Source organism: Zootoca vivipara, chromosome 13 (assembly GCF_963506605.1).
Source record: "Zootoca vivipara chromosome 13, rZooViv1.1, whole genome shotgun sequence".
NCBI lineage: Eukaryota > Metazoa > Chordata > Lepidosauria > Squamata > Lacertidae > Zootoca > Zootoca vivipara.
The window spans coordinates 32,416,686-32,519,303 of NC_083288.1; the positions used below are offsets into that span (position 1 = coordinate 32,416,686).

The 102,618-nt window shown below is 40.6% G+C and overlaps 7 protein-coding genes across 7 annotated transcripts; all 7 read right to left on the reverse strand.

Annotated features, from left to right (window-relative positions):
* Positions 1-2,728: 2,728 nt before the first annotated feature.
* Positions 2,729-4,365, reverse strand: LOC118095433 (vomeronasal type-2 receptor 26-like). The gene is made up of 2 exons (XM_035136682.2): positions 4,312-4,365; positions 2,729-3,358 (listed from the first exon to the last, which is right to left on the reverse strand). Exons 1-2 carry the CDS (start codon positions 4,363-4,365, stop codon positions 2,729-2,731), a joined length of 684 nt encoding a protein of 227 aa, XP_034992573.1.
* Positions 4,366-28,180: 23,815 nt separating this feature from the next.
* LOC118095435 (vomeronasal type-2 receptor 26-like) lies at positions 28,181-37,093 on the reverse strand. The gene is made up of 5 exons (XM_060281218.1): positions 36,882-37,093; positions 34,418-34,709; positions 30,983-31,204; positions 29,654-29,780; positions 28,181-29,082 (listed from the first exon to the last, which is right to left on the reverse strand). Exons 1-5 carry the CDS (start codon positions 37,091-37,093, stop codon positions 28,181-28,183), a joined length of 1,755 nt encoding a protein of 584 aa, XP_060137201.1.
* Positions 37,094-39,423: 2,330 nt separating this feature from the next.
* Positions 39,424-53,851, reverse strand: LOC118095436 (vomeronasal type-2 receptor 26-like). Its single transcript, XM_060281219.1, has 5 exons — positions 53,771-53,851; positions 47,770-48,039; positions 43,277-43,504; positions 40,744-40,870; positions 39,424-40,325 (listed from the first exon to the last, which is right to left on the reverse strand). The coding sequence occupies exons 1-5, from the start codon at positions 53,849-53,851 to the stop codon at positions 39,424-39,426; spliced, it is 1,608 nt and encodes a 535-aa protein (XP_060137202.1).
* A 1,423-nt stretch (positions 53,852-55,274) lies between these two features.
* Positions 55,275-61,929, reverse strand: LOC118095437 (vomeronasal type-2 receptor 26-like). Its single transcript, XM_035136687.2, has 6 exons — positions 61,712-61,929; positions 60,538-60,829; positions 58,909-59,757; positions 57,836-58,057; positions 57,421-57,547; positions 55,275-56,176 (listed from the first exon to the last, which is right to left on the reverse strand). Exons 1-6 carry the CDS (start codon positions 61,927-61,929, stop codon positions 55,275-55,277), a joined length of 2,610 nt encoding a protein of 869 aa, XP_034992578.2.
* Positions 61,930-65,949: 4,020 nt separating this feature from the next.
* Positions 65,950-72,729, reverse strand: LOC118095438 (vomeronasal type-2 receptor 26-like). The gene is made up of 6 exons (XM_035136688.2): positions 72,584-72,729; positions 71,060-71,351; positions 68,525-69,385; positions 68,072-68,299; positions 67,794-67,920; positions 65,950-66,860 (listed from the first exon to the last, which is right to left on the reverse strand). The coding sequence occupies exons 1-6, from the start codon at positions 72,727-72,729 to the stop codon at positions 65,950-65,952; spliced, it is 2,565 nt and encodes an 854-aa protein (XP_034992579.2).
* Positions 72,730-75,335: 2,606 nt separating this feature from the next.
* LOC118095439 (vomeronasal type-2 receptor 26-like) lies at positions 75,336-83,098 on the reverse strand. The gene is made up of 6 exons (XM_035136689.2): positions 82,923-83,098; positions 81,958-82,249; positions 79,026-79,880; positions 77,997-78,224; positions 77,614-77,740; positions 75,336-76,237 (listed from the first exon to the last, which is right to left on the reverse strand). Exons 1-6 carry the CDS (start codon positions 83,096-83,098, stop codon positions 75,336-75,338), a joined length of 2,580 nt encoding a protein of 859 aa, XP_034992580.2.
* Positions 83,099-83,983: 885 nt separating this feature from the next.
* LOC118095440 (vomeronasal type-2 receptor 26-like) lies at positions 83,984-96,584 on the reverse strand. Its single transcript, XM_060281220.1, has 6 exons — positions 96,367-96,584; positions 92,454-92,745; positions 90,732-91,592; positions 88,591-88,818; positions 85,679-85,805; positions 83,984-84,885 (listed from the first exon to the last, which is right to left on the reverse strand). The coding sequence occupies exons 1-6, from the start codon at positions 96,582-96,584 to the stop codon at positions 83,984-83,986; spliced, it is 2,628 nt and encodes an 875-aa protein (XP_060137203.1).
* Positions 96,585-102,618: the final 6,034 nt, after the last annotated feature.

Sequence of the window (102,618 nt, forward strand, 5' to 3'; positions counted from 1 at the left end):
TAATCTGTCTGGGCTGGACGTTAGCAGCATTGTAGCATGATAGGTCCCTTTTGCAATGAAATAGCTGTCAAATATGTGGAAGCCCAAGGTGGTATTGGGTAAGATCTGAGGGTTGTCATTGATCTCCTTCACTGCAAATGCCAAGGCCAGGATGTGCTGGTCATTCTTAGTCACCACACTGAAATGAGAATTGCAGTCTGTATCAAAAAGGTATCTCTCGTTTTATAAAATTGCAATTATTGTACCCTCATCATTGTTTGCATTATGAAATAGTACAGTATATAAAACTACATTTGTGGATGAAATCTAGGATGGGGCACAAAATTGTTTTGTGTTCTTTTTTAGTAAGTCTCTTTGCCTCTGTCGTTGGCAGCCAGCCTTGTTTGTGGGCCCCACACCTCCACAGTTAACCTGCCTATTGGAGAAACTATATTGGAGAAAGCACATTTATTGTTTAAACCTTAGATTCTCTCCACTATTGATTGTTTAGAGGAAAGTAGTTATTCTTAGCAAACCAATACAGCTCATTAATCAACATTTAACCTAAAATGGAGTTTTTGACAACTAAAAAAATAAAGTCTCTGATGATAGGGATAGGATATAAGTATGTGATCAAATAATTGTAGATGCAATCTAGGGTAGTATACAAAATCATTTCGCTTTATTTTAAAAAATAATAATAATAAGTCCATTCGCCCCCTTTTATGTGTTTAAAAACATTTTTAAGACTCTGGAACATATAAAAGAGAAGAAAAGACAAAATCATATCACTGAGATTAATTTCCACGGTAAGATGAACCACAACAGATTTCAAAATTAATAGATATAAAGTTAGGCAATGCAAGTTTATATTAGTCAGTAAAAGAAATTCATCTTTATTATGTTCGATTATCTTGTTATTGGGAACCAAGAATATATCCTTAATTGCATTATTTATACTTTTCTATGTTGAAAATCAGTATGCCACAGCTTTCAGTATTCAGAGGAAGAAGTTAAGAAAAACAGAAAGAGATAAAGAAAGAGCAACTCCTTACGCAAGTTCTTCGGGCAATGCCTGAGGGGTTTCTTTAGTGAAGTCTAATGCATTGGAAACGATGAAGCTGTGAGAAGCTATGCCACCAAGAATGAGGTCTCCTGACTGTTGATACTTGTGAAGTGGAGGGTGTGGATCATGGACATGACAGTTCACAATGTGAGTCTTGCATGTCATTTCAGGAAGCAGTGCCAGCAGCAACATAACAAAAGTCGCCATCCTGAGTGTGAAGGCAAATCTTCACTTGAGAAACATGACATTCTATCCACAGAAAATCCCTTATTTTAATGTCGCCAGCTGATTTAAATGTTCATTCAGTTTTCAAATAGGCCAGAACCCTGAAGTATAAATGCCAATATTCCCTAGCAGTAGTTATAAATTCTAATGGGTATATAGACTAAATAACAACATTCAATTTCTTTCTTATTCAAATTCCACAGAGGATTCAGCATGCAACATAATTAATTATAGGCATTGCTGTAATAACAGAGGGACATAATTACAAAGTCATGTTTGGGGTTCCTCTGTGAAATAGCAGAAGGAAACTTGTTTGTTACTTCTGAAGAATTCCTCATTCCTTCCACCTAGTTGAATATCAAAGGATGCTTTTGCTTGAATGAGGTCTTGGATGGTAACTTTTAGGTGAGATCACGGCAATGTGTTATATGTGGGGCTGCCTCTGAATATGGTTTGGAAACTATAGCTGGTGTAGAATTCAGTGGCCAGGTTGCTCACCAGTGCAAGAAAGTTTGAGCATAAAACACCAAAGCTGGCACAACTGCCCTGGCTGCACATTGGTTTCCAGGCCAAATAAAAGTGCTGGTTTTGAGCTATTACGCCTTCAGTTGCACCGAACCACAATTTCACAAGGACTGCCTCTCCCCAAATGTACTGACCCAGACCATGTGCTCATCATCTGAGGCGCTTCTTCCTGTGTCTGCTCCACAAGAGGTTCAGAGGGTGGCAACACGAGAACAGGCCATTTCTGTGGTTATTCCCTATTTGTGCAGTGCCCTCTCCAGGGAGGCTCACCTGCTACCATCATTATATATCTTTAGGCATCAGGCAAAATCTTTTCTATATAACCAGGCCATTCACATTCATTATTTGGCTAAATTCTCTAAGCCCTTACTCTTAGAGTGTAAGTTGCACAACTCTGATCAAGATGTGTTTTAGATTTTAAGGCAGGGTTTCCCAAACTAAGGCCCGGGGCCCGGATGTGGCCCAGTCGCCTTCTCAATCCGGCCCGCGGATGGTCTGGGAATCAGCATGTTTTTACATGAGTAGAATGTGTCCTTTTATTTAAAATGCATCTCTGGGTTATTTGTGGGGCATAGGAATTCGGTCATTTTTTTTTCCAAAATATAGTCCGGCCCCCCACAAGGTCTGAGGGACAGTGGACCAGCCCCCTGCTGAAAAAGTTTGCTGACCCCTGTTTTAAGGGTTTGCAAGATGACTTGCTCTAAATAATTCAGGTTTATGGCCACATGTATATAAATAAGGAGATCTAGTTACAGAGTGCAAGGGTTTTGTTTTTTCGGAGAGAGCGTGTGTATATATGTTTAAAAGATAGAGAGGTCCAAAGAAAATTGAGATACAACAGATGTACCAAGAGAATAATTCAAAAACACCCAAACAACCAAATAACCAAATAACCATTGCTTATGCAGACTAGAGCAAAACACACCCACACATTTATACAGACTTTCGTCTTATAATCTGTTCCTTATCATTCAGTTCAGGCCTTAAAACAATGATGTAACATTTAGGAGAAAAGATGCAACCCAGCACCCCAGCACTGGAGGCTAAGATAGAAAAGATCTCCACAGCTACCATGTACTTCCCCTTCGTGCTCAGGTAGGATGGAATAAAGGATAACCAAACACTGCAAAAGACCAACATGCTGAAAGTGATGAATTTGGCTTCATTGAAACTGTCAGGCAACTTCCTGGCAAGGAAAGCCACAGTGAAACTGGCAATAGCCAGAAAGCCCATGTAACCCAGGACACAGGAAAACATAGTTACAGAACCCTCATTGCATTCTAGAACAATTTCTCCATAAGTTGAGTGCTTATCGACATCTGGGAATGGGGGAGAAAATGCCAACCACATAAGACAAATGGTTGCTTGAATAAAGGAGCAGGAAATAACAATGGAGTTGGCTAGCCTCTTCCCCACCCATTTCCTCATCCTGGATCCTGGCTTGGTGGCCATGAAAGCCAGAATCACTGTGATAGTTTTTGCCAGCACACCAGAAACAGCCACTGAGAAGATGATGCCAAATGGATTTGGGAAATCCCATTCAAATGGAAAGATGGGAAATGTCTGGAAAACATCATGGAAATTTATGGCGTCAGAGGGAATTAGAGAAAATTCGATCAAGATGTTTTATAAATGGTACCTGATGCCAGTCAAAATCCATAAAATGTATAAAACTAAAGACAATCGTTGCTGGAGATGGCAAAAGGAGGCAGGGACCTTTCTACATGTATGGTGGCATTGCGATAAAATAAAACCCTTTTGGAATGAGATATTAGAGGAATTTTTTAAAAAATATTTAAATATATTTTTTTTTTTTTAAAAAAAACCCCCTGTCTTTCCTATAAGTAATGATAGAAATAGATGAAGAGAAAACCAAACAGGATGAAAAGGATTTTCTGTATGCGGGGGCAGCGGCGAGAATTTTAATTGCCAAATTTTGGAAAAAAACAAAAAATCCTGAGTGTTAGAGATTGGCAAGAAAAGGTAATTAGTTATATAGATCTGGCCAAATTGACAAATTCAATCGGGGGGGGGGGTAGTAATAAGAAATTTAATTACAATTCGGAAATTTTTGGAGAGTATCTGAAAAGAGTTGGGTTTAATTCAAATATTCTGTAGAGAATCTAGATGAAAAGTAAGGGAAAGCAGTATAAAGGTAGGCAAACCAGTAGCCGAAGACAAGCGGAAGTCGATTTATAGAAGAATCTGCAAGATATTAAAAGACGGTATTTTATTTACAAGTATTAAGATATGATTTATTTGAATTAGGTATACGAGCTTGATATTTGTTAGTAGATTTCGATATTCGTTAGTAATGTTTTGTGTTGTCTAATGAGTTATGAGGCAATGAGTTATGAGGTTTATATTGGTGTCCCAAACAATACAATCCATGCTAATCTTGTATAGATTAAAGTTTATGTAATCCTGTCATTCCAACAGACTCCAAGCAATGATTCTTCTATGAGATTTGGACATTTTTGAATATATACAACAAAACTTCAAATGTAGTGCTTTACCAAGGACAATGTTACACCAGGTCCTGATTTTCCTCTGCCATGGCAGTTTATCATGAATAACCATAGGAGGTATGATTGCTCATCTACTGTTCTCACCTGTTTCTGTGTGATGTTGATTATTGCCAGATTGGTACATAATAAAGTTTTCATTAATTTATGGTTTGGTTGTGGACGAGGGTTCCTGTTTTGCTTGCATAACTGAAACCTGAGTATGTGCAGCATTTGCACCGACTTTAGGGATCAGGTGGGGCAGGGCTATGATCCACAGGAGTCCCATCTCCAACACCAGGAAACTCCAGGTGTCAGGCTGAGAAGAAAGTATCATTCTAACTCCATATCCTGTTTTCAACCAAGTGTAAGAGCAAAGTTTTACAGTGGTACCTTGAGTTAAGAACTTAATTCATTCTGGAGGTCTGCTCTTATCCTGAAACTGTTCTTAACCTGAGGTACCACTTTAGCTAATGGGGCCTCCTGCTGCTGCCACACCATTTCTGTTCTCATCCTGAAGGAAAGTTCTTAACCCGAGGTACAGTGGTACCTCGCAAGACGAATGCCCTGCAAGACGAATTTTTCGCAAGACGAATGCGTCTTGTGATCTGATGGTGACTCGCAAGACGAATTCGTTTTGCGAAAAATTCATCTTGTGAAACACGGTTTCCCATAGGAATGCATTGAAATTTAATTAATGCGTTCGTATGGGCAAAAAAAAAAGAAATTTCAATGCATTCCTATGGGAAACCGCGATTCGCAAGACGAATTCTTCACAAAACGAATTGGCTCGCAGAACGAATTAAATTCGTCTTGCGAGGCACCACTGTACTATTTCTGGGTTAGCAGAGTCTGTAACCTGAAGCATCTGTAACCTGAAGCGTCTGTAACCTGAAGCGTCTGTAACCCAAGGTACCACTGTATTTAGATGTTACAGATTTCCTTCAGCAAGTCCACAGAGAAATGCAATTTTAATGGTGCATGGCAATCTGAACTAGTTTATAGAGAGAGACACTCAATGAACGATCTTGAACCTGGTACTCGTCTTTATGCTAATCCTGACCTGGAAGTCTTAACTTGATATCTTGACCTCTTAATACCTGCAGCACACTGATCCTCTGTTATCAGTAAAGTTTCCTGTAGGAAAGAATGGAGTTTTGCACCTTCCTAAAGTAAAATCATGATTCAGGAAACATACAGATAACCAACATTCCCCCCCACCCCCCAGTTACTGAATGTATTTTCACTGGTTCCTATATGGCTTCGAAATTCTATTTTCAGTTTTCTTGCTATGTGTATAACAGAGGGGGAATGAAGAATGAATGAATAAAACCTGGTTTGAGTGATTTCAACATTCATGCTGAGGCTAGTGTCTCTGGAGTAGCTAAAGTCTTAATAGATTTCACAACAGCCTTCTTTTTTCATTGTATGTGTTTATGTTTGCATTTAAGCCGTGCCAACTCCCCATATACATACATGCATACTTTCACACAAAGTTTTGGATAGTGACAGGATTATGGGTGACTTTCAAACATTCACATGCAATTTGATTCATTATATATTTATCTTAGCTTTTTGTTGTTGTTGTTGTTGTTGTTGTTGTTGTTGAAATGCCACTTAACAGCTGTGGTGTTCGCACAGAGCCCCCGGTCGTTCCACAGACTCTTGACCCTGCACTACAACGTCTATTTTCTTCCAATGCCACCAGCCAGGTTTCCCTGGTAATATATTCAGACTCAGTCAGGTTGTAACGTATTAACAAATATTCCAGTTTATTGTGAACCCAAACAAGTTTTAAATACTTTGAAACACTCTGGTCCAAGTCACTCTCTCTGTCTCTAACTCACTCTGACTCCTATGCCTCCCACCCACAAGAAACCAACTGAAGGTAGCTGATTTCTGGAATAAGATATACGATAAAATGAAAAAAAGTGTTGAAATGCACATTTGAAAAAAGCCCTGAAATTATTCTGTTAAGCTTAATTCCACCTAATATACCAAAATACAGAGTAAATATCCTACTTTATGCATGTGCAGCAGCTAGGATCCAAATTGCAATGAAATGGAAAGGAGATATATTACCAATGGTTCAAGAGTGGCAGGAAAATTAGATGGCGAAACTAATGGCTATAATAAGAAATGTACCCAGGCAAAAAATTATGGAAGAATGGAAATATGTGCAAGAATATTTGGAGAAAGAAAATTTAGGAAATAGTCTAGTGATGTGCTTAGAATAAAAATATAAGAGGAGAAATTAGTATTTTGTTTAAAATTATGGAAAGATCTACAAATAGGCAAAGTAGGAGATACAGCAATGGAGAAAGATTATACATAAGTGTGTTGTAAATAATAGGAAGTAATTCCCCCCCCCCTTTTTTCCTTTTTCCTTTTTTCCGTTTGTGCATATGTATTTTTGTGTTTATATGTGAATGTGCTTTTCTTTTTTTATGTTTCTTTGACCTTTTATTGTATTCTTGATTTTTGTAATTTTTTAAAATTATTCGAATAAAGTATTTTAAAATCTCAAAAAAGAAACCAACTGAACTGACTGTCTCTCTATTTCCAACTGTCTAAACCTCTGACTAAGCCTTTTAAAAACAGGTATGCTCCACCTCTAGGCTTTTCTATTGGTCTACCTATTAACCCTTCCTCTTCCCCTGTACAGAGATTTCCGAAAGAATGGGCAAACGCCACATCAGCAAACAGCAAAGACTCAGAAATATACATTCTTCAAGGCTTCCTTCTTATTAGCTGTTCCCGGTTGTTCAGCTCAGGTCTCAGCAAAATAATGTAACATTTGGGGGGAAAGATGCAACCCAGTAACCCAGCACTGGAGGCTAAGATAGAAAAGATCTCCACTGCTACCATGTACTTCCCCTTAGTGCTCAGGTACGATGGAATAAAGGATAACCAAACACTGCAAAAAAGTAACATACTGAAAGTGATAAACTTGGCTTCATTGAAACTGTCAGGCAGCCTCCTGGCAAGGAAAGCCACAGTAAAGCTCACAAAAGCCAGGAGCCCCATGTAGCCCAGAACACAGTAAAACATAGTCACCGATCCCTCATTACATTCTAGTACAATTTGTTCAGTCAATGAGTGCATGTCAGCATCTGGGAACGGAGGATTGGTGACCAGCCACATGATGCAGAGGCCTACTTGAACAAAGGAGCAGGAAAAAACAATGGTGTTTGCCAGTCCTTTCCCCACCCATTTCCTCATCCTGGATCCTGGTTTGGTGGCCAGGAAAGCCAGAACTACTGTGATGGTTTTTGCCAACACGCAAGAAACAGCCACTGAGAAGATGATGCCAAAAGCAGTTTGCCGGAAGAAACATGTCACATTGTGAGGCTTGCCAATAAATAGCAGAGCACTCAGGAAACAGAGCAGAAGTGAAATAAGAAGGGTGTAGGTGAGGTTCCGGTTGTTGGCTTTGACAATGGGAGTATCCTTCCACTTTACAAATATTCCCAGCACCAAAGCTGTGATCAAAAAAAGGCAAACAGCAAAAGAGGCTAAGATGATCCCCAAAGGTTCTCCAAAAGTCAAGTAGCTGATGCGCTTAGGAATGCAGAGATCCTGATTTTTATTTGGAAAAGTTTCAGCTGTGCATTCATAGCAGTCGCTCAGGTCTGAAAAATAAATCTCACTCTTAGATATGTGTATTGAATTTATTCAAAATACCCTAACTGTTCATCATGCACAGATACAAGGGATTTATTCATCATTTGTATTCCACCTTTCAATTTAAAAAAATGTTAAGACAGATACTAGCAAAAAATGGGGAACAATAAATTAGATTCTTATTAAAATGAAACTTACCATTTTGCATTTGAGTATGACATTTATTTTCATCAAAAATATTTGAAGACTTAAAAAAAGTCATAGCTTTTGCAAATGGCATGACTCACTTTGTTAGTGGTTGCAAAAAAAGAAGAAGTCAAAAGTGAAACTGAATGTGAAATATTGAGCAGAGGTGCCTCCAATCATTACCCAACATCCCTCTTTTGGTGTCAACTTACCAATGTATCTCAGCAACCATCCAAAATGGCTAAGAAAGAAAACAAGGAATGAATTCTTTGACCTGAATCCAAATTGAAATAGTATGGGACTTTTTGTACAGTTGGTTAAGGTTTTAATTTGAAATTGTACTCTGTCCTCAAATATCACCAGAATAATATTTTTCTTTAATTTGCCATCCAGACCTACCAAATCATTCTAACTGAACAAAGATTTGTATGGAACTTGTAAATTAGGGCTGCCAAATGTCCAGGTTTTCCCTATGTATGGCAACCCTATGTAAATATCAAAGAAAAGCAACCCCAGAATTCATGTTTTCCCAAATTACATCCATCCTTTGTAGATTGTATTTATTACCCTCACGGTCTGAAATCTTCCCTTCTGGACATGGAATGCAATCATAGCAGCAAAATGGTTCCCCCTCCTTCACTTTCTTGCTAAAACCAGGGTGGCAGCTGTCAGTACAAACTGAGAGTGGACGAGTCTAAGAAGGCAAATGAAAGAGAATAGCAGTTTTGAGAACAATGCACTTTGGTAAGCCCAAAGTGCATTGTTAAATTCTGAGCAGGTAAAAGCACTAATGCACTCTTTCTTTGATTATATTTCTATGCAGCTTTTCATTGAAATGAATCAGAAAGTGGCTTACAAACCCTAAATAACAACAACATGATAGAACATAATAGAACACCACAACTGCAACATAAATCATATAGAATAATTATCATCTGTGAAAGACTTAAAAAAGCAACAACTAAAAAATAAGCTAAACATTACAATTAAAGGAAAAGTCATATTATATGATTAACTAATCAATATAACATTAATAGCAGCCAATAATAAACTAAGCACTAAGCACTAAGTTCATATACACACACACACTCCAAACCATGATGACTCATAATCCTTCAATCTATTCATCTCATTAAGATACACATAACATCCATGGCAGCAACTCCCTTCTGAAGGTTTCCTGCCCTGGTGGTAGGGCAGCACTGGTGATGGCCAACACAGAATCACTCTCCATTTACAATTCTTCCTCTGGGAATATCTCCCTTATGAAGGATTCTAAGGCTGGAGGATGGGGGAAAGCCATTACCTACTGGCCAACACACAGTCTCGTTCTCCTCTGGAAAGAGCTCCTACCATGGTATTTGATATAATAACCAGTGTAAATTTGTTCTCTTGCAACAAAAACACCAAAGTACCTTTCACACCTTAAACATTAAAAAAAATGTATTTGAGGACAAACTTTTGTGGACTTATTTCACAAAAGGCTTGAACAGTTATCACAAGTTGCTGGAGGCTGGGGAATTATAAAATGTTACTTCAGAGATAAATGAAATGCAGAAAACCCCCAAGAAATTCACATTACACAGGAGGGCAGCAGCCATATAGGGATCAACGCTCAGTTTCTAAACTGTTAACAGCAGCAATTTACCTGGTTAAACCAGCTGTGCCAAATTATGGCATCTTCATTGATAGTGAACACTTGGTCTGGAGGAGCCTCAGGATCTAACTGGCCAATTTTCTGTTTAGTTTGGTTTGATGAAAAAATCCAGTTGATGACATCAAATCTAGCCATTAGCTCCCCGTTCTGGTTAAAGGAAACTGTGTCCCCAGCACTGTTGTTAAATGAGACAGTTCTCAGGGAATGATGGACCTAAATTGAAAAAGGAAAGGGTAGATTGGGAGAAATGCTGTTACTTATCTTCATTGCAAATTCATACACGATTATCTAAGACTATGTCCAGGGGCAAACTTCAGTAATATGGCAGCGTGCGCAAGGGCAAAATTCAGTGCTCCCAAAATATTTCTTGTTTTAACAATAATTCATTCTTATTCATTATTCTTTTGTGCCCCCGTCGGCTTGGTGCTGTGTGTGGGAACCGGCTGCACTGCCCTAAATTCAGTGCTGCTATGTCCCTTTGAACTAAGTAAAATTGGCCGCTCTATGTATAGTTTTGATTGCCTCATATTCAACTGATCACTGTGCTCCCTCCAATGACACACACTAGAGAGGTGCAGGAACTGTATTCCAGTGAGGTTCTGCTGGGGGGAAAAGCCCTGTGCAGACATATATACTGTGCTTATGTTACACGCAGAGATTGTGGAGAAAAAATAATTTAATTGTAGAGAGTGGAAAGAGGGTGAAAATGTGAACACTGATATAGTTTGGGGAGACATTTAGTACATGGATTAAGGTATAGTTGGACTGAAAAAAGTGTGCACTGCCATATGAGCATGTTAAGCATTTGGTTTTGATTATTACATTTATACACCACTTTTCCTCCCAAAATAGCTCAAGCTGGCAAAGAATTCCTACATTACCTGCCATGGATGTAGATTCTGAAGCTTCAGTCTCCCTCCATTCACCAACTCCATGAGTCTAGAGGAGGACATGGCATGCAAAGCATGGGCCACTGCATAGATAGCATTGTAGATGCTGTAGCTGTGGCCAATCATACTCATTTCAAAAAATGGTGCCGTAAGGCTCTCCACCTTCTCTTCCTCAGTGCAAATGTCCCCTTCCACCTCATCCATATCTTGATGCAGAAACACACAGCTAAAGGCATTTCGCCAGAAGTTCCTGATGAAGCCATCCCCTGCCGTGTTAGAGGGTTTTCTGCTCTCCACAAATTGGTGAAAATGTGGAAGATCACTGGAGTGAATTTGTAAGGATATGGCCCCAGGGAAAATTTGCATATCCCAATCCTTCTGAAAAACAAATGAAGTGAGCTCCACCTGGGCTGTTCTGATCCACACTTTGCCTTTTGGATAAGCTGACACCTGCTTTTCTTCTGACAAAAATGGGAAAAATCTAAAAAATGCCATGGAATAAGATGGCCCATATGCCACCATAGCACTGGCTTTGCTGGCCATGACTTTGGCATATATTTTTGCCCCATGGTCAAGAATCTCTTTAACATTGGGGACAAAAGTTAGTGTGGGGATTCTTACTATGAAATCAAAACAGACGCCATTCTGGGAAAACATTGGAACCACAGTTTGCACAAATCTTTCTCCTTCAGTAGTATCCATAACAACAACCCCAACCCATGTCCATTTGAAATGCAAAAGCAGAGAGAGAATCCCCTCATATTGAATAGTTTCTTTTGGTATCATCTGATAGAAAGGAAGGCCTGGTGTTTTATCATTCATCACCGGGGCAGGGCTATATACTAGCTAAAAGAAGTTTTAAGAGAGAAGGAAATGAAGATAAAATAAGTATACACTTGTTATGTGCATTTCTAGTATTCTAAGCCATTTACTTTCTTTATAACAGCAATCATCATTGCTGTTGTTTGCATTCATCAGTCACTTTATACAATAAAAAGTTGCAAAGCGACTTGCGCAGGGGAAAAAAAGTCTCATAAAAGAAATGTAATACATAACAATTTAAGTTAATAATACAATAAAGGTAAAGATAAAGGGACCCCTGACCATTAGGTCCAGTCGTGACCGACTCTGGGGTTGCGCGCTCATATCGTATTATTGGCCGAGGGAGCCAGGGTATAGTTTCCAGGTCATGTGGCCAGCATGACAAAGCCATTTCTGGCGAACCAGAGCAGCACATGGAAACACCGTTTTTACCTTCCCGCTGTAGCGGTTCCTATTTATCTACTTGCATTTTGATGTGCTTTCGAACTGCTAGGTTGGCAGGAGCTGGGACCGAGCAACGGGAGCTCACCCCGCCACAGGGATTTGAACCGCTGACCTTCTGATCAGCAAGCCCTAGGCTCAGTGGTTTAACCCACAGCGCCACCTGGGTCTAACAATACAATACAATACAATACAATACAATACAATACAATACAATACAATACAATACAATACAACACTTAAAATGTTCATCTGGTAACATATTCACAAGTAGAAGTCCTACCCACCTCACTTAAATGTAAGCACTAGAGGAAATCCAAGAACAAATAATGTATTTGTATATGTATTTGTTCTTGTATTTTTCAGATCGGGAGTATATAAGTGTTCGATATTGTTAAAATGTGAAAAATTAAAAAAAAAAGTTATGAAGAAAATAAAAATAAAAGGTAACCACTACTACCACTGGAGGCAACATTAATGAACAAAAGCCCAAGGTCAGCAAAGTTGTCTTGAAGACTGAAGACGGACAAGGATGGTGCTAGGCAGGTCACACTAGGGTTCCCCACATATGATTTCACCACTGAAAAATCACATACTCATAGGGCTCCACACTTCCAACAGGTGGGGATCACATAGAAGCAAATATGAGGAAGACCACTAGGTCCAATCTTAGAACACAACTGCTGTATTGCCAGCACAGTTTTGAAATACCTCTACTCCATACAGTATATGTATGGCTGACGGAAGTATTGGAATGGGGATTACCCAGCTTATAATGCCAATTCATTAAACATTACATTTCTTCCGTCATTATGTGTATATATTGCCTCCAGCATTGGAGGCAGTATGCCTCTGGATACCAGTTGCTGAGGATCGTGTTCATTCATTAACAGCTACATTACTCTTAAGCAGGGGTCCTCAAACTTTTTAAACAGGGGCCCAGTTCACTGTCCCTCAGATACTGTTGGGGATGATAGTTTGAAAAAAAATATGAATGAATTCCTATGCACACTGCACATATTTTATTTGTAGTGCACACAAAAACAGGAAAAGCAATACAATATTTAAAATGAAGAACAGTTTTAATCAACATAAACTTATAAGTATTTCAATGGGAAGTATGGGCCTGCTTTTGGCTAATGAGGTGGTCAATATCCAGTTCCATATTTGTCACTGCTGGTCTTTGCAAGTAAAGCAAGTTTCTATCAGTTAGTCTGGATCTGGTTGGAGATTTCAGATGTTTCATTCGGGGGAAAGTCTGTTCACAGACATAGGTGCTGCCAAAGATGGCTGCAATTTTGAGTGCATGGTTTCTGAGATTAAGATATGTCTCAGTGTGCACCCACTTCTACACTGTCACCTATTTTTGCAACTGCAAAGAGGAGAAATTTTTATGTCACCATTCTGACAACTGGGCGTGGGGGTGGTGGTGGCAGAGACAAAGAGCTTTTCTAGTGTCTGAGTAGGAGCAGGGATGACTCATAAGGAAAGCTTCAGTGTAATGCTGGAGTCGTGTGTGTAAGGGGGGCATAATCTGTCCCGTTTTTTGGGCGTGCAAGATGCAGGAGGCCCCTTCCTGAGCCTCTAGGTGCGCAGCGCAGCTGAACCATCGCTGTCCCCACCAGCAGACGGCTCCCTTCTGGCCTCAGGAGACCAGAGAAGAGGAGACCCTGGAGAAAGAGAGGATGTAGAGGGGCCAAAGCAAAAGAGTAAGGGGCTCCTCCTTCACCTTCGTGAAGTCCCTGCTTACATCAGGCTTCAGCACACTGGTGCAAAGCAAATATGTTTATTCGGCTGTACGCCCATCATAAAACACAACACAACAAAACAAATCAAATAAAAACCGCAGACTCGTACAAACCACAGATAATATAACACAATTCACAGCTCACAAGGACAAATATTAACAATTCGAAAAACATATCTTGAAGGTTTAAGATTAAGATTAAAAATTTAGGCACTTAACTAAAATCAATATCTGATATCATTTTAAAAAAAATTCTTATAACTATCAATAATCAGCTAACATTCCATTCCGTCTCTTGTACGAGAGGACGGCTGTTAGGAATTTAGCAACCTGTAGAGTGATATAAGGGTCCACATCTTGAAGAACCCAGGCTAGCTGAAGGTCAACTGGATTGTCAGCCATAGGCTGGATTATGGAGTTTAATATACTAGCACGAGCCGAACTGTACATAGGGCAGATAAACATGACATGGTGTAAAGATTCAGTTGATTTCATTTCGCAAGCACACATTGAAGAGACTTGGCCCTTAGTAAATCTATGTCTCAGCACGTTAGTTGGAAAAACATTGAACCTAGCTTTAAGGAAGGCATATCGATGAGACGCGGCCGTAAGCGTTGTTAAGTAGGATGGAGTACGGTAAATAGGGGTTATGCCGATATTTAACGGTGAGCAGACTCCCCCGCCAGCTAGACAATTTTGGTATAGCTCCGCATCATCCAACCTTTGGTTTATACACCTTTTTGCTGCATTTAAATCCAGTTTGAGCAATTCAGAGGGAGAGATCTCATAGGACAACAATTTGGCATGGATTTTTCCGGTCCACAAATTTGTGAAGTCATCCCGCCACATGCATTGAATAAGATAGTGGTTCGGGAGATTATGCCATAGGGATATCCAGTAAATCAAAACTCGCCTCCATAAGACTAACTCAACTGAAGGGATCTTCATTTCTAAACGAATAGCAGCATTACTTACGCATGTTGGTAATTTTAAGAGTCGACGTAAGAATTGGCTTTGAAGCGACTCTAAAGGTGAGAGATTTGCAAAAGCAGCCCATAAAGGGGCAGCATAGGCCATTGTAGCCAACACTTTAATGGTATACACTTTCAAGGCCGCAGGGATGAATAGGGCACCCTCCGAAAAGAAAAAACGGAGGAGGGAGTGCGATAGGGCTTTTGTCTTGTTTTGAAGGTATTCAACATGCGCTTTCCACCCTAAATTATACTGAAAATAAATTCCTAAATATTTAAATTTATGTACTTGTTCGATTTTCGTACCCTCCAGTTTCCATGAATAAAGTTTACGACTCCGTGAAAATATCATTACTTTGGACTTGGTGTGGTTGATAGACAGATGATTAAGAGAGCAATAAGTTGCAAAAATCTTTAGTGCCCTCCTTAAACCCACTCTGGAGTAAGAGAGTAACACCGCATCATCTGCATAGAGAAGTAATGGACAGCGATAATCAGCTATTCGAGGGGCATGGATAAATTTTTGTGAGTCGGCTAATGGGTTCCTCATATCACTGATAAATAAGTTAAAAAGAAGTGGCGCTAAGATACAGCCCTGGCGTACTCCCTTATTTACTGGCACTGGGTTTGTTAGGTCGCCAGCAGGGGTTAATCTCACCCTGGCCACGGACCCGACATGAAGTTGGGAGATAAGCCACAGAAGTCTTCTATCTATACCCCAACGGGCAAGTTTATCCCATAGTAATTTCCTCGGGATACTATCAAACGCAGCTTTCAAATCTATGAAAGCTGCGCAAAGTTGGCCCCGTCGAGGTGACGAGTATTTCCGGGCTAAGTGATAAAGAATAATTGCCTGATCTGTTGTGGAACGGTTTAATCTAAATCCAGCTTGCTCATGCTTAATCAGGTCAGCCTCAACCGACCACTTCATCAACCTTGCGAGCAAAAAACGGGCATATATTTTCCCAATGGATGATAGCAGACTAATATTCCGGTAGTTCCCTGGGTCACCGGGGGGGGCTTTTTTATAGATAGGAATTATAATGGCCTCCTTCCATGTTTCTGGTATTGAGCCCGTGGCATTTATGGCGTCGAAGGTTTTAGCTAAAATCCCTGCCCACCATGCAGAGTGTAGCTTTATAGCCTCAACAGGGACCAAATCCGACCCGGGAGCCTTACCAGTTTTCAGCTCAGCTATCAATTCTAAGATTTCAGCAGGGTCGGTGTTGGGCCAGACAGGAAGGGGATTAGAGGAAGGTCTCCAGTGAGTGGTCGGAGCTTCTGCCACTGAGAAATATTTTCTCAGGAACTGCTCCCACGTAGGGGCCGGGATCACCGTTAGGGGATAATTCCTCGTTCTTCCCTTTATTAAAGACCAAAATTTCCGGGAGTTATGAGATTTTGAGGCAGTAATTATAGTCTGCCAACGATTTAGCTGCCATTCCCTTTTGGCCGATTTCTGGGCCTGTTTGTATGCTTTTTTAGCCAGGGGATAAGATGGAGGTAAGGCAGGAGCACCGGAGAGTTTATAGTCATTATATATCGTGTGTAGATGGAGTCTGGCTTGTTTGCAAGAGGAGTTGAACCAAGGGGCGCCAAATTTAAAATAATGGTTTTTAACTCCATAGGCAGGAGAAGTAAAAAAGCGAGTTAAAACTACTATCAGGCAAGAAAAAAACCTCATACACTTAATTGGATCATGCGGGACTATTCCTATGACCGGCTGGTCGCCAGGAAACTTTTCTCGGATAAAATCCCTATATCTATGGGCAAGGGCAGGGGACCATTTAATCCCCTTTATTTTAGTAGTCGACTCCTCAATCACCGGGATTGGGTGGGAACGGTCGAGCAACTGCCAGTCAACACATAACTTGGTTGACAGGGGAAGATGGTCACTAAATTGAGCATTGTCAATTTTAAAAGAGGTGACATTCAAAAATAGATCCTGGGAGACCAATACATAGTCAAGGACACTGTTTGATTTTAACCCTAGATGGGTAAATTCTCCTGGAATATCTGGAGGACATCTACCATTTAATATAATTAAATTTAGGCGTAAAGTCATCTGATAAAGCATCACTCCCGCCTTATTGACTTTTACATCCTTTGATATTCTAGTGGGGATATATACTGGATCGTATGTTTGAGTGCCGGGGTCGACCCACCATTTAGACTTCATAAGAGCCTCCCGATTTGAAGCTATCCGAGTGTTAAAATCACCTCCAATAAGGGAAGGGACATTTGGAAACTTAAGATAGCAGGAAAGTAAAAAATCCTCTAGGGATTCCCATCTAGAAGTCAGATCAGCTGCTAACCCTCCCGGGGGGAAATAGACATTTGTAACCAATAAGGAGAAGTTTTCACCAGAGATCAGTCCAGTAATAGCATAAGGCGGTAATGCATGCACTAGTGAAAGTTTAGCCCAAAGTTTAAGAGAGATACCGATTGTAAGGCCACCTTTAGGGCGGCCACCACTCGCTGACGGGCTAGCAGGCAGACATATAGACTCAAAGCCATTTATCTCAATTTCCTCCTCCACCCAGGTTTCTTGTAATAATATGATAAGAAAGGAATTAATATATTTTTGGAATTCTGGATCTAATATTTTACTTTTCCATCCAGCAATGTTCAAACTTAATATTGAAGGCTGGGGATTCCTCTCTCTTCTGAGTAACTGTCATTCAGAAGGTTGGTTCAACTTTAATACGGGAAGAGGGGAGCTACTAAAAAAAAATCAGTTATTTTCCTCTGATGAAAAATCCCTCGCAAAAGCTGAATGGGAGGATTTGCAAAGTTATCTGACTGTTGAACTTGGCCACTCATACCTCTAGGAGTAGGACCTTGGGCAGGGGAGGTCCCCTTTTCCAGAGAGGTTTGGTGGGCCACCAAATGCGATCCAGCTATCTCGTCAGACGTTTGGTCTCTCTGTGGCCTGCTACTGGTCTTTTGGACTACTTGATTTATGTGGCCTGTTGGGTCTTCGATCAGTTCCGTCTCTGGTCTTGCTGTTGAATCCATAATACTCCGCAATGAGGGATGAGGCTGGGCGAGTGAGCTGTTTGGGAAAGTTAGCAAAGGCACCTCTTCTCTTGTTTGGTCAGTGCTATAAGAAGGTTCCAGGTCGGGCATCGATGAATGTGTAGAAGGGGATTTTACCTGTTGTGATATGTTATGAGTGCTTTCTTCAGGAATATTTATCGAGGGTGAGTCTTGTAAATCTATTAAGAGCACGGCGGGTTGTTCTGCTTGGACGGAAGGGCCGGTAGTTACTACTTGGGGTTGTATCTTATCCTCCATTACCGACATACATTTAGCATTTGATATTTCGAGTTCCATATGATCTGATTCTTCTAGGATGTCATGTTCGCTATATGTGGGTGTTCTTGTGCTGAGCTTCCTAATAAGTTGGAGTTTAAGCGATTCCAGCCTATTAATAATTTCTTTTTGTTCCACCGCTGGTAAATCTGCAAAGGAGGCAATGAGTTCGATCTCTTCTGGAGGTGTCAGGCCACTTACCAGATGGTCATTGTTCTTTTTCAGAGGAGTGGAGGCCACATAACTCTTCTCCTGAGGTAGAACACCTACTCTGTCATCCACTAGTGGATCAGGATTAGCAGATTTTGAGACCTCTTTGGTTATTGCCTCCAACAATAGGGGTTTAGGCGTAGGGTCTATGAAGGCTCTCGTTGGTGTTATCCCACAGCGAGACAAAAATGCTTTCCTTCGTAATATGATAGAGGGAATTCTTGTAGATTGAAACGCAAGCAGGACTCTCTGGGATTTGTGGTGATGGGCAAGGGGGAGGACTGCACAAAGGTCAATTTGAGCTGCCTCAATATTTAAAAGCACCTTCAGGAGTTCCTTGGCACCGCCCAGAGTTCTCCATCTTGGGTCCCCATTTTGTATAGTTAGGCTCACTTGCCTTGGTTTTAGAATCAAGGATTGATGACCTAATTGAAGGTTAAGGTTGTATTTAGATTTGTCAGTACATTTGTTATTTAAGGACAAACTCCTCGTCGCCTTTCTCTCTTCAAGGGACTTAACGCCGGCTGACGATAGTGTAGTAGTAACTAGCTTTTGTTGAAGACTGTGCAGCTGGGAGGAAAGATCATCTATTCTTTTGAATATACAGTGCAAGGTTTTAATTATTAAATGTAACTGTTCAAATGTCATATGATTGGCTGCGTCAACGACCAATTCCTCCTTCTGAGGAGAGACTACACTTTTGCTGTTGGCCACATCGCTTGTTATTTGTGGCATAAATTGCTCTTCGTCTTTAAGTACTGGCATGTGATCAATCAGGGGGTTGAAGCGGGTCTGAGTTTCTACCGTGTAGGAACATTCCAGTAGATTACTCCCTTCTTTAAAGTGACATGATTCAACCCTTGTTTGCTTTGATCTTGGAAAGGAAGAGGGAACTGTCTCCTCGGAATCTCTAAGATGTTTCCCATATCCCATAATTCAGATTATCAAGAAGAGGGGGGATAATATTTTAACACAAACTCAGGTAATAAATATTTCCTTCGAGGCTACCAGCACTTGCAGTGAGGATATGTTTCACTGCCTGTTCGTATAAAAGTCGGCGTCTTCACCTTCACCCCCCCCCCCAGCCCGGCAATTTAGTTCTTCGGGGGGGACTAAGCGTACCTTATCCAAGCCAGAACCAAGTCTCCACAGCAATGTATTAATCCAAGTTTTTAGCCAGTAGAGAAAACAGCAAGTCATTCACAGCAACAGGCTTCATCAGGCATCCGTTGTTGCAGTAGGACAGATTGAGCAGTAAAACAATAAAACAATAAACTAAAACAATAAACTAAAACCAAGGAGAAGCGATGAGGTAGTAAAACAGCCAGTAAAACGTTAAAACTGTGAGTTTAAAATCACGAAGTGGCTAAAAACTACTTAAAAGCTTAATTGAAAGCAGGAGAGTCTGACCAGGCTGCTGTCTCCGTCGCCATCTTGAAATTCCATTACAGATCAATAAGTTAAACTGCAGCTTTGGAGTTCCAGTGGAACTTCCAGTGGAGCACAACAGAGCTACAGAACTCCAGATGCATCCGGTTGTAAAGAAAAGAAAAGCCTGCTTACATCAGGCTTCAGCACACTGGTGAACATCCCCCTTCTTGATCCCTGCCCTTCCAGGGTCCAGTGAGAGCCCCGTCCCCACTGGACTCCGCCCACCCTCCTCCCCGCTCCTCCATGCCTCTGTTTCCATACAAGCGGCTTGCAGGTGGGTCTTGCTTGCCGTGGAGCCCGATGGGCCGTGTAGCATCGTGCTGCTGCCTGGCCTCCAGCAAGCTTGTTCACAAATGACAACGCCTCCACCGCCCTCTCGCACAAGCGCATTTAACCAACAGCTGCTCGGTGTCACCTCCCTCAATGATTTCCTCCTCCTGCCCCTCCCCATGTTAACGGGAGAAAACGGGAGGAAGGGGTGGGGAGGGAGGGAGAGGGCTTAGGACTATTGCCAGACGGGCCGGATCTAGGACCATGGCAGTCCGGATCTGACCCGTGAGCCATAGTTTGAGGACCCCTGCTCTTAAGAATGAGGGACAGAGATTCTGGCTAGATCTTTTGTTCTGTCAGATTAGCTACAGTACTTAAACAGTACTTAAACATATAAGGGAAAGGTCAGCTCTACCCTGGCAACTAATCAATCATTTCACAATGTGAACAGGGTGGTTGTCAAACATGATGTGTAATCTGCAATGAATGAGGGTGTGATTAGAAGTATTACAGTTCATATATATATATATATATATATATATATATATATATATATATATATATATTGACATGTACACAAAAATATACCCATAAACATCTTACCTGGGGCATCTTGTAGATATCCAAGATATTTGCCACATGAAGGGAGGTTTCGGAATCCAGTCCCCCAATGACAGCTATTAGGTTATTTTGCGTGTCACATACATAGTTAGGGAAAAATCTCTCCAGTGTGGACATGAGTAACATGGTGGCATGATAGGTCCTCATTGCAGTAAAATGACTGTCATAGATGTAGAAGCCCAAAGTGACATTGGGTAAGAACTGAAGGTTTTCATTGATCTCCTTTACTGCAAATTCCAAGGCCAAGATATGCTGGTAATTTTTAGGTACTACTCTAGAAAAAGAGTTACATTCTGTATTAGAATAAATACATTACAATGACAGTAGAATTTCACATTTTGATGGACACTATCAGTTGTTTAACACCATCACTGTTCAAAACGTGGAATTCTGGACAATGTCTTGATAATTTACCAATGTAGAGAAGGCTCTACTGTAATCTACCCTGTTTCTCATATTTTAAGACATTCCCATAAAATAAGCCATAGCAGGATTTTTAAGCATTCAAGGAATATAAGCCATACCCCGAAAATAAGACATAGTGATAGGCGCAGCAGCAATGCCGGCCACGGCAGGAGGAGGAGGAAAAAAATAAGACATCCCTTGAAAATAAGCCATAGTGTGTTTTTTTGAGGAAAAAATAAATATAAGACATGTCTTATAATATGAGAAACACGGTATATGATTCAAAATAGCTTGGAAACACTATTTTGGACTCCCTCACACATAAACACTGTTTTTAGTGATATTTCTAATTAAGTTCTAATCCTACAGTATGTACATTCATACATCCTACAGTATGTACATAATCCTATAGTATGTACATTCATACGAATAACCTTCTTATTATATACTAATAACATTTACCTTCCAAAGTCATGTGAAGATATTTTGATTTAAATACTTTTCTTAAAATCAAACAAAAGACACAGAAACCAATTATTTTCAATATGAAGAATCAGGAATTTCTGTGTGTGGCAGTGTTCAATTACAGATGCTTAAATATTCTTGTGATATAAATCAGACTAAAGAAGCAAACTATTTGTAAGTGAAGCAATATCAGAAGGGATGTGGACTTAGAATGAAGGTGAGAGAGAAAATTGTGAGCTCAAATACAGAAATGTTAGAGATCATAGTTTTGGGGTGGGTGGGAGCTTAAATTGATTCTAGTACTGCTTCCCCCATCCATGATAAGAAACAGGTTGTTTTCTTCAAGCATAAACGTTCATGGATCAATGCCTTCATGGATCAATGCCTTGTCGTGGCGAAGGGGCTTGAATAACTCGGAGAAGCTATGAGCTATGCCATGCAGGGCCACCCAAGATGGACAGGTCATAGTGGAGAGTTTTGACTAAACGTGATCCACCTGGAGAAGGAACTGGCAAGCCACTCCAGTATCCCTGCCAAGAAAACTCAATGGACAAAGACAACAGGCATATAAAAGTTATGACGCTGGAAGATGAGCCCCTCAGGTCGGAAGGCGTCCAACATGCTACTGAGGAAGAGCGGAGGACAAGTACAAGTAGATTCAGAGCTGATGAAGCGGCTGGGCCAAAGCCGAAAGGACGCTCAGTTGCGGATATGCCTGGAAGCGAAAGGAAAGTCCGATGCTGTAAAGAAAAATATTGCATAGGAACCTGGAATGTAAGAACCATGGATGGAGGTAAGCTGGATGTGGTCAAAAATGAGATGACAAGAATAAATATCGACATCCTGGGCATCAGTGAACTAAAATGGAAGGGAATGGGCGAATTCAGTTCGGGTGACTATCATATCTACTACTGTGGGCAAGAATCCTGTAGAAGAAATGGAGTGGCCCTCATAGTCAACAAAAGAGTGGCAAAAGCTGTAATGGGATGCAATCTCAAAAATGACAGAATGATCTCGATACGAATCCAAGGCAGACCTTTTAACATCACAGTAATCCAAGTTTATGCACCAACTACCGGTGCTGAAGAAAGTGAAATTGACCAATTCTATGAAGACCTACAACACCTTCTAGAAATGACACCAAAGAAGGATGTTCTTCTCATTACAGGGGATTGGAATGCTAAAGTAGGGAATCAAGAGATAAAAGGAATAACTGGCAAGTTTGGCCTTGGAGTTCAAAATGAAGCAGGGCAAAGGCTAATAGAGTTCTGTCAAGAGAACAAGCTGGTCATCACAAACACTCTCTTCCAACAACACAAGAGACGACTCTACACATGGATATCACCAAATGGGCAGCATCGAAATCAGATTGATTATATTCTCTGCAGCCAAAGATGGAGAAGCTCTATACAGTCAGCAAAAACAAGACCTGGAGCTGACTGTAACTCAGATCATCAGCTTCTTATAGCAAAATTCCAGCTTAAACTGAAGAAAGTAGGAAAAACCACTGGGCCAGTAAGATACAATCTGAATCAAATCCCTTATGAATACACAGTGGAAGTGAGGAACAGGTTTAAGGATTTAGATTTGGTGGACAGAGTGCCTGAAGAACTATGGATGGAGGCTCGTAACATTATACAGGAGGCAGCAACGAAAACCATCGCAAGGAAAAGGAAATGCAAGAAAGCAAAATGGCTGTCCAACGAGGCCTTACAAATAGCGGAGGAGAGGAGGCAAGCAAAATGCAAGGGAGATAGGGAAAGATACAGGAAACTGAATGCAGATTTCCAAAAAGCAGCAAGGAGAGACAAGAGGGTCTTCTTAAATGAGCAATGCAAAGAAATAGAGGAAAACAATAGAATGGGGAAAACCAGAGATCTGTTCAAGAAAATTGGAGATATGAAAGGAACATTTCGTACAAAGATTACCATAATCAAGGACAAAAGTGGTAAGGACCTAACAGAAGCAGAAGACATCAAGAAGAGGTGACAAGAATACACAGAGGAATTATACCAGAAAGATATGGAGGTCTCATACACCCCAGGTAGTGTGGTTGCTGACCTTGAGCCAGACATCTTGGAGAGTGAAGTCAAATGGGCCTTAGAAAGCACTGCTAATAACAAGGCCAGTGGAAGTGATGATATTCCAGCTGAACTATTTAAAATTTTAAAAGATGATGCTGTTAAGGTGCTACACCCAATATGCCAGCAAGTTTGGAAAACTCAGCAATGGCCAGAGGATTGGAGAAGATCAGTCTACATCCCAATTCCAAAGAAGGGCAGTGCCAAAGAATGCTCCAACTACTGCACAATTGCGCTCATTTCACACGCTAGCAAGGTTATGCTCAAAATTCTACAAGGCAGGCTTAGGCAGTATGTGGACCGAGAACTCCCAGAAGTGCAAGCTGGATTTCGAAAGGGCAGAGGGACCAGAGACCAAATAGCAAACATGCGCTGGATTATGGAGAAAGCTAGAGAGTTCCAGAAAAACGTCTACTTCTGCTTCATTGACTATGCAAAAGCCTTTGACTGTGTCGACCACAGCAAACTATGGCAAGTTCTTAAAGAAATGGGAGTGCCTGATCACCTCATCTGTCTCCTGAGAAATCTCTATGTGGGACAAGAAGCTACAGTTAGAACTGGATATGGAACAACTGATTGGTTCAAAATTGGGAAAGGAGTACGACAAGGTTGTATATTGTCTCCCTGCTTATTTAACTTATATGCAGAATTCATCATGCGAAAGGCTGGACTAGATGAATCCCAAGCCGGAATTAAGATTGCCGGAAGAAATATCAACAACCTCAGATATGCAGATGACACAACCTTGATGGCAGAAAGCAAGGAGGAATTAAAGAACCTTTTAATGAGGGTGAAAGAGGAGAGCGCAAAATATGGTCTGAAGCTCAACATCAAAAAAACCAAGATCACGGCCACCGGTCCCATCACCTCCTGGCAAATAGAAGGGGAAGAAATGGAGGCAGTGAGAGATTTTACTTTCTTGTGCTCCTTGATCACTGCAGATGGTGACAGCAGTCACGAAATTAAAAGACGCCTGCTTCTTGGGAGAAAAGCAATGACAAACCTAGACAGCATCTTAAAAAGCAGAGACATCACCTTGCCGACAAAGGTCCGTATAGTTAAAGCTATGGTTTTCCCAGTAGTGATGTATGGAAGTGAGAGCTGGACCATGAAGAAGGCTGATCGCCGAAGAATTGATGCTTTTGAATTATGGTGCTGGAGGAGACTCTTGAGAGTCCCATGGACTGCTAGAAGATCAAACCTATCCATTCTTAAGGAAATCAGCCCTGAGTGCTCCCTGGAAGGACAGATCATGAAGCTGAGGCTCCAATACTTTGGCCACCTCATGAGAAGAGAAGAATCCTTGGAAAAGACCCTGATGTTGGGAAAGATTGAGGGCACTAGGAGAAGGGGACGTCAGAGGACAAGATGGTTGGACAGTGTTCTCGAAGCTACGAACATGAGTTTGACCAAACTGCGGGAGGCAGTGGAAGACAGGAGTGCCTGGCGTGCTATGGTCCATGGGGTCACGAAGAGTCGGACACGACTAAACAACTAAACAACAACAACAACTGCTTCCCCCATCCATGATAAGAAGCAGGTTGTTTTCTTCAAGCATAAACGTTAAGGGCAATTGAGAGAGAAGAAATCCATGATCAGGATTTCCTTTGGTATTTAAGTAGTTAATACAAGACAAAGTGAAATGGACAGACTCAGATGACTGAAGGTGTGCACTGTGTTATGAGGCAAAGGTTTAAATATGCATTCAGACGTGAAACTCTCTGGGTGATTTTGGGCCAGTCACAGTCTCTCAGCCAAACACACAGGGTTGCTGTGATAATAAATTGGGGAGGAAAAGAATCATGTTGAGCTCCTTAGAGAAAAAAGCAAGCAAGTTACATTCACAGGACTGATCTCATCACATCATGACACTTATTACCCTGCACAAATGAAGAAAATGGAATAATAATAATAATGTCTTACATCAACTCTTCAGCTGATACTGGAGGTGGTATTTCAGTGAACGATATTGAGGTAGACACGATGAAACTTTGAGAGGCAATGACACCAATGATGAGGTCCCCTTTCTGATGGTATTTGTGCAGTGGATTGTGTGGATACTGGACCCTACATTTAACGGGAGCCCTGCATGCCATATGAGGAAGCCGAATGAGCAGCAACACCACAAGGACCATCATTCTGAGCACAAGTGCCAAATACTCATTCTAAATGCAGATTCTCTTGTTTCCATCTACAGCAATGCCACACGTGTCACCATTATTACAATGGCCTGATGAACCTGAAATCTAAATCTCAAAATACATTGTATTTTGTATACATCAGTTCTTAATCACTAGACCTGTCTCTGAACGCTAGAAAATATTTTTTTGACATTTATAAGACTGTGTTACGAGTGAAAACTACAGCTCCCCAAGGGTTTTTGAAAGACAACAAAATAATTATAGGTCTTTAACTGCAGGGTATGATAATAATCAAATTAAAGTTGGAGTCATTCTGGGGAATTGGGGGGGGGTGTTTCAGACATCTGAACAGAAGCTTTCATTTTATACTTGACAGGGTATTGAAAGACGCTTGGGGTTTGAATGACCTGTCAAGAGTAAAGGATACCAAAAATACTTGAATTGACATCTGATAATAAGATATGCCTGATTTTGAATTTGAGCAAGACTGACTATATGAATGCTTTGAACCCTTGCTTGACAGACATTGCCACACCCCTCCCCAATATACTATTACAGTAGTAATTAGTGATGTCACTGACATCCGCCCCAATAGGGTTCAATATACACATTTATCCAGCATGTTTTAATAATGGTGACCCTCATGCTCAGAATGTTAGCATGAGATGGTGAGCATGCAGTGTTATTGATCAGTGAAGCATATGTCTAAATCTAGTTGCTCTGTATGTGCATGAACTGGCTGCATTGTATATTCAAGTGCAAAGCAACAATAATCTAAAGTGTTAAGTGTGTACTCTCAAAGCAGCCTTCTACTTCCATGGGCATATAAACAGCCACATTCTATAGGGATTGAGAGAAAAATCCCCCTCAGTGCTAAGCAAGCCTTAGGCATGTGAACGTCACATGTGCTCTCTCTGGAGGGCGTTCATTCAAAGCCTTTTAAGTGCTGATAAAGAAAATATGATAAAGAAGGCCACTGAAGATGAGCTCTCCTGGCTGAAAGTACTTGTGATGAATGGGGTGGGGAGCCCACATTCTGCAGATATCAAGAAAGGTTTTGCACACATGTGTGGAATCAGCAACAGCACATATCACTATTATCCCTAACCTGAACAGAAATCTTACATCTGATTGAATAGCCTTCTATTCACCTCTACTGCATGCTTTCATTAGTCACTATGATTAAAACAACCTGACTTGAATCATGTGATCAAGGATCAAATTTGATGGAGCCTTGCCTATCTCTAGCTCTAGTTTTCTCATCCAAATAGTAATGGGTTATATATGCATTATTTTTCCATGTCTGAGTACTCCACAGGTGAATTAGCAGGTAGCCCAATTCATTGTAGTTTTTCTTATAATCACACATAATCTGCAGCTTCCGATTGGCTGCAGGAGTTTCCTGCAGCCAATCAGAAGCCACACTTAGGAAGCCAAACATTTTGGAAGTTGAACGGACTTCTGGCACAGATTTTGTTCAACTTCTGAGGTACAACTGTATATTAATTTTTTTTTTATTCTGGAGTGAATAATCTTTGAAGGTATTTGAATGTTTTTTTCTGAAGCTTCTGAATCCTCATAACAGCCAGGGAAGGAAGGGAGAGAACAAGGTGGTTTGTGCTTTCATATGGTCTTCAAATGATCTTCTTTTTTCTTGTCCTCCACTGTAAAATGAAAGAGAAGTGTGTAGCTATGGCTATGTTATTCTGGCCCATACTGTGGAAAAGAGGGGAAAGGCTTTTGATTTATGCTCAGCAAGGAATTTAACAAGGTTTTATTATGCCCTCCCCTGACTTAGGTTGAATAGACTTTTTTTTTAAAAAAATTATCTTTGGATTGGTCCCGGAGTATGAAGGAGCAATGCAGAGCAAGAAGAACTGTTAAGAGGCTGAATTTGAGAAAAGATTTTGCTTTTAACTGTGTGCCGAGAAAGAACTCCAGAGCATAATTTTAATGGTGGACGTAGGACATGTACTCTGTGAGTTATTTATGGCCGCACCTCATACGCAAATCGGTAAAAAGAGGAAGCAATGAAATGTGATGTGGTCCCATCCAGATAAACACTGCAAAGAACTGAACAATGGAATATTATTTCTCCCAGCACACCAGGTCTGAAAAAAACATGTATGTGAAATGGATTTTATGTTTATAAGAGGTAACAAAGGAGGAAAAAGAATGTGGTCAGCTGCAAGAATGGACTAACGACAAGAAGTGAAGGATCAATTAGATATTAAATAAGTGATGATGCAGCTATGGGAGAAAATGATTGATGTATGCTGGCAACAGGAGCAGGGAAACCTATTTCAAAAATTGTATTAAATTAAAGTAATTTGTTTTGATTTGTAATAATTTGGAAAATAAATAAAAATATTTTAAAAGTCTTACTAGATTTCACAACAGCCTTCTTTTTCATTGTATATGTTTGAATTTAAGCTGTGCCTACTTTCGATACACATACATGCATACATTCATACAATTTTTTGGACAGTGACAGGATTGTGCATGGCTTTCGAACTTTCACATGTAATTTGAATCATGATATATCTTAGCTATTGTTGTTGTTGAAACGCCACTTAACAGCAAAGACTCAGAAATATATATTCTTCAAGGCTTCCTTCTTATTAGCTGTTCCCGGTTGTTCAGCTCAGGTCTCAGCAAAATAATGTAACATTTTGGGGAAAAGATGCAACCCAGTAACCCAGCACTGGAGGCTAAGATAGAAAAGATCTCCACTGCTACCATGTACTTCCCCTTAGTGCTCAGGTACGATGGAATAAAGGATAACCAAACACTGCAAAAAAGTAACATACTGAAAGTGATAAACTTGGCTTCATTGAAACTGTCAGGCAGCCTCCTGGCAAGGAAAGCCACAGTAAAGCTCACAAAAGCTAGGAGCCCCATGTAGCCCAGAACACAGTAAAACATAGTCACCGATCCCTCATTACATTCTAGTACAATTTGTTCAGTCAATGAGTGCATGTCAACATCTGGGAACGGAGGGTTGGCGACCAGCCACATGATGCAGAGGCCTACTTGAACAAAGGAGCAGGAAAAAACAATGGTGTTTGCCAGTCCTTTCCCCACCCATTTCCTCATCCTGGATCCTGGTTTGGTGGCCAGGAAAGCCAGAACTACTGTGATGGTTTTTGCCAACACGCAAGAAACAGCCACTGAGAAGATGATGCCAAAAGCAGTTTGCCGGAAGAAACATGTCACATTGTGAGGCTTGCCAATAAATAGCAGAGCGCTCAGGAAACAGAGCAGAAGTGAAATAAGAAGGGTGTAGGTGAGGTTCCGGTTGTTGGCTTTGACAATGGGAGTATCCTTCCACTTCACAAATATTCCCAGCACCAAAGCTGTGATCAAAAAAAGGCAAAGAGCAAAAGAGGCTAAGATGATCCCCAAAGGTTCTCCAAAAGTCAAGTAGCTGATGCGCTTAGGAATGCAGAGATCCTGATTTTTATTTGGAAAGGTTTCAGCTGTGCATTCATAGCAGTCGCTCAGGTCTGAAAAATAAAGGTGTGGTCTCACTCTCAGATATGTGTATTGAATTTATTCAAAATACCCTAGCTGTTCATCATGCACAGATACAAGGGATTTATTTGTCACTTTTATTCCAACTTTCAATTTAAAAAATGTTTAAAAATGTTAAGACAGATACTAGCAAAAAATGGGGAACAATAAATTAGATTCTTATTAAAATGAACCTTACCATTTTGCATTTGAGTATGACATTTATTTTCATCAAAAATATCTGAAGACTTGTTGGCTAATGTCTTAATTTGAAATTGTACTCTGTCCTCAAGTATCACCAGAAATACATTTTTCTTTAAATTGCCATCCAGACCTACCAAATCATTCTATTGAACAAAGATTTGTATGGAACTTGTAAATTAGGGCTGCCATATGTCCAGGTTTCCCCTATGTATGGCAACCCTATGTAAATACCAAAGAAAAGCAACCCCAGAATTCATTCCTTTTTTTGTTGACTGTGTCAGACCAACATGACTACCTACCTGTACCCAGAATTCATGTTTTGCTAAATTACACCCATTCTAGGTAGAGTGTATTTCTTACCCTCACGGTCTGAAATCTTCCCTTCTGGACATGGAATGCAATCATAGCAGCAAAATGGTTCCCCCTCCTTCACTTTCTTGCTAAAACCAGGATGGCAGCTGTCAGTACAAACTGAGAGTGGACGAGTCTAAGAAGGCAAAGGAAAGAGAGAACAGCAGTTTTGAGAACAATGCACTATTTGAATGATTATATAGCTAAGGAGGTTTTTCATTCAATGAATCCCAAAACGGCTTTCAAACAAAAAATAATTAACATACCATTATCATTAGTGAAACCATCTAGAAAAGCAATAACTAAAAATAAGCTAAATATCACAATTAAAGCAAAAGTATTATATGATTAACTAATCAATGCAGCATTTATAATCTGAAAACTATACTAACAATATTACCAAATCGCAGCCAAATAATAAACTAAGCACTGCTAAGTGGATACACACACTCTCCATACCATCATGACTCATAATCTTTCACCCTATTCATCTCATTAAGATACACATTACACCCATGGCAGCAAGTCTCTTCTGAAGGTTTCCTGCCCTGGAGGTGGGGCAGCAGTGGTGATGGGCAACACAGAATCACTCTCCATTTACAGTTCTTCCTCTGGGAATATGTCCCTTATGAAGGCTTCTAAGGCTGGAGGATGGGGAAAGACCATTACCTACTGGCCAACACACAGTATCGTTCTCCTCTGGAAAGAGCTCACTTATGAAGGCTCCTAGGGCTGGAGACTTCAAAATGGTATTTGATATAATAACCAGAGGTGTAAATTTGTTCTCTTGCAACAAAAACACCAAAGTGCCTTTCACACCTTAAAGAGGAACAAATGTATTTGAGCACAAACTTCTGTGGACTACAGCTTATTTCACAAAAGGCTTGAACAGTTATCACAAGTTGCTGGAAGCTGGGGAATTATAAATTGTTACTTCAAAGAGAATCAACCCTGAGTGCTCACTGGAAGGACAGATCATGAAGCTGAGGCTCCAATACTTTGGCCACCTCATGAGAAGAGAAGACTCCCTGGAAAAGACCCTGATGTTGGGAAAGATTGAGGGCACAAGGAGAAGGGGACGACAGAGGATGAGATGGTTGGACAGTGTTCTCGAAGCTACGAACATGAGTTTGACCAAACTGCGGGAGGCAGTGGAAGACAGGAGTGCCTGGCGTCCATGGGGTCATGAAGAGTCGGACACGACTAAACGACTAAACAACAACACTTCAAAGAGAAATGAAATGCAGAAAACCCCCAAGAAATTCACATTGCACAGGATGGCAATAGTCATATAGGGATGAAAGCTAAGTTCCTAAACTGCTAACAGCAGCAATTTACCTGGTTAAACCAGCTGTGCCAGATTATGACATCCTCATTGATAGTGAACACTTGGTCTGGAGGAGCCTCAGGATCTAACTGGCCAATTTTCTGTTTAGTTTGGTTGGATGAAAAAATCCAGTTGATGACATCAAATCCAGCCATTAGCTCCCCATTCTGGTCAAAGGAAACTGTGTCCCCAGCACTGTTGTTAAATGAGACAGTTCTCAGGGAATGATGGACCTAAATTGAAAAAGGAAAGGGTAAATTGGGATTCGGATTGGGCTTTTGCTCCTAGCTGAAGTTTTCTCAGGGTCTTCTATTTGATACAGCTTTGTGAAGTGGTGAACCCAAGAAAACCCAAGAAAACTAGGGGTTCGATCCTATGGATGGTTTATTTATATATCATTTTTGGGCGAAAGGTAAGATGGACCAATCCAATGTGTGATGGAAGAGCTTATTCATCTCAATGATTATTGACTCTGAGATAGCAGAAGGAATATGACATTCAGACAATGCAGACACAGTGCTATTTTTCTAGAAAAAGAGGTGCTGGAATTCACCATGAACACCTCCTTCGTTCTCTTAGAATGGCAATGATGCCCACCAAAGAGGTGCAGGAACTTCGGTAAGTTCCATTGAGTTCCCACTGAAGAAAAAGCCCTGTGCAGACATATATACTGTGCTTATGTTACATGCCGAGATCATGGAGAAAAAATAATTTAATTGTAGAGAGTGGAAGGAAGGTTAAAATGTGAACACTGATACAGTTTGTGGAGACATTTAATACATGGATTAAGGTGTAGTTTCACCCGTGCACTGCCATATGAGCATGTTAAGCATTTTGTTTTCATTATTACATTTATACTCCACCCTTCCTCCCAAAGTAGCCCAAGTTGGCAAAGAATTCCTACATTACCTGCCATGGATGTAGATTCTGAAGCTTCAGTCTCCCTCCATTCAACAACCCCATGAGTCTAGAGGAGGACATGACATGCAAAGCATAGGCCACTGCATAGATAGCATTGTAGATGCTGTAGCTGTGGCCAATCATACTCATTTCAAAAAATGGTGCCGTAAGGCTCTCCACCTTCTCTTCCTCAGTGCAAATGTCCCCTTCCACCACATCCATATCTTGATGCAGAAACACACAGCCAAAGGCATTTTGCCAGAAGTTCCTAATGAAACCATCTTGTGGGGTGTTAGAGGGTTTTCTGCTCTCCACAAATTGGTGAAAACGTGGAAGATCTCTGGAGTGAATTTGTAAGGATATGGCCCCAGGGAAAATTTGCATATCCCAATCCTTCTGAAAAACAAATGAAGTGAGCTCCACCTGGGCTGTTCTGATCCACACTTTGCCTTTTGGATAAGCTGACACCTGCTTTTCTTCTGACAAAAATGGGAAAAATCTAAAAAATGCCATGGAATAAGACGGCCCATATGCCACCATAGCATTGGCTTTGCTGGCCATCACTTGGGCATATGTTTTTTCCCCTTCGTCAAACATCTCTTTAATGTTGGGGACAAATGTTAGTGTGGGGATTCTTACTATGAAATCAAAACAGATGCCATTCTGGGAAAACATTGGAACCACAGTTTGCAAAAATCTTTCTCCTTCAGTAGTATCCATAATAACAACCCCAACCCATGTCCATTTGAAATGCAAAAGCAAAGAGAGAATCCCCTCATATTGAATAGTTTCCTTTGGTATCACCTGATAGAAAGGAAGGCCTGGTGTTTTATCATTCATCACCGGGGCAGGGCTATATACTAGCTAAAAGAAGATTAAGAGAGAAGGAAATGAAGATAAAATAACTATACCTAAAGGTAAAGGTAAACAACTCTGGGGTTGCAGTGCTCATCTTGCTTTACAGGCTGAGGGAGCCGGCATTTGTGTGCAGTTTTCTTGGTCATGTGGCCAGCATGACTAAGCCGCTTCTGGCGCAACGGAACACCGAAACCAGAGCAGTGCATGGAAACACCATTTACCTTCCTGCCGGAGTGGTACCAATTTATCTATTTGCACTTTTTGCCATGCTTTTGAACTGCTAGGTTGGCAGGAGCTGGGACCGAGCAACAGGAGCTCACCCCGTCACGGAGATTCGAACTGCTTACCGTCTGATTGGCAAGCTTTATGCTCAGTGGTTTAGACCACAGCGCCACCCACGTCCCTCTATAAACTGCCCTACTATACAATTCCCTTGGGCTTTTTCAGTATTTTGAGGCATTTGCATTCTTTCTAACAGCAATCATTATCATTGTTGTTGTTTGCATTTATCAGTCACATTATACAATAATAAGTCTCAAACTGATTTGCACAGGGGGGAAACGTCACATAAAAGAAATTTAGTACATAACAATTTAAGTTAATAAAGAATGCAATACAATGCTTAAAATGTTCATCTAGTAACATATTAACAGGCAGAAGTCCTACCTACCCCACTTAAATGTAAGCACTAGAACAAAACCAGGAACAAATAATGTATTTGTATATGTTTATCATTCATCACTGGGGCAGGGCTATATACTAGCTAAAATGTATTTGTTCTTGGATTTTTCATATTGAGAGTATATAAATATCCTATATTGTTAAAATGGGAAAAAATATAAAAAGAATTATGAAGGAGGGGAGGTAACCACTACTACCATTGGAGGCAACATTAATGAACAAAAGCCCAATGTCACCAAAGTGGTCCTGAAGACTGAAGACAGACAAGGATGGTGCTAGGCAGGTCACACTAGGAATAGTATTCCCCACATATGATTTCACCACTGAAAAATCAAATTCTCATAGGGCTCCAAACTTCCAACAGGTGGGGAACACATAGAAGGTCCAATCCTAGAACACAACTGCTGTATTGCCAGCACACTTTTGAAATACCTCTGCTCCATATATTTATCTCTGAGGGAAGTTTTGGAATGGGGATTACCCAGCTCATACTGCCAATACATTAAACATTACATTTCTTATGTAATTATTTGTATATATTGCCTCCAGCATTGGAAGCAGTGTGCCTCTGGCAAATAGTTGCTGAGGATCATGTTAATTCATTCACAGCTATATTACTCTTAAGAATCAGAGACAGAGATTCTGGCTGGATCTTTTGTTCTGACACATTAGCTACTTAAACATATAAGGGAAAGGTCAGCTCTACCCTGGCGACTAATCTTATCATTTTACAATGTGAACAGGGCGGGGGTGATAAGTATTCTGATCATTTAAAGAAATAGTCACCAACATAATTATAGTGTAAATTCACAACAATTTTTCTTCCTCTCCATTGTGAATGTATAAGTGTCCTTGACTTAACATATGGCACTCACAAATATTTGAGTACATAAAATGCACCTATTTCTGTTGTCAAACATGAGGATGTGTGCAGAAGTGTTACAGTTCTATAATAGTCTTTTACATATATTGACATGTACACAAAAATATACCCATAAACATCTTACCTGGGGCATCTTGTAGATATCCAAGATATTTGCCATGTGAAGGGAGGTTTCGGAGTCCAGTCCCCCAATGACAGCTATTAGGTTATTCTGCGTGTCACATACATAGTTAGGGAAAAATCTCTCCAGTGTGGACATGAGTAACATGGTGGCATGATAGGTCCTCATTGCAGTAAAATGACTGTCATAGATGTAGAAGCCCAAGGTGACATTGGGTAAGAACTGGAAGTTTTCATTGATTTCCTTTACTGCAAATTCCAAGGCCAAGATATGCTGGTAATTTTTAGGTACTACTCTAGAACAAGAGTTACATTCTGTTTAAGAAGGATATCTCACATTCATCACTTATTCTATATCAGTGTACCAGTTATTCCACACTGAATAAAATTAGCACTCTGATCTAAAATATCTTCATCAGAAATATTAATTACAATATTTCTTACTGAGGAATTGTCAGGCTGCTGCCTGTGATTCCCGGGGAGGTTGCCCAGGAATGTACAAAGACAAGGAAACGTTTCTCACCCTCCACTTTTTATTCAGCATTTACAGAGAGGGGCTACAGAACCCAGCTTCTTGGATAATGCCTTTGTCCTGAGTGAATCACCACACACACACACAGACACACACACACACACACACACACACACACACACACGTATCTCCCACATCAATCTCATCGTCTCTCCTACAGGCACTGCTAAGTGCCCTCTGTCTTTGAGCAATTTGTCTCCTACTTTAAAGGTTCGCCAGTTTCTGGGAGGGGGGGAATCAGACCACTGTTGTAACTCTATACAGTGGTACCTCGGGTTGCAAACAAACGCTTCAGGTTACAGACCCCGCTAACCCAGAAATAGTACCTTGAGTTAAGAATTTTGCTTCAGGATAAGAACAGAAATCGTGCTGCGGCAGCAGGAGATCACATTAGCTAAAGTGGTGTCTCAGGTTAAGAACAGTTTCAGGTTAAGACCGGACCTCTGGAACAAATTAAGTTCTTAATCAGAGGTACCACTTGTACTGTCTTCCTCTTCCTCCTCCCTGGAAGGGTCAGCATGGGGAGGCTGTCTCCACCATTCCTCCTACACTGTCCACTCCCTGACAGAGGCTTATAATGGCAGAGCCTTTCTTGTTGTTACTCATTCCCATGCCCGTTAATGTGGTTGAATGTGCTATGCATATACAGTTCTACCTGATTACATTCCCTTACTACTGACTTAAGAATAAAAATACAACACGTGCTGAATGAAGCAAGCTGCTACAATAAATGATTTTTTGAACAACCCTGTTAAAGAAGAGGCTACTTTCCTTTTATATGCTTTTCAGCAATTTCACCTATTTTACACATCTATGGGAATCTTCACTTAGTTAACAAGTCAGGTTGCGCTATACACATGGCAAAACAAATCATTTCTCCACCATTCCTTCTCTGCCCAGTCCCTCACAGGAATACAATTATTGTGGGCCTAATTTATTATAATGTGATGTAATAAAAAAAATATTTGAAGATAATAGATACATTACCATGACAGTATGTATAACTTCACATTTTGATGCACACTGATAGTATCAGTTGCTTAATATCATCAGTGTTGGAAATTTGGAATTCTGGATAATGTCTTGATAATTTACCAATGCAGAGAAGGCTCTATTGTAATCTATATGATTCAAAATAGCTTGGATTACCTCACACATAAACTCTGTTTCTAACTATATGTCTAACTATGTTCTAATCCTACAGTATGTACATTCATTTGAATAATCTTCTTCTTATATACTATTAACATTTACCATCCGTTTCTATGTGTGGCAGTAGTCAATTACAGATGCTTAAAGATTCGTATGATACAAATAAGACTAAAGAAACAAACAACTTGTATGTGAAGCAATATCAGAGGAAATGAGGACTTAGAATGAAGGTGTGTGAGAGAAATGTGAGCTCGAATACAGTAATTTTAGAGAAGCTTGGTGTGAGGTACTAACTGATCATAGTTTTTGAGTGGGTGGGAACTTAAATTGATTCTAGTACTGCCTCTGCCATCCATGATAAGAAGCAGATATTTTCTTCAAGCATTAACATTAAGGGCAATTGAGAGAGAAGAAATCCATGATCAGGGTGTCCTTTGGCATTAAAGTAGTTAATAGGAGACGAAGTGAAAATGATAGATTCAGATTACTGAAGGTGTGCACTGTGTTATGAGGCAAAGGTTTAAATATGCACTCAGACATGAAACTCTCTGGTTGACCTTGGGCAGTCACAGTCTCTCAGCTGAAAACACAGGGTTGCTGTGATAATGAAAGGGGGAGGAAAAGAACCACGTTGAGCTCATTGGAATAAAAAGTAAATAAGTAAGTAACGTTCATTGGCCTGATGTGATCACACCATGACACCTCTTACCCTGCACAAATGAAGAAAATGGAAATAATAATAATAATAATAATAATAATAATAATAATAATAATAATGTCTTACATCAACTCTTCAGCTGATACTGGAGGTGGTATTTCAGTGAACGATATTGAGCTGGACATGATGAAACTTTGAGAGGCAATGACACCAATGATGAGGTCCCCTTTCTGATGGTATTTGTGCAGTGGATTGTGTGGATACTGGACCCTAGATTTTACAGGAGCCCTGCATGCCATATGAGGAAGCCGAATGAGCAGCAACACCACAAGGACCATCATTCTGAGCACAAGTGCAAATACTCATTCTATAGGCAGATTCTCCTGTTTCCATCTACAGCAATGCCACATGTGTCACCGTTATTACAATGGCCTGATGAACCAGAAATCTAAATCTCAATGTACAATGTACATCACTAGACCTGTCTCGGAATGCTAAATAATTTTATTTTACATTTATAAGACTGTGTTAGGAGTGAAAACTCCAGCTTCCCAAGGGTTTTTGAAAAACAAAAATAATTATAGGTCTTTAACTGCAGGGTACGATAATCACCAAATTAAAGTTGGAGTCATTCTGGGGAATTTCAGGGAGGGGGGGGGGAATGTTTCCGTCATCTGAACAAAAGCTTTCATTTTTATACTTGACAGGGTATTGAAAGACACTTGGGGTTTGAATGACCTGTCAAGAGTAAAGGATACCAAAAATACTTGAATTAACATCTGATAATAAGATAGGCCTGGTTTTCAATTTGAGACTGACTATATGAATGCTTTGAACCCTTGTTTGACAGTTAGGCATTGCAACACCCTCCTCCTCAGTAGTAAATAGTAATGTCACTGACATCCCCCCCAATTTGGTTCAATATACAAATTTATCCAGCATGTTTTAATAATGGTGGCCCTCGGCTCAGAATGTTTGCATGAGATGGTGAGCATGCAGTGTTATTGATCAGTGAAGCAGATGTCCAAATCTTGTTGCTCTGTATGTGCATGAACTGGCTGCATTGTATATTCAAGTACAAAGCAACCATAATCTAAAGTGTTAAGTGTGTACTCTCAAAGCATCCTTCTACTTCACTGGGCATGTAAACAGCCACATTCTAGAGGGATTGAGGAAAAAAAATCTCCCTCAATGCCAAGCGAGCCTTGGGCTTGTGAACACAACATGTGCTCTCACGTCCTATTACCCAGTGTTCACCAAAGGGCAGCCCAAGGATACTACAGGCTGTGGAAGATAACTCAAGAGTGCTCTTAACACAATCATACTTTAGGGTTTCTGCCAATTATTAAATTCCCTTACCTACCCACATTGAATGCCAAGATCAAATAAGTATACATATGATCAGAAAATCAAAGCACCTTATGATGTGGAGTAGCCAAAAATGAGGAGTCTCAGTGACCAATCAGGAGCTCCCCAAATGTTCCTATTCGGCCCCTACCCTACTCAGAATTCCTCACCTGTCATCAAACTTTGCAGTGCAGAAAAAAGGGGAAATTGTTCCATACTGTAGAGCAAGTGAGGGTGGGCAAAAGAGGAAGGAGGAGGGGCAGAGCAAGCTTAAACAACAGCCTGATCTCTCCCCGCTGATTGGGCACTGCTTCCCATGTGCTCACAAAGATCTCCTCCCCATGGGACACACCAACTAATCTCTTCTTCCAAGAAAGATAATTTGTGTGGTAAATTCCTTCTTCAAAAGAGCAGGAGTGGCATTGCTAAAGCTATCAAGACTTCTTATTTAATATAAAGACTCCTGAAATGCCTCACTCCTGGGATGTGAAAGCAGCATTAGTTAATGTATAGCTCAGAACATTCAAGACCAATGGTTCAAAAGGCAAAAAATAATTGTTTCTCTTAAAATAGATTCCACTAGTGGTAGAGTTTGCTATTCTATAGTTGAGAGTACCTTAGGATAATAAGTTCTATGGCTATAGTCTATAAGGAATTCACTAGTTACATATGTCTCAGCAACAGCAAAGACTATAAACCCATGTGATTCTTTTTAAAAAATTGTGAAATTTTAAGAAGAGTTGCTGAAACCAGTGATGGAGGAAGCCGCTCCAGTACCCGGAGCGGCACCCCGCGACGCTGCACGCATGTGCGCAGCATTGCAGGTTGATAGCGACGGCGCTCCAGCGCCGATCCCGGCACCGTCTGTACGGTGCTGGAGCGGCAGTGGCGGCAAGCCGCGGAGTGAGTTTTTTTTACTGGGCGGCTTGGGAGGTGCCGTTGCCATGTCACCCGGTAAAAATTCTCGCTCCGCAGCTTGCTCGCTCACCTTCTAGGCACGCGTGAGCGGAGGCAAGGGACGAGCCAAAGAGGGGCATGCCGAGTGTCACCCCCCCCAGGGTGGCACCTGGGGTGGCCCGCTCCCATTGTATCCCCCTTGCTACGTCCCTGGTTGAAACACAATTTGAAGAGAAGAGCTTGAGTATGCACACATGACGTTTTTTTATTAACAGTGTTTAAAATTAATCGTCTATGATCTATACTGTTGGTGAAGATTTATATGACAGGTAATGGGAGAGGAAATCGTAAAAACTGTGGTGAATGCACATACAGCTCTGGATAGCAGGAAATAGCAAGGGCACAGATATACTGCACATACACTTCAACATTTTCTTAGCATAACCTGTTCTCTGTTATTCAGATCCGGTCTCAACAGAATTATGTAACATTTGGGAGAAAAAATGCATCCAAGCAAGCCGGCACTGGAAGCTAAGATACAGAAGATCTCCACAGTTACCATATATTTTCCCTTTGTACTCAAGTAGGTTGGAACAAAGGAGATCCAAACACTGCAGAATACCATCATGCTGAAAGTGATGAACTTGGCTTCATTGAAACTGTCAGGCAACTTCCTGGCAAGGAAAGCCACACTGAAACTGGCCAGAGCCAGAAAACCCATGTAGCCCAAGACACAGTAAAACATAGTTACAGAACCCTCGTTGCATTCTAGAACAATTTCTCCATAAGTTGAGTGCTTATCAACATCCGGGAATGGGGGAGAAAATGCCAACCACATAATACAAATGGTTGCTTGAATAAAGGAGCAGGAAATAACAATGGAGTTGGCTAGTCTTCTTCCCACCCATTTTCTCATCCTGGATCCTGGTTTTGTAGCAATGAAAGCCAGTACCACAGTGATGGTTTTCGCCAGCACACAAGAAACAGCTACTGTGAAGATTATGCCAAAAGCACTTTGTCGGAGGAGACATGTTATCTTTTGTGGATGACCAATGAATAGCAATGCACAAAGGAAGCAGAGTAGGAGGGAGATGAGGAGAGTGTAGCTGAGATCCTGGTTGTTGGCTTTGATGATAGGAGTGTTGTGGTACTTCACAAACAATGCAAGCACCAGAGCTGAAATTGAAGAAAAGGAAAGAGCAATACCAACTGAAAAAATTCCCATAGGTTCTTCAAAAGACAAGAAGCTTACATCCTTAGGAATACATAAACTCTTTCTCTTGTTTGGATAATTTTCATCTGTGCATTCATAGCAGTCACCCATGTCTGAAAAAGAGAGGATGTGATATTCTCATATATGCAATAAATCCCACCCCCAGTCTACAGCTTGGACAGTTGCAAGTTTATTATATGTTTATTATTTTCATTACATTTACAAAATATCAGGGCACCTTATAACAAATGTGTTTAAGATAACAGTTTTAAAAAACCTCAGAGCTGGAAGCAGATGTAAGGTTTAAGGGGGGGATAAACAACTGGAAAGGATAGTATTGGTTGAAAACGTGGTGTAAAACCAGGGACAAATGGTTACCCAAACATATATTGATCAGATTATTTCCATCTAGCCCATTCTTTTATAAATATTTCACCATATTTGAAACATGAAAGATAAAAAACTGTGGTGTAGATATCCATAACTGGACCACATGCAAACTGTTTGATAACTGCATGCTAAATTTCTTACCATTTTGGTCTGCAATCTTCCCTTCTGGACATGGGATGCAATCATAACAGCAAAATGGCTCCCCTTCCTTCACTTGCTTGCTAGAACCAGGATGGCAGCTCTCAGTACACAAAGATAGGGGTTGGGTCTAATCAACATATGAAGGAATAGCAACCTTGAGAATAAGGTGAGGGGTCCAAGACCGCTTCGTGCAAGGGCCTTTCCACCTGGCCTAGGGGGCAGGACCCAGACTCATCAGCCCTACTATGTATAATGTAGTTAACCTCCTTTGTAATGTTTTGTTTTGAAATCTTTAAAATAATATTTTAGTTTTCTGTTATGTTGCTTTGACTGCATACTTTATATTTGACTTTTTCAGATTGTTTTACCGTATATTCCGGCATACAAGGCGACTGAGCGTATAAGACAACCCACAAATTTTTGAGTTAAAATATAGAATTTAGGATATACTATATATTTTTACTCAAAAATGTCTGCAGCGATTTCTGGTGCCACGCTGCCCATATCAAAAATGTCTGCAGCGCCAGAAAGCGCTTCTGAGCATGCCCACATTTCTGGCGCTGCTCGGTGAGTCCCCGCGCTGCCCGGTTTAGCCCAGTATAAGACGACCCCTAAATTTTGAGACGATTTCCTGGGGTTTAAAAAGTCGTTTTATATGCCAGAATATACGGTATTTATGTTTTATTGATTGCATATTCTGTAAACCGCTTTGAGATTTATTCTTAAAAATATAAAGCGGTATATAAATTTAAATAAATAAATAAAGGTCATGGGTTCCTTCAGATTCTGACCTTTGCAGAGCAGATGTTACTGAGACCACACAAGACCCACTAATTCATGGCTTCATCCTCTACCTGGGGTTGTATATGTGTGTGTTTTAAAGAGAATGCTTACACCTGATCCATACTTTATGTTTATATGTGCATTGACTAATTAGTTTATTTTTATATCGCAAATATCTTTTTTAAAAAAGGAAAAGAAAGCAAATTACTTTTTACATCGAGGATCTCAAACTGCTGATAGCTCAGTCCTGGTGTGTCTCCTGTCCTTTTGTTTAACAGACAAAAGAGATTTATGATGCTCATTCTAATTTTAGATTTACAACCCGTCATTTCAGCACCTGCCAGACTAAAATGTTGTATATCTAATAAGGTGCCTGTGCAATCTACTCTATATTGGATCAACCACACAAGCAGTCGGTGTTCAGATAGGAGAGCATTGTTCCTGCATTAGAAAATAGGTTATGGATGCACCATAGGTAGAGCATTTTGTCAAACACCAACACAGTGACACAGACCTTCTTTACATGGACAACTCGGAATGAGGAGAGATCATATTAGATTGCTACATCAACAATAAACTAAATTAATTTTCTTATTCAAATCCCTGTATCCTCGGGGGTTTGAACACAGATTTAGACTTTAATTGTTTTAATTAATTGTTCTGATTATATGGCTACTGCTTTCATTCACTGCATTAAATGTTGAATTCTGTAGCTTTAAATTTTCTGAATTTGTACACGACTCAGCACTCTCGGGATGGCCTATATAATGCCTTGGCCCTCAATATCAGCTTTCTACACTACTTAGTGAGTGCTGATCTTATGCTACTTGAGGTACCTGTTAAGATCATTCATATGGTATGTATTCATTATTCATGATTGATTATGCTTACTGGATTGCCATTCTTATATTTATATTGTATGCAAATATAATGGATTTTATTTTACATCATCACCAGCTGATGAAGAATTACTATCAAAACAGTTTGTCATCTGGAAAAACTGTACTACGTTTTTGGATCATCCATTATTGCACAGGTACAGGATTGTGACTGTTGAAAGGCTTGTTTGCCTCTTTCAATACTGATGGACTATATTGTCTAATTTTGTCCGTGCAACAGTGATATACTTTTATTTTCTGTGAGTCTATTTCATATTTTCTGTTTAAGAATTGCTACGCTTGGAGCTTCTATTATGGCATGATTACAGGATTGGGACTATTAAAAGGCTTGTTTGCCTCTGTGGTATTGATTACCTTCTCTAATTTTGTTCATACCGTATTGATTTATTATTTGTATCTCCACCATAATTTCTCTAAGAATTGTGAAATAATATATATATATCCCCTTCATGAATCAATGCTCTGTCGTGGTGAAGGGGCTTGAATAACTCAGAGAAGCTATGAGCTATGCTGTGCAGGGCCACCCAAGATGGACAGGTCATAGTGGAGAGTTTTGACTAAACGTGATCCACCTGGAGAAGGAACTGGCAAGCCACTCCAGTATCCCTGCCAAGAAAACTCCATGGGCAAAGACAACAGGCATATAAAACACTGTTCTCGAAGCTACGAACATGAGTTTGACCAAACTGCGGGAGGAAGTGGAAGACAGGAGTGCCTGGCGTGCTCTGGTCCATGGGGTCACGAAGAGTCGGACACGACTAAATGACTAAACAACAACAACAACACATATATATACATTATTAGCCACGTGTTGCCTGTTACGGTATTGCTTAAAGACAGTGCAATCATACCTTGTTAAACCAGCTGTGCCAAGTTATGGCATCCTCGTTGATTGTGAAGGCATGGCCTGGTGAAGCTTGAGAATCAATCCTCCCAACTTTTACTCTCTGAAAAGATTGGTTTGGGAAAACAATCCAATTGATAATATCAAATCCAGCTATTAACTCCCCTTTCTGATTAAAAGAAACCTCCTCTCCAGCACTGTTGTTAAATGAGACACTTCTGAGAAAATGATGGAGCTAGATTAGGGTGGGAAAGGAAGAAGTTTATAAAATGCTCTAGTTGTGTTTTTCAGACTAAGGACAAGTAAGCTGCTATTTTAATATGCAATGGGAAAGAGGATTTTTAAAACATCACACATATTCCTTACTCAGACTGTGTTGCTCTATGCACATATCTTAAGAAACAAATTTGATTGAAATCTATGGCACTCCATGAACTCTGTTCTCTGTTAGCATTCTTTCGGGACTTTCTGAATCTTGCTTCCCAAGCACTGAGCATCGGTCTGGCAATTTTGTACCATCCTTGTATGTTTGTGGGGGAGGGACACATTTGCCCCACCCTGCTCACCTCTAGAAGAGGAGAGAGATACCCTCCCCAGCAGTGAGGAGTGTGGTACAACCCATAGCTGCCAAGTTTTCCCTTTTCTTGTGAGGAAGCCTATTCAGCATAAGGGAAAATCCCTTTAAAAAAGGGATAACTTGGCAGCTATGGTACAACCACGTGTGGCCATTTGGCCCTATGGTGGGGGAAGTGGAGATCAGGCTGCTTAAACAACTCCCCCATCTCTCTGTGACTGATAAGGAGAGTGCAGTATCGTATTGACCCAAACTGGGCCAAAGCCAAAGCATTTATGTCCCTCTCCATCAGCAGCAGCCTCCTTCAGGCCACCTTTTTCATAGTGGGTCACTTATGGGGATTCCAAGAAGAGGAGGAGCTTCAGTTGATAACTACCTGGGTACCTACCACCTGCAATCCACACTCTTTACTTACTTGTCTGCGATACTGTCCTGCAGCAGATTGCCTTCCTGCCCCACAAGCTATTGATCTCTGGGGCCACAAGTTCTCCTGCTGACTTTCTTTTGATTGTATGTCAGCCCTCCCAACCTTTAACCCACTCCCTTAGTTTTCACTACAGTTCTTGTTTTCACTTCCCACCTCACCACTTTCCCCTTGTTTGTGCTGGTTTCTTTGCAAGGATTATCTCTCATAGGAGTTCATTGCATAAGCACATGCATTCTCAATGGTATTCTCCACTGGCTTCTCAGATGGGCCTGCTGCATGAACAATACTGTCAGGAATGCTTTGATGGTGTTTCCTGCTTGGCAGGGGGTGGCCCTGGATGGCCCTTGTGGTCTCTTCCAACTCTATGATTCAATACTCATTTAGACAGTCCTTTGTCCTGTGCCAATTTTACAGTCGCTTTGCCTTGTATATTTGATTTATGTTTCTTTACAGGCTATCACCCACAAGCCACCAAAAAGGGGGTCTCTGTGGTCAAGAAAGCCCCCAGGTGGTTGCAGCCAGATGCCTCCATCACCTTTGTGTTACTGGCCAAGGTAGGGGCTCTGAAGAAAGCCCATTCCACTCATTCTGACTATAGGGCCAGGACCAATGGATCACCCAGTGTGCAGAAGTCCACACGTAAAGCATAAAAATCTAATTTATACTGTGAACTGTTTGCTAGGGTGTCTGTTCTTGAGGGCTTAGCTGTGACATCTGTACCCACCCCCCTCTGCTATGGATATGGAGACACCATAAAAAATAAAAAAATCCTCCCAGTTAGACCAACTAAGTTTGTCATTGGTATGAGCTTTTGTGTGCATGCACACTTCTTCAGATACCAACTAGCTCATATGAATGACAAACTTAGTTGGTCTCTAAGGTGCTACTGGAAGGAATTTTTTTTATTTTTTATTTTGTTTCAACTATGTCAGATCAACACAGCTACCTACCTGTAACTAGAACTATGGAGACACCAGTAACTGTTTCTTTACTTTCCATACCTGCATCAGTCCCTGCAATACCCCACAGTGGTTCAGCACCCTTAGATGGGTTTTCAGTAGTTCCAGCACCTGCCTGCTGCCTGCAGTGAACTTAGCTGTCCATACACCCCCTTCCCTGTCCAGTGGAGACTTCACTTGCAGCTATTGCAAGTGAGTATTCTGCTGCACTCACAACTAACTTGTTTTCAGTTTGGTTATGTCAACAGTTACTCCTGCCTCTTTGCCTTCTGTTACATCACTCCCAGTGGCTAGTATGGCTGCCAGGATGACACAGGTGCTCCCTCCTCTTCCTCCACAATAGGAGGAGGGGCATGGGTGGCTTCTGGTGCTCATGAAGAATCAGCTCCCATGGCCATCAGTGGTGGTCACCCTTTAGCAGAGGCCACAGGTAGACATGACAGCACCAGTCTAGGCATTGTGCCTGCCACCAGGGATTCTTCTCTGACCCTGGGAGACCTCTTAATATGGGCAATGAAAGAAAAAAATGTAGAGGGTGGGTATATTGATGTTTTTCAAGCACTTGGCCCAATTGGTTGAGTGCATTCAACATTTACCTATGAATATTCACCCCATGCTCTTTCCATGATTAAATAACAGAACAAAATCCACATTACATTCAGGGATTTTACAGGTAGTGTGTGGTTGCAGTATGATCAGAACGGCTCTTTGTGCCAAAGAACAGCCCTTGACCCTACCCTGCATTGGGATGTCGAGCATCAAGGCCATGGCTCCATGGTGTGCTATTTCATTCAAAATATTCTGCTGAGTCACAGAAGAAAATAAAGTCCATTACCTGCCATGATGGTTGTTTCTGAAGCTTCAGTCCACCTCCCTCCACCATTGCTCTGTGTCTCATTCTAGATTTAGATATTTTACCCAAAGCATGGGCCACAGTATAAACAGCATTGTAGATGCTATAGCTGTGGCCAGTCATACCCATTTCAAAGAAAGTTCCTGGAAGGCTTTCCAGCTTTTCTTTACCAGTGCAAAGATTGCCCTGGGCCTGTTCCTGAAATCGAATTGGAAAAATACAGGCAAAAGCATTCTGCCAAAATTCTCTGATAAAACCATCACCGGCTGCACTGGAAGGGTTACAGCTCTCTAGAAATCTGTGGAATTTTTCTAGATTATTTGAACGAATTGCTATGGTTAATGCACCTTGGAATATTTCCATATCCCAAGTCCTTTGAAAAACAAATGAAGTAACCACCAGCTGGGCTGTTGCTATCCACACTTTGCCTTTTAGTGTCGTTGTTATGAGTTCTTGTTCCGACAGATATGGCAGCCATCTAAAAAATGTGAAGGAATAAGATTCCCCATTAACCACCAATGCATTGGCTGTACTGCCCAGCAATTTATCATGTATTTTTGCCCCCTCTTCCAACACGTTTTTAACATCAGTGACAAAGGTTAATGTGGGAATTCTTTCTACAAAGGCAAAGCAAACACCATTCTGGGAAAACATTGGAAACACAGTTTGCACAAATCTTTCTCCATTGCTATTGTCCATTACAATAACCCCGACCCATGTCCACCCGAAATGCAGAAGCAACGAGAGAATTCCCTTATACTGAAGATTTTCCTTAGGGACCATCTGGTGGAAGGGAAGACCTGGGGTTTTATCATTCATCACTGGAGCAGGGCTATAAATAAGCTAAAGAGAGATTTGGAATGAAACAAGAATTAATATTTCTATACTTTTAAGGTTTATTTATTTTACTTATTTATTTTCTAAAAATAAATCTATAGCTTTAGAGCTTTGATTGATTGGATAACGGTTTGCCTGCCTGCATCTGCTGTGTGAGATATCTCAAATTGAGATTGTTTGGCTGATAATTCCTATTCATTAACTCTTACATTGCTTAAGATGCCAGACCTGTAGATTTGACAAGGATACATGGCTGTGGTATGCACAAGATAAAGTGTTAATTTTAATTCAATATAGAGTTTGCTTGCATACACCTTTTAGAACTTTTTTTTTTGCAAGGTAGTGTTGCATGGCACTTGAATTCCATTCCTTCCTGGATGTGACAGCTTATCTAGATCCCTTTCAATGCCATTTTGATTTCAGCTTTAGAATTGAAGCAAATTTTGGCATGCCAATTGTTACCCTTCACTAGGAGATAAAAAGGAGAAATAAAACTGTGTTGATTCTCATGGACTTCTTATTATCTTATGTTAAGGTTAAATACATGTTCACAAAAAGCACACAAACACAGTTTGTACTGGTAGCCATTAGAGGTTTTTTTTAATATCATTTTGCAATTGTTAACATATTAATTACACCTCCAAGTGTGTAAATCCAAACAATGGACTTCATACTGACCATGCATGGTGGCTCTTAAGGGTGGATAAACTTTATACTTATAATGAGCAGAAAGAACTAACATAATTCATGTCAGATAATTGTCACAAAACACCAGGACCAACCTAGAAGGACAAAGAATATGTTCTCTTCCTAAACCACACATTCACAGAACTTAATACGTATATCCCACCTGTGGAATCTTGTAGATATCCAAGACATTTGCCACATGAATGGAGGTTTGTGAATCCAGTCCACCAATGACAGCTATTAAATTCTTCTGGATGTCATATGTGTAGTTAGGGACAAATTTTTCCAGGGTGGACATCAGAAGCATTGTGGCATGACAGGTCTTCTTTGCATTAAAATAACTGTCATAGATTTGGAAGCCCAAAGTGAGATTTGGTAGGATACGTGAGTTTTCATTTATCTCCTTTACAGCAAAAGTCAAAGCCAGGATTTGCTGGTAATTTTTTGGCACTACACTGAAATTAGAGTTACATTCAGTATCAGAAGGTGATTCTATCCTGAATAAAAGTATTGTCATATACATTTTTTTATTCGGGGAACTTATTCTAAAATGTCTGCTAAAAGATTCAACAACTAACAAGATCAGTGTACATCATGAAAACATGAAATTGTGACTACTTCTTTGGTAATCCACTTACCAAAGCTGATCTGTGTGTTTCAAATTCATTAGAAAATGTCATTCTATGCACTCTCAGCAATTAATATTATATCCAAGTACATTCTAATCATATGTTACTTGTACTCATAACTTACCACTCAGTTTCTTAAGAAGGCATTTTCAATGCGATAGTATTGAACAAAATTATGACATCAAAGAAAGCTAACAAATACAGAGCCATAAAAAATAAGCAAGCAATTATTTCCTATGCTTCAAACAGTATCAGAAGGAAGACCAGCTGAAAATGAAGTTATAAGATAACCAAGAAAGGTGTGTAACTACTTGGCATGATTGAGGCACTGGTAAAGGGGACACCGGAAGAATTTAGGGCTACAATCCTACCTCCAGTTGACTGGGAATAACTCTATTCAATTCAAGAAAACCTTTGCATAGACATGTATACAGTTGTGTTACAAATAAATTATAAGACGTTTCCACATTGGCCATGATAAAATAGAGATTTTTTTAAAGTCAAATGATATGTAACCATGGAATCTACATATCACTACAGAACAACACTGTGCTAGGCAGCTTCAGGAAATTTTGTGCCCCTGATGTCTATGTGGTGTCTGTACATTTACATGACAAAAAAAATCATGGAGGCAATTCAGATTTAGAAAATAGATTCTGGAGACACATAACTTAAAACAATTGTCCAAATTCAGCTACTTTGAAATATTCCTATGTAGCTTTAGAAAGATGGGCAGCACTTGGGTCTGATGATGTTGATGATTATGACGATATTCTACCCCACCCATCTGGCTGTGGCTTTTGGGGAAAACCTGTCTTTAAAAATCAGGAAAGAAATGGTTGTATGGAAGAGGTGGATGAATTTGAGTATATTAACGTTAGACCAGCTGATAAACAAAGAGGATAGAATTTATACATATTCTATTTTAAGAGACTAATACAGATACCTAAAATGCTCAATACCAATATCTCCAGATAAAACACTTGCTAACCACCATCTACGGACCAGCAGCTTTTACAGCCTCAGAGACCCCAGAGATATTGAAACAGTTGACTACCGGTAATTCTTATGCAACAAAATAAAAAGGCCATCAACACATGTAAATCTATGTTATTAGCAAACCAATTTGATATACCGTTACTGAGGGAGGATTGGAATAAAGAATTAGAGATCTCAATTTTGACCACACAGTGGGAAACTGTTTTAAATGCTATAACAAGGGTGTCTCTGGACCTTGAATTGAGGCTCATACAACAAAAAATAGTATTCAGAATACACTGGACCCCATTATGTTTGTTTAGAAAAGGTATCTAAGGTATCTAACTGTTGGAGATGCAATAGGGATAATGCTTCTTTAAAACAAATGGGTTCCCCCCCTTTTCCTTTATTGAAAGGTTTTTGGCAGAAGGTAACTGAAACTAACAACAGAACTGTACGGAACAACCTTACATTTACAGAACAAAAATCCTTTTGAATTATATACAGAGTACATGAACAAATGGACAATATAAGCAGCTATCCATGCCCTTACCATGGCAAAAAGACTGATACTGATGAACTGGAAAAATACAAATGTGGCTTCCTTCTATGATTGGATTGAAGACTTATACAAACTTGCAACATATAAACAACTTGCATATAAACACAGACTTGCCATGGACAAATTCAATGATATTTGGAATCTATTCTTACAAATACTGTAATAGGTTAAGATCTGGTAAAGTACAACAACAACTTTGTAAAGTGTACAGTTTTGGGTCTCCCCCCCTTTATTTTCCCTTCTACACGGGTTCTGTTTCTCTTTTTCTGTCTTTTATTTACGTCTCACTATGTTTAGTGCAGATATAATTATGTACTTTTTGAACTTTCAATAAAGATGTCTGGGGGAAAAGGAAAGAAAATAGATGTGAAAGGTTTAGAGCCATCTCTCAACACACTTCTGCAACATAATTTGAATGCTAACTATACATCTTGTTTGACGATGTGGAATTAAGGCACTTGCGTTCTTTTCAAAGCTTCCTTTCATTTGTACTAACCTTATATACAGCCCAACCCAGCCAGCAATACTTCTGAGGCTGAAGTTCCTAGAGCTACCAGTATCACTATGTATCACTCCCCACCACCACACACACACATCAGGGACCCAAACCTGCCTTAATCTGGGTGCTATCCTGCACCGGGTGCCAAAACAATGCTGTAGAACAGAGTGTGAGAGGCAGCGGGTGCCAGATTTTAGCTTTGAACAGGCCACCTCTGCAATTTGACAGTCCAAAGTCTGCCACTGCATCCATGCAAACAAAAATTGAAGTACTGGACTCCTTACACAAACTCCTCAGGCAGGGCTTGAGGGGGCTCTTCAGTGAATGCTATTGAATTGGAGATGATGAAGCTCTGAGAAGTAATGCCACCAATGATGAGGTCTCCTTTCTGGTGATACTTGTGAAGTGGCTGGTGTGGATACTGGAGCCTACATTTTGCCATGTGAGCCTTGCCAGTCATGTGAGGAAGCAGAACCAGCAGCCAGACCAATAATGCCAGCATCCTGACCACAAGTACAAATTTACAAGCCTTTCATGAATGTGTCCATGATAGCCCTATATCAGGTCTGAAATCAACAAACCTAATTACAAAGAATCTGTGATCATATACACACCAGCTCCTTCGCCTAGCCCTGTCTCTGAAAACTAAGAGGTATATTTATAGTACCTCTCAGGTACTGTGTTATTAGTTATAATAGTGGAAGCTGCAATTCTATCCCTATGAATTTTTTGACAAGCAGCAGAATTAATTACAGTCCTCAATATAATTAAAGGGGGAGGTAATAACCAAGTAAAAGTTGAAGATTCCCTGTGGAATTCTTAAACAAAGATAGTTGGACGGTTTAAAAAAAATATATGGTGTCACATCCAAACAGTCACATGGACATTTTTGCCTCAAAACTTGCCCTGTATACGTAGACATCTCTTTTTCATAGGGAAAAAATACCCCCAAAATGCATGTTTAAAAGCAGAAGCACTCCACCTTCAATGATCCTTGGAGTAAAATGGCCCTTGCTCAAATGGGTAGATTTTTCCTCTCTCCACCCCAGTCTATCATGGAGATCCATTGAAATGCCATTCATAAAATTTAAGAAGAGTTGCTGAAACACAATTTGAAGGGGAAATTGTGTGCATACATTGTGTCCCAATAGGCAGACACATGAGTTGGAATTGAACTGGGTCACTGGTATTTAGACCTTAAATTAAAATCAACAAAGGGGGATGACTTGGGGTGGGAATTTAACTGGATAGCTATAGCCAATGGGCGAACCAACCTTGCCTAGTCTGGGTCTCTGGGGTGGGATACAGTTTGATAGCCCTTGAGGCTAAATTGCTTCATTGGCATGAAGCTATGAAGCATTGGGGAATGTAGCAGCATAGGCTTCCCTACACACCTTCATGGTGTGGCCTGGGAATGGGAGGCAGGCTGGAGAGCAATGCCTTCAACTCCTGCAGGCAGGGGTTTGGGTCACCTTAGAGAAGGCATCCCCAAACTTCGGCCCTCCAGATGTTTTGGACTACAATTCTCATCATCCCTGACCACTGGTCCTGTTAGCTAGGGATCATGGGAGTTGTAGGCCAAAACATCTGGAGGGCCGCAGTTTGAGGATGCCTGCCTTAGAGGCTGCAATATGTTCAGGTGTTCTCTTGCCCCAGTACTGTTTATCCTCTGCAGGAGTTTTAGTGGGATTTATTCTGAAATAAAGTGGTCCCAGAAGTGGACTCTCTGTCTGTCTCTATCTTTTACCATCAGGTTGCAGTGCCTGGACAGGTCTATCATTATATAAATATGTTTATTTGAAAGAAGTGGGAAGGAATAAGCAAACAAATTTATAAACTGCAGTGCATTCAAGAAATACCAGAGTGGTGTACAGAAATTAAAGCATAAAGCTAATCCTAAAACAGCATTGAAATATAAAACCAAACAAGAATTAAAAACTGCAGGGATGAAATGTTATAATTTGGGAAATCTTAGAAGAAAAATGAAGGTTTTAAACAAATGTCAAAAACATATTGCCGTGGTTCCTTCATTTCTAAGAGAATAACATTCCAGCGAATTGATGCCACAACTCTGAAATCATTTGCGCAATTCACAGTATGTCTTACCAAAGGGGTATGCGGCAGATTTTCCTCCCGCCAGTCTAGCCATTTATTTTCCATCACATTTGAAACAATAAAGTAAAGAAACTATGGTGTAGATATCCATCACTGGACTGCATGCAATGATCAAACATGATACCTCTTCATGCTAAATTTCTCATCATTTTGGTCTGAAATCTTCCCTTCTGGACATGGGATACAATCATAGTAGCAAAATGCTGCTATGATTGTATCCACCGCCTTCATTTGCTTGCTAGAACTAGGATGGTTGGGCCTGAGCAGGGTCGTAGCAATGGGGGGGGGGTGATGGGGGCAGGCTGCCCCGGGTTCCACTCTGGGGAGGGGTGCCACTTGGCGCCCCGAAACCCGCGACTCCTAAGCCAAACCTCCAGCCTCCCAGTAAAAAGTCTGCTCGGCGTACTTTTTACTAGGAGGCTTCCAAAATTGAAGTGCCATTCCCAAATGGTTGAACGTGCAGTGAAGGAGGTTACTAGAGCATCTAGGATAGTTATTGGAGAGAAAAGATGTGATGCTACAATCAAAACAACAATGAACAATCGCTCTAAATTCCCAAAACAAGAGACAAAGAAGGACTTTGCACCAAAATAGACGTTTAGTGTAATGCATAAAAGCATATTTTTAGCATGATATAATATGGTGTAAATGTACAATGTATATATTGCATAAGGCATAATTTTATTAATTATACAAAATGTAAGCATTTGGCACAATTTATACCAAGTAATTAAGTATAATGTTATGTTTTGACACAACACATAATATGAGTGGTGTTTTATTGTTTATGTTTACTTGTTTAGTACACCGTTTGCTTAATTGTTCCATATATTTTTTTCAAAACCATTGGTTTTTCATGTAAATTATCAACATGTTTTATCTTAAATAAATAAATATTGCAGAAAATAATAGTATGCAACTATTATTGCTCTACATAAAACCTAAAATTTATGTTTATTAGTTCACAATTTAACATACTGAGAATTAAATGAGTCAAATTCCTATGTTTTTATCACTCGTAGTGAGGCAAAATTTCAGTCTGTAGGAGCAGGGTCTAAATATTAACCGATTTGTCCCAAATTTGAAATTTGACTATGTTTATACCATATGCCTGAGATAAGATCAAGGGAGGAAACATTTCCAAAAATTATTTTTTATGACCCACCCTAGTGGGCACACGGGCTTTCTACCTGGAGCTGGAGGTGTGCGGCTTTGGAGGCGCGGGGGGTGGGTGGGTGGCAATACCCCGCCACGTAACGATGCATGCGCAGCATCGCACTGTGCATGCGTGTTACATAGCGGGGTATCGCTGCCCCCGCGCCTCCAAAGCCGCACGCCTCCAGCTCCAAACTGCAGGTAAACCACCGAGCGGGCTTTTTACCTGGAGTTTGGAGCTGGAAGCGCGAGTCTTTGGAGGCACAGGGGGTAGCGATAGCCCTTCATGTAACGACGCATGCGTCATTATGTAACACGCATGCATCATTACGTAGCAATGCTGCCCCCTCCAGTGCACAGCAATTTGCCGCCCCGGGTGTCACGGCAGCTCGCTACGCTGCTGGGCCTGAGCAACATATGAAAAAATAGCAACCTTGGGAATAATGGACAGGGATTCCTTCAGATTTGGACCTTTGCACTTTTTTGAAGTTACATGCAAGCCACTAATCCATGATATCACTCTATACCATCATATACAAGCAAGTCGGTGTTATAAATGGTAGGACGATATAGCTGATGCCCTGCAAAATAGTTTCAAAGTAATGAATCATCAGATTTAAATACATTCTTCCAAATTGTCAATAGTCCATGAAGAAGAGAATAAATTTTGTAGCGGCCCATAATAAAAATAGCTCTACAAAGTGATAGATCCATTTCTATTGGTGAAAAAACCCCAGCTTATCTGAATTCTTGCTCATCATTATCAAAATTATGTGGTTCATTGTGACAACATACTTAATATCACTTATTGTGGCTACATATGGTTCAATACTGATTTTAAATTTTCAGGATGTATGTGTGATTTTATTGTAGGTTTTTTATATAGCAAGATTTTTTAAAAGGAATATAAAGAATTTAATTTTGGACATCAGGACGGTGATGCAATCTGAACTCAAGGATCAGATTTCAGGATTCAAACTGCTGACAGTTTGACCCGATCAGCTGTGCTATGTTATTGCAATCTTATTGAAGATAAAAGCTTGACCTGGAGAAGCCCTGGGAAGAGTCCTACAAAATTCCAGTCTCTGAAAGGATTGGTTTGAGGGGAGGAAATCCAGTCGATAATATAAAATCCAGCTCCTCACCCCCCTTTTTAATATAAAATCTACTATATAAAAGAAGAAGGGAAGAAAGAAAACTGAATTTAAGATTGGAGAACCAAGAAACAGATAAATCAACATTGACAGATTTATTCTAGAACAGATCTGGTCCTAGGACAGATAATTTAGGAAAGGAATTAGCAATTAGTAAAGGATGCTGTAATTACTAAGAACCAGCATGGGTTTTACAAGAACAAGTCAGGCCATTCCTTCCTTCCTTCCTTCCTTCCTTCCTTCCTTCCTTCCTTCCTTCCTTCCTTCCTTCCTTCCTTGTGAAGGAGTTACAATCTTGATTGATCTGGGAAACACTCTGGATGTAGCGAATCTAGATTTCAGCAAGGCTTTTGACAAACTTCTCCCATGATATCCTTGCAGAGAAGCTGGTAAAATGTGGATTAAACAATGTTACTTTTAGGTGAGTTTGTTGTTTATGGAACTCCAGAAAACATGCTGAACCAATTTGAAACAAAAGAGTTTGATACACACATGTTATTTGTTTATAAAGCAAGAAATATTCAATGTATCATGAATGAAACACCACTGAATCAAATATTTGGACTGATAAATTTTTCAACACTTTCTTCTAATTAGCATTTCTTTGTTATTAAGCTCAGGCCTCAATAAAATAATGTACCATTTTGGAAAAAAGATGCAGCCCAGCAACCCAAAGCTGGAAGCTAAGATAGAAAAGATCTCCACGGCTACCATGTATTTCCCTTTGGTGCTCAAGTAAGTTGGAACAAAAGATAGCCAAACACTGCAAAAGACCAGCATGCTGAAAGTGATAAACTTGGCTTCGTTGAAACTGTCAGGTAACTTCCTGGCAAGGAAAGCCACAGTGAAACTGACAATAGCTAGCAGGCCCATGTAACTCAGAACAAAATAAAACATCATAGCAGAACCCTCATTACATTCTAGTATAATTTCTTCAGTCACTGACTGCATATCAACATCTGGGAATGGAGGAGATATCACTAACCACACAGTGCAAATGCCCATTTGAACAAGGGAGCAGGAAACAACAATGAAATATGCTTGTTTTTTCCCCACCCATTTCCTCATCCTGGATCCCGGTTTTGTGGCCATGAAAGCCAGAAACACCATGATGGTCTTTGCCAGTACAGAAGAAACAGCCACTGAGAAGATAATGCCAAAAGCAGTTTGCCGGAAGAAACATGTCACCTTCTGAGGTTGCCCAATGAATAGCAAAGCACAAAGGAAGCAGATCAGCAGAGAGGAAAGGAGGGTGTAGGTGAGGTCCCGGTTGTTAGCTTTGACAATAGGGGTGTCATGGTGCTTCATAAAGGTCCCTAGCATGAGAGTTGTGATCAAACAAAATAAAAGAGATAAACAGGCTAAAGTGAACCCCAATGGTTCCTCAAAAGTCAAGTAGCTTACAACCTTGGGAATACATAAATCTCTGTTTTGGTTTGGATAATTTTCATTGGTGCATTGGTAACAATAATTCATGTCTGAAAAAGAAAATATGTGACATCAGTCTTGGATAAATGTCACAAATCTACCAAGTTAAGCAAAACAGAAACACCGTCACCTACTCTCACCCCCATCCACCCTCCCATCCCCTATCTATCTCGTTTTCCCTCTTTCTTCTTAGTGTCTTAACAAATGAAACTGATTTGCAAAAATGATACTTTGTAATTCAAGAAATCTTTAATAAAAATATTAAAAAAACAAAAAACAAATCTACCAAATATCATATGTTGTTCACACACACACACACACACACAGAGAGAGAGAGAGAGAGAGAGAGAGAGAGAGAAAACAACAACATTCCATATGTATACTGTGTATGTGTGTGTTTGTGTGCCCAACTTTCTGAGAGTAGCTATTTCAAAGTTCATAATGGAGTTCATAATGTTGTTATTATTTATATCCACACTCTCAGTTAATACTATCAATCTCACCAAAATGGCAATAGCATAAGTTACAGGCACCTCTGAGCATGTGTAAAATCTGCCAAAAGAAAAGGCCACACTCAAACCACTTCTGTACCCACACAGGGAGCCTGTTGCTTCTGAGCCCAGGGTGTGGATAACAAAAAATAACCACATTATAACTATTTTGGATCTGCAGTTTGGCTGTCAGGGGCTCTGACTCTTCCTCCTCCTCTCTCCAGCCAGCGAGGTACCCTTTTCCAAAGGAAGGAGCTTGGACTCAGAGGCAGAGTACGATGCTGGCTGTGGAGGGCGGAACTCAACTACTTCTCTCCCGGAAAAAGCACTGCTGCTGCTTCCCGCTCTTCTCATTGTCTTTGTGGGTGTCTGACCCCCACAATTATATTATTGTGGGTGCCCAAGCACCCAGAGCCCCCTGGAGTTGGCTCCTATGTTTACAAGTATCCTCGTGAAAATGAATGCTACTTTATGAGGGTTCCAGTTCATGGCATGATTTTTAAGCATGTATTCAAAAACCATTTTAGAGTTTCCTGTTGATCACACAAAGGTCAGGAGAGGAGGAGGTTTAACTGGTGAAGTTTCCGAGGGGGCAACACACATGCCCCCACCTCTATAAATTTGTTTGCCTTCAAGTATCCAGGCAGAACACCTATTTGACTATAAGGAGGGATGTATGATTCCACAAAAATGTACAGATGATATTTATTTTTTGTCTAGTTTGCATCCATTCCAAACAGAAGAAAATAAATTAGGTCTCTAAGCTTTCCAGGATTGCATTCATTCTTTGTACGCAATCTTACCCTCGCGGTCTGAAATCTTCCCTTCTGGACATGGGATGCAATCATAGCAGCAAAATGGCATTCCCTCCTTCACTTTCTTGCTAGAACCAGGATGGCAACTCTCAGTACATACAGAAAGAGGCTGTGCCTAATCATAAATAAGAGAGAGAAAGCCTTTTGATATGAAAACTACATGAGGTTGATTATGTTATGGCTTCATCCCACAATATTGTACCAGTCCTGGAACATTATAACAGGCTCATCATATATACAAAATCAATAAAATTCTATTTCAGATTGTCAGTTGCTTTATATTTCTATAGATATATATTTGTTTTGCTCGTATTTAAAATAAATTTTAGACAACATGATGGTGACTTACCACTTACAAAGGTATCAAAGAAGAGCTAACAAATTGCTGATGGATGCCTTTTACCTGGTTAAACCAGCTGTGCCATGTTATGGCGTCTTTGTTGATGGTAAACACTTGGTCTGGAGGAGCCTCAGGATCCATCCTTCCAACTTTCACTATAGACTGGTTTGAGGAACTAACCCAATTGATAACATCAAATCCAGCTACTAGCTGTCCATTCTGGTCAAAGGAAACCTTGTCCCCAGCACTGTTGTTAAATGAGACACTTCTCAGGGAATAATGGACCTACATTAAAAAGAACATCAATCACTACTTTTTGTGGAAGCAAATTCGAGTATAACTATTATATAGAGCAGGCATCCCCAGACTCCGGCCCTCCAGATGTTTTGGCCTACAACTCCCATGATCCCTAGCTAACAGGGATGATGGTCAGGGATGATGGGAATTGTAGTCCAAAACATCTGGAGGGCCGAAGTTTGGGGGTGCCTGATATAGAGCATTCCAGGTATGGCCACGTTCTAGATTTGTATAAATGCTTAATGATGTTTGCATGTTTATGAGTCTGTTGGGGTTGGAGTGTGTTAAATGGAAGGAGAAATGTCAATCCTTAATCTTAAAGTTAATGCCAAATACCATAGATATCCCCTCCACAGCCACACAAATGTGCACAATTACTTTACCTTCACCTCAACAAGGAAACCTCACAGAGCAGAGTATTTTTCTACCAAGTTTATTTTTTCTAAGACATATGTGAGCAGCTACCCACCACAAAAAATAATCAATCTGCCATTTCAAGGAAGGAAAATAATACAAATTTATTTCTGAATGAATCTAATGTGAGGCTGAGGTGCCCATCAATTTCTGCCCTTAATGACACTGTTGTTAGTGGAGAGAACACTGTGTCAGTCAAAAGCACTACAATATCCTCTCAATTTATGTGATCCTCATAGACCACAAAGAGGAAAGGAAAGATGGTTGACTGGGATAGGAACTAGTTTTTTCTTTCCGGTTTTGGGAACAGGAATGAAGATGAAATGGAGACCACATGAGGAAAACCAGCAAACATTTAGTCACAGTTCATGAACTACTACATCTACATAATATTATATTTTATCTGACAATGTTAATTTCATTACCTGCCATGGCAGTTGGCTGTGGAGTGTCTGTCTACCTTCCTTCGTCACTGATCTGTGTACAGATGATGACATTTTATGTAAAGCATGGGCCACAACATAGACAGCATTGTAGATGCTGTAGCTGTGACCAGTCATGCTGATCCCAAAAAAAGAATCAGGAAGGCTTTCCAGTTTCTCCTTCCCAGTGCAGATATCCCCCTTCTGTTCATCCAGGGCTTGATTTGGAAATACACAGCCAAAGGCATTTTGCCAAAAGTCCCTTATGAAACCATCTCCTGTGGTGCTGGATGGGTCTGTGCTCTGAACAAACTGGTGAAACAGTGGGAGTTCACTGGAGTGAATTTTGAAGGCAAGAGCACCATAGAAGAGTTCATCATCCCAAGTCTTTTGAACAACAAATGCAGTATGTTCCACCTGGGCTGTTGCTATCCACACTTTGGGTTTATTTGCCATGTTTTCTTGCTGTGATAGATATGGAAGAAATCTGAAGAAAGCCATGGAGTAAGACTCTCCATAGGCCACTATGACATTGGCTTTGCTGCCCATCACTTTGTCGTGTATTTTTGCACCATCTTCCATCACGTATTTAATGTCTGTGACAAAAGTCAATGTTGGAATTCTTTCTATGAAAGCAAAACAGATCTCATTCTGGGAAAACATTGGAACCACAGTTTGCACAAACCTTTCTCCATCTGAGGTATCCATAACAATGAGTCCAATCCACTTCCACCCAAAATACAGAAGTAAATAGAGAATCCCCTTATACTGAATGACTTCCTTGGGGACCATCTGGTAGAATGGAAGGCCTGGACTTTTATCATTCATCACTGGAGCAGGGCTATATATTAGCTAAAGGTAAATGAAGAATAGAGATTGAAAAGACGATAATAACATTTCTGTAAAACTCTCAGGTATCCAAAGAAATTCCATAGCTTTATATGAATAGTCTTTACAGTTACCCTGCAAAGTAGCTGTACACTTTAAACATTTCTTCTAATTATTTGGTACTGAGATGGAGAGAGCCGTGGCTTCCCTTTGGCAATCTATTGGTTCCACATTGAAGGGAAACTTGGATTGCACATTTCACCACTCCCATTAGTCGCAATTTATTCATTGTTAAATCACAGCAGTCATCAGAGAGACAGAGACAGTGCATGAACAGCCCAATAAGACTACAAACTGAGGTGGTTGTGGTTTGGGGATGTTTTGTTTTGTTTGAAGGTAAAAAAAAAAAAGACCTATTAGAAGCTTCTTCCTTGGACCACCACTTTCTGAGCTTCACCACCTGCAGTCATTCAAAATATTCTTTTATGAACCCCCCCCCGATTCCTTTGTGCTTTCCTGCATGCAATAACCTTCCTTGTCTCTTGTAATTTCATCCTCAAATTTCACATTTTCCAGAAAGCTTTTTGAACATTCCCTTGTCCTTACTGCAACTATGAAAAAGTATGAGTAACAGGGACCATCACATATTATTCCCCTTCCTGACTATCTTAAAATTTAATCCACTGCTTTGCATCCATTTTGCACTGGAAGTTCCTTGGGGTGCGGACTTGCCTTATCTGTTCTTTGCCATGCACTCCACACTGCTAGAACAAAACAACTACAACAACAAGACATTCATTTCACCTGTGGAATCTTGTAAATATCCAAAACATTTGCCACATGAAGGGAGATATGGGAGTCCAGTCCCCCAATGACTGCTATTAGATTATTCCTGACATCACACATGTAATTGGGGACAAATCTCTCCAGCGTGGATGTAAGTAGCATTGTGGCATGATAAGTTGACTTTGCATTGAAATAGCTGTCATAAATGTGGAAGCCCAAGGTGACATTGGGCAAGATCATAATGTTTTCATTTATCTCCTTTACTGTGAAGGCTAAGGCCAGGATGTGCTGGTAATTCTTTGGTACTACACTAAGGAAAAGAGAGCAGAATTTTGTATCAGAAAACTATAACAACAATGAAAAATGCATAGCTACTTTTTGCAATTGTGATCTATTCTACTAGCAGCATTAATCACCCAATTTCTTATTATTTAATTTTGTTTATTGAATATCTCATAAACAGATAGCAACAGGTGCCAGCTCCCTGACTGGGCTCCCTTGGTTCCAGAGCACCCACAAAATTCCCCATGAAGGGGCCGGGCACCCACAACTTTGGTGAAAGGCCATGCATACTGCATGACACCAATGGCCCTGGGCACCCATGGTTGCGGGACCATGCTGGCACTCCTGCAGATAGGTGTGTATAGATATTTATAACAATAAAAAAAATCAATGACACAGAATTGTACAAGAAAACATGACAGACTTTGGGGTCTCAAATTTCAGTGGTGCTTTGTGAAATGGCAAAATTTGGCACCCTCTGATTCTTGCATCCCATTCACAGCCCAGTTGCACTCCCCTAAATCTGCCTCTGAAGAAAATGAAAAAAAAACCCCGAATGGTGGAACTAATATATTTTAATATGCAGGTCTTTGGCATGAAGAATTAGATGGTAGCTGCTTTCATTTGCTGAAAGTGAGCTGGGCTGTTGAACAGAGATAAAGGCAAATTCCTTCCCCACTCTTGTTGCCTAACCCTTTACACTCATTAACAAAGTTCAAATATTTGCAGCAAACACAACTGTTTATGGGTTTTCTCTTAAAGGGTATGGGGCAAAATCCTTGACCAGACTCTCAATACATTTTTTTTAAATGTTAATAGAAGTTAAAATGGAGAAATCAGATTCAGAACACTGGGTCCCGGTGGTGAAAGGGAAGTAAATTTAAATGAAAATAAACTTATAATTCCTTACATAAACTCTTCATGTAGTGTTGGAAGGGGTTCTTCTGTGAAGTCTAGTGAACTGGAGACAATGAAGCTCTGAGAAGCAATGGCGCCAATTATAAGATCTCCATCCTGATGGTATTTGTGGAAAGGATGGTGTGGATATTGGAACACGCACTGAAGAATGTGAGCCTTGCATGCCATTTGAGGAAGCATTACCAGCAGCAAAGTCACTAGTGCCACCATACTCATTACATATGCTAATCATTCCTTTACATATGCAGACTTCCCAGTTCCATCTATAACACTGTCAGGAACATCTCTGTGATCGCAATGCTCTGATCTGAATGTTCAGATAGTCTTCTATCAAGAATGAAATCTAGATACCTAAACTCAAATATTAGTGACATTATTGGTATATGTGCTCCTGTCCCTAGTCCCTATCTGAAATATAGAGCATATATTTATGGAATTATCCTTCACAGACTGTGAAGGATTGTTTTTAGTGTTAACTGAATGTCCATTGAGATTTCGTGGTTTTTTGTCTGTTTTTCTGGACAAGCATCCAAGTTAATTACAACCTTTATGATAATTAAAGGCTAAGGAACCCACCAAATCAAACGTAGGAATTCTATGTAACATTTCTTATGACAATATTTGTGTGGGGGTGTGGGGGGTGTGTGTTAGTAGAATTTTTGACTTTGTACTTGGTTGGATAGAAATTGTGATGAAGGCATGGATTGAACCAATGCAAAGAAAATACATTAGAAATAAAGGTTCTTGCTATAGAGCTAGAGGGGGAATTTAAATCCTTGATCATAGGATTTGACTGATTTGGAAATGATTTTTCTGGAAAGATTGAAATACTACTACTTCTTGCATGAGAGGGAGACATGGCAAACTTCCAACTCACTTTGCCTAATAGTAGGCAATGTATGCTTCCCTCACCTGGTCACTAGAAGCCACCTGAGGATGATTTCTGTAGTGTGTGTGTGTGTGTGTGTGTGTGCGCGCGCGCACGTGTGTGTGTGTGCGTGCACACACACACACGTGCACCAATATTCTTACATCACAATTTTCTTTAAGTAAATCTTGATATAGTTTCCCATCAGAATATTACAACAAAGGGTCCCCTTTGAGAAAGTTGTATCATGCAATGGTTAAGAGGAAACTCAGGGCTTTTAGCCTCTCCTCCCTGAATTGCAAAGTAAAGCTCAATGAACAAACATTTGCATTCTTTAATAGTTCCAACATATTAGCTGCAACTTATTATTATGCAGTTTATGCCTCAAGGTGAAGATGCAAAATTTTGCAAATGTGCACCTAATACACTGATTTCACAAAATGCACACATGACTAAACCCCTTCCGATTTTCTACTGATTAGCTGATCATTGTATATGAGCAAAAGTGGTTTCTGATAGAACTGAGATCAATTTCATCTATGGCAAGGGTGGGGAACCTCTGGCCCATGGTCCTAATACAGTAGCTCACCAGACCTCTGTGTTGAGTTCACAGGACTTTCAGGGCCATGGGTTTGAGCCCCACATTGGGTGAAAGATTCCTGCATTGCAGGGGGTTGGACTAGAATCAGTTGTGTCCAAACTTTTTTCAAAGAGGGCCAGATTTGATGAAGTGAAGGGCCATGAGGGCCGACCAAAGTTGTTGAGCTTTTTAAGGTTTGAAGTTGTTGAGGGTTTTTTTTTTTTTTAGAATTTTACCCCAGGAAATAGACTGCAACAGGGGCTGGATTAAACTGACTGGTGAGGCTCATCAGGGCCCTGAAACAGGCTTTGGACATGCCTGGACTAGATGATTCTCATTGTTCTTTCCAATTCTATGATTCTATGATCTATTATCTACCTGCCCTACACATGAGATCAATTAGGTAAAGATAGGGCTGGGCCAATGAGGGTTTGTAGGGAATTCTAATCAGTCCTGTGTAGAGCTGATGTTTTGGATTTTCATGTGCTCTGCTTTGTAATGAGGATTTACTCCATCCTTAAAAAAATGAGTCATCTGAAAACATTGTGATACCATATGACTGAGTGGTGAATTCTCCCCACACTTGTCAAACTTATCACATAAGGTAGGATAAAAGGTAAAGGTAAAGGACGGTTGGTTAAGCTCAGTTGAACTTGACTATGGGGTGCAGCACTCATCTCCACTTTCAGGCCAAGGGAGCCAGTGTTTGTCTGCCGGCAGCTTTCCGGGTCACGTGGCCACCATCAGTAAACCACTTGTGGCGCAACAGGATACTGTGATGGAAGCCAGAGTGCACGAAACACCGTTTACCTTCCCTTTGCAGTGGACTTCTTCTTTCAAGATATAGTCTGGCCCCCCCACAAGGTCTGAGGGACCGTGGACTGGCTGGCCCCCTGATAAAAAAGTTTGCTGACCCCTGAATTAGATTTATGTGTTTGATTTTCTAGTCACATTTTGCACCCTCTCCAGCTCCATGTTAAGTGTATTGGAATGGAAATAACTTGACCTGCTACTTGCATTCCAGTCAGAGCTTGCACAAATTACTCTTGGCCGCCATCACTACCTGTACTTCTCCTGGCATTGATGAGTCCAAGAGCACCCTCAGGCTCTGTACCTTGTCCATCAGAGGAGTGCATTTATGTGTGTAGAGACACAAGCTTTTTAAGGCTTGGGAAACCATACTATTCAGCTGTTCTTTCATCTTCAGAAGCAAATCCAAATAAAGTGTAATACAATGGTCATGAACCTGGTTGAGAACTGCATATAAAAAATGGTGGATATATGAATGTTTCATCCGTTATTGCTCACTGGTGCTCAAGAAACTATCCAAGCTTCTAAGAATCTAATTGGAGAGAAGGCAGTCAGGCACATGTGATAAGGTTCTACATGCAATTTCTTACCCTGCTGGTCTGAAATCTTTCCCTCTGGACATGGGATGCAATCATAGCAGCAAAATGGCTCCCCTTCTTTCACTTTCTTGCTAGAACCAGGATGGGAGCTCTCAGCACATAGAGAAAGAGGCTAGGCCTAATGTTCCAAACATAAAAAGGGATAAAATAATAATCAGGCGGAAAATGAGCTAAGAATTCTGAAGATGTGGTGGACCCGTCATATGTTATCAGGTTGTCATGAAGGCTCTTATTATTTGGCTTCAACCCACCCAGAAGTGAAATGTTGAAATCCTGATTGCTCCTCATCAGGACAGGTGGAATAATGGGAGTAAAATATACACCCAACGGGTTTCATTTTCAACTGTTTCCACTGTGAGGTGCAACTAGCGCTTTGGCCTGTATTTGCTCTGAATGCCCTTGGTTATAGAAATATGGATCAGTATCACAAAACATGTGAAAGGTGTAGCTGTATAGTTGCTAAGAGTGGGCCGTGGAATTGTCAACAGAGCCTGTGGTTCTGATCTACACCTTTCTAGTTCAAGTCATTATTCAGGACAGACTTAGAATGATTACAAATGCAGCTTTGTTACCCACTCAACCCTTCACTGAAATGGGGACTCTAAAAATGAACTACTTTCCTCCATTGACTTGAATTGAGAAAGGGGTGATACAAGGATTCCCAGAAAACACTTGGGTGGGGGAAATGGTGCTGAAAGTAATTTATATTTTTTCAGTTAATTTATATGTAATAGCATTCAGTTTTGTGTCTTATAGTATACTGGTAGTACAAAGGAAGAAGTTCGTGTGTATTGCCTTTCTTGAGTTTCTTATTTTTCCCCTAAGAGATTCTCCTTCAATAAAAGTTATGAGGGGATTGGTCATCCTTAAATTATAGCACCATGTGTACACTGGCTAGCAGAAACACAGAACTATATACCTAACCATTTAACTGTACATACATTATATTTGATGAGCAAGGTACCATTCAAACACATTGCCACATTGCCCTGAAACATCTGAGAGAATGAGTTGTCTCCAGGGATATTTCCTTAGTCAGAGAAAGGTGCTTGATTTGACAGAGGATATTTGTCTCAGTCAAAGCAAGGACTTTCCAAAGAATGAAAAATCTCCTCAAACGAAGAAGACTTATCAATGTGTGTGTGTGTGTGTGTGTGTGTGTGTGTGTGTGTGTGTGTGTGATTCAGAGGCTGATGTGGATACATTTACAGGAAGACAAAAACTGTTTCCCCTATTCAGTAGCAACTATGTGAGAAGAAACTGAAACTGTACTATTATGAAACTAAATATCTTTTGTAGGTTTCTTACAGAACATTTGATTCCATTTTCGGCTTAATAATTTAGAGAAATTTACAGAAAAACAAAATGGACAATTACATTAATCCAGATTTCCTCTTCATTATCTGTTCCTTGCTGTTCAATTCAGGTCTTAACATAATAATGTAACATTTCGGTGCAAAGATGCAACCCAGCAGTCCAGCACTGGAGGCTAAAATAGAGAAGATCTCCACTGCAACCATGTGTTTTCCCTTTGTGCTCAGGTAGGAGGGAATAAAGGAGAGCCAAACACTGCAAAAGACCAGCATGCTGAAAGTGATGAACTTGGCTTCATTGAAACTGTCGGGTAACTTTCTGGAGAGGAAAGCCACAGTGAAGCTGACAGTTGCCAGGAATCCCATGTAGCCAAGAACACAGTAGAACATTATCTCAGACCCCTCATTGCATTCTAATACAATTTCTGAAGTGAATGAGTGCATGTCAACATCTGGGAATGGGGGAGAGGTTGCAAGCCAAACAGTGCAGATAAGTGCTTGGATGAGGGAGCAGGAAAGAACAATGTAGCTGGCCAGATTCTTCCCCACCCACTTCCTCATTTTGGATCCAGGTTTGGTGGCCATGAAAGCCAGAACCACTGTAGTGGTTTTTGACAGCACACAAGAAACAGCCACTGAGAAAATGATGCTGAAAGTAGTTTGTCGAAGGAAACACATTACCTTCTGGGGTTGGCCAATAAATAAAAATGCACAAAGGAAGCAGAGGAACAGGGAGATGAGGAGAGTATAGGTGAGGTCCCGGTTGTTAGCTTTGACAATTGGAGTGTTATGGTGCTTCATAAATATTCCTAGCACTATAGCTGTCATCATAGAAAATGAAAGAGCTAAAGAAGTTAAACCAAGACTCAAAGGTTCTTCATAAGACAGAAAGCTGAAATTCTTAGGAATACAAAAATCCTGTTTTTTGTTTGCATATTTTTCATCTGTACATTTATGGCAATCACTCATATCTGAAAAAAACAAAACAAAAAAACCACACCTGAATCTTTATGTAGAAAATAGGCCAGAAATTCCATGCAATACATGTTCCTCTCCATGTGATTAGATTTATATGAGCAAAGGTGCTTTGTCCTCTGAAGCATTAGAGCCTTGTTAGATTAATATTTGTGTATGTTGACCTATGTCCATGTTTTATGCACCTTTGCTGGTCCAAAAATTCTCCCCACCCCCAAGTCTGGTCTGACCCCATCGGAGGTCAGGGAGATGAACAACTACCTGACATTTAGAAAACACCTAAAGGCAGCCCTGTTTAGGGAAGTTTTTAATCTGTGATTTTAATGTATTTTGTATTTGTTGGAAGCCGGCCAGAGTGGTAGGGGAGACCCAGCCAGAAGGGGGGGGGGGTATAAATAAATAAATAAATAATAATAATAATAATAATAATAATAATAATAATAAGGAACAGCACGTGTACAGCGAGGATAACTAATAATTAAGCAGAATTTGTGGCAGTGCACAATATCATTATCCATGGGGCACATCATTTACGGCAACAGACATATCTTCCAGTATCCCAACATGGTGGAACTTGAGGTAATATAACATAGCCTAAACTCTGGTATTAAGCTGGGAGGTATTTTGAAAGCAGAAAGTGTTTTCATATTTGTGGTGTGTGTGTGTGTGTGTGTGTGTGTGTGTGTGTGTGTGTGTGTGTGTGTGTGTGTGTTTACTGGTTGAATAACATTCAAGGCTTATCTGAAGTAGATTACAGCCATTTTTTAAAAAATCTCATAAGAAATTATCCACAGCCACTTAAAAAAACTGACAACCCATTTAAGGAAATTAAGCTCAGCCCCACTGAGATAATGATTTGAAAGTTATTAATGGTGTTTCTCAGCTACTGTTCTGGTGTTGAAAAAGTCCAATTACATTATACGGTTTACCAATTTGATCTGAAATCTTCCCTCCTGGGCACGGGATACAATCATAGCAGCAAGATGGCTCCCCCTCCTTCACTTTTTTGCTAGAACCAGGGCGGCAACTCTCAGTACATACAGAAAGAGGCTGTACCTAATGCATAAATGAAATAGATTAATGATGATATTGAAGATAATCATTGAGGAACCATTAAAATCCAGGAGATTTTGCATATGTTATGTAACGATCACAAAAAATCATAATTTTATAGGATTAAAGTATTTTTTTTCTGAACTATCTCTACCTGGTTAAATCCCTTGTGCCATGTTATGACATTCTCATTGATGGTGAACACTTGATCCGGAGAAGCCAGGGGATCAGTCCTCCCAACTTTTGTTCTATGAAAGGATTCATTTTTTAGGAATATCCAGTTATCGATATCAAAGCCAGCTGCAAACTCCCCATTCTGGTCAAAGGAGACTCTCTCTCCAGCACTATTGTTAAATGAGACCCTTTTCAAAAACTCGTGGAGCTGAATTGAAGTGGAAATAACAATAATTAGAAAATGCTGTATGTAGTGTATATGTTAGGGTCAGGAAAAAAGGAGGTAAAGTGGCAAAAATATTCTATCAGTGTTATCTCTTTTTAAGGGATACAGGAAGATGAAAGAGAAAGTTTCATTTTGGGAGGTGTGTGAATTGGTTTGCTTTAAAATACACACTGGATGAATCTTCTCCCCTTCTCGCACATTCATTACCTTCCAATGCTGGTGATCCCGAAATTTCTGCATGCCTCTGTTCTGCATGGCACTGTGCTCGAGTCTAGATGAGGACATAGCATGTAAAGCATGGGCCAAAACATAGACGGCATTGTAGATACTGTAGCTGTGGGAGGTCATGCTCATTTCAAAAAAAGACGCAGGAAGACTCTCCAGATTCTCTTCCCCAGTGCAAATGTCCCCATCTATCTTGCCGACATCTGTATTTGGGAATATGCAACCAAAAGCCTGTTGCCAGAAGTCCTTGATAAAACCATCTCCTGTGGTGCTGGATGGGTTTCTGCTTCTAACAAATTCTTGAAATCCTGGTAGATCATTGGAGTGAATTGTAAATGAGAGAGATCCATGGAACATTTCTGTATCCCAAGTCCTCTGATAGACCATTGAATTGAACTCCCCCTGGGCTGTTATTATCCACACTATACCTTTTGACTTCTTGCTTATATGTTCTTGTTCTGACAGATATGGAAACCATCTCAAGAACACAATCCCATAAGATTCTCCATATGCCACCACTACACTGGCTTTACTATCTATGATTTTATCATGTATTTTACCCCCCTTGTTAAACATCTCATTAATTTCAGTGACAACAGTAAATGTTTGGGTTCTTTCTATGAAGGCAAAGCAGATACCACTCTGAGAAAAAGGTGGAACCACGCTTTGCACAAATCTTTCTCCATTGTCGTTATCCATAGTTAGGAGTCCAATCCATGTCCAGCTGAAATGCAGAAGCAAAGAAAGAATCCCTGCAAACTGACTGTCTTCTCTGGGCACCATCTGGTAGAATAGGATGCCTGGCGTTTTATCATTCATCACTGCAGCAGGGCCATAAATGAGCTAAAGGAAAGTGTGGAAAGGAGAGAATATGATTGTACCCAACTAGGTCTTACTGAGAGTAGAGTCGCTGAAATTAATGAACCTGTTACTCGTGTCCATTAACTTGCCAAGTAGTTTGAGTAGAATGTGTGTTGAATATCATTCATAGATACAATGTCCAAATAACAAAACTCACATTTGGTCACCTATAGTTTCAGTAGACCTGCAATGTCAGTGGATTTTTTTCCTTGCAACAAATTGGGTGCTGAAGGTGAGAGTGTTGGTTTGCCTGAAGCTTCCAGGTGGGTTTAAAGCTGAAGAGAAACTGCTCTGGGAACTCATGCAGTATTGCCATGAATACAATGTATTCCTCAGAAACTTAGTTCCCACAGGTAAAAGATTTTCATCCAGTCAGGAGTGGCAGGTAAACTCTCCCCTCTCTACATACAAATAGGTGTGTTGGTGGAGGGTAATACCAGTAATAATGGGGAAGAAATTCCAGCCAGGCAGAGATTCTAGCCTTGAGCTTAGAGTGCACATTAGTCAATCATCTCCTCAGGTCTCTTATCCTTATCCTGTACTGATGCTGCTCAACACCATTTCCTCTGAAAGAATGGCAAAAGAACCTCCACAACCCTGGATTGCCATATTCCCCAAACTAAAAATTCAGACAAAGCTGTTGAGCTTTTACCACCCCACCCCCTGCCATACATCTGGGTTTTCCTGGACATTCTTGCCGATTTTGCAAAAATCCCCCCGGATGCAAAAATGCTGTCCGATTCCCAGACGTGTCAAGACATATGGCAACCCTAAATTAGGTTGTGAGGGGGAAAGCCCTTTCCATCACTGGCAATGAATGGTCCTCAAAGCCCAGTGAGGCTCAGACACTGGAACAGATTGGTGGGAAACTCATAGGGCAAAATGCCCAAAGTCTTTAAAGGCCATGGCCCTTTCCTCTTCTCATAAGATTTCCTGGGATCTGGGCGAAGAAAACTCTGCTCTCTGGGCTGTGTGTCACCAGGCAAAGCTGTCCTGCATGCAGCTCATGTCCCCAGCTCATCTTGCTTTACTGGCCGAGGGAGCTGGCGTTTGTCTGCAGACAACTTCCGGGTCATGTGGCCAGCATGACTAAGCCGCTTCTGGCCAAGGCAGCGCACGGAAACACCGTTTACCTTCCCGCTGGAGTGGTACCTATTCATCTACTTGCACTTTGACATGCTTTCGAACTGCTAGGTGGGCAGGAGCTGGGACCAAATATCGGGAGCTCACCCCATCACAGGGATTTGAACCGCCAACTGTCTGATTGGTGAGCCCTAGGCTCTGTGGTTTAGACCACAGTACCACCCATGTCCCTAGTTCTGCTTAGCTAACCCTTAATGTTCATATTCCTGAAGTATTGTCACAATACCTTTTTTCTGGTTAAAAGAATCAGCTTATTTCAAAGTAGGAAGAAGAGATGAAGTGTTTAGGTTGTTACACTTCTTGATTCTAATTTAAGAATGACCCACAGAGGCTTTATTTAACAATCAGGTCTTGAGATTTACACAAAGTAATGGCCATGTGTGTGTGTTATTCACTGACTATGCCAAAAACAAAATGTTTTTAAAGGAAATGTTTAAAAGTAGTAAAGCACTATTATTATACATAGAACAACACACACAAACATACACACATTGACAGAAACACCTGGCATACCTGTGGAATTTTGAAAACATCCACAAGTCTGGCCACTTGAAGTGAGGTTGGGGGGTCCAGTCCCCCAATGACTCCAACCAGGTTTGTTTTGACATCACATTGGTAATTTGGAACAAATCTTCCCAGGGTGTATATAAGTAGTATTGTAGCATGGTAGGTCCACTTATCAGTATAATAGTTATCATAGATGTGGAAACCCAAGGTGATATTGGGCAAGAGGTGAAAGTTTTCATTGATCTCTTTTACTGCAAATGCCAAGGCCAGGATGTGCTGATAATTCTTAGGTATTGCACTAGAAGGAAAGTTGCATTCTGAATCATAAGGAAACTTCACACTGATATTGCAATGTTAGAAAAGTATTGTTTCGGTTTGAAAATATTATTAAACTATTCCATCTCCCTGGAACTTTGAAAATATTACATCCCTTTTTTCACTTGCACCATTAGTTTGATGGGGGTGGGGGGTGGGAATACCATTTCAGAATGTGGAGTACTGTTTTTCATCTTCTTGGGAAAGATTAATAAAAAGTTCCAAGACATGGCAGTAACTCCAGGAATTGCTGAAATTGATTAAACTGGAGTTTTATTCATTATCCCCAAGACTGCCATCAATCATGTCCCAAAGCTGGGCAATAAAATTGCAGGAGAAGGACTGCAGAAGAACTATAATTTAAGGCAGGGTTTGTATACGGTCTACAGATGGTCATTGATTCAATTCACAGCATATTCAGTTACAGACCCCTTGTGAATAACAGGACCAAGAAAGACCTCTGTCACAGTTCAGGGAGAGCTGCTATGAAAGCAGAAAAACAGGCATAATTGGACCTGCTATCTGATGCAGTAAAAGAAGATGCCATGCCATTGCCTAGATCAACTTTTCCTCGAGGATATTGAAGAAGAGCAAAAATTATTTGAAAAGATTAGGAGGACTGAATTGGGATGTGCCTCAAAACATCAAACAATGAAGGGGTGGGGGTTAGGATGAATAAAAGTATTTATAATGCCTTGGAGTGCTCGTTATTTTCTCTCAGAAAATAAAAGGATGATCTGAATTCTTATTAAGAATGAGAATGATGACATATTGCATATATGCTGAAAGAGATGTACAGCAGAGAAGACAAAGCAGAAGGCCGAAGATGAAAGGTAGCAACCATGAATAAACTTTCTATAACATGCTAGAGAAGGGAGTCAGAAAGTCAGAGGTGTTCTCTAGCTCCCAGTAAGAACAAATATTGCAAATGAAACTTAACCACTTATTTTAATAGAAAAAAACCTATTAGGGTCTTGTTAGCATAAACAGCAAGTAGAGATTCTGCTTCTAGTACTTTTACATTTGCAAATCAAAGCATTTGGCAGAGAAAATGAAGAGTCAAATCCATATGAAAAGAATTATTTCATTTTCTACATTCCCATGTTCTTACTACCCTTCAGTGTTCTCTTAGTACCCGTCACTTCAGAAAAGAAGAAGAAAAAGCAAATTCATAGTAAGATATCCTTTTTTTAAAGAAATATGTTAAACTCTTACGCAAGCTCTTCAAACAAAGGTGGTGGGGGTTCTTCAGTGAAGCTGATTCGACTGGAGATTATGAAAGCCTGGGAAGCAATGGCTCCAATGTTGAGGTCTCCTGGCTGATGATACTGATGAAGTGGAGCATGTGGATCATCAACCATGCACTTAATGATGTGAGCTTTGCTTACCATGTGAGGAAACATTAACAAAATCAAGGCAAGCAATAACACCATTGTTAACACCAGGCAACGTCACTATTTTCACCTCTTAAAGCTCGGGACTAAAATACAAAGGGTCAGAGATGAGGCTGATATATCCTTGTCTGATCACAGTCTTTATGTAATTTCCTTCAAAGGCTGTCATTAGCTTTGTTTGTGACCACTGCAACTGGAATATTTAATTGCAGTCATTCTGAAAGAGGAAAACAGTGAGTATAAAATTGTGCATACTCTATGGAATTGCTGAGAAATATATATTATATTTGTGTTAAATCAAAAATCAACTGGTTTCTTTCACTGAGTTAGATATCATGGGGTACCTGAATTGGTTGCGACACACTGGGGAAATTACAAAAGAATAAGAAATCCAGAGAGGAAATAAAATGTTTTGATCAAAGGCGTGCCTTGTTTCAGAACAGGGATAGGTAACAGGTCCATGAAATATTGTCCCACCAACCTCAATCTTCCCTCAGTTATGTCCTGCCTACCTGCTTTCTTACTTGCATCCTGTCCAGTAGGTAGTACTGACTGTCACCTGTTGGTGACTTGTTAAAGGTAATGGGTGGTTCACCACACCTTAACCAGGGTTAAGCAGTGTATGCAGAGCCCCAGCCGAGTCTTCAGAGATTTGTCAGCTCCTAGCAGACAGCTTCTTCCAGAGTCCCAGGATAAGGGGAAAACTCTTCTCCCACACAGTTCAGAGTAATAAAGTATTTATTGTCTCCAGATAAAAGACAAAGCTAAATACTGTTATCTACTATATGTAGGCATTCGGGTCTTTGAAGTAAAGATACATATGTACAGAGAGATCCACTACCAATATCATCATGCTAGCTAACACTAACATGACAACATCAGGACACAGACATAGATTAAGAGTCTCGTGCTCTACCAACTGAGCTATTCCAGTGTACTATACAGTACTAGCAATCATTATGTTATTTTATTTTATTGCTTCTGTATTAATTTGTAATCCATTCCAATTTTTTAGCTGAAGTGTCAGTAAGAATGCCTTTTTTAAAATGAACAGATACCATAAATACATTTCTGAATTTCAATTTTAAAAAAATAAAAATGAAATAGAAAGTCGTTAATTTAAACACAGCCTGATGCCTTGATTCTCCCTTCCCTTGATGAATTGCTTTTATACACTACCCAATACATTGAGTTGGCTGGGATGGTAAGAAAATATAGAGGATTACAGAGCTGTTTTAGTGGAAACTGCCAGGATATTCACTCAGAGGCAACCAGGGGGGGGAGGGTCAATGTAAGTAAGTTCTGGCTTTGGTTTTGCGATGCAATGTATGGTTTTGGCATTGCCAGATATTTTCTTATCCATTTGGTAAGATCTTGAATCCTTTCCCTTTTTTTATAATCACAGGCTGCCCGCAGCTTGGTAGGGACTTGAAAACTTAGGAATAAACATAGGAGATTGGCATTGGGTTGAAATGGGCCACAACCTTTATGGATTACAGATGCAGGTAGCTTTAGGCCAAGACATTGGGCCTGAATTCAGTATGAATTCAGTGGTGTTTAACCCATAACTGGGGAGTCGCCCCTGACATGGACCAGGTGCATCAACCCTGTTTGGGTCACCATTGAGAATGGTACTATGGTCCATTAGCCCCCATGTGGGCTCCTGGACAGAGACATCTTTCCTGGACCCCTTTAACAGGGTACCCAATTAGCTAAAGATCTAACCCAGTGCCTTATCTGCCATCTGAGCTGGACCCCCACATTGACGGGCTGCAACCCGAGTCCCCTGTCCACACCCTGTTACCAGAGCTCATTCCCTGCAGCTGATAGATGCACCCCATCCAGTCTGAAGAGAAACTCATTTGATGATTTTATGCTTAACTCCTTGAGATTGCCTCTTAAGTACCTACAAGTAGCGGGCCTGATCTTCCCCTTCCCCTGCAACTGGATTGGCCCTTGTGACAAGCCTTCATACTGCACAGTAGGAAGGGGAAGCATTAAATGTGTCCCCCTATGGCAGCGCAGAAAGCCAAAGGCCCTGTTACAAGACCATGGCCTTGCCGCACAGCAAACGCTGCTCCCCCAGAGCTCTAGGGGAGCAGGGATTGCAAAAATTTATCCTAAGGATTCATTGATATTAATGTGGTAACCTTAATAACTGATGTAGGGAATATACCATGGGTAGGCAAACTAAGGCCCAGGGGCCGGACCCGGCCCAATCGCCTTCTAAATCCGGCCCGTGGACGGTCCAAGAATCAGTGTGGTTTTAAATGAGTAGAATGTATCCTTTTATTTAAAATGCATCTCTTGGTTATTTGTTTGGCATAGGAATTCATTCATATTTTTTTTCCAAAATGTAGTCCGCCCCCCCCCCACAAGGTCTGAGGGACAGTGGACCGGCCCCCTGCTGAAAAATTTTGCTGACCCCTGGAATATACTGTTTATAAAGTGCAATTTGGGTTGGAATATTTTGAGTAAGTTTTCTTCTAGTGCAGCTAAAGGGAGGCAAACATTCTTATGCATTCACACTACACATACTTTGCTAGATTCCACATTGCAATAGAGGATATTGTTCAATACTTTCTTCTTATTAGATGTTCCTTGCTGTTCAATTCAGGCCTTAGTATAATAATGTAACATTTGGGTGCAAAGATGCAACCCAGCAACCCAGCACTGGAGGCCAAGATAGAGAAGATCTCCACTGCAACCATATGTTTACCCTTGGAACTCAGGTAGGATGGAATAAAGGACAGCCAAACACTGCAAAAGACCAACATGCTGAAAGTGATAAACTTGGCTTCATTGAAACTGTCTGGTAACTTCCGGGCAAGGAAAGCTACAGTGAAGCTGACTAAGGACAGGTACCCTAGGTAGCCCAAGACACAATAAAACAGAATCACAGAACCCTCATTACATTCTAGTATAATTTCTTCAGACATTGTGTGTATATCAGCCTCTGGGAATGGAGGAGAGGTTGCAAGCCATACAGTACATATAATTGCTTGGAGGAGGGAGCAGGAAAGAACAATGATGTTGGCCAGACTCTTCCCAACCCACTTCCTCATTTTGGATCCTGGTTTGGTGGCCATGAAAGCTAGAACCACCGTGATTGTTTTTGCCAGCACAGAAGAAACAGCCACTGAGAAGATGATGCCAAAAGCAATTTGTCGGAGGAGACATGTCACCTTCTGGGGTTGTCCAATAAACAGAAATGTGCAAAGGAAGCAGAGCAGGAGAGAGATGAGAAGAACATAGGTGAGAACCCGGTTGTTGGCTTTGACAATGGGGGTGTTGTGGTGATTCATGAATATTCCTAGCAGTAGAGCTGTGATCACAGAAAAAGAAAGAGCTAAAGAGGCTAAACTAAGACCCAAAGATTCTTCATAAGACAAGAAACTTATACTCTTAGGGATGCACAGATCCTGGTTTTGATTTGGATAATTTTCACCAGTACATTTATGGCAGTCATTCATATCTGAAAAAGAAGGCATATATTCTACATCACATGAACATGCCAGAAATCCCAGTAGCATATCATAACTGTTCTTCTTATACTGTCTACATTTATGTGAATAAAGTTGATTACAGTCATACCTCGGTTTAAGTACGCTTCGGTTTGAGTATTTTCAGTTTCAGTACTCCGCAGACCCATCTGGAACGGATTAATCCATGTTCCATTACTTTCAATGGGAAAGTTCGCTTCAGGTTAAGTACGCTTCAGGTTAAGTACGGACTTCTACATTCATAATTCATGTTAAGTACGCTTCAGGTTGAGTACTCTGCGGACCCGTCTGGAATGAATTAATCCACTTTCTATTACTTTCAATGGGAAAGTTCGCTTCAGGTTAAGTACGCTTCAGGTTAAGTACAGACTTCCGGGACCAATTGTGTACTTAAACCGAGGTACCACTGTACTAATATTTTCTGGATCTACTCCATCTATGCCTTTATAATGTTAAGCTACAACTCAAGTAGAGTCCAGAAGTCACTAGACAACACATGTAGACCTTTCTTCAGCTGTCATTAATATCTGTTCAGGGAGGGGGCATGGAACTTCCATCAACTGCAGTAAGTTGGGAAGTCTGAAGAGGTATGGTAAGCAGTAGGGCTGTGCAAAGCCCCTCCCCCAGTACATCTGATTTGTCTCTTACCTTGTCTCAATCTGGTGGACAGCCCTAGCAAGCTCATTGTGCTGAACACATTAAAACATGCAGGATTTTCATTTGTATGCAGGAGTGTGCACACTCAAAGTCTTTTCTGAGATCATATAGGATTCCTAATTATGGGCTGGAATGGGCTGACCACTGTCTTTAACCAGAATCTCCTCAGTATATATTGCAAAGAAGTTATGCAGCATAGGAAAATAATTATATAAGTGAGCACATATACATGCATATAGAAGCACTTCCCTGGTTGCATTTGAAAGAATCATTCCCCTTTAGGAAATTCCAAATTCTTAATCACCACCTGCCTACTGAATCTTTCTAGCTTTCAAGCACTGAGGACAAGTAGCCCTGAGATAGATGGTAGAAGATTAGATAGATAGATAGATAGATAGATAGATAGATAGATAGATAGATAGGTAGGTAGTTGATGATAGATAGATAGATAGATAGATAGATAGATAGATAGATAGATAGATAGATGGATAGATGGATAGATAGATGGATAGATAGATAGATAGATAGATAGATAGATAGATAGATAGATAGATAGATAGATAGATAGATAGATAGATGATAGAGAGAGAGAGAGAGAGATGATAGATATAGGTGTGTGTGTGTTTTAAATTACATTCATTACACATACATCTCTTCTATTTGATAAGCATAAACTGTATATATTTCTTACCTTCCTTCTCAGAAATCTTCCCCTTTGGGCATGGGATGCAATCGTAGCAGCAAAAAGGCTCTCCCTCCTTCACTTTTTTGCTAGAACCAGGATGACAACTCCAAGTACATAAAGAAAGAGGCTGGGTCTAATCCAAAATGTATAATGATAATTTAAAAGATAATGCAGGAATTCCCATACCCTGCCTATAGTTCTGAGCAATTACTGCTGTTTTGTTTTGTTTTGTTTTTTGCCTCCCTCTACACTACAGCTAATTTCATATGTTCAAATAAACTCAGTATCTTAAAAGTGTTGAATGTTATCTAATCACATTTATTTTACACCAAGACTCAGTGCTCATTCTAATTGGAAGAGTTCCAAAACTGTTGGCAAGCAGGTCATACCTGATTAAACCCTCTGTTCCAAGTTATGGCTTCCTCACTGATGGTAAATGCTTGCTCTGGGGGAGCCAGCGGATCAAATCTCCCAACTTTCACTCTATGGAAAGATTGGTTTGAGGAAACAATCCAGTTTGTAATATCCAAGCCAGCTGCTAATTCCCCGTTCTGGTCAAAGGAGACACTCTCTCCAGCACTATTGTTAAATGACACAACTTTCAGAAAATGATGGAGCTGAAATGAAGTTGCAAAGTCAAGAGTTTAGAAAAGGCAGCAGGAATTACAAATATCTGTCTTGCATGACCACAATTTTCTGAACTTTCTTCTAGCACAGAAGAGCAAAGCATAAAATTTTCTTATAATGTGAAAGATATTTTTATGCAGAGGTTGGATGGCCATCTGTCATGGATACTTTAGCAGAGATTCCTGTATTGCAGGGGTTTGGACTAGATGACCCTTTGGTTCCTTCCAAGATTCTATGATTCTATGATTGTTTATTTGTGTTCCATCTGTGTGCAGACATTTGAAATAAAGAAAAAAACATATTTCCCACATTGTCAGCCATAAACAGGAAGAAAACAATAAAGATTCCTTATTAAAAAGAGAAAGGAGTATAAAGCTGTCAGCAGCTACTGCTAAAGATGCTTATACACTACCTCCAGTATTACAGCATTTCAGCTACTGGGGATCATGAGTGAGAGAGGACTATTGTGTTCATGTCATCCTTATTGGCTTCTCATAGGCCTTTGGTTGGCCAGTTTGAGAACAGTTTGAGAACAGAACTAGACAGGCCATTGGTCTGATATAGCAGAGCTCTTCTTATTTTCTTAAGGAGGAGAAGCAAAGGAAAATGACTTTGTAAAATGTGACTAATAGTCTGGTTATGCCAAAGGCAGCAGAAGAATAAAGTTGGGGTCAAATTGGGTGAGAAATGGAGAAGAGTGAAAGCTCACGCAAAAACACAGAAAGGGCTTGGAAAGGCAGTTCATATGGATTCAGTTATTATTCCAGCATATTTTATATTATTCACAGTACCTGCCACAGCTGTTGATGTTGAAGTTTCTGCCTTCCTCTTTCCACCATTGTATTATGTTTGAGCTGAGATAAAGACTGTAAAGCATGGACCACAGCATAAACTGCATTGTAGATGCTGTAGCTGTGGCCAGTCATGCTAATTTCAAAGAAAGGCCCAGGAAGGCTCAACAGGTTCTCCTCCCCTGTGCAAACATTTCCCTTCACTTTGTCTGTTATGGAATTTACAAAAACGCAGCCAAAGGCATTTTGCCAGAAGTCCCTGATAAAACCATCTCCTGTTATGCTGGATGGGTTTCTGCTCAGAACAAATTTGTGAAAACCTGGAGGATTATTGTTGTGGATTGTGAATGAGAGAGACCCATGGATTATTTCTGTATCCCAGGTTCTCTGATAGACCATTGAAGTGAGCTCTAGCTGGGCAGTCAATATCCACACTATACCTTTTGGTTTATTTATGTTATGCTCTTGTTTAGATACATATGGCAACCATCTCAAAAACACAACAGTATAGGATTCTCCATACACTATTGCTACGTTGGCTTTGCTGCTCATGATTTTGTCATTCATCTTTGCCCCCTGTTCAAACATGTCATTAATTTCACTGACCACAGAAAATTTCTCACTTCTTTCTATGAAGGCAAAACATATGCCATTCTGTGAAAAGAGAGGAACCACTGTTTGCACAAATCTATCTCCATTCTCATCATTGTAAGTGACAATCCCAATCCACATCCACCTGAAATGCAGAAGCAAAGAGAGGATTCCTGCATACTGATGGGCCTCCTTGGGAGCCATCTGGTAGAAGGAGATGCCTGGGATTTTATCATTCATCACTGGAGCAGGGCCATATATGAGCTGAAGAAATGGGGTAGTAAAGGAGATAATAGGTAAAATGATAAGTACATGCCACTTGCAAGTGTTCAGAACAGTTTGTGTACATTTTGTCATCTATCTTTAGATAACACTAGGTGAATGCTTGTTCAGCTTAACTTATATCCAGGGCTTCTTTTTTTTCAGTTGGAACTTGCCAGACTCAGTTCCAGCACCTCTCAGGTGGGCACCATTGCCATTCTAAGAGAATGAGGGCAGTGTTCATGGTGAATTCTGGCACCTCTTTTTCTGAAAAAAGAGCATTGCTTATATCTAGTAATAAATTTACTAGCTAGCAGAGCAAGAAGAGGAGGAAGAGTTTGGATTTGATATCCCGCTTTATCACTACCCTAAGGAGTCTCAAAGCAGCTAACAATCTCCTTTCCCTTCCTCCCCCACAACAAGAACTCTGTGAAGTGAGTTAACCCGGTTCACCAGTTTATGAGTCCACTGCTCTTAACCACTACACCACACTGGCAAGAAGAGAATCAGATTAAAACAAGGCTGGGGAAATAGTGGGTGGTTCTTGATTCTCCTGTTTGGTCAATAACACTTGCCTGAAACAAATGAATGGATTCAATCTAGATTTAGGTATACTATTGTCATTATCATTATTGTATTTTATATGTGTGCCATGAAAATAGCTAAAGGAGTTTTTAAAACAGTAGAAAGGATAACCGAAGATGGGTTTAAATAATATAAAATCAACATCCAGGGCAGAAAACTTTTAATCTATCTGGAAAAGTTTGTGAAAACAAGAATTTATAGGAATTAAAGATCAGAGTGGATAACTTCCTTCAGCCTCAGGTCTGCTTTGCCTTTAAGGCAACAATCCAAGGGCCACATAACAGTGGTGAGTGAGGATCAAGGCAAAAGTGGGCAGAGCAACCAATGTGATGTTTTTCTTTGTATAGTAGGCTAGTATGCACACACACTGACAAATCTATTCTCCAAGTAGGCAGTCAGAAGACAATATCAGACTTTAAGTACGAGTTCCAGCCAGGCAAAAGCAGGGCCAGTGAGGGGGGTGGTCTGGGAAAAGTTCCAAGGGGCAGAAAAATAGGACCCTAGGACTGAGGTTCCCCACTCTGGGTATAGATAGTGGGCACCAGTCACATCTCATCAAAAATGCTATCCCACAGAACAGGGGCAGCCACACTAAAAGCTCATGGCAGACCCCTCAAAACCAATAGTGCAGTTTACCAAACTATTGGGATTTATTCTTCAGTCCACCAGTTTAAATGGAAATGCTTTTTGATAAGATTGTGGGTGCAGTTATTGCAAATAAGCAGGCTTCCTCTACTGATGTATCTTGAAACCTGAAGTATCTCCAGTATATGGAATGATTCTCAAAATACAGGCACACACAAATCATCACCTACACAAATGCTTGTAAATGAACAGATACGGTTCTCTGTGTCCAAAAAGGCTTACTTTCCAGGGTTGTTCTACACTTTATTCTTTATCTGTTCTGTATCTGTGGCAGCTTTATCAGCTCAGTTTGAAATTTGACAGTTGTGTATACCTCTGCAGGTAGATCAGATATGGGTAACCCCCTCCCAAATGTTGTTGAACTACAAATCTCATCATCCCTAGCCATTGGTCATGCTTGCCATGCCACATCTAGAGGACAAAGGCTCCTGAGGTAGATCATGTATGCCAAGTGTCATGTTTTTAACCCAATATGTGCCATTTTGTAAGCTACAGAATTTTGAGGCTCATAATGATACTCAGCTCTTTTAGAAGACATCTGAAGGCAGCCCTGTATAGGGAAAATTTTAATGTTTGATGTTTTGCTGTGTTTGATGTTTTAAGTTGTTGGAAGCTGCCCAGAGTAGCTGGAGCAACCCAGTCAGATGGGTGGCATATAAATTTGTTTATTTGTTCGTTCATTCATTCATTCATTCATTCATCATCATCATCATAGAAGCACCATAAGTTATCTATCTAAACAACAACAAAATAAAAAAGGAACTGTGGAGAAAAAGTTTTTTAAAACTGTGCTCATAGTTAAATTTAAAAGTGCCATATTCATACAGAGACCAAAAGACACACAACCTACCTGTGGAAACTTGTAAATATCCACAACGGTTGCCACGTAAAGGGAGGTTAAAGGATCAAGTCCCCCAATGACTGCAATCAGGTTATTTTCAAAATCACAATTGTAGTTGGGAACAAATCTCCCCAGTGTGTATATCAGTAAGATTGTGGCATGATAGGTCCACTTCGCAGTGAAATAACTGTCGTAGATGTGGAAGCCCAAGGTGATATTAGGTAAGATTTGAGGGTTTTCATTTATCTCCTTTACAGCAAATGCCAAGGCCAGAATGTGCTGGTAATTTTTAGGTACTACACTACAATGAGAGTTGCATTCTAAATCAGAAAGAAATTCTAGCTTTTCTAACATTATAGTTCATTATTATGCATCACAGTATTTGTAGAGAAACATTTTCATTCAGTCATTATGCTTAGGTTGTCTATGTAAAGCCCAGTGTACATTCTACGTTAAAAGCAGTATCATACCACTTTGAACAGACATGACTTCCCTCAAAAAATCCTGGGAGCTGTAGTTTGCTTTGGGTGCTGAGAGTTGTTAGGAGACCCCACATTCCCCTAAAAGAGCTAACATTTTCAGAGTGGTTTCCATCCCTCTTCCCAGTAGTTCTCAGTATGGGGCCTAGGATTGCTATTGTTGCAGACGAATCTAGAAAAAAAGAAGAAAATCACCCCCACTCCCCCCCCATCTTACATTCATAATTCACTGTTGTGCTGGACAGGGAAAGAAACAGCAGTAAAATAATGTAAGATAAGGTTGCCTAGGCATGAAGGATCTCAGTGTCAAACACAGTTTGGTAGGGAAAATAAAAAGTTAAATTTGTGCTATGCAATTTGCCTTGACATTTTGTATACATACAGCACCAATCCAGAATCACAGTTCTCCTAGCACCCTACACTTCTAAGAACAACTACAATAGTAATTAAATTATGCATCAATTTGTGTTTGTTTTAAAAAAGATAACTCCTCACGCAAGCTCTTCAAACAATGTTGGTGGGGGTTCTTCATTGAATGTTATTGATTCAGAGATGATGAAGGTCTGAGAAGCAATGGCTCCAATGATTAGGTCTCCCTTCTGATGATACTCATGAAGTGGATAGTGTGGATCACCAACCAGGCATTTAATGATGTGAGACTTGCAGACCATGGGTGGAAGTAGTGCAATAAGTATAGCCAGCAATGATATCATTCTGAGTACCAAACTTTGAATGCTGCATGGTTTATATCTCTATCATCCTATTGGTTATTCTAGTGGTCACTGCAAATATAAGGGTATGTGCTGGATAGCAGCAAAGTTAATTACAGTCCTTTTAGTAATTGAAAAGGAAGAGAATTACCAATTGAAAGTTGGGCTTTCCCTGTGGAATTGCTAAGAAAACATGTTTGTTATGTTAAAATAGCATTTCTCATTCATTTAGTTAGACAACAAGGGACAATGTGGAGATGGTTCAGTCGGTAGAGCATGAGACTATTAATCGCAGGGTCATGGGTATGAACCCCACGTTGAGCTAGTTTTCGTGAATATTTGGAAAGCACCATATGCCATTTTGAATAAAGGTGCTAGACCAAACCATTCCAAAGTGTACTGGAGTTATCATTGTCCAATTTGACATTATGGGTACTGAGATTAAGGAGTTGGGTTGACACTATATTTGGATACTATTTGAAGCCATTTTGAATAAAGATGGTGAACCAAAATGTTCAAAAGTGCATGGATTTCGACAAATTTGAAAATATTGTTGCCCAATTTAGTATAGTGGTTACCAAAATGGAGATTTTACTTTATTTTTCTAAACCATCAGAACAGTGATACCCACACCTGAATGCTGTATATACTGCCAAAATGAAAACTGCATTAAAACATTTTTTTTCTGAAGTGAATTGTGCATTCATGAAGACAGTAGACAGAAACATTACAAAGTGCATTGATGTGGACACCTCTGAAGATACTGCAACCCATTTTAGCCTGAGGCCGATGCAGACAAACCTTTATACAGCAGATCATAAAAAATGACAGAGATCTGTATAATTTTCATGTTTTCCTTCTTATTAGCAGTTCCCTGCTGTTCAGCTCAGGCCTCAACACAATAATGTAACATTTTGGGGCAAAGATGCAACCCAACAACCCAGCACTGGAGGCCAAGATAGAAAAGATCTCCACAGCCACCACATATTTTCCCTTCATGCTCAAGTAGGTTGGGACAAAAGAAAGCCAAACACTGCAAAATAGCAACATGCTGAAAGTGATAAACTTGGCTTCGTTGAAACTATCAGGCAATTTTCTGGCAAAGAAAGCCACAATGAAGCTCACAAGAGCCAAAAAGCCCATGTAGCCCAAAACACAGTAGAACATAGCCACAGACCCCTCATTACACTCTAATACAATTTCTCCAGCTACTGAGTTCATGTCAACATCAGGGAATGGAGGAGAGATCACCAGCCACATATTGCAGATGGCTGCTTGAATAAAGGAGCAGGAAATAACAACAGAGTTTGCCATTCCTTTCCCCACCCACTTCCTCACCCTGGATCCAGGCTTGGTGGCCATGAAAGCCAGAACCACTGTGATGGTTTTTGCTAACACACAGGAAACAGCCACTGAGAAGATGATGCCAAAAGCAGTCTGTCGGAGCAGACATGTCACTACCTGAGGCTGGCCAATAAATAGCAATGCACAAATGAAACAGAGCAGGAGGGAAATGAGGAGAGTGTAGGTCAGGATCCAGTTGTTGGCTTTGACAATGGGAGTGTGATGGTGCTTCATAAATGTCCCCAGCACAAGTGCTGTAATGAAAGCAAAGGAAAGAGCAAAAGAGGTTAAACTGATACCCAAAGGGTCTTCATAGGACAAGAAACTTGTACTCTTGGGGATGCATAAATTCCTATTTCTGTTTGGAATTTTTTTGTCTTCACACTCATAACAGTCAATCATATCTGAAAAAGAAAATGTTTTGTATTAATCTCAAAAATATGACATGTTTCATCAACATACCGTGACTTTTCCTTCTTTTCTTTTTCTTATTCCATTTTTAAAAAATGGTTTCATGAATATACAACTAAAATTTACAAAATTTGCAATTGTGAATGAAGGAGTCCATCCTGCTTAGGCAGCCAATCAGAAGTACATAATTAACTGAGTGAAAATGCAGAAGGGTTGGAAATCCTTCCTGATCGACTTCACATTGTCAAGAACTAACCAAGGGTTTCCAGTCACTATTCTGTAGCCCCCTCTCTAAAGCACAATCAGAGGGAATATGTCACTGCACACTTATGTGTCTAGTAATCCACTCTTATTAATCAGTAAATTAAAATGATTTCAATCTTAACAAACCTCTGTATGTGCAGATTGGAAGTTAGCTCTTTGCTGGATTTCTCAAAATATTATGATTCAATTACCTGAAGCTTAAAGTTTTAAAATATACATCTAAATACATTTTATGAATGTAAATGCACAATTGAAAAGAACTTGGATGGATAATGCTAAACACATATTGAGAGAAAATGCAGATTTACATACATTTTTAAGAGGATTTTTTATTTAAAAAAATCAAATTAATGAAGCTGTGTGTAAAAATATGTTTGCTAAATGATTAGGTCCATTGCCACCCAAATCTTTCTACCAAGTTTCAAAAACTGGAAACAAAAACCTTGGTGAATATATTGTTTCCTATGGATGTTTTTCTTCGTTTCAGGGAACCATATATAAATTTGTGCATATATTTCTTACCCTCCTGGGTTGTAATCTTCCCTTCTGGACATGGGGTGCAGTCATAACAGCAAAATGGCTCCCCCTCTTTCACTTTCTTGCTAGAACCAGGATGACAACTGTCGGAACATACAGATTTAGGCAGTGTCTAATGCAGAAATGAAAGAGAGAGAAAATGTGATTCTCAGAATAATATAGCCATAATCCTCAAGTTTCTGGGGCATTTTTGAAGTAGCAAAGGACAGTCCCTGAACTCCTGATTGAGCCTCCCATCTAAATGATATTTGTTGGGGGGGGGGAGGGCGGTTCTCCAAAGAGAGCTTTTGCCAAGCACTTTAAGATGGTAGACATACATCTATCTTAGCAGTTCAGGATCTCCACATTTCTTTTTAAGCAGACAGTGGGGGATAAAGAAATCAACATTGTTACAGGAGAAGATCCTGCTCATTAGCTGATGAATGAATTAACATATCATAGAATTGTAGAGTTGGAAGGGACCCAGGGGGTCATCTAGTGCAACCCCCTGCAATGCAGGAATATGTAGCTGTCCCATACAGGGATCGAACCTACAACCTTGGCATTTTCAGCACTACACTTCAACCAACTGAGCTATCATGAACCCTCTCTTATCTTCTTCTTCTTTGGCGATCACTTGTAGCCGAGTAAGATTGTCTTCCATAAACATGGTTTTAATATGAGTCCGTAAGTGACTGTGCGGAGGCCAATTCTGCATCCATCACATCCTTCCACAGTGGGGACATTGGTTTCTGGGTGGGAGTTGATCATGGTGTGGATTTGCCAAGCGTGCCTTCCTCTTAGCACATTTCTCCCTTGCGTTCTGAGTTCGAGTGTCTTCAAAACCCGTGACACCTTTGGCAAAGGCTGTTCTCCAACTGGAGCACTCGCAGGCCAGTGTTTCCCAGTTGTGTTTATACTACATTTTTTTAGATTTGCCTTGAGACAGTCTTTAAACCTCTTTTGTTGACCACAAGCATTACGCTCTTCTTTTAACAGGGTTGTTCAAAAGATCATTTATTGTAGCAGATTGCTTCATTCAGCAGCTGTATTTTTATTCTTTTTATTTTTTTATTTTATTTTTTATTTTTTTATTTTATTCTTATGTCATTAGTAAGGGAATGTAATCAGGTAGAACTGTATATGGATAGCACACTCTACCACATTAAAGGGTAGACTGGGCAGAGAAGAAGGAATGGTGGAGACAGCCTCCCCATCTTGACCCTTCCAGGGAGGAGGAAGAGGAAGACAGTATAGAGTTACAGCAGTGGTTTGCATTAGGTTGCAGGTCAGAGGCAGATGAGGAGAAAAGTTGGGAAGTAATGGGAGATCTGGAGCAGCAGCTGGCTGACCTGTTGCCATTAGAAAGCATTCCAGACCCACCATCTCCCAGAACCTGGTGAGCCTTAAAAGCAGGAGAGCAAAGAGCTCAAAGACAGAAGGCACTTAGCAGCACCCATAGAAGAGGTGATGATGGTGATGAATGAGGAAGTGAGAGAGAAGGGAGGGTGGAGATTCACTCGGGACAATGCCATTATCCAAGAGGCTGGGTTCTATAGCCTCTCTCTGTAAAGTCTGAAATATAAAAGGCTGGAATAAACTTTTCCTTGTCTTTATACTTTCCTGGGCAACCAGCCGGGAGCTGCTGACAGCATCCTGACAACCTCTACATTCTACAGCAGCAGCAGTGAATCTCCAACCCACTGACAAACCTGGGCCTGACATGAAGTCCTATTTGGCCCATGAGGCCACTTTGCCCAAACCACCCATACCTGCTCATCAGCTGACATATTTTTGAAAAGCAAGTCCTGCACTGAACCCTTCGGTCTTTAATTGTGCTGGAAAAATAAAAGCTTTATAAACCTCATTGTTCTGATTGCAGGGCAAGACTTGCAAGAGCAACAAATTTCAACAGGTGGTCACTACAACCCATCTGTTGATCTTGTGATAATATAGTGATATCAAAAAGTTGCAGATGGATAAGCTTTGCCACCTGTCAAAGTTGGCCCACATGATGGAGCCCCTTGTGGAGTTTCTTTGTTACATTAATTCAAATGTTGTCATGGACTCTTTGGATGCAAAAGAATAGCTGGAGACACGAGTTGTGGAAACCCCAATGGAACCACCAAGAGAAGAAGGCTCAGAGCCAGAGGATTTATGGTGGGATGACAATGAGTGGTCAGAGGGAGAAGAGGGAGCAGACTGGGATAGTTGCCAGAAGCTGAAGAAGTAACAGGGTTTAGCAAGCAGGGAGAGTCTGTGGCAGAGAACAGTCCAGAAGCAGACTGAGAAGCAGAGGCTGGAGAGGAGTGGAGCCAAGAGGCAGAGATGAGGCAGGCTGTTGAAGAATCCGGGGCCTCCCCGTCCTGCTGCAACCATCTTCCCTCCCCACTGGTCTCAGAACAAAAGAGGGATGAAAAGAGCAGAGCAGAGACAGACAAGCATAGCTGCCAAGTTTTCCCTTTTCTCGCGAGGAAGCCTATTCAGCATAAGGGAAAATCCCTGTAAAAAAGGGATAACTTGGCAGCTATGCAGACAAGGTGATGAAGTATTGCTTGGGAAAGACCAGGGGTGTGGGTGGGGGGTGGGAAGGAACTGTGGGAAGATGGGGATCTTCAGTCCCTGCAACTGCTTCATAGGGGCAAGATCCAACAGGACTAGTTGCTGTAAACACTAGGCCTGGCCTCCTGAGCTGTCTTGTTTCTTTGAATAAAGAGTTAACTTCATGGGCACCGTGTGAGTTATTGCTGACCTGCCCTTGACAACTGCTTCCGACAGTCGTGCTATTCTCAATCCTAACAACAGCTAACAGTTTTGATAAGGGCCGAACAATGCTAAGCAAAATAACATTTGTATGTTATTCAGGAGTATTCATTCAAAATCGGAATCTTCCCAAATGGCTGATGATTACCCCCTACCTGGTTAAACCAGTTATGCCATGTTATGATATCCTCACTGATAGTAAATGCTTGGTCTGGAGGAACCTGGGGATCAATCTTCCCAACTTTCACTCTTTGAAAGGATTGATTTGAGAAGACAATCCAGTTGGTGACATCAAATCCAGCTACTATCTCCCCATTCTGGTCAAAGGAAATCTTGTCCCCAGCACTGTTGTTAAATGAGATAAGCCTCAGAAAATGGTGGAGCTAGATTGAAAAGGAAATGGCAGTTCAGGAAGGAATAATGTTGCATTGCATATTTAAGGCTGCAGATTCTAAATATCCAATCTGGATAGAAGCCATCTTTTTTCTTTCCTTTTTTACCTAGAAAATGGCAGGCTTTAAATATAAGTATAAAGCCACAAATGTATCACGTTTGGAAGTTCGTTTTCAAATACAGATTGTCAATAATTATGGCATCCTGTTCCTAAAATGCACAAACAACCATAAAAGCACAATTAGGTTATTGAAAGTGATGGCTCTGTGGGTTTCATGGTATATACATTGTGGATTTATATATCATTCTTTCTATATGCCAGGTTTGGAGGTAAATATGGATCCTTATCCATCATCCATGTGCAAAAGGATGGTATGAGCAGGTTTGGGGAAGCCTCAAGATTTGCAGAGGTACAAAAAAAGACTTTAGGGAAGGAAATCCTGAGGAGGGTACAAACCCCCAAACATCCCAATGAGGACTGAGAATATTTAGCAGTCAAATCATGGTTACTGATTGTTAGGGAGGAAAACTGAAAAACTAGGTAGGATAATGGAAATGCCATGGTATTTAATAATAACAAATAAATACACAAATAAATATAATTCATATGTTCGCACACCTCAGTATCTAAGCAAATCCTGAGGTCCTTGAACTCACTATTACCCATAAAGAATGTAGACCAATTTTTTGTGTGGGTCCTTGCCTTACAAGAAAGGGTTTGAGTACATAGAACATACATACACAAACAGGACAATAGTGTACAGCAGGCATGCCCATCTTCCAAGAGACTGCGATCTACTCCCACTATATATATATATATATATATATATATATATATATATATATATATATAAACTGGCAAATCTTAAAACAATGTAGTATAAATACTGACAACTGGGAGACACTGGCCTTCAAGCGCTCCAGTTGGGCTTTGAAGAAACTCGATCTCAGGACGCAAGGGAGAAACATGCTAAGAGAAAGGCACGCTTGGCAAATCCACACCGTGATCAACTCCCGCCTGGAAACCAATGTCCCCACTGTAGAAGGACGTGTGGATCCACAGTCACTTACAGACCCATTGTTAAAACCGTGTTTATGGAAGACAATCTTACTCGGCTATGAGTGATAGAAGAAGAAGAAGAAGAAGAAGAAGAAGAAGAAGAAGAAGAAGAAGAAGAAGAAGAAGAAGAAGAAGAAGGAGGAGGAGGAGGAGGAGGAGGAGGAGGAGGAGGAGGAGGAGGAGGAGGATTGACCAAAGTTGTTGAGCTTTTTTCTCCCTTTTCTTTTGGAGGGGGGGGGAGATCGATCAGGATCACTAGATCGACCACGATCGACCAGGGACACCCCACAATCAACCAGTAGATCACAATCGACCTGTTGGACATGCCTGGTGTACAGTATCTGTCAGGAAGTACACATTTCAAAATCTTTTTACAATTCCAACAAGTAAGGATGGAGGATAAATACTATTTTGTTTGCATCTTGATAACCAATTCGCTATTTATGAACAAATATGTGAACTGAAATACAATTTTCCTGCCAAATTCAGACTTCTCTGAGTTCATTTGTGAAGGAACTTGTATTATATTTACAGGAAATTGCTTGGGAAAATGTATCTGTTTGCAAAAAATAATAACAATAAGGATTTCACAAATATATATGTGGGTACATCATCTCAGGAATGTGGAGAAGAAAATTTACTTTTTGAACTATAAAGTACATGTTGATGAAGATGGAATGAAGAAGGCAAAGATTAGAACTCAGCTGGAATAAAACTCATCTTTTAATTTTCTCTATATATTTCCACTTCAAATTTCAAACATTCCCTCTTCAGTGGTACACAGTGAAGAGGCAAGCCAAATAACTTCCATGCCTTGTTAAATGAGGATGCTCAGCCCCTTACCTGCCACAGATGCTGATTCTGACGCTTCAGTTCTCTACAGCCTGCCATTGGTCTGTATTTGACTTGAGATGTAGACATGGCATGCAAAGCTTGGGCCACAACATAGACAGCATTGTAGATGTTGTAGCTATGGCTGGTCATGCTCATTTCAAAAAAAGGACCAGGAAGATTCTCCAATCTCTCTTCCCCGGTGCAGATGTCTCCCTCCACATTGCCAGAAATTTGATTTGTGAATACACAACCAAATGCCTGTTGCCAAAAGTCCGTGATAAAACCATCTCCTTTTGTGCTAGAAGGGTTTTTGTTCTCAATAAATTGGTGAAATCCTGGTAGATCACGAGAATGGGCTGTGAAGGAGAGAGCCCCGTGGAGTATTTCTGTATCCCAAGTCCTTTGATAAACAAATGATGTTAGCTCCATCTGGGCTGTCATAATCCACACTTTACCTTTTGGCTTACTTGGCATTTGTTCTCGTTCTGACAGGTATGGCAACCATCTGAAAAAAGGCACAGCATACGATTCCCCATAGACCACAACTGCATTGGCTTTGCTATTAATTATATTATCATGAATTTCTGCCCCCTTGTTAAACAAAGCATTAATTTCTGTGACAAAAGTGTATTTCTGAGTTCTTTCAGTGAAGGCAAAACAGATACCACTCTGGGAGAAAAGGGGAACCACCGTTTGTATAAATCTATCTCCATATTCATCATTGCTGGTAAGGATCCCAATCCACGTCCACCTGAAATGCAGAAGGAAATAGAGAATCCCCTGATACTGGAGGTCTTCCTTGGGACTCATCTGGTAGAATGAAAGTCCTGGGGTTTTATCATTCATCAGTGGTGCAGATCCATATATGAGCTAAAGAGAAATGTGGGGAAGAGAGAAAGTGACAGAAATGATAACCACTTTAACTTGAAACATGTTGCTATATCAGCAATTCTTCCAACAGTGCTACAAAAAAGCTATGGAGAGACAGTGGAAGCAGGGGCAGACTTTTGTAATATGGTGCCCTTAGCAAGGACAAAATTTGTTGCCCCCCGTAAATATTTCTAATTTTCACAATAATTCCTTAATTGTTAATTGTTGTTTTGGACACCCTCAGCTTGGTGTGAGGAAACCACTCGCACCAACCTATATTCCTATGCTGGAGGAAGCAGAGAGAACAGTGTCGTGTGTAAGGATTTTGAATAGATTGAAGGTGTAGGAGATAATTGCAATAACACTGGGGATGTCTTGGCTCAAAAGTCTCACTCTTTAGATACTTAATTGTAAGAACATGAGGTATATGGAATTTGCTGCCAAGGAGTGTGGTGGAGTCTCCTTCTTTGGAGGTCTTTAAGCAGAGGCTTGACAGGCATATGTCAAGAATGCTTTGAGGGTGTTTCCTGCTTGGCAGGGGGTTGGACTGGATGGCCCTTGTGGTCTCTTCCAACTCTATGATTCTATGATTCTATATATATCTTGAAGCAGAGCCAAAAGTTTTCGAGAGATAAGAAGTTCCCTGAATGCTCCGCAAATTGTCATTGCATTGGTTGAAATGAAAAATGTAAACTTCTGCTTCAGGAATAGGCTGCATTTTTCAAATCTCCCATCCAACATTCATGCAAAAAACATGTCCCTCTAGTTATTTGGAATGCACACATTTGTTTTTCCAAACTACATCATCCAACATAGATGTGGTAAATCCCTATTCTGGACACAAAGAGAGAAATATCCCACCTGTGGAACCTTATAGATATCCAATATTGTTGCCACTTGAAGGGAAGTCTGTGAGTCCAGTCCCCCAATGATGGCTAAAAGGTTTTGCTTGATGTGGCAGATGTAGTTGGGGACAAATGTTTCCAGCGTTGATGTAAGTAACATTGTGGCATGGCAGGTCCATTTGGCATTGAAATAGCTGTCATAGATGTGGAAGCCTAGAGTGACATTGGGTAGAATCTGAGGATTTTCATTGATCTCCTTCACTGCAAATTGCAAGGCCAGGATGTTCTGGTAATGTTTAGGCACCACACTAGAAAGAGAGTTGCATTCCTTATCAGAAAAGTATGCCACATTTTGTAAATGCTTCACAACTATGTTGTACATCCAGGACCAGTGCTTGTCACTAGGTCAACTAGGCAGCTGCCTATGGAGCAGACCTCAAAGGAGCAATTATCTCCTCACATGAGAGGAATACTGACCATTTAGAAAACAAGTGATAGATTTCCTACAACCAGGACTTTGTTTCAGCTAGAATTTGCCAGAACTCAGTTCTAGCACCTCTTAGGTGCGTGCCATTGTCATTATAAGAGAATATGGGTGACATTCATGCTGAGTTCCGGCACCTCTTTATCTAGAAAAATAGCAATGCCTGCAATGTTTGTTGTTGTTGTTTAGTCATGTCCGACTCTTTGTGACCCCATGGACCAGAGCACGCCAGGCACTCCTGTCTTGCACTGCCTCCCACAGTTTGGTCAGACTCATGTAGGTAGCTTCGAGAACACTATCCAACCGTCTCGTCCTCTGCCATCCCCTTCTCCTAGTGCCCTCAATCTTTCCCACCATCAGGGTCTTTTCCAGGGAGTCTTCTCTTCTCATGAGGTGGCCAAAGTATTGGAGCCTCAGCTTCACAATCGGTCCTTCCAGTGAGTAAATGAACTCTACTCCATGTCTCAGAAATCTCAGAGGTAACAGAGCATCAGTTTAGAATTAAATTGCAAATAATAAATTTTTATGATATTAACCTAAGTAGCCTGTGCTTTTATTTTATTAAAAAAACATATTTAAATGTGGGGGTTGGGCAAACTACAGCCCCCAAATTGCCATGAAGCCTTGACCAAAGGAGTAGATAATTATCACACGATGTCAGCGCTGGAAAGTGGCAAACATTTTGTATACAGATAAATATAGATTAAGGCTGTATCCACATTCCCAATTACTCTACAACTTGTGCTCTCCCCCCCCCCACTGTTGGTTTGGGACATGATGTACACATGAAATGAGCAGCAGTCCATATCTATCCTGTATGTGCTCCTTTGTGTCATCTTATAGTGTTTTGATGCACTTCCACCCAAACCATTTTTAATCCAAATCAAGAAAAAGCATAATCTAGATTTGTTCTAAAACAGTAACCTCTACACAGCCTAAATCTCCAACAATTTATCTTAGATACAGGATGTGAGGATGGGGCTGAGAAAGAACTGCTGCCAGTAAGAGTTCAAATTGAGCTAATTGGACCAATTATAAAACACAACTTTAACACACTTTCATTGAACTGCGAGATCATCCACATCAGTAGAAAAGTAGATGTTAGAGAGAAATGCAAAGAACTTTGAAATGGTTGTGAGAATAAAAGGGGATCAGAAATCTGTTTTGTTTTTTCAGAAGAGGGTCTATTTTATATACCATATTCTAGAATACTAAATATCATGTTTGCAGAAGGCAAAAAAGAGAATTTAAGTATTTCTAAATATGTGGGCAATTATACATGTGCTATTTTATTACAACATTAATTATGAAAAATGATTGTGATATATATATATATATATATATATATATATATATATATATATATATAATGAGGTGCAGGAGGAGAGATGGAGCACAAGGCACACAATGGGACAGATTAACCTTGCAGAAACATTTTTGGCAGATAACATGACAGAGGAATTAAAAGTTTTTTTTTTAGATAACCAGAGTCCCCCCCCCTTAAAAAAGCCAAGGAGACAACTGTTCTTTTTCCATTCTAATTTGAGTGGTCTAGAAAATGATATGCATTCATTCTTTGCCAAGGACTGAACTCCTATTAAGATGTTGCTACAGTACATGTTGTAGAATGGGAAAACCAGAGATCTGTTCAAGAAAATTGGAGATATGAAAGGAACATTTCGTACAAAGATTACCATAATCAAGGACAAAAGTGGTAAGGACCTAACAGAAGCAGAAGACATCAAGAAGAGGTGGCAAGAATACACAGAGGAATTATACCAGAAAGATATGGAGGTCTCGTACACCTCAGGTAGTGTGGTTGCTGGCCTTGAGCCAGACATCTTGGAGAGTGAAGTCAAATGGGCCTTAGAAAGCATTGCTAATAACAAGGCCAGTGGAAGTGATGATATTCCAGCTGAACTGTTTAAAATTTTAAAAGATGATGCTGTTAAGGTGCTACACCCAATATGCCAGCAAGTTTGGAAAACTCAGCAATGGCCAGAGGATTGGAGAAGATCAGTCTACATCCTGATTCCAAAGAAGGGCAGTGCCAAAGAATGCTCCAACTACCGCACAATTGCGCTCATTTCACACGCTAGCAAGGTTATGCTTAAAATTCTACAAGGCAGGCTTAGGCAGTATGTGGACCGAGAACTCCCAGAAGTGCAAGCTGGATTTCGAAGGGGCAGAGGAACCAGAGACCAAATAGCAAACATGCGCTGGATTATGGAGAAAGCTAGAGAGTTCCAGAAAAACGTCTACTTCTGCTTCATTGACTATGCAAAAGCCTTTGACTGTGTCGACCACAGCAAACTATGGCAAGTTCTTAAAGAAATGGGAGTGCCTGATCACCTCATCTGTCTCCTGAGAAATCTCTATGTGGGACAAGAAGCTACAGTTAGAACTGGATATGGAACAACTGATTGGTTCAAAATTGGGAAAGGAGTACGACAAGGTTGTATATTGTCTCCCTGCTTATTTAACTTATATGCAGAATTCATCATGTGAAAGGCTGGACTAGATGAATCCAAAGCCGGAATTAAGATTGCTGGAAGAAATATCAACAACCTCAGATATGCAGATGACACAACCTTGATGGCAGAAAGCGAGGAGGAATTAAAGAACCTTTTAATGAGGGTGAAAGAGGAGAGCGCAAAATATGGTCTGAAGCTCAACATCAAAAAAACCAAGATCATGGCCACTGGTCCCATCACCTCCTGGCAAATAGAAGGGGAAGAAATGGAGGCAGTGAGAGATTTTACTTTCTTGGGCTCCTTGATCACTGCAGATGGTGACAGCAGTCACGAAATTAAAAGACGCCTGCTTCTTGGGAGAAAAGCAATGACAAACCTAGACAGCATCTTAAAAAGCAGAGACATCACCTTGCCGACAAAGGTCCGTATAGTTAAAGCTATGGTTTTCCCAGTAGTGATGTATGGAAGTGAGAGTTGGACCATAAAGAAGGCTGATCGCCGAAGAATTGATGCTTTTGAATTATGGTGCTGGAGGAGACTCTTGAGAGTCCCATGGACTGCAAGAAGATCAAACCTATCCATTCTGAAGGAAATCAGCCCTGAGTGCTCCCTGGAAGGACAGATCGTGAAGCTGAGGCTCCAATACTTTGGCCACCTCATGAGAAGAGAAGAATCCTTGGAAAAGACCCTGATGTTGGGAAAGATTGAGGGCACTAGGAGAAGGGGACGACAGAGGATAAGATGGTTGGACAGTGTTCTCGAAGCTACGAACATGAGTTTGACCAAACTGCGGGAGGCAGTGCGAGACAGGAGTGCCTGGCGTGCTATGGTCCATGGGGTCACGAAGAGTCGGACACGACTAAACGACTAAACAACAACACAGTACATGTAATGAACCCACTTGCCTGTCATGGTGTATAAGGGATTAAAGTATGAATCAAAGTGGAAAACTGAAATTATTAATTCCTTACTTAAGCTCTTCAGGTAATGCTGGTGGGGGTTCTTGGGTGAAGGTTATTGAATTGGAGATGATGATGCTATGAGAGGCAATGCCACCAATGATGAAGTCCCCATTCTGATGATACTGGTGGAGTGGAGGTTGTGGATCAGGGACATTGCATTTAACAAGGTGAGTCTTGGATATTACATGAGGAAGTAGCATCAACATCAAGACCAACAATGCCACCATCCTTGCTACAAACATTGCCTTAATACTGAAAACAACTATTTCTAACTATGACAGTACCATTGAGAAAAAACATTGGCAATTTAGTATCCTTATATGTATGAAATACAGAGTGCAAGACAATGTTTTGGTTTTTTTAAAACCCTGATCATGCTGGCAGGTCCTTGTCTATTCACATTCCCTAATTCCAGCTGTGATTGCTAGAGATTGCCAGCCTTCTTCAGCACTCTCCATATGTTTTGAATTTCAAGTTCCAGCATCCCCCGCTGATTGGGTCTGTTGAAGTTGTAGTCCGAAACAAGCGGAGGACACTATTTGGGGGAAGATTTGTGTATGTTATCTTTTACAGATGGTCTCATTAGCTTTGATAGTGTCCACGTTTGGGGGGGGGGGTAGAGAAATTGGAGAATTACTGTACTTAAGATAATTAAAGGAAAGATAGTCACCAGCTGAAATCTATCAATTCTCTGAGGAATTGTGAAACTGAATTTGTTTGTCTATCTTAACAGAAGCTATCATTTTCACATAGTTTGGTGAGAGTTGGTCATTTGGGCTTACAGTAATGAAAAACAGAGGAACAATGCTAGAAAGGCCTTTTCATGGGACCTTTTCACTTCATTCACAGGAGAGTCAAATTTCTGAATGTTTTCAGGATAGGAAACCTGACTTTTGTTAACTTTGTGAACTGGTCAATTGATTTTGCACGCACATTTCTTCTGTACTTAAAAGGAAAAGCAAGCCTTTGCCAACACACCCAAGAAAGATGGGTAACAGGTTATATTTATTAAAACTAATGAGGTCCAGGCAGTGAGGTGGATTAATGGGAGGATTTCAAGCCAACTGCCTGTCACATGCTGTGTTTACACAGCAAGGTCCAAGGAAACTCCTTACACCTTACCATGTGCTCTCTCTCTCTCTCTCTCTCTCACTCTCTCTCTCTCTCTCTCTCTCTCTCTCTCTCTCTCTCTCTGTGTGTGTGTGTGTGTGTGTGTGTGTACACACACCACATGTGCACAATGGCCCATTGGCCAACGTTCACCCCAAAGTTGCAAGGCCCAAACACCTTTTTTGGCTTTGATTCTAGTTGGATATTATTCTGTAATTTTCCTTAATTGAGCAACTAACAAGGTCCATACATTGCTCCCAGAGTGCATAGAACCTTAAGATGGTATGTAAACATTGACAGAAAGTACTTTAAACGCAGTATCAATAGACAACTGAAAGCTCTGGGGAGAAAGATGCAATTTATTCTATGATACCATGAACAGCTAAAGGCACACAGGGTCCAGCTGTATTGTAAGCTATCTAGGACCTAGTGAGCTGAAAATAAGAGGCAGAAAAAACAGCAGGCAAAACAGAATGTTGCAAAAGCAGGCATAAACATCCTACATATACTTAATCTCTGGAATAAGTGCAATTCAGTGGGACCACAATTTGCACTCTCTTTATATATGCCATAGTAACCTTGCACAAGTGAGGATAGATAAATAAATAAATGGAGGTCAGTAAGCAATTTGTTTTTAATTTCTTTTTGCTTTGATATATTTTATGATGCAGCAGTATATACATATTTTTAATAAATATATGTAAAATAAAACAGTAGCTTTTGCCTAAATGGCAAGTCATATGGCTTCTTTTGTACCTGCAGATGCATAAACATGAGCAGATCGGATAATAGATTGAGAGTGTGTTTGGAGAGCTTTAAGGAAAATCTAACGGCATTCAGAAACATTCAGAACATTACAAGACTAGCAGTGTGAACATGAGAGATGCTGCAAGAGGAACATTCAGACTTATATTGTGTGCAGACAAAAACCCCTCAGATGTGCAATTTATAACAAAATGTACCAAACAGTCATTCAGTTTTCCTCCTCATTAGATGTTCCCTGTTATTCAGCTCAGGCCTCAGCACAATCAGATAACATTTGGGAAGGAAGATGCAACCCAGCAGCCCAGCACTGGAGGATAAGATGCAGAAGATCTCCACTGAAACCATATATTTTCCTTTGGTGCTCAGGTAGGAAGGAACAAAGGATAACCAAACACTGCAGAAGACCAACATACCAAAAGTGATAAACTTGGCTTCATTGAAACTGTCAGGTAACTTTCTGGCAAGGAAAGCTACAGTGAAACTAACAATTGCTAGGAATCCCATGTAGCCAAGAACAGAGTAGAACATCGTTACAGACCCCTCGTTACATTCTAATACAATTTCTGAAGTCAAGGAATGCATGTCAGCATCTGGGAATGGGGAGGAGGTTGCAAGCCATAGAGTACAGATGCCTGCTTGAATAAGAGAAAAGGAAAGAACAATAAAATTGGCCAGTCTTTTCCCCAACCATTTCCTCCCCCCCTTGATCCTGGTGGTGGTGATGATGGAGATTCTTCAGTGAATTCAATTGAATAGACAATAAAGCCACCATAAGAAGCAATCCCTCCAATGATGACGCCTCCTATCTGATGATACTTGTGACGAGGATGGTGTGGATACCGGATCCTGCATTTCACAGTGTGAGCCTTGTATGTCATGTGAGAAAGCAGTATCAACAGCAGCACTGGAACCATCCTACACAAGAATGCAACTATTCCTTCTACATAAATATTTTCCTGTTTCAGTTTATAACATTGCCACAGCAGTCCACATTGAATGCTTAATCATATGGGACTAAATTGCATTATGTTGTAAGGACATTTTTATTAAATCTTAGAATTGTAAAGTTGGAAGAGCAACATGCTGCAGAAGACCAATGTGCTGAAAGTGATCATCTTGTCTTGAACTTACTGTCTGGTAATTTTCTGGCAAGGAAAATCACAGAAAAACTGGCAATGACCAAGAAGCCCATGTAGCACAAGACACAGTAAAACAGACCCCTCATTCATTGTAATACAATTTCTTCAAAAACTGAGTTAATATCAGCATCTAGAATTGCAATGAAGCTTCCCCCTTGTTGATGAATAAGACACAAGGAAACGGATATTAGGTTAATGGTTATTGGGCAAATTTAGGCCACAACTTTATTGGTTACAGAATGTGAGCGGTATTGGCTTAGGCATCGGAATTGACCCGACTATATCTGACTCCTGCCCATCACTCAGGGAGTTCTGTAAGGGTCAAGCATTGGTAGGGGGAGCCCCGTTGATGCAAACCAACTCGAGCTCCCCCTTTGTTCCTGACGGGGTTGTGGCATGGCCCTAGCCCAGCTCCGGACTTCAGACAAGATCCACACCCCCGGATTCCTTTAACAGAATACCTTTAAGCTTGGAGGGGCAGGTGATGGCCACACCTCCCCTTCCCCCATCATAAGCTCAACCAATGCCTAACCACCACCCGAGACAAGAGGAAGCTCTCTGGCTTGCACCACCATTTAAATGGGGCCCGGCCACACACACCCAGTCAGCGGATTGGCTGGCTGGAAATGACATGGCTTGGAACCTGCGGGTGATGCGGGACATAGTCCCCCGCCCCCAGAGGGGAGGGGGTGTCCACATGGTCCACCGCAACTCCTCCCCACTGGGAAGTGGAGCAGATTTGGGGGGAAGGGTGGGTTGAGTAGAGAAGCTTAAGCTGATTCCCAAAGGTTATTCATAAGATAAGAATGTTAAAACTTTGGTAATACACACATTCTGTTTCCAGTTTGGATAATATTTACTGGTGCATTTATAACAGTCATTCATGTCTGAAAGAAGAAAAGATCTACCGTAATCAGACCCAAAAGTATGCCACAAATCTCTCAAAATTTTCTCAGAATTTAATGTATATTTTTCTTCATTGCCCTATTCTTTGCTGATCCTGTAAAATATGTAATGAAAAATGATATACTTATGAGGAGGAAATGCAGACTGGTAATGCCTTTGAAGTTTATTATATATGAGAAATAACGGTTTCCTCCACATGTTTCCCAGCCACTGATATTTAGAGGGATATCAACTTATATACTAGAAATAATGAGTGGCATTCCAATAAGTTTTATATATCTATTGGAATGAATGGACATGACTTCACCAAGATTAATTTCAAAATGCCTACTGTGAGTACAACTTCATTGCATATCATATAAAGCCATACCTTGGAAGTAGAACGGAATCTGTTCCAGAATTCTGTTTGACTTCCAAAATGTTCAGAAATCAAAGCACAGCTTCTGATTGGGTGCAGGAAGCTCCTGCAGTCAATTGGAAGCCACAGAAGCCCCGTCAGACGTTTGGCTTCCAAAAATAGCTCGCAAACCGGAACACATACTTCCGGGTTTGTGGCGTTCAGGTGTCAAAACATTGAAGAACAAAGCTGTTTGAAAACCAAGGTACAACTGTAACTGCACCCTCTATGAAAATAAAATAATAATAATAATAATAATAATAATAATAATAATAATAATAATTTATTGTTCCTTATACTGGTTTATTCTGTTTGTGTTCTTACTCCCTCTCCTTTCTGATGTAACCGTGATATATTTGTATCTGTTTCCTTCTCTTACTCTTCATTCATATATATATTGAATTTTTTTTAAAAAAATGTGTTTAATCCTTTCTATTAAAAACAGGCCAGCTGACCTGAATGACCATGGGAGGAATCAATACCATAGTAGCCTTGAATGGGCTTGCCAACAAACACCCCAGATGAGAGATGTTGGATATATTTTTTTAAAAAATGGAAGGAACAACACCTTTGATTAACCTATGTATCCTCCCATCCCACCTTTGAAATTCACTAACATTCTCCTCAGACTCTCTCCAATTTCCAGTCTTTTTGCAGCTCAGCCCACTGTTCTGTCCTGTGAGCCCAAATGCAGAACAGAGCAAAGGATTGCCTGTGGCCCCAAATGACTCAGTTGCAGAGATTCCAAAAGCTAGGTTAGCTGGCAGCAACACTCCAATCACATCTGACTTATTAGCCCATTCCACAGTCTCATCAGCCAAAGGGGCAATTAACAGCTGACCACCACCTTAAATAGGCTAGTGGTAGGCTGCTTGCAGCCCCCAAGCCCCTGCCTCTGATTGGGTAAGCGAGCACTGCCTGCCCTTACCTGAGGGCCTGACACGGCTGGAGGTGGGCAGCAACATCCATCACCTCCCCCAGCCATGCTGGAAGATGGCAGCCTCCCTGGACCCACTGCAGCCATGCCATGTGGCAACGGCTGCCCCCAGGTGAGCAGTTACTTTCAGATAAGGGAGTAGTTGAGAGGAAGCCAATGTGATGGATAGAAGCCACCCCTCTCTGAACTAGCTAGGGCCAGCAGCCAAGGCTGAAAAGCTTCAAAGCAAGCTGATAAGCATATATGATCTCATTTTACATATGTTACATGAAACAAAATGGGAAAAAAAATCCTTCCAGTAGCACCTTGGAGACTAACTAAGTTTGTCATTGGTATGAGCTTTCGTGTGCATGCACACTTCTTCAGAGACACTGAAACAGAAGTCACCAGACCCTTATGTATAGCGAGAGGGTGGGGAGGGGTATTTCTCAGAAGGGTGGCGGGAATGGGTGATTGGCTGATAAGAGTGGTAAACCAGTTGATGACTATTAATGACTGCAATTGGTCTTACAGGAAAAAGCAAGGGGTGAAATTGCTAAAAATAGCTTTGTTGTGTATAATGAGAGAAGAATCCAATGTCTCTGTTCAGACCAGGTCTCTCCATGGTTTTAAGTTTGGTAATAGGTTGCAATTCAGCAACTTATATTACATGGTTTGTGGAATGATGAACTGATTCTGGGACCCAAGGCCATGCCAACCCTCACCTTGCCTGCTGCAGTCAATAAAGATTTGCCTGCTTTTATCACATCATCACTGTACAGTCTTGTTATTTGTTGGATCACATAATGCATTTGCCTGGGCAACACAAAAGAGGAAAATGTTCTGTTGGCAGATGTGCAGTTCATATGATGTTATTTAGCTGTATGTATACAGTCATACCTCAGTTTGCGACCACAATCCGTTCCGCGGAGCCGGTTGCGCCCCAAATCGGTTGCTCCCCGAGGCACGCTTCTGCGCATGCACGAAGCACCAATATAATGCTTCTGCGCATGTGCACATTGAGCAGA

Excerpts from the sequence above, each read along its gene's own strand:
- LOC118095433 (XM_035136682.2), bottom strand. The coding sequence starts at position 4,365 with ATGATAAACTGCCATGGCAGAGGAAAATCAGGACCTGGTGTAACATTG. Across the intron at positions 3,359-4,311 it reads CTGGTGTAACATTGTCCTTG|ACATTTCCCATCTTTCCATT; the intron begins GTAAAGCACTAC and ends GATGTTTTCCAG.
- LOC118095435 (XM_060281218.1), bottom strand. The coding sequence starts at position 37,093 with ATGGTCCTTGTGGTGTTGCTGCTCATTCGGCTTCCTCATATGGCATGC. Across the intron at positions 34,710-36,881 it reads GTATCAGCTGAAGAGTTGAT|AGTAGTACCTAAAAATTACC; the intron begins GTAAGACATTAT and ends CTCTTGTTCTAG. Across the intron at positions 29,083-29,653 it reads GAAGATTTCAGACCGTGAGG|ACCTGAGCGACTGCTATGAA; the intron begins GTAAGAAATACA and ends TTTATTTTTCAG.
- LOC118095436 (XM_060281219.1), bottom strand. The coding sequence starts at position 53,851 with ATGACGCATGCGTCGTTACATGAAGGGCTATCGCTACCCCCTGTGCCT. Across the intron at positions 43,505-47,769 it reads ATATCTACAAGATTCCACAG|CTCCATCATTTTCTCAGAAG; the intron begins GTGGGATATACG and ends ACCCTAATCTAG. Across the intron at positions 40,326-40,743 it reads GAAGATTGCAGACCAAAATG|ACATGGGTGACTGCTATGAA; the intron begins GTAAGAAATTTA and ends TCTCTTTTTCAG.
- LOC118095437 (XM_035136687.2), bottom strand. The coding sequence starts at position 61,929 with ATGGTGGCACTAGTGACTTTGCTGCTGGTAATGCTTCCTCAAATGGCA. Across the intron at positions 58,058-58,908 it reads ACAGCCAACTGCCATGGCAG|GTCCATTATTCCCTGAGAAG; the intron begins GTAATGAAATTA and ends TTTTTAATGTAG. Across the intron at positions 57,548-57,835 it reads GGCACAGCTGGTTTAACCAG|GCACAGCCTCTTTCTGTATG; the intron begins GTAAAAGGCATC and ends ATTTATGATTAG.
- LOC118095438 (XM_035136688.2), bottom strand. The coding sequence starts at position 72,729 with ATGGTTGATGATCCACATGCTCCACTTCATCAGTATCATCAGCCAGGA. Across the intron at positions 71,352-72,583 it reads CCTTTGTTTGAAGAGCTTGC|TGCAATACCTAAGAATTATC; the intron begins GTAAGAGTTTAA and ends CTTTCCTTCTAG. Across the intron at positions 69,386-71,059 it reads ATGTTTTCAAAATTCCACAG|CTCATTTATGGCCCTGCTGC; the intron begins GTATGCCAGGTG and ends ACTTTCCTTTAG.
- LOC118095439 (XM_035136689.2), bottom strand. The coding sequence starts at position 83,098 with ATGGTCTGCAAGTCTCACATCATTAAATGCCTGGTTGGTGATCCACAC. Across the intron at positions 82,250-82,922 it reads ACATTGTTTGAAGAGCTTGC|TGTAGTACCTAAAAATTACC; the intron begins GTGAGGAGTTAT and ends CTCTCATTGTAG. Across the intron at positions 76,238-77,613 it reads GAAGATTTCTGAGAAGGAAG|ATATGAATGACTGCCATAAA; the intron begins GTAAGAAATATA and ends CTTCTTTTTCAG.
- LOC118095440 (XM_060281220.1), bottom strand. The coding sequence starts at position 96,584 with ATGGTGGCATTGTTGGTCTTGATGTTGATGCTACTTCCTCATGTAATA. Across the intron at positions 91,593-92,453 it reads ATATCTATAAGGTTCCACAG|CTCATATATGGATCTGCACC; the intron begins GTGGGATATTTC and ends ATTTCTCTTTAG. Across the intron at positions 84,886-85,678 it reads GAAGATTACAACCCAGGAGG|ATATGATTGACTGTTATGAG; the intron begins GTAAGAAATATA and ends TTTCTTTTTCAG.